General features: G+C 49.1%; 9 protein-coding genes across 16 annotated transcripts; 3 read left to right on the top strand and 6 right to left on the bottom strand.

Moving 5' to 3' along the window:
* Positions 1-8,260: 8,260 nt before the first annotated feature.
* OLFML3 (olfactomedin like 3) lies at positions 8,261-10,716 on the bottom strand. The gene is made up of 3 exons (XM_082778481.1): positions 10,332-10,716; positions 9,746-10,031; positions 8,261-9,305 (listed from the first exon to the last, which is right to left on the bottom strand). The coding sequence occupies exons 1-3, from the start codon at positions 10,437-10,439 to the stop codon at positions 8,521-8,523; spliced, it is 1,179 nt and encodes a 392-aa protein (XP_082634607.1). The 5' UTR covers positions 10,440-10,716; the 3' UTR covers positions 8,261-8,520.
* A 485-nt stretch (positions 10,717-11,201) lies between these two features.
* HIPK1 (homeodomain interacting protein kinase 1) lies at positions 11,202-37,519 on the bottom strand. Of its 3 annotated transcripts, none has more exons than XM_082778341.1 (16): positions 37,203-37,519; positions 35,631-36,708; positions 29,428-29,551; positions 27,704-27,823; positions 26,267-26,353; positions 25,226-25,410; positions 24,813-24,975; positions 24,268-24,490; positions 23,260-23,381; positions 21,607-21,741; positions 18,934-19,073; positions 18,573-18,755; positions 17,797-18,012; positions 17,311-17,549; positions 16,790-16,926; positions 11,202-15,836 (listed from the first exon to the last, which is right to left on the bottom strand). In XM_082778341.1, the coding sequence occupies exons 2-16, from the start codon at positions 36,704-36,706 to the stop codon at positions 15,351-15,353; spliced, it is 3,636 nt and encodes a 1,211-aa protein (XP_082634467.1). In that variant the 5' UTR covers positions 36,707-36,708; positions 37,203-37,519; the 3' UTR covers positions 11,202-15,350. The 3 variants fall into 3 exon arrangements, with proteins under 3 accessions (XP_082634467.1, XP_082634466.1, XP_082634468.1); XM_082778340.1 differs by having other exon boundaries at positions 18,934-19,076; XM_082778342.1 differs by lacking the exon at positions 21,607-21,741 and having other exon boundaries at positions 18,934-19,076.
* Positions 37,520-41,778: 4,259 nt separating this feature from the next.
* DCLRE1B (DNA cross-link repair 1B) lies at positions 41,779-44,348 on the bottom strand (the record flags this gene model as incomplete). The annotated part of the gene is made up of 4 exons (XM_082778409.1): positions 41,779-43,458; positions 43,530-43,709; positions 43,772-43,919; positions 43,992-44,348. The coding sequence occupies 4 exons, from the start codon at positions 44,346-44,348 to the stop codon at positions 42,584-42,586; spliced, it is 1,560 nt and encodes a 519-aa protein (XP_082634535.1). The 3' UTR covers positions 41,779-42,583.
* On the top strand, positions 44,321-51,432 carry AP4B1 (adaptor related protein complex 4 subunit beta 1). Of its 2 annotated transcripts, none has more exons than XM_082778408.1 (10): positions 44,321-44,454; positions 44,556-44,780; positions 44,857-44,987; positions 45,080-45,227; positions 45,897-46,393; positions 47,129-47,212; positions 48,168-48,271; positions 48,485-48,692; positions 48,991-49,275; positions 49,654-51,432. In XM_082778408.1, the coding sequence occupies exons 2-10, from the start codon at positions 44,560-44,562 to the stop codon at positions 50,079-50,081; spliced, it is 2,106 nt and encodes a 701-aa protein (XP_082634534.1). In that variant the 5' UTR covers positions 44,321-44,454; positions 44,556-44,559; the 3' UTR covers positions 50,082-51,432. The 2 variants fall into 2 exon arrangements, with proteins under 2 accessions (XP_082634534.1, XP_082634533.1); XM_082778407.1 differs by having other exon boundaries at positions 44,326-44,459.
* A 738-nt stretch (positions 51,433-52,170) lies between these two features.
* BCL2L15 (BCL2 like 15) lies at positions 52,171-56,338 on the top strand. Its single transcript, XM_082778211.1, has 4 exons — positions 52,171-52,317; positions 54,361-54,503; positions 55,326-55,541; positions 56,063-56,338. The coding sequence occupies exons 1-4, from the start codon at positions 52,212-52,214 to the stop codon at positions 56,078-56,080; spliced, it is 483 nt and encodes a 160-aa protein (XP_082634337.1). The 5' UTR covers positions 52,171-52,211; the 3' UTR covers positions 56,081-56,338.
* Positions 56,339-57,825: 1,487 nt separating this feature from the next.
* PTPN22 (protein tyrosine phosphatase non-receptor type 22) lies at positions 57,826-76,494 on the top strand. Its single transcript, XM_082778692.1, has 21 exons — positions 57,826-58,000; positions 61,864-61,972; positions 62,790-62,866; positions 63,757-63,852; positions 64,257-64,295; positions 64,768-64,839; positions 64,927-64,986; positions 65,397-65,539; positions 66,016-66,082; positions 66,952-67,029; positions 67,606-67,698; positions 68,968-69,044; positions 69,892-70,616; positions 71,502-71,612; positions 71,760-71,890; positions 72,424-72,451; positions 72,859-72,939; positions 73,258-73,361; positions 74,010-74,040; positions 74,766-74,843; positions 75,683-76,494. Exons 1-21 carry the CDS (start codon positions 57,914-57,916, stop codon positions 75,745-75,747), a joined length of 2,352 nt encoding a protein of 783 aa, XP_082634818.1. The 5' UTR covers positions 57,826-57,913; the 3' UTR covers positions 75,748-76,494.
* Positions 76,495-76,697: 203 nt separating this feature from the next.
* SLC41A1 (solute carrier family 41 member 1) lies at positions 76,698-95,627 on the bottom strand. Of its 5 annotated transcripts, none has more exons than XM_082778693.1 (11): positions 95,609-95,627; positions 93,950-95,183; positions 88,671-88,778; positions 85,192-85,263; positions 84,727-84,871; positions 84,484-84,630; positions 83,585-83,732; positions 83,322-83,401; positions 82,366-82,500; positions 81,223-81,371; positions 76,698-79,596 (listed from the first exon to the last, which is right to left on the bottom strand). In XM_082778693.1, exons 2-11 carry the CDS (start codon positions 94,325-94,327, stop codon positions 79,411-79,413), a joined length of 1,548 nt encoding a protein of 515 aa, XP_082634819.1. In that variant the 5' UTR covers positions 94,328-95,183; positions 95,609-95,627; the 3' UTR covers positions 76,698-79,410. The 5 variants fall into 5 exon arrangements, with proteins under 5 accessions (XP_082634819.1, XP_082634823.1, XP_082634821.1 ...); XM_082778697.1 differs by lacking the exon at positions 95,609-95,627 and having other exon boundaries at positions 93,950-94,707; positions 95,102-95,513; XM_082778695.1 differs by lacking the exon at positions 95,609-95,627 and having other exon boundaries at positions 93,950-94,710; positions 95,102-95,513.
* Positions 95,628-100,900: 5,273 nt separating this feature from the next.
* On the bottom strand, positions 100,901-112,938 carry PM20D1 (peptidase M20 domain containing 1). Its single transcript, XM_082778677.1, has 13 exons — positions 112,711-112,938; positions 110,907-110,993; positions 110,108-110,340; positions 109,002-109,088; positions 108,063-108,196; positions 107,517-107,636; positions 106,646-106,721; positions 106,349-106,410; positions 106,016-106,094; positions 105,056-105,127; positions 104,178-104,346; positions 103,363-103,462; positions 100,901-102,587 (listed from the first exon to the last, which is right to left on the bottom strand). Exons 1-13 carry the CDS (start codon positions 112,934-112,936, stop codon positions 102,458-102,460), a joined length of 1,575 nt encoding a protein of 524 aa, XP_082634803.1. The 5' UTR covers positions 112,937-112,938; the 3' UTR covers positions 100,901-102,457.
* A 760-nt stretch (positions 112,939-113,698) lies between these two features.
* SLC26A9 (solute carrier family 26 member 9) lies at positions 113,699-136,217 on the bottom strand. Its single transcript, XM_082778415.1, has 21 exons — positions 136,142-136,217; positions 129,187-129,313; positions 128,064-128,203; positions 127,648-127,758; positions 127,243-127,412; positions 126,719-126,883; positions 125,996-126,148; positions 125,529-125,611; positions 125,111-125,258; positions 124,271-124,384; positions 123,800-123,877; positions 123,412-123,507; positions 121,336-121,442; positions 120,588-120,657; positions 120,256-120,348; positions 119,697-119,813; positions 118,711-119,028; positions 118,430-118,484; positions 117,908-118,053; positions 117,045-117,122; positions 113,699-116,759 (listed from the first exon to the last, which is right to left on the bottom strand). The coding sequence occupies exons 2-21, from the start codon at positions 129,309-129,311 to the stop codon at positions 116,712-116,714; spliced, it is 2,415 nt and encodes an 804-aa protein (XP_082634541.1). The 5' UTR covers positions 129,312-129,313; positions 136,142-136,217; the 3' UTR covers positions 113,699-116,711.
* Between the last annotated feature and the right edge of the window lie 1,534 nt (positions 136,218-137,751).

A 137,751-nucleotide genomic window follows, 5' to 3' on the forward strand; every position in this document is an offset into this window, starting at 1 on the left:
TTGGCTAATGACACTTCTGCTGCAGTCAGCCTTCAGTGGCAATGCCACTTGAATGCTCAAGAAATGTTTTCTTTTGTTTTCCTGGACTTAACACAGGGATAATTTGTAATTACATTTTACTGTTTTATATATAAACATTTTAAAACAGTGCATTAGTCATGCAAATATAGTTATATATATTATGTTGTCATGATGTTTGTAATTAAAAATAAGGAATTTACAGCACATATATTTCAAAAACCCAGTGTAGTTTTCTATTAAAAAGACAGTTCATTAAAGCTAATAAAATACCTTTGAATGGCTCAACACAAATCCTAGAGCATATTCTGTTGCCACGGAAACAGTCGGCACCAAAGCCAAGTGGAGACAAGAGTTGCTCCAGCACCAGAAATAAAATGCAAAAATGTGATTAGGCAGGTAAAGAGCCCATTGAGCCCCGGGTGCCATCCTCCGGGCTCCTCCCTGCCCAGGGTCCCTGCAGCCCTTCCTGGGTCACCCGGGCGCTGCTGTGACACGGAGCAGGGCTGGGGTTCCAGTGCCGCACCCCACGGAGGTGTCCATGGGGAATGGGGGTGCGTGGCAGAGAGGACTCCGCCTGTGCTGGGAGCCCGGGCAGTCGGAGGAGCAGAGCATCCCACAGTGAACCGATGACTGGGAAATTAGTCCAGTCATCAAAGGCACATAGGAAATTTCCTTCTGGATTGTTAGTTTCTTCCAAAGTAAGAGACCCACTCCTAACCCTCTGGTCGCAGCTGCCCATCCCTCTCCATTTCAAACCGCCTTAGATTTGTATTTATTTATTTATTTTTCATGCTAGACAGAATAATGACTTTTATTTATTTATTTATTTAAATCAAGTCAGCTTGTAGCGCTGCTCTTGGATAGTGCACATAAATGAAGCAGGATGCTGCTCATTGCTCTGCTCATAGTGCTCTGGGACTCTCAGTGGGGCTGCCCTGCCCACCACTCCAGCCCCTCAGCCCTGAGCACAAAGCGATGTGCCCCCTCCCCAGCCCCAGCAGCACCACCCAGGGCTGCTTGGTGCTGCCACAGGCCCTGGTGCTTCTCCCCTTGAGCATGTTGCACCAGTCTGGCTGTTGGGTATGGCCCCCACCTGCCGGAGATGTGCAGTCTGCCAGGCCATAGCAGTTACAGAAACCAGGAGGAGCTTACTGCCTGTCGTGTAGCTTCAGCTTTATCTAATGAACCTCTAATTGCTTCACACTGTGTGTGTCCCACAAGGCTGCTGGCATCGCTCTGCCTGCCCCCAGCCTTAGGAGGATCTTTGCCAGAGTGTAGGGGATCATGTGCCGTGGCCAGAGGCACATCAAGGGAAGCAGACTGTGCTCAGGGGCTGAAGGACACGATTGCATCAGGCTTTTGTTTGCAGCCCCATTTGCTTCCCAGAACAATGTTTGGCTGCCCAAAGGCTCGTCACACTTCACAAAGCCATGGAGGGGTGAACCAGCAAAAGCATCATGTTTCTACAGATGCAACTGTGAAAGGGGTTTGTGGATTCATGACATGTCCCATCCGGTCCCAGAGGGCAGGCGGTGTTCTCCCTCGCCATGGAGAAAAAAAACACCACCGAGCCCCTAAATGGTGTTGTGCACGCAGACGCTGAGGTTGTTTGTATTCCAAGTAAATAGGATGAGCTGGTGCTGGCCCAGGAGAGGGTCATGGAAGCTGATTCCTCAAAGGCAACGCCACCAGTCAGGGCTGGGCTGTGCATGCTCCTGGAGCTGTAGCACCAAGGCAGCGTCTGATATTATTTTGCTGCACTGGGTACTCAAAATGCTGCCCCAGCAGCATCTCCTGCCCTGCATGGAGAATGTGGAATTTGTCTGGTGTGTCTGAATGACCAGCAAAAAATAAGATGTTTTCCAGAGCAAAGACAATCCTTGCAGCAATAGGCATTTGTGCTGCCAGATGCAGGATCGTCAGATACCTCAGCAACAAACACCCTTCAGGGTGAACCAAGCCGCTTTTGGAATGAAATGAGAAATGGAAGATCCAGGAATGCAAATCCATAGCACGTAATTGCCTGGTTTGCCTGAACACAGCTGAGCATCGCAAAGGGATATTGCACAATTGACACACAGCATGAGGATGCTGCACCCTAGCTATGCCAAATTTCATGGGGGTTATTGGTACTGGTGTCCCTTGATTAAATTATATTTCTTTCTTGCTGTGTTCTGCAGCAACCTGAACATTTCAATTTCTCAGGCAGGCTTGGATAAGAAATGGAAGGAAGATGGCAGATTACTCTGACATCGGAGATGGTTCCACTGGGGAAAACTGCTTTTCATTTAAAACCTTGCTTTTATAGAAGAAAAAAAATGCAGTCAAGGAAGCACTGAGAATTTAGAACAAAGCTGTGAGGAGCAATCTCCTCCAGGAGCTGATTACAAAGCATAACTCTGGTCTGCGAGCTGCCTGCTCATCTGTTGGAGTTCTCCAGGTCGCAGGGCTTGGAGCACTTTGAGGCTAAGCAGGAGATGTAAAGTGACTGAAGTGCTGCAGCCACTCAGCAGGAAGTAGCTCCATGGAGGTCAGGGACTGCCTTTCTATTGCAAATTAATTGATATATTAATACACATGTCTTTGTTCTCTTTTTCCTCTCCGTTGCATGGTCTCATAACACATAAAAAATCTTGCTTTCCCACTGGGAGCTGGCCCACCAACCCCACAGCCGCTACCCCTGCTCCCTGGATGCCTGGCAGGGCCCTGCCACCACCTCCATGCCCCAGGAGCAGCACTCTGCCTCGGCTCCCCCACCATGGAGCCCTGTCACAGACTTGCTCCTCCTGCCCCAGCCAGTGGCTCGCTCATCTGAGATGCTCCGTGGCTCTAAAGCAGCATTAAAACCTCTCCACACCCATTGCAAGCATGCAGCTTGCAGTGAGAGGTGCCAAGCGCTGCCGCTTGGCAAGGGACAAGGAAGGAAGCATGTCACGTTGGTGGGGCGAGGGTGATGAGCCAGGGCCCCTCGGAGCAGCCAGGACAAGGAGGCACTGAGCCGTGCAGGCTCCTGGCCTCCAGTCCCCTCCACGGATGCCTGCCCTGGTGGCTTTGCCTCGTGTTTAATCAGACCTCACCTTTTTTCTTACTGGAGCAATTCCATGGAAAGTGCTCATCTTCACTTCACTTGCAAGGGCTCGTAGGCAATTTTGAAGAAATTCACTTAACTAAGATATTAGTGAGTCAATAATACACTTCTGTATTTTATTAGAAACAGAAAAAATATATATATTGTTTGTTTTGACCCTACCTGTGTAGCCATGACATCAATTTTCTGAAATGATCAGTTACCATGGTTATATGTCCCTCCAGGCTGCCAGATGCCTGCGGCAGAAAGGCACCATCTCGGCCCCAGCACTGGGGTGCTGCGCCAAGCGGGGGCAGCCACTCTGTCCCCCTGGGGTCCCACGTCCCTGAGCACAGCCACGGGTGCTCACTGCACCCAGCAGGGCACCTGCCTCTGCCCGTGCCTCGGGCCTGGAGCTGCCATTCACCCAACCTCAGCTGCAGGAGAGGGGCCAGAGGCAAACAGACAAGCAAAACCCCTCTGGGGGTCTTTGGAACTGGTCCACGACCCCCAGGCTGCAGCCGGTGCCAGAGCAAAGCACAGGGGAGGGAAACCCAAGCTCTCCTTTGCCACAGGAAGGCCCACTGCATCCCTCAGCACTTTTGCCTCGGGAGGATGTATTGAGCAGAAAATTTGGATCTATTCCAGACAGGCTCTGGGAGCTGATTTTCAGAGAGCAGAGGAATTAAAGAACTGCTTAGATGAATAGCTGAGCTAGTATTTTTGTGTCCTCAGGAAACATCTTTCATAATAATAGAATTAGTAATAATAACACCCCAGAGAAGATCCCACTGAAATCATGTAGACTGCAGGATGCATGAAATCCTGAGCATGGTGCGAGCTGCCTGCGTGGGTCCTCCTCGTGTCAGCAATATCCTTGCTGACTGGAGACAAACCTTTTACTGCGAATCGGGAGCGATGCATGAAGCACAATCCAGCCTGATCAAAGTACTGAGGTAACTGCAAACTCTGTTCATAATGGAAACTGTCCAGAAAATAATGAAACATTGTGTGTTGCGAACCACAGCTTCTCTGACAGGGCTGTGAGCTCTGAATCTAAAGATTTTGTTTTTAATCTTCATGTCAAGAGGAAAGGATGGTACAGATGCCCCAGCACCAGGAAGGATGAGCAGAGCACAATTGCTTCCCTCCAGCAGACCTGTCAGCTCCACAGTGAGCCCCATATTTTTGCAGAATCCTCTTCTTTAATGAAACCCCACTTTCTGTCTCTCCAGTTGTCTCTGCCAGCAAAGCACATGCAAAGAGGAGAGTGCAGAGGGAACGAGAGCACTGTGGTGGGGCCGGAGATGGTGGTGGGAGGCAGCTGGGTGCCGCAGAGGGCACGGCAGGCCAGCCCACACCAGCATAAAGCCATAGGCCAGGGCTCTGCCTCTGCCACGAGGCTGTCAGCAAACAATTCTGGCAAATTCGGTTTTGCTTATTCTATACTTCCACTGCAAAGCACAAAGGACCTTAAGCAAGCTGCTGCCATCTTCTTTCCTTCCTGACACTAAGATCCTCCCCAGCTCCTACATCCTCCCACTTCTGTGAAGTCCTGGACAGAGAGCGTTATTGCTTCCCAATTCGTGTGTGATGAGTTAGACCTCAACCAGATGTTATGTGGGCAGAAATACCTATTTGAAGTTAAAAGCCTATGATTATACTTGCCAACCAGACATTAAGAAAGTATTAAATGGAGAAGTTATTCTCCCCTTCTTGTTTCAATACAATAGTATCTTTACAATACACTTGTTTAAGTTGCCTACTTTTAATTTAGTTTCCTAGATTCTAATGCTACATGAAAAATCATTTCACTTTATCAGTGGTTCTCATGAGCTGGAAAAGAGCAAGAAAAAAAGCCAGCATCCTTGAGAATTAGACAAAGAGGAAAAAAATAGCTGTGGGAGATCTTGCTTTCTCTTTCCTAGCGTTAACATAACTTCTCAATTTACTTTATCAGATTGCCTTCCGAAGGGAAGTATTTTTCAAGAGGAACAAAGATGAAAGGAATTATTACTTACACAGATTCTTCTTTAAAGAGATAAAATATTTGGCAATTAAAGCATGAGAAGCTGTAGACTCACAAGGAAAGCAGTGACTTCACCAGAAAAGGCATATTAGCATATTTTCCACTAATCTCTCATTACAGAAAGTGATAGCACTGCTGTGAAGCACTGCCTCTGTGGAAGGGCTCTCTGCCCCCTGTGGAGCTGCGGCAGCTCCGGGTCAGGGATGTGCACCACAAGGCGCTGTGCCTGCTGCAGCCCGTGGCCCGGAGAGCAGGGGGACACGAGTGAGTCCCTGCTCTTGTGCTGGAGCCACCTTCGTCAGCCAGCTGAGCTGAGAACACACTTAGAAAAAAAGCTTTAAAGAAAGTCTGGTAGGGGGAAAGGGCCTGGCCACAGTGGCTGTAGGTGAACCTGCCCAAGGGATGAACAGGAAAACAGCAGAGTCTCTGCCACTGGTAACTCTGAGTTCAAGGGTTCGTCCTAAATGCATGGTAGCTCAGAAGGACTCGATGGGTGGCAGTGGCCTGGGCAGTTCTGAGGTCTGGGCTGCACAGAATGAGGAAGGATCAGCCACACAAGCTAAGGAAAACCCTGTTCCCAATAGGGGCAGGGGGCTTAGGGAAGCTCCAGGAGGGGAAGGCACAGAGGGTGTGAGCAGTGCCAGGAAAGGGCTGGGGCAGAGCTGCACCTGGCAGCAGAAACAGGGGCAAGGTCAGTGGAGCAGATCTTGAGCCCCAGGGTTTAAATGCAGGTGTCATTGTGTGTCCCTCACCCGCCCTGCTCCCCCCCCCAAGGGGCAGAGATGCAGGTGGGGGGTAATTAATGTTTATCAGGGCACTTGGTGTCCTGGCAGCCCCATTACCTGTGGCACAACCTTTGTTTCCTCTTAATGAGGTTGATAAATATTTAAGCAAGAAAAAGAGAAATCAATAAAACCTAGCAGGAGGTGATCTCTGGCCTTTACGTCTTCTTGGTGAGGGCAGCTGCGGGCCGGGGGCTTGGGGCCTGCTCAGCCCACTGGCCACAGAGGATGCTGCACAGAGGCAGCCACGCTTCACCCGAGCTCCCTTCAGCCAGCTCAGAGTGGAACCACTTTTACAGATCAAACATGATTTTTGTCTAAGGGTTTGGCAGCAAATGCAGATAATGCTGTTCTGCTTTACAGGGTTATTCTGAGGATTAATTTGTTGATGTTTCTTGAAGTACTTTGAAGATGTGGAGTGCTAGATAAGTACTGCTTTTTATAAGCCGATCAGACACTGCAGTTATTTTTCCATTTTGCCTCATTCCAAAAGTGTTTGTACAAAACAAATTCTGTGGGTAAGGGCAGGCAGCGTTTTTCGTGTCGGCACTTTACAGGGTAGCAGCAGGCAGCCCTCCTGCCCCAAAAGCTGCCACTTCCCATGCTAGTAAATGCTTCCCAAGCATCCCCACTTTCCCACGTCGTGGCATCCTGGTCTGCTAGGTGCACCAGGTGGTTCAGGCTGTGGCTGTCATCCGCAGTGCTCAGGATGCACCAAAACCATGGTTGCTGCCTGGGGGCTGCAAGCCTGGGTAAAGCTGCAGCTGGAGGGGCTGCGTCTGCAGCACAGCCACAAGGCAGTGGAGAGAAAACCATTTGCCTCGTTCCATGAGCAGTTTTCTATGAGTAAATCACAGGTTCTCAGCTCTCACGGAAGAGCCACGTTTGTCACTGTGCACAGGCTGGCCTTCCCGTCTGCTCCCCAGGGCTCAGGAGAGGAGCTTCGTGCAACACAGGCCAGCTGCAGGGCGTTGTGCCCCTCCTGCAATGGCAAGGTGAATCCTAATCGGCCAGATTCTCCAAAGACATTAAAATGTTTGATGAACTTGTGCTACTCTGGACAACCAAACGCCTGCCAGTGCAGCTGCCGTCTGTTCCTCATGCCACTGACGCCAAGGCGAGCACCAGCATCTGTGGCAGTGACCGTCAGATGTTGCAGGAATGCTGTTTCAGGTTAGATGTTTTCTGGTGTAGAATCATTGCTGCCCCACCAGTTTTAATTCAAGCTAGAGAAATCATTGGAATAATTATTTACAACTGTGCAATTTCTGAAAATTGTATTTCTGTTACTGTAGTTATTGATCTTGAAAAGGGCTATAAATTAACTTGACGGTTCGCATCATTCTTCTCTCTTGGATTATTTCTCTGCTTGATTTGCACTGTGTTGAACTTTCAGCACCACCCAATTACAATCAAAGTGTGTGTTTAAACATTTTTCTTGTGCAATCAATATAATTATAATACAGAACGTGAAGCAAGTATCGAGTAACCTCCACGTTGCAGGACAGCATCCCTCGAGGCAGGCCTGGCTTTTCAGCAGCGTGGGGACGGTGTGGTGGTGCTGTGACTCAGGAGGGCTCGTGGCCCTTCACACCACAGCCACAGCCCCCAGAGCCCCTGTATGTGCTGCTACCATGCTCCCCATCACTTCCCTGGGCAGCCCTGTGCCACACCAGCAGGAGGAATCCTCACCTGGCCAGGTAAGCTCCCAGCTTCATATACTGAGCGTTTGTACCCAGACCTGATTTCTAATGTGAAAAAAAGTGTGCTTAATGACACACAGACACCTCGTAATTCAGCCTCTGTGTTCTCAGGCATCTGGAGCAACTGTGATAGGAATAAATCACAGAATGGGTTTCTGGATGACCTCTGGCATCTCTGGGCCAAGTCCTGCATTGCCCAGGGATGAGGTGTGAGTGGAAGTACACGGGGCAGTTGTTGCTGGGTGATGTGGCAGGGACTGGTGGGACATGGCACAGTGGCACTCAATGCTGCTGCCAGCTGTGGGTGGCCAAGGCCAAGCCCTGTTTTGTGCCCAGGGCCCTCCTGGTGCTCTGCTCATGTCCATGCCCAGCACGTGCATGCTGCAGCCCCCAGTCCCCCCCGGTCAGAGGTGGGGGGACTTCAGGCCTGACAGAGCCAGAGCTGCCGCCCAAGGGGCTCCAGCACCAGCCCCGTCCTGCCCCCATCTCCTCTGGGGCTCGGGTGTTGCCACCATGGAGCCACACAGGTTCAGACACCCCACTGCACAGACACCCCACTCTTGGGAACAGCCCTGCGGGGTGACCGGGGCAGTGTGGAGCTCACTGCTCTGGAGCCTGGCCCCAGCACCCCATGCTCCCCCCAAGCAGGTGGCTGCAGTGAGCTGCATAGCATTTATTCAATGTATCACAGAGAAGAAAGCCTTGTTTAATTAGTCCAGGTTTCTTCAGAGAGGTCATAGGCAGGGACACCCCATGCTGGCAGGTGGAGGGAGGCCTGGGGTGGGGGTCCAGCATTTCACCTTTTCACAGTGATGGGATACGGGGCAGAAGTGCCACCCCATGCCAGGGCACGAGGGACAGGGCTGTGCTCACTGGGGCAGGGCTGCCAGAGGTGTGGGGGGGCCCTGCCGTAGCCCCTCAGACCTCCAGCTTCTTCTTCATCTCCATGCGGTAGATGATCTGGTAGCCATCATCCCAAGCATAGATCTGCCTCTCCCGGGGGCTGTACTTCATGCTGGAGTGGGAGCCGTAGCGCTTGGGGAAGTAGACGAGGGAGGCATCCTCGGGGGCCAGCGTCCCACTGACATCAAAGACACACTGCACGCGGGAGCGGCTGGGCAGGCGGGTGTTGTAGGCCACGTGCAGCGCCCCACACACCACGAAGGCGCCCTCGGCGTTCTCCCGTGGGCATGGCGTGTCCCACATCTGCTCGATGTCGAGCGAGGTGGGGTCCAGCTTGGCCAGGCATATGTTCTTCTCATTCTCCTTGGTGGCGTAGATGGCCCAGAGCCCCTCCTCATCTGCTGCTATCTCAATGTAGGTGAAGGGGGAGAGCCCGAAGACAGGAATCTGCTCCTCGGCTGGGAACACCGAGCTGTCCACCACCGTCTTGTTGGCCAAGTTGAACTTGATCACCTGGAAGGGGCCCTGCTGGCGGATGTAGTAGAGGTGCCCGTCATAGACAAGATGCCCGGTGCCCACCCAGGGGTAGGGCAGCTTGATGCGGGCAGCCTTGCGTGTGGCCGAGAAGAGGGTGAATTCCCGCATGCGGGGGAAGACATACACCGTGTCGTTGGCAGTGCCATCAAAGACGTAGATCTTCTCAGAGTTTCCTGCAGCATCCTTGGTCCAGAGACCTGAGGAGCTGCCAAAACGCTTCAGGATCTTCATGGCTCTGACGCTCGCAATGGTGTCGCTGCAATCTGCAAGAGTTGAGCAGCTGTGAAAGCCTGAAAGCCACCCGGCCCTGCAGGCAGGGAGGTTCCTGTTCCTGCCCCGTGCTGGGGTCACCCTGTGCTAAATGCACACAGGTCTTGGTGTGTCCCACCCCAGTCCCCAGGCAACTCCCTTGCAAACTTGCTGCAGAGGCTGCAGTGCCATCCCCGCTGGCACCAATAAGCCCCATTCTGTTCCTGTGCATCGGGCTAGGGAAGCCACCCCCAGCCCAGCCGAGCCCAGCCGGGGAGATGCCCAAGGCTCTGGCCTGGGCTCTGCACGCAGCTCCCGGGCAGCTGCAGGCGTGCAGGGCTCTGTGCCACAGACACCACAGACCCCGCTGGGGAGTCAATGCCAGGACGTGACTGAGCCTGGGGCAACCCTGCACCCGGGGCCACCCCGCTGAGAAGTCACAGCAGGCTCTCACCGGTCAGCTTGGTGTACTTCTCGTTCTTCCTCTGCTTAGCCGTGGCCACCTGCTTCTCCATCAGCGTTTCGTCCACCTCCACGCAGGGCGGCGCGGGGTTCTGCGTCTCCAGGTAGTCCACCTCGCGCTCCAGGCGGTCCACGCGCACCGCCGCGCCCTCCGCCTCCGCCCGCAGCGCCTCCCGCTCCTTCTCGGCAGCCTCCAGCATCCCCAGCACCTGGTTCTTGAAGTCTCGCAGCTCCGTGGAGTAGCGGCTGCTCTGCTCGTGCCACTGCGAGATCCGCTCCTGGGGCGGCCGAGGGGGCGCGGGGGGGGGGTGGGTGGCTGCGGCACGGCCCACGCGTGGCAGCCGCCCCGGCCCCCGCGCCCGACGGCGGGAGCCCCCCGCGGCTCCCCCGGCGCTCGCGTCCCGTGCCCGCGACCCTCCCGCTCCCCCCGGGGCCCCCTCCCGGACCCCCCCCGCACCGCGCCGCGCGGGGGCCCCCCGACGGCTCCGCTCCCGCCCCCGCCCCCGCTCCTCCTCGCCCCGGGCCCGCTCCCGGCCCCGCCGGTCCGCGGGGGAGGCGGCGCGGAGCCCGCTCCGTACCTCGAGCAGGGCGAGGCGCCGCTCCACGTACTCCATGAGCTGCTGCTGGGCGCGCGGGGCCGCGGCGAGGAGCGGCAGCAGCAGCAGGCAGCAGCGCCAGGGCCCCATGGCCGTCCGAGACTGCGGCCGGCGCCGCCTCCAGCTCAGCGCTCAGGAATGCTGCGGCCTCCCGCGGCCCCGATGGAAACCAGATGGGGAGCGGCGAGGGGGGGAGGCTGCGCCCCCCGCGAGACCGGCCCCGGGAGCCTTAACCCCTTCGGGACGGGCGCCGGGGCCGGGGCCGCCGCGCAGCCCCGCGCCGCCCGGGGCTGCCCGCGGCAGCGGCCCCCGCCGGGCCGGGAACCCCCCCCCCGGGGCCCGGCCGCGGCTCCCCGGGTGCCGCCGTTCCGCGGTGCCGCGCACGGTGCGCGCCTGCCCCCTGGCGCCCCGCGGCTCGGCCCCTTCGGTGCTCGGGGGCCGCCGGGCGAGACGGGCCCCGGAGCCCCCTCCCGGCCCGCGTCCCGTGCCGCCTGGGGGAGCCGTCGCGGGCGAGGTGCGAGGGACGGACGAGCCCGGGCCGCTGGGAGCGGCTGGCGGGCGGCACCGGGCGCGGCCGGGGGGCGCTGCTGCAGCCCCGCAGCTCGGGCGGCGGCGGGAGAAGCTGCCCCCGGCCCCGGGACGGCCCCGGGACGGCCCCGAGCGCCGCTGGGCCCGGGGCGAGGCCGGCCCCGCAGCCGCGTTACGAGGCGCCCCCGGTGCCTGCTCCCCCCCCCGGGGCCGTCCTGGCGCGGTGAGCAGCGTCCCGCTGCGAAGCGGTGCTCCTGCCTCGCCCCGGATAAGGCGAAAACGTTTTCTCCCCCCTTTTCTATTAAAGTGAGCAAATGAATAGAGTACAGAAAATTAACCCTTTTTATTGATGCATTGCAATTGTTCTACATTTTTACCATATTATGTAGAAAATACTTAAAATACAAGCTACTTTGTAAAACCAAAGACAAACATTGAATCCAAAGATAAACTATGTTTTCACAATGGACCCTTTTCCCATATAGTTAGTATTAAATTTTTAAATATCTATTTCTTTTGTTAAAATGATTTTTACATACCCCCTAAGTACATCAGCAATACAAACATAGATCAGTAATTCAGAAACTACCTGTATCTAGCGGCCTGTAAAAAGGAAGAGCACAACCATAAAAGAAAGTTAGATTTTACACAGTAACTAGCATATCAAATACATTTAATAAAGTAGGAATTCCATTGCAATATCAAGGATTCAAGCAGAAATACTAACATTACATATAATGTACTGCTACATGTAGTGAGATAGATATATTTCAAGCTGAATCTGAAATCACACATTATATAAAGTTTAGCAACAAACAACCATGTGGACATGCGGCACCATTCAGAAGTTTAAATAAAATAAAAAGAAAGCAGGGCTGTGCCAATCCTGTCATTTAGAAGCAATTTAGTTTCATGTACTAAAAGAAATTGCTGAGTCAGAGGTTAATTACTGCATCCCATCAACTAGGTGCTAAGCAGGAAAGCTTCAGACATTGCCTCTGCAGTGGCTATCACAGCTGTGAATACAGGTCAGGAACAACTCTGATTTAACAACAGTTCATGGATCACATGAATGAATCTAGATGGGACTGTGGTTGCCAAATATTCAAAAGGTGAATCCCAAACTATTTCAGAAAAATAGCGATTAAGGAGTACTCCAATTTCTACCCAGAGAGAGCATATTTCTTTGCAAAACGCGTAGCAGCTCTGAAAATGAGGACAGTTGATTATTTAAACTAATTTGAAAGCTGTATATGCATGGGAAGAAGGGATGCGTCTCCTTAGAGCCAACTACAATATACTTACATCGGGCAGCACATACCAGGGGCCAGACTGAGATCTGCCACGCTTGTGAAGGCAGCGTGCCGAGGTGAAAACCTGGTCCTGCTGGGGTGGCTTTTTTGTTTGGCTGGTTTATGCCGTGTTTCACAGAGGAATTTCAGGGATACCAACGTGTTGTACGTAGAGAATGATTCAATTTCCCCATGTCGTTTCCATCTTGTCCTCTTTGTTCCAATACTTTTGGAAACTAGGACAGTGCAAGAGATGATACTGTGCTTTGGGAATACATTTGACTGAGTTTAATGATCGTTTTAAACTGCTTTTTTTTGGTGGGAAGTGGGAGCAGAGGAGTGGGAAATTTCTTCAAATTTTTAGCACATTGTGCTAGCGGTCTTTTTTCCTGTTACAAGTGCACACAAAACGCTTTACTAGTTGTGAAACAGGCCATGAAGTTTTCCTGAAACACAAGAATTGGAACTTGCTTTGCCTTTTGATGGAAAGGCACAACTCTGTACCCAAGAGGTATCTCACAGTAAGTACTGAAAACAAGCAATGTAATATGGAAAAAAAGAAAGTGCTTACAGCAACAAAGAGCATAGTTTACACCCATGATATAAAATAGCAAGATCAGTTGGTTATCCTCACTTTTACAGAAGTGCTCTGACTAGAAATACACCGAACAACAACGTCACTAATGCTACTGTCCAGTTCAGAAGTCCTTGATCCCTCTAATGAAGGAGATACCAAACCTTTAACAGTTCATCAATTTCAGGTCAGTCCAGACTTTCCTCTATCAGTAAAAAAGTTAATTTCAGAAATTAATTTTGCCCTTTTCACGTACTGGTCAGAGAACTGGCCTGTTTTCCACTGGGACGGAACATGAACTGGGATTCAAGGTTACCAAAACCTCTTATTGCTGCAGTAATACTACCGCTCAAGCGAGTTTATTATCCACTTGGACAAGATACTTAAGCCTATATACTGAAGATGAGAAATAATTCCTAGTACAAGGGACCCAAGAAAACAAAGTGTAGTTTAAAAACTCCACTGATTATGAAAACTGAGTATTTCCTCTGCACACTAACTAGGCATACAGCTGACAAACCTTCCCAACAATTCCACATTAGCAGTAGCTTTATAAAACTTTAATGGTATTATGTGCTTTACAGCAGGCTCTCTTTGGTATAAATATTCTATCACCAAGCTAGCAATATTTTACAAGAAATGTCTGCTATTAACGTGGGGGAAGGTAACGCCACACTAATCTAATAAAAAGTGATTGCACATATTTAATCACTTCTGCAATATTAGACTAAACATTCCAATGCATTCCCAGCACTACCCTATTCGAAATGCACTGACAGACATCTAACAGTACATGTGCCATTTCAAGGAAAAGCTTTAAGGGAACATCGCTTCACTCCAAACAAAAATGTAGCTTTTTATGATAGCATTAAAACCGAGAACAATGCACCTATGCAACATACTGCTGTTCTTGCTGTGATAAGCTTAGTGAATTGCTTCAATTCGACGGGGGCTTGCTGGTCCCTCATAAGGCAAGCTCACTGTAAACTCTATTCACACTACATCATCATTTAAGGCACTACAATAAGGGGACACACCAAACAACTCTTCATCACACATACCTGTGCAAAACAAATCAGAAGGTATCCTTTTCTCTCATGAAGCTCTACTCCTCTTTCAGTGCTACAGTGATGAGCTCTAACCATTGCATTATATCACATACATTCCAACATGAATCAATTCATTTTGGTTTAAATACAAAGGATACATCAAACTCCATCCCCAGGAACGTTTAAGAATTAGACAAACACTAAGTACAGAGTTCAAGTATAATCACTACACATTTTGATTACAAAGACAGAACATTTGGGGTTAGCAGGAAGTTTTGCTTGTTATATTTTTCTAATCAATATGTACATATTTCATTTTATGTAAAATATTAAAACACCACCAATACAAAACTTCTAAAATAGTTTTAAATTCAGTAATAAACTTTAAAATCTGGATTTTTTTTTTCTTTTTTCTCTTTTTTTTTTTCCTCAATTCCTACATGCATGTACTGTATACAAGTCTTATTAAGAGCGCTTTAAAGTAGCTGTTGACATATCCAGGAGGATACGCTCACAGGAGTATAAAAAGCTGTACACATCAATACAGTGATGTTTCATTGTATTTTAAATTGTTCAACTCCCTCCTAAATGAATCATGTGAAGAAAAATATTAAGAAAAACAGAACAAAAAAGTCCTGTGCTTCTGTGAAGGAATCCAGCTCTGTTTTAGGGCCAGCATCTAATATGCTGCAGAAACCAAATTTTAGAGCAGTGTGGCACTATTCATTCTCAACTGAAGACTACAGCATCCTTGCAAAGATGTTGAGCTCTGTTACACAGTGAGATCTTGAATAAAGTTCAAAAAACTTAAGAGTTCTTCAACGAATGCAATAAAAATTTGACTATGCTGTGGAAATGCAGAATTTTCAAGAAAAAACAAAAACAGATTTCAGGGTTTATGTTGATTCCTGAATATATAATGTTGCTAGTACAAGGCAGCTGTCTCTACCAGTCCTTAAAAATTAAAAAAAAAACAAACAAACAAAAAAACAGAAGTAAACACAAAACTTTGACAGTAACATATATGGAGATGTAACGGCTTTTACAGAGCCAGCAATTTGTCAGAGACAAATTAAAATAGAAAATAAAAATTAAAACACTAAACTTGATTTTAAAACTGTCATAGCAACACAACAAGATAAATGTGCATTACATTTTTAGTGGCAATATGGATTTGTGCAAGCTGCTGAAAAAATAATCTGCTAGTCTTTTTGTTTAAATTATCCAAGTTAAAAAAAATCATCAGGATCTGTCTTCCAAGACAATGATTTTCCTTCCCCTTCTCATTAGCATAACAGAACAATTTTAAATAAGTGTGACCATGAACTTTTTAAAAGCATTTATAAAAAGTAAGTAAAACTTTAAAAACTTAATTAGTGACCCTCGTACTGGTAACAAAGCATGCTGCTCAGTGACTGAACTCACTAGAGACATTTTTGAACAACATACCAGCAGAGAAGGGAGAAACAAAAGCCAGGCAGTCATTACCAGGTAAAGGTTCACCTGAAATCCTTCTCCAATCTCTCAGGCCTATTGCAGGACAGTGTTCTACTAGGAACTACAAGTATGAGTACTGGTTGATCTTTGTAGGGCTCAGCGGATATCCAGTGTAAATAGCAGATCCTCTGGAAGCACCAATATAGGACTGGGGAGCAAACTGGTGTTGGTACTGGGCAGGTGGAACATTTGCAGAAGTCAGCAGACTTGGACCAACACTCACAGGGACCTGGTGGACAAGTGTGCTAGGGTGTGCAGCGTATTGGGTGTGCCGTGAAGAGCCCTGAGGGGAGAACAGATGGGCGATGGAGGTGGTGGAGCCCAGTGGTGCAGCAGTGGTTGGAGCGTAAGTGTACATATGTGGCTGGCTGGACAGGTGTGCATTTGCAGTTGCTGCTGCCAGGTGGGGATGCACGGGGCTGCTGTGCTGAAACGTGTAGGGAGCCTGAGAAATAGTTGACGTGAGGGGTGCCACATAAGCTTGTTGCCTACGTGGGCCTGCATTTCCACTTCTCTCCTGTGAAGCCAGCACTGTCGTTTGCTGGTTCTGCAGGGAAAAAAAGTAAAAGTTAGGGGGTATCCTCAGGGAGCAAGAAAGGGTTCAGCCAGAGCCTCCCAATCAACACCTGGGTTCTAGCTGCAGGACTGACACTTCTGTCAGAAACTCCCTTCCCACCTTTTGATAATTTGGCAAGGGTTACTGCAGCTCCACTAAAACCAAGGTTACTTTTCCTCCACAGTGAGACCAAACTGCCACACCTGGGGTACCGCAGTACCTGGCTGTACAAATGCAGGCAGGCTCTAAGATTGACCCAGCCTGTTAACTCTTCCTCAAGGTGCCATTCTGCACGTCAGTTAGAGGCAGCAGGGCTGCCCCCTTTTACAACAACAAAGCCTGTCTTGTCCCCATGCCAGAGATGGGCTGGAGATGTATCGCTTCCTCTCTTCCAAAAGGCTACCGCAGCTTGACTCAAGCATCAAAAGTAGTAACACAAATTGAAGTAAAACCAGGCTCTAAGGTTTTAAGGGAAGTCAAGTGCTAATTGTTAGGTTCAAGGTTAATCTCCTGGTCAGGGCTTTGTGAGATCTAGAAAAAAGTAAAGAACAGAAGAATCCCCCTCTTCTCATACTGTTTAGTGCCTTAAACACTACTCAAATTCAACAGCTGGATCCTGGTGTCCCTCTCCCACCTGAGCAGAAAGATTCACTCACCGAAAGACAGAAATGACTGGGAGTATAAACAAAGAATACAGGCACAACTGTGTTTCCCTCTCCTGTGCTCTCATACAGCAGCAAATTCTTTGGCCCAAGAAACTTCAGCTATACTTCCAATAAAGTTTACCCTACCCTGCACAGCCACAGAACAGAATCATCTTCTAAGAATTAATGAGGTAGCAACTGAGAATCCTCTCGCAGGGGAGTCACTCTGTGCCATGAAGTGTTTCTAAAGCAACTGACTGCATCACGTTCAAAGGCCAGCAAAAGCCACACGGTGATTACCTGGCTGAGATTGAGAGGCTGCACACCATTTGTTACCACACGATGTGATCGATACCCAGTGGGTGTTATACAGCATCCTGATGATTGCCCGCTCACAGAGGCCACTGGCTTGGTCTTACTGGTGCCGCTCAGGATGCCTGAAAGATTTCAAAAGCTTAATCCCTTCTTCCCCCTCACACTCCACATACTGTGATAACCAGCTTAGGTAACCGAAGAGCACATAGAACCTACTTCCATAACAGAGCCATTTCTTCAATTCTAATTTAAAATTTGATGGTACAAGAAAACATTGGGAACTTTTACAGATTTATGTGTAGCCAAAGGTATAGATGAAAGGTAAACGTATCAAACTAAAAACAGACTGAAGCTTGCATTCTCAAAACATCAGCTATGAAACTTCAAGCTGCTGAAGACCTGATGCAGACAATTCAAAATTGTGAGGACAAAGCTGTCAGGGATGAGACAGCATCTGAATCTTGGCAAAAACTACTGAGCACAGCAACCTATGAGAGCATACCTACCTGAAGATTGGGTAGCTACAATGCAGTCATTGAGCTGTGTTTTCAATGGTGGTACAATGATAGTACGGGAGTTGGAGCTGTCAGATGCCCCTCTGCTTGGCAGCTCCAGGGCACCGCCTGTACTCCTGAGAGAAGAAAGTGGGTCTGTGGCATAGGGGCTGTTCAGGGAGGAGTCAGAATCAGGGGAGTCGTTAACAGTAACGTAGCTGATGACATTGGATCTCTGCTTCATACCCAAACTGCAGGGGGAAAAAAAAACACAAAACAAAACAAGAAACATTCTAGTTTTTCCCACAAGACATCTCCCTCGCAGATCTCATACTCTCCTCCTAGTCAAGTGTGATTCTGGTTAATTAAAGAGACAAATTATACAGTGGGCATGATGCAGCCTTTTCAGTGGCTTTGTGCATAGCATTCCCCACTCTCCCCAACACTTGGGCTCGTCTGATTTCTCCTGAGTACTGGACTGCTAAATGAACTTCCTACCTGGCAGGTTTGTATTTGCTGTCTTCTTCCTCATCAGTGTCACTACGAATGGTGATGACGCTGACGGGTGGGCTTGGAGTGTCTGGGATCACAATGGGCTGGTGCTGCTCCTGCACTGGGACGACCACGTTGGAGGAGGAGGAGTTGGAGCGCAGAGGACTGCTCCCAATGAGCGAGTAAACTTGAGTGGGCACAGTCTCTAGAGTCGTGCTGGGCCTAAAGGAAAACCAAATCAGTATTCTTCTGTGTCAGCAGGCCAGGACAAATCAACGCCAGCATTAAAGACAGCTAGGCTTCAGCAGGCTGGAGCACACGTACAAAAAGAAACGTCTTGAAATACCCAGAGAACCTCATACAATCATACAGAAAAATGCCATGGAATGTGTCCCAGAAGGGACAAATGCTTTTAGCAATGCTCTGAGCAGGACCTATCCAGCTGAGCACTATCAGAAACCTGCCACCTCTTGTCAGTCAGATGTAGTTCTGTCAGTTGTATTGTCATGACACCAACACATCCTGAACGCATAAAAGCCCCCTTTGACCAGTACAGTAAAGTACTTGGTCAACCATCATCCTTACAATGGCATTGGAAGTAAGATCACTTGAAACAGTGACTACAGTACAAAGGCCTTATCCAAGACATATTTAAAAGCAACTGTAGCACAAACATTACAAAGACAATAACTCTGTAATCATAAGAACGGTTTTTCCACACCGTAAAAGTGACCTCCACAACACACCCACAGTATCTTCAGGGGTAGGAGATGAATCCTTACTTGGCTGCACTTGGCGCTGGCTGCTTGTTCTTCTTTGCTGGAACATTGCTGTTCTGCTGCTGCCTAACAACGTGAGCAACCCCAACGTTCAGAGGCTGTGCTGTAGCTAACGTCACATGGTTGGTCAGTAGTGATGGCTGTTGCATGAGAGTGCTATACTGATTTCCATGCGAATGCGCATTCCTGAGGCAAAGAAAAAAAAAAAGACCCAAATCCCATGACAGCACCGCAGGCACTGCAGCGTAGGCACAGCTGCACTGAGCTCCTGCATGACACTGAAGGGGAGGGTGAAACAGTGCAGGTAGTACTGCAATGGCACGTATTTTCACGGGCATAGAATTGGACCCTGTGTAATCCCTACCTCCAGTCAGCTAACTGCTGGCCGCCACCAATCGTCTCTGGAATCACAGCTGCTGGCTGAACAGAGTTGTGCAAAGCAACCCCTGGGAGCTGCTGCCAAGTGGAAGGAAGCAGTATCTGCTGGGTTCCCCCAGGCCAGGCCTGCTGCAAAACAGCAAACAGATACACAGGCTTACTAGATCTCGGTTCCTACAGACAGAGAGAGACTTGTTCCAAGCAATAAATGCACTCATGTAGATTGTTAACTTGCAGAGATAAAGGCACATCATTGCACTTTCTCCAAAGGCCTCAGAACAGCAAGAGAACATGAAAAACAGAAACAAGCTTCTCCTGACACCTTGCTAACCTTTTGTTTCCCAGATGTCACCTGGGAAAAAGTTGTACTGCAGAATGCAGACATATCATGCTGCTGCTGGATGCAGCAAAAGTGTTCAGGACTGTTTTGCATGTAAGCTTATGCATCCTGCTCTGCTGAAAAATTCCAAAATGTGAAGCCAATTTAGTCCTTTCTGTTTTTCTGGATTACAGGTCTCACATTGAGATAACTGAGATAACATTATTATCATGGAAATGTTTCCCTTATTGTGGCTTTTCTATACTACTTTAGTTGAGGTGCAGTACATTTACTTACATGGGAGATACGTGAAGATATTTTTGTTAGAATTATTAACATTCCTGTTCAAATTAACAGAAGACAGAATTTTCTGGAAAAGAACACTGAAGTCTGCAGTACAATATTCCCATGATTTTGAAAATACATGCCTCTTTATTGCAGATTGAACTGCAAAATATAAAAACACGCTGTTTTAAACAAAATATTTCTGCAAGTAACAGATCCACGTATTACAAATACCGGTTCCAAACAAGAAGCCTTCAAAGCAGAGAACTGCTAAAACCTCTGCCAACATAAGCGGAATAATAACAACAATAATATTGAAAAAAATAAAGAGAAACGTGTTAAAAGTCACACCATGCGTCTTTCCAAAAGCCAACACCTGCACAAGACAAAGCAGAGAGTTTAATACAGCGAGATATTTAAATTCCCAACGAGAGGCAGAAATCGGGCCTTCCAAGCGACGAACTGTTTTGACAGAGGAAGGACAAAAATATGCAAAGCTTAGCAAATGGCTAATGCAAACTCAGGGGAAGCAGCAGGGGAGAAGTGTCGGAAGCACTAAAGGTGAGCAAATTCACGCCAAAGGCTCCCAGAATCCAAACAGAAATAGGAAGTTCCAGAGAAACTCAGAATCCAGGCTCACAGTTTGGAGACAACTGGCTCTGATCTCCCATTGCTGTACAGGGGAGCTGAATGTCAAGTCCGCTGTACATGCACAAGAGAATAGATCTAATTTGCCTATTGAATCAAAAGTCCAAGTGCACTTTTGAAAACATCACTAATATCTCACTTGTGTCCCAAGCTCTGCTACAGTCACCCCTTGCCGTTTTCAGAGCCTAGATTGCAGCCTTTCAGCAATCAAAATTCAAGAGGAGGAAAGGAGATACATCCCTGGAGCTGTTTTAGCTCAGAGCTGTGACCCAGGAGAACCCCACTCTCCTGCCTTCCCATCCTCAGAAATAAGGAGTGGTTAACTTGGTTCAGAAGAACTCAATGAGTGGGTTTTAATTTCAGTACAGGTATGGCTCGAGCAAATTCCACTTCAGGAGAGGTCTCCATCTTGGAAGAAAATGACACTCAAACTACCACTAAAGCCACAAGAAACAACATGGTTCACAGAAGAAATGGAATGTGCTTTGAAAGACACATGAAGATACCAGCACTGAAGTGTACTGCAATGTTTTCATAAGCTTCACTGATCTGATTCTGGAGTTTTACAATGACTTCTCTGTGGCACTTCCAAAGTTGTTCTAATGCAGGTGTCAAATTAATACAAAGAGCACAATTTTGAAAACATGTACTTTCTAAAGGTGTATTACTTCCTTCCCCCATCATTTTTTCCCAATTGTTCCAAATACCCTACAAGCTAGCTTACTGGCATTTTAAATACTAACGCTCACCTTTAATTTCAAACAAGAAATACATACGAACTGAAAGTATCTGTGAAGAACAGTATCCTTTTCTGGATGAAGCAAGCTACCTGCGATTGGCTACAAATAACAGAAGGCCAGAAAACTGTCAGTGTTGAACAAAGGTTAAGAGAAATCAACTGCTAAAGCAATACACTAGAGAATTTGCTATTATTAGAGGTTTTAGCCTGTGCTTAATGACCTGAAACATTTCTACGTGAAAAGCAGCTTTTCAAGTGTTGAAAACAAAAGTAGGTAGCTAACTTGCCAAGTAGTTCAAATTCTGGCCATCCAGGTACCTGTAGCAGAGTCAAGCTAAAGGCTGATTCCTTTGTATTCAAAAATCAAAAAGCAAAGATAGGACAGTAAGCAAAGAACGAGAACAATTACAACTCTTCTATAGCCTAGCTTAGAAGAGCTTTATACTACTAGGCTAGTAAAGAGTAATAGTCAATGGATCTGGATTCTTTACAGAGCCACACTAAACATCAGAGTCAGACAGTGCTTCAGCAATGTTGGGGAGGAAAACAACAAGACATTAAGATGTAGCGAGAACACAGCCACAAGATGGCACATGCTTCCATGCCCTCTGCAAGTCTAAGTTAAAACAAAAACTCAGTTAGTGAACACAATCAAGGGAGGCAATTACCAGTACTGCAGCCGTCTGTTCTACTAGCGCTGGCCGGCCGGCTGCGCAGTTCAGAGTAAAGGGAACCGCATACTGCGGCGTGATGGTGGCTACTTGAGGATGAAGAGTTGCTACCATTAGTGGTGTACAGCTTCCCTGAAATGTAGATCAGGCAGTGAGTGAAACAAACGTACTGAGGCAGGATAAGTGGGTTCAGCAATAGGACCAGAAAAGGTTTCACCTCACTGGCATTTTATGGTGCTTGAGTAGATTCCAGAGTTGTAATGGATGCAGTGAAAACAACACTCAGACCCTCTAGGCATGTTCCACTATGCAATTATATGTCCCTGGGGGGAACACAAGGAATGGGGAATTTGGGAACAGGATCTCTCTGATGACCATAACTGAGAAGTAAATATGAGATAGTGTTCAGCTACTGCTATATTTTACCAGGTCCCAGAGAGCAAGTTACACTGTCTCTTAAATACACTACACTAAGCCATAACATACTGCACCCCCAGAAGGGCACGGTATTTAATATCATACCTTCAAATTCACATACGGTACTCCTGGAAAAACTAAGACATTTATTAAAAGGCACCAGAGGTCTTTTTGTACCATTAAAGAACAGTTACTTGTAATGAAACTACCAAGAAACTACCAATATTAGTCTCTCAAACATCTAATTAAAACTACATTTATAGTCTACAATTTGTACTCTCAAGAAAAATAGGGTTTGGATTCAGGTGGGCTTCCTTCAAGCGTATTCTGCTGTCTGGATACTGTTACCTGTATAATTCTGCCAAACAAAACAGAAATCACAGAATGCCAACAGAATTATTTGGACTGAACAATCTAAAATTACTCCTCTGCAAGTAGGTCAGTAGTACAATATACTTCCTGGATGGTAAAATTAATAAAGTATGTGTTAACGTCAGCAAAAACTTAAACTATGCAAATAAATAGAACTATGGTCAAATTAAAGGCAATTACAATTATTCAGTGAATAATACTTGGGAATGACTGGGCACTCAGTATATATTAGAGATTTTTTTTTTTTTTAAATAAACACATTTTAGTTTACAACACTTTACTAATGTTTTAAACATCTTTTTAGAGTGACCTGTGAATTTTGATATCGCATGCCATTTAAACTGCAAACAGAAGTAGGTATGTCATTGTTACAGCTCGATTCACACAAACAATGCAACCAATTGAGAATTCAGAAATAATTCCATTGATTTAAAGACGAAGTCATAACATGCGTTATCTTTGCTACCATCTCTGTTTTCTGGGATCTCAATTCTCAAATAGATTTCATCTAAATTTTGCTGCCTTATTTTTGAAATGTAGGCAATAGTGTACACTGCTATCTGTAAGGCGGTGCACAGCTGTGTCAAAAGTGTTGTTAACAGATGGAAAGCACACATTTATTCCTGTTATTAAATCAATCCCTTACAAACAGGGAAGCACATGATATAAAATAGTTTAGACTTAAAATATTCCAGGGGAAAAACAAAACAAAACAAACAAGAAAACACTGTCTTAGAAGTGATCTCCATTTAACCTTTCAGTGCTCTGAGAACCCTCAGCATTCGCCCCAAACACCAGGTGAGTCAAGTTCTCCTGCATGGTGGTAGGAATTGCAGTTTTCTCTGAACTTTATTTATTTACCTGGGTGAGAACTCCAGACTGGATCTGCAATGGCTGTGCTGCAGGTGCTTGTGGTACAATTGGGACAGCATTCTCCATCCTAACTGGGAACCCAGAATGTTTCGTAGTTGCCTGAAGTCCAGCTATGGGACAGAATAAATCACAGCTAAACTAAACTGTTTTTAATTATTATTATTCCCAAATCAAATTCCCACCAGGTAAGAGAAGACATGGTCAGATGATGAAAAAGAAAAGCTGTTCCCTTTAACAAAAGCTTACTAGTAAAACACAAGCTGAAGTAAATGTGCCTGCAGCCCTAATACAGGGCAATCATGGACAATCAGCCCTCAAATGCTCAGCTCTGTTCAAGTCTGCAGTCTTGTTTTCAGAAACAAACAATCCAGGTGTGCAAGATAACAGACATTAATTCTGTGTTGCTTTAGACTAACTTCAAAATTCCTGCCTCACACTAGCAGTTCCCACTTCATAAATAATACTCCATATTAGCACAATCCAGGTATGAACATGAATGGAGAACTTTCAGGATTAACAGAGCTATGCTTGTGCTAACTTTATTTATTTGCCATCTGTGACAGTTTATTTCTTATTTTTCTTATCACGCTACACAATTGCATCAATGGTTGTGAACTGGCTTGAAGACCAGATATTCACTCTTGACATAAAAAACATAGCAAGACATTTTCTTGTTTTCAGATGGGCCTGACTCCGCTGTTCGCTGCTTTTTGAGTCATGCTGTTGCGTTCAGTTTGGGGGGAAAAACTGGTTGAACAACCAGAGAAAGACTGCAACCTGGGCAGGCAAGATACTGTCACCTGTTTAAGCATGACCTGGAAGAGAACCAAATTGTCTACACACGTCTGACCTGATTCTGCATTTATATCTGATGCAAGAGCATTGAGCGACAAGCACAGAGCAGCACTCTGTACTTTCTCTATATAGTGTTAATCACAACCTCTCATTTTCATCTAACTGAAACAACAGTACCGTACAAAGGATTTTTCAACTTACTTTGGAAAGCAGGGGGACAAACAATGAATGTTTGCTGGAATGGGTCAGTCTGTGTGCAGATCTGGGTGGTTCCAGGTTGCAAGGAAACACTTTGTTGTGCCACTCCTGCAACTGGTGCTGCGGATGATGGATACAGAGCAGACTGATAGTTCAGCAAGGAGACATCTGAGTTTGCCAGGGAAAGAGTAGCAGCAGCAGTAGAATTGGAAGCCAATACACTGGCCTAGAAAACAAAAATATTACAGATTTATTACTCCTCCTTGTTATAAAAACAAACAGGAACTGTCAAGACTATAATGTGAAAAAAGCACTAGGAAAAAGTTTTAAGTAAAAAACCTAAAACATAAGAAAAAACACAAATTTCATCAACTTCACTTACATTGCTGAATTGACAGGTCAATATGATTAGCTGAAGAAGAGAATGACTTGGCTTGAGTTTTGGAAAATTACACTTCAAGACAAGACTACAAATTAAATATAGTATTTTGCAGAAAAGGCTGCTCCTTTTCTTCAGTTAATATAAAACAGCTACAAGATGCTATTACCTGATTGTGTACTGTATTGAGCTGGTTGTTAAAGCTCATTGTCAGATTTGTGCTTGTATTAGGAGCAACATGAGTCGTGAATGGGCTCTTAATCTGATTCACTGTATCATACATATTAACTCTTCGTTTGCAGATCTCCATATTCTGAAAGCAGGATTTCACACTGAAACAGAAGACAGAAGGAAAATATGAGATACGTAAAAATATTATCTACAATATACCTGAGACATGACATTTCTAACTATGTCCTAAAACATGAAGAGGAAGCTTATGAACATGCCTTTCCTTACACATGCCTTTGCTGTTTGCAGATCAGCCAGGAACTGCAAAAAACAGCATCAAAGTAGACGTGTGCTATTCTGTGTTTCTACTAAGTCTTCTTGAAACAAAAGAAACAACCTAAGGAAGCTTACTGATTACTGTGGGGAAAATCTAGTAGATGTGTCATTGTAACAAATGGGTGGTTCAAAGTCTTCAGCGGAGTAATTCTCTTATCTGCATCAATAGTCAACATTTTCTTCAACAAATCAATATACTCCCTTCGGTCAGCCTTCTCTGCCAACATGTCAGTCCCTTCTAAGTCTGTAGACATATTCACCTTGAAAACAAAATTGCAGTAGTTAAGCAAACATCACATTCACTGCTGCTTAACAATTCAGTAACTTCATATCAAGCAGAAATAGTTATTAAACATTTCTGTCTCTTAGCCAGCTTAATTTTAGGTACTACAGCACCATCATGCAACTTTTCCCTTGCCCCTTCTAAAAGCTGAAGTCAAACTTACACATGGAACCCTCAGCTCAATAAGAAGCCGGTCTGCTCAACAGACAGCAACCAGGCTTCATTCTCCACTGCCTGGCAATATGCCCTTTCTATTTTGCAGGGCTGTAAGAGGCTAGCAAATCAGAATGGCAAGATCCTACATTCTCTGCACAAATGTCAAGCCATGACAATAGCTACAAAAGCAAGAGAAAATCGATACTGGTATGTTTAAGATGCAAGGCCTCATTATTAAAAACACTCAGATATTCCTCCTTTTCACCTCTGAAAACATAATGAAAAAAACAGAAGAGTCTGTAGTTCCTGTCAGCATGCTGACATCTCCAAAGCTCAGTAAGAGGCCTAATCCTATAAACACATCTGCAGGTGCTTAGCTTTCCTACTACTTGACTGCAGCTAGACTACTTCTAGTGATGCAGGCTAAGCACACTTGTTACAACCACCAGATCAAAGCCTAAGAAAGAACAGGAAATCTCTAACAGCTTCATAATTAATATTTTTGTAGTCTTCAATACAGTGATTTCTGATGCAAGTTGGCTCCATGGCAAAACTACATTATTTTTTCAACAGCACGTGGAAGACAACTGCTCCTGCCCAGAAGCCTCCTTTTTAGAGACCCCAATAATCTAAGTACTTAAAATGAGTTATCTGTGTGTTACAATATTTCTACACACCTGCGCCATATCATCCAAACAGTTGAATATATATTTCCGTGCTTCTTTTGATTTTATCCCTGTCTCCAACTCGTGTTCTTCTGGGGTCTATAAAATAAAGCATTTGTTAATATAAACTGAGATTTGATAAATTGAGATAAAAGAAAGAAAAAGCAACAAGAAAAGAGTTGAGCCAGGTAATCTTTTGCCTGCTTTAATATAAATTTTATGTTAGTGTGCCAAACCAAAGAAGCCATGGGTTCACATCTGTCAAACTAGATCACTCGTTAGCCACTGTCAAAGCTGAATTACCAATTGGATCAGTTCACTTCAAGGTTTCCTTAGGTAGCGCTAATGTGAAGATTTCTCGTTTAGGAAGCGAAAAGGCTATAAATGTTTTTAAGTCCCCCATTTGCAAAGAGGAAAGGCAAAACTCCCTTTGGAAGCTCAGCTTTAGAGCTAAATCAAGTGTACATCTGATTCTTTCCTGTCCTCTGCCAGTACACAAACATTTCTGTTACTAAAAACCACCACCATGAAGTATTCCCTACTTTTCTCAGTATTGTCAGGAGATGACAACAAGATGACATACTTCACCAAGACTGAGCAGACCATAATAGGTAATAACCATTATCTCAGTTACTTTAACACCCACTCTTTGCTGGTGCTATCATTCATAGCTGCTATGGTTAGATGAGTACTAGGAGGTCTGCACAATTTCTGGAATGCAATACACAAGTCAGCTACAGATTGGATTTGAAATAACATTCAAATATACTCAGAATGTTTTCACAGCACATTAAGACTAGATGTGAATTTATATCAAGTCCTCACCCATCTAGTTGATCAAGGGAAACCAGCTGATGTGATCCTTTTGGATTTCAGTTAACCTTTTGACACAGTTTCCCATAGGATCCTACTGGACAAAATGTCCAGCATACAGCTGAACAAAAACATCATCTGATGGGTGAGCAATTGGCTGAGGGCTCAAAGGGTTGTGGTAAATGTGACCGCATCAGGCTGGCTGATGGTCACTAGTGGGGGGCCTGAAGAAGAGGAGGCTGAGGGGGGGATCTCATCACAGCCTACAATTTCCTCATGAGGGGGAGCAGAGGGGCAGGCGCCGATCTCTTCTCTTTAGTGACCAGCAATAGGACCTGAGGGAATAGTGTCAAGCTGTGACAGGGGAGGTTCAGGCTGGACATCAGGAAGAGTTTCTTCACTGAGAGGGTGGTCACACACTGGAACAGGCTCCCCAGGGATGTAGTCACAGCACCAAGACTGTCAGAGTTTAAGAAGCATTTGGACTGTGTTCTCACAGTCATATGGTCTGAATTTTTGGATAGACCTGTGTGGTACCAGTAGTTAGACTCGATGATCCTTATGGGTCCCTTCCAACTTGGGACATTCTATGATTCCTCAATGAACAAAACAGAATCAGTAATCAAAGAGACAAACCTTTAGCCTCCACAGTGGGTATCCCAAATTTGGATCTCTGTTAAAAAACCTGCTTGTTTTCGTTCCCGCACTGAGCAGATACTCCGCTGGAAGGCCTTGAGTTTGCGAAATATAACGTATCTAGGAAAGAAAATAAAAAGAATGAGGACTCTCAGTAAAATGAGCTATTAGCTAATGGAGTAATGATCAGACAGATTTGTTCACAGGTAATAAGAAATAACCTGTAAATAAAGGATGTCCAGATAACTGAAATTTCCTTTATCATGACCCTCTCCCAAAAAGAGTCTAAAAGCTTAAGGAAAAAAAAAAGTGATAACAGAAACTGATTTACAGAAATGAGAACGGGAAACACAATGTTAAGGTAACAAGGCCTTGTTCAGATTTTCATATATAGTTCCCTCAGCGTGTTTCATTTCTTATTTGCAGAACTTCTCCTATTCCACTGTGCCAAAGCAACTGAATATCGCAGGGCACTAAACTCACTTGTGATCCTTATGAATCTACTGATTCAGTTTTCACTTATGCCACTGTGGATCCTAAAGAACCTGCAGGTGAGTATCTTTTTTATCTACACTTTAGCTCAGCTAAGCAATCTGCTGGCTTTATGAGACCTAACTATGGCTTTATAGGCAAAGGATTTTTAAACAATAATTGTAAACCCCTTCTCAAAGCCACGAACTCATTCCTGGAGGCCCTCTCGAAAGTTCTGCGTGAGCTTCATTTGCTGCTCCAGAAACCTCAGAAAATATGAAAAACGTCAACCTTACTTTTCAAAGGCAATTTGGATATCAAAATCTACTACATGAAGTCACACCTCATGCTGCCTCACAAAGGACTGCAAAATCCTGTCTATTAAGCAATGGAAAAAGCACCTCCTCCCCACCCACCTACATGACTAGATAAGGTTCTCAGAATTACACAAAACTCACTGTGCAAGGAAACCACCATGGTGTACCTCAGTTATTTTCTAACTCACTCTGCTCATTAAGGTACCACCATGCTTCCTTTGGAAATTTACAGTGCCAGGAAGATATAACAAAAACTTACCAAGTTTGAAAACTTACTTTTGTGTTTTGTCACATAAGGAAAACTATACCAAGCGTTGTCAAAAGACACCACCATAAAAACCACAGTGGAAAAATTAGCATCAAAAAGACTGTCATATAGACATTTTGTCCTTTTATAGGCAACTGACTAGCCCAGGTAATAATGCTAAGTATCCACGGAACGAAATAATTAGCTCAAGATGCCTTTACAGCCACTTGCCACTGTATTTCAGAGACAGCTTGGGGCCCACACCTTGCATTAAAAATGAGGGCCGCTGTAGGTACTAACAGGACAGGAATGATAGGCTTGCTTTGTTTCCACATGGAAAAACTGCCCTCATGGTGAAATTATAGAGGGTGTTTCAAGTCAGAACACACTCGTCACTTCTGTTTTGACAGTAATGTATTTCAACAGCTTTGGGGTTTGGAAGCCAGGGGGTTAACTGTAAATTGACTCTATATTGGATGACTACATTCAACTCCAGTTAAAACACACAGAACTGTGCAGTGACAAACCAACACTCAGAATACCACAGACAGAAAATGAACTCAAGATGACAAACAACAGCTCATTTATATTAGATGAAATCTGATGCAGGATATGTTGGGTTCAGAGGGTCTGGGCACAGATCATTGTGGTTTCATTTGAACACCCGCACATCTATCGTGTGCTCTTACCTGATCATACTCTGATGCTCCTGGATACAGAGGCCAGCCTAGAAACAGCTCAGCTATCACACAGCCCAGTGACCACATGTCAATAGCTTCACAGAACGGTAAACCCAGTATGATTTCAGGAGCTCTGTTGAAAACAAAAGGATGAAAAAAAAAGAAGTAAAATTTTTGGCTCAGAAAGCATACCTAAAAATTACTCTGGGTAATGTTTCTCCTTCCCTCATCCACCTCCAAGTCAAGCCATGTGAAACCAGGGGATGCACCTCAAAGCAGAAGATCTTTCCTCAAGCATCGTAGCAAATGCCAATCTTTTTATCGTTTAGCAGCACGGTTGATTTTGGTTTATTGCCACGATGCCCTCCAACTCATAGGTGGGAACAGCGGAAAAGTCCTAGCTGGCCTTTATGCAAATGTGATATGAAGTTACTCCTTCAATAGCTGGTTTGATGACACGTGACAGTATGTATGGTGAGAGGCATCCCTGAGACTGCACGCAGCCTACCCTAACAGAACTTGGAAGAACAATTCTGGCAGACTGTGCTTAGGCTTTCCTCTGAAGGCCTCCTTACCCCAGGGAAGCAGCTGCCTACTTGCATGTGGAAAAGAATGGCATCCGCAGAGCCAGAGAAAGCAGCTCTTCAGAGATACGCCTGGTTTCTGTTGTCTGCTTTTCAGTCAGGGTTTCTTTGGAGAGTTTCAAGACGAACAAATGGACAGCGGGCAAGGAGAACGCAGCTAGAGATTGTGACTGCTCTGCAAGGTTGTGTTACAGGTTCTGTGCACCGAACCATGCCTAATGCAAAATTTACCTGTCTGGCCTAGCCTTCACCAGAAGGTGATGGAAAAAAACTCACACTCAGGAAGGATCCACTTCCTGGACCTCCTAATTCTCAGTTTGGAATTGCAGGGAGGTTTGTCTGGAACTGACTCAGAACACAAAATGATGTAGTACAACTCTTCACCTACACACTGTTCTGAAACAAACTGATGCTGTTCTGTCAGGCTAAATTCTGGTCATACATTTGCATATAGCATAAAACCCAAGTGCTGCAAGAACCATGTGAGTCGGTATGGGAATTTACTCTGGAAAGTACAGGAAATATTAAAACCTCGCTCTTCTTCATGCATAACTAACACAACATCAAAAGACGACAGAAAAGTCCTGAACTACAGGCCACATACTTTTCTGGATATGACTTCAGTAGCATACTCTAAGGCTAGCATGCCATTTCTTGTATTAGACTGTATGTTATGTTCTGTTGTTTAAAAAGAAAAAAAAAAAAAGTTTTTTTTTTGTTGTTTAAAAAGAAAAAAAAAAAAAAAGAAAAAAAAAAAAAGGAAACCCATTCTGATTTTCCTACAGAATCCTGAAACAGGGTTCATGTAACACACAGGTGTCAACAGATCCAATACCTTCCTCAACTGCTCACCCTGGATGTACCTCCCAGCTGTCACAGCAAGAAGTGACTCTCCAATTAATCAATCACCCTTTGGGTTATAGTAACAGAGATACAGCTTCTGGTTTAGGTGCCCGTACACAACTACCATTAGCCAGTCTCCAAAATAAATGTACTCAGCTGCTCAGGTGCAGTGCCTCTGAGAAACTGTAAGAGCTATCAAAAATGACAGGGAGTTGAACCAACTGTTTGCTGCAGTGAGGTCACACCTACACACTGTTGCTCAGCTTTAAAGCAAGGAAGTTCTTATGTCTGAGCCCCTCAAGAACAGAGCCACAATAATCTTTTATTCTCATTACTACAGGTTAATTTAGCCAAGACATTCTGACATTCACTCCATTCCCTGCTATGGTATCTTCCACTCTCCTGCTCTACTTGACTGTAACCTCTTTCTACCTTCTTGCTCCTCTACCCCTGGCACTAGCTGACTTTAGAATGGTTTTGCATATGTGAACTATAATATGATTATGCTAATATGGTCAATATCTGATATTTTAATTCCAAATCTCCAGCTAAAGCTTTATATTGTAAAAGAACTATGCCAGAACAGATCCAACTCTCTGTAGGCTAACACGTGCTAACAGGAGGAATCCATTTCTGCAGTCCTTTGGCCTTCACAAGCAGAGAAGTACAATGCAGGCACGCAGGGTTTTCAAAACGCCATCAGTCTACCAGCCATCATCACCAACAGTCTGTGTTCTTGATTCTCCTACTGACACAGGAATTTCCACTTCAGAGGGGACTTGAACCATCACATAAGGAAGGCTGCAAGCATAAGTTCCCTTGGTTTGGACTGCCCAGCAATGTGCAGTGTAAGTGGCTGGTGGAACATGCAGAACACGCTGATCCTTCACAAGCCCATGAAAAAATCCCAGCCCTTCCAACGGAGAGAGAGATTACTGGCAATCAAGGCTGAATGTGATGGTTTGTCTGTCTTTAACGACACGTTGGAGTAGACTTGCATATTGGAAACCTCAATACCAGAATGATAGTAAATTGAGTTCTGTGCATTTTGTTCCCTGGAACTTAAATGAACTTCTCACAGGCCACTTGATTTCACTCTGATTCCAGGACAGAGCTGGTAAATAAGAGTCTCTATCATCTCCTTTAACACTGCTATAATTAGCGGCCTTATGAGATGTGAGTTGAAACAAGACAACAGGCGTAGGTCACTTTCATAGCTGGGCTGGCAAAGATTAAAGTGATCTTTACTGTCTTAAGCTCTTTGAAATATGAAATCAAACATTCTTCCTTTGCATTTGTGCTTGCAAAGGTCTGCTCTGACTTCCAAGGCTAGCAAATAAGCTCAGTACTCTTGGAGAAGAGAGGATTCACAGCAGCAGCAGAAAAATCCAAGACTTAGTTTTAGCATTGCAAACCATGCCATGTTTACGCAGAGGTTGTCAGCCCCCTCCCTGTTAAGAAGGATGGTAACATGGAGATTATACAACCGCAGCCAGCAGGGCAGCGAGTAACACCATCACAGCTCAAAAGCCGCATCAGCAAGCAGAGAAAGTTAAAGTTGGCAGCACTCACGGCTGCTTCCCAGGCCAACATGACTGGGACAGAACTAGGGAACGCAGCCCAAGCAGGGTAAGGAACAGGCAGTACTCCGCTCGGCAAGCCCCCTCGGCACTCAGGGGCAGGAACTGAAGACAGGACTCGAAGCTCAGGGACTCCTGAACTGACCCACGGGAAGCATCAGAGGTAGGGCTGGCAGCGAGACACGTGATGGCTGCGCTTGCATGTCACGAGTAAAGCTCTGAACAGCAGGAAGGTGAAGCCTACAGGGACTTTTCACTTCTGCAAGCTGCCCGCTTCCTTCTATTGTTTCTCCTCCACAGGGAGGACAGGAGCATCCATTCCCTTCTGCACCTGATGCAGGGAACGTACACTCTGGTTTTCAGCCCAGGAATTGCTGCTGATAGACGTCAGGCCCCAGAAGCCGGTCACTGCATAGAAGAGTGACTGCCAGAGTCAGGCAGCCACTCTGAACCCACACCAGGCTTTAGAGCCAAGGAACTCTTCACAGGCACTTCTCACACTAAGTCAACCATGTCACGGCAGCAAAACCGCCCTTCCTGATGGGGCATGCTGCAGAAGCACCAGTAATGCTTGTGGAAAGGAGGAACCTGCCTCAGCCTCAACACGTCTGCCTGACAAACCCCATACTGCAGCCCAGCTGGAAGCATGGCCCAGCTGCACCATCAGCACCAAAGAAAGCTGTTGACTACCAGAAGTACAACCAAAACTGGGAGGGAGCAGGGGTGTTGGACAAAGCGACCTCCAGGGGTACCTTCCAGCCCGAACCACTGCGCGATTCCAGGAGCTGTCCCCTGGAGGTCAGCAGCCCAGGGAAGCAAAGCAGCTGCTAAGGGACCGCAGTGGCTTCCAGTGCTGCCACTGCATGGCCCAAAGCTTCTCCCTTTTTTTTTTTTTTTTTTTTTTAAAGACATGTAAAGTAGAGGTGTTAAGAATTAAATGAAGACAGGCACGTGCTTCAAAATAATGCTTCAGTATGAAGAATTCAAACAGTTCAGCCAAAACTCTCCACATGAATAAGTGAATTGAAGACAGCAGAGCAAAGCATCCCCCATTCCATCAGTGTATCACTCAAGCCCACGCAGAGGAGCAGCACATTTAGCTAGTACTGAAAAAGCTGCACCATAAAGCAATGGCCCCTAAATATGCAAAGAGGCTGCATTTTTTCCTACAGACCTATTCAAAGCTCAAAGTTTCATTCAAACTGAGACTGTTTAGTGTTCAGCAGCACAGAGTATAATTAATAAAGAAATGTTTCTTTCCTTCAGGGTACATATGTATCAGAAAATTCAACCTTATAGTATCTGACTTTGTCTCTCTACAGGAGACAGAGGTTATCTAAGTCCAGTAACAGGTATTAAAAGCAAAAAAGCAAACGCAGAACACATAAACTTTATCTTTAACGTCTGACAGAAAACCAAATGAAAAAGTGGCCTATATCAATTTCCTATTCACAGTATTAAAAAAAAAAAAAATAAAAAAAAAATCAAACTTCAAACTCATCTCAACACTAACGTGCATATGGTTAAAGCAACCCAGATCTCACACAATAACCTGGTTTCTACATCATCTCCGTAAGTTCCCAGAATATGGATTTTAGTAACCACCACCATCACACTAATTCTATGACACTAAATACTAGATTTCCACATCACAGCATTCTTCGGTCGAGCCGACACCCTTAAACACCATCTAATCTCAGGGTCCGTGCCTTTCGGTCCCCCCGCGGCAGGGAGGAGGAAGTGGCTTTGAGCTCCGCTCAGCACAGAGGTGAAGCAGGCAGCTTCCTTCCCGGCAGCCCCTTCAAGATACTTATCACCCCTTGCTATTGTGCCTCAGCCAGACTGCTTTTCATGTGTGATATTACAAACGGGAAAGCACTGTATGCCTCCCCAAACTGCTCTGCCCGCATCTGCTGCAAGTCAGACAGAGCAGACTCTTGATCAGTGGTAATCTCTTTCAGTGCAACAACAACAAAATTAATAATGCATTTTGGACTGCAAGCACGTTAACAGAGTCACAGTGCATAAAAGAAAATTGCAGTTACAAAAAACAGTTTACAATTGAAAAAATGGGGGCCAACCAGCTGAGTGAGGATCATTAGGAATGGATTAAAAAACGGGTGTATCACATGAAACGAACAGCACAGAAAGCTGGTACTCAGTGGAAGTAAAACAAAACAAATGGGGCGAGGATACAGGGAGTACAAGGAACAAACAGAACAAGCTCACAACAAGCCAGGGCTTTAAACTGAAGCTAGGGGAAGACATCAAACAGTGCAGAGACAGGATGGGGTGGAGTGTTCTGAATGCTGTCTTGTCCCAGCTGGAAGGACTAGATACCAGTTAACTTGTGTCAAGTGAACTTGCCGCACGCTGAAAGCAACCACTAACACGCAGCCCTCTGATGCCAGTTCTCTCTGCAGCCCTAAGTCTACAGATACTTTATACTAAAAAACATCCTAAGAAACAAACTTTAGGAATAATTGAAAGAAAAAAGCACAGGTGGCTCCAGCTAATCAATTTCCGAGTTTTAACAGGTTTGCCCACAGAATAAGAATTTTTATATACTTTTTTAATTTTTAGATAGCAGTAAGGCAAAAACCATTTCCACTTTTCACTAAGGGAAACAGAGATCTAGCTCATCCTCATTTTAAAAGAACTACAGGTCTCATGAAAACATGACTTATCAAGGGCTAATCCAGGAAGTTGTGCTCATGAAGTGAGTTCAGATGAAGGTGGGACCAGGACAAAAAGAAATTGGCACCCCTTCGGCTTCTGTATCTTCCGAACGACTGCAGTCACCGTGCTAAAATTAAGATCACGGCAAACAATCCAAAATAAACTACTTACTCATAGCATACTGCTTCCCCAGTTTGCTGCTTCACACATCATCACTAACTAGTGACAGGGTAAATCAACTTATTGCACTAATCTGGGGTCAGAGGTAGGTACCGGACTGTACACTATGTCGCATTTGCAAAGCAGAAGTTCTATTTATTTACATGCAAGTGGCCAAAGAGATCTCCAGGAAACAAGCAGAATGGTGAACAGGCTGATCGTTTCCTTCCTCCACCCCCCAGCTGGAACTGGACCTAATGGCAGAAGAGTTAAGCACGTGTAGAAGCGAACCCTTAGCACACTGATCAGGATCAGCTTTCCTCCGCCAGCGCGGCGTTCTGAGAGCAGGCACCGTGCCAGTACTTACCTGTAGTAGCGTGACTGCAGGTAAGTGGAGCACACTGCTTTAGAAACATGGCTGGCTGAACCAAAGTCTATCACCTTCACTCTGTAGGGCTGGCGAGCAGGATCCACCAACATGATGTTTTCCGGCTTCAAGTCCGCATGTATCAGACCCAGGCTCTTTAACTTCATCAAGGCAGTAGCCACTTGCTGCAGAATTGGCCGGATGTATTTCAGGGGCAACGGGCTGAACTTATTTTGCTTTAAGAAATCATATAAGTTCTGTTCTAGCATCTCAAATACAAGGCATGTATGATTCTTGTGTTGAAAGCACTCATAGGAGCGAACAAAGTTATACTCATCAGCGTTCTCACTGCTCAGACGAGAGAGGATGCTCACCTCTATCTGGCCCTGCCTAGCATAGGAAGGATGGTTCTTCAGGATTTTGATGGCTACAATCTCCTTCGTGCTACGCTTCCAGCATTTCGCCACCTGCCCAAACGTTCCACGGCCCAGGAATTCCAAGACCTCATAGGTGTTTGTCATAGAGCACAGGATTTCATGCTGGACCAGCTGATAATCCCCTTCTCCACTGGAACTGCTGCTCTTCGTGGTTACCGTGGTGGTTGTGGCCGCAGCACCCACCGCAGGTCTGTTTTGCAGCATGAGAGGTGGATGTTCCTCAATTATCTGCACACTACCGTTGCTGTCCACCTCTTCACTTTTCCTTTTTAATCCACATTTTTGGTACGGTTCCAGTAAAGAAAGGTTGCTCCTATGCGTTAGGGTTTGGCTGTTCTGGAAGGAGGCTGTTGCACTGCTGCCTGTGCTGTCAGCTGCTGTAACCACAATGTGCTCAACTGAAGGAGCAGGGAGAAGGAGGTTCTGATCGTACGCAGGGACGCTGAAATTGGCTACCTGATGAGATGAGCTAGCTTGCCCTTGAGCTGCCGGGAGGTTTTTGCTGTGGGTATAATACTTGTCACTACTGCTCTGTCCTGAAACATCCCAGACAGTGGGCTCCACTTTCAGTTTCTTGGCACTGCAGAAGGCACTCGAGGATACTGACGGAGGGGAAAACACCTGCAGCTGTGAGGCCATACCTGAGGAGGGAGAAGCGAACTCATTAGGCCTACTTAGGGGCAAAGGAACGAGGCACAAAACGGCAAGCGTTCTCCTAAGCGCCACGCAGGGCCCTACACCCAGGAAGGCAGTGCTGTGAACCGCTGGTTCCCGGCAGACCCTCGGGATTTTACCTCCCCGCCCGCAGGCGGAAGGGCGCGGAGCTCCTCGCCCAACGTCCCAGGGGCCACGGCAAACCCAGCGCCAGGCGGGAGGACGGCGCGGCAAAGCGGGAGACGACGCGAAAGCGGGAAGGCGCCGCGGAAAGCGAGGCCGGGGTCTCTCGCTGGCCTCTCCCCCGGGCCCGCGGCCCAGCCCCGCTCGCGGCCCGCTCCGCCCGGCCCGGCCCCGGCGCGAGGCCCCCGCCCGCCCCCCGCGGCGCCGCCCCGCCGCGTCCCGCTCCCCGCGGGGCCGGGCCTCCGCCGCTCGGCCGGCCCCGGCCCCGGCCCCGGCCCCGGCCCCGGCCCGCACTCACCGCCGGTGGGGGGTTCTCAGCCGCGGGCCGGACCTGCCTGGGGGACACACGGGGGTGCGGGGCCCCGCAGCGGGCGCATCATAGCCCCGCCGCGGCCGCCGGCCCGGCCCGCTCGGCCCGCGCACGCCGGGGGGAGCCCCCAGGCCGCTCCGCCGCCGCCGCCAGGCTCCGCCGCGCCCTCACGGCCCGGCCGGGCCCCCCCCGCCTCGCGCCGCCGCCGCCGCCCGGGCCCGAGCGCCCCCCGCGGCCCCGCTGCGCTCCCGCCGCTCCGGGCCCCTCGGCCGCCCGCGCCAGACTGAGGCAGCCGAGCCCCGAGCGGCCGGGCAGGCCGAGCGCCGAGCCCGACCACGTGACCGCGCGCCAGGCGGAAGGGGCGGCCCCGCCCCCGCCGCGCCGGAAGCGCCGGGGCCCGGACCGGGGCCGGGGGGGCGCTGCGGGGACGGGCCCAGCGCCCAGGCCCGCAGCTGGGGCGCGCCTCGAGGGGTCGGCGAGAGCCGAGGCCGCGGTGCCGCGGTTGTAGCCGCACGCTGCAGGTCGGGTCTAGGAGTCAGACACGGCCTTCCTCTTCGTGTGTGTTACCCAGGGGTTCTCTGCGAGATCCTTGGGGCCGGATCCACCGGGGCCGGGAAGCCCGGGGTCTGTCGGGGGTCTGCAGGCGGGCTCTGCCTTGCAGCACCCGAAGCGTGACCCTTCGCCGAGGGCCAGCCCTGGGCTGGGGCAGCACCAGCGCTGCAGTGCGCAGAGGCGAGCAGTGCCCAGCAGGAGCTGCGGATGGGACAGCACTGCTGGTTTGTGTTAAACGGGACGAGTGATGCGTGTGTTCACACACGAGATTCAAGAAATAAAACTTTCCTTTCCCTAACAACAGGCTACTCAGCAGCTCACCGCTCTGCTACCTGACGAGGGCACGCCTCTCTCCTTTGTGAAGGACTGCATTTCCCTCAGCCTTATTTTCTTCAGACTTACAATAAACGCCAAAGCAGGAAAGTACAGAACACACCGCGGTGAGGGCTTGGCTTGAAGCCCTTTGAAATCTGCGGGAGCCTTACATGCTTTGTGCCCTGGGCTCAGGGAAACTCATCCCTTGAGAGAAGGGGGGGGGGGGAACTTAGCTCTCCAGGCTCTCTCTCCTCCTCCCCCATGTAATTTTGCAGCTCTTGTCTGCTGGTGGGGTGAGGAGCATAGCCCTGCACATGGTCTGATCCCTACACTTCCATCTTTTACTGGTACTGAAGCCTGGAAAGCAAGCATAAGATCAGCTCCACACAGCACCCTGCACTGCATGTCTGTCACAAGTGGCACACACATACCAAGTTAAAATAACGTCCTTATCTCCCCAGGCACCTGCTCACAGAGTCCCAAGCTCCCCAAGCCTGGGCCAACAGGCTCGCAGTCAAGTAAGGTTTGTCCCAAACAAGTTGCTGCACACCCATGGCTGCTTGTGCTGAGGCAGGCACTCGGCCAAGTGCAACGTGACGGTAGGGAAACTGGAGAAACTTCAGCAAAAGACCAAAATTTTAGCAGAAGGAATTGTGAATGCACATCAAATACCCGTCTGCAGACAGCAGCTCATATGAACGGACCTCAGACGATTAGAATGACTTTGCCTTTTCTACACGTTCTATTATTCTTTCAGAAGGGTCCAAAAAAGAAAAAGCTAGAGATTTTAGGCTTCAAGTTAGCTTGACATGAGCCCAACACTACAATATACCGTGTAAGAAATTCTGTAAGCTCTCTGAATTAGTTTTCTTGGTGAAGATCTCCCTGTTACACAATTCTTTTTATCTAGAAAAATAGCAATGAGAACCTGTGCTGCAAAAATGCAAAGCAAGTCCACAGCGTAGCAGTTGCCCTAAGTGTTTTAGCCTTGTACTATGGGGAGCAGAGTTAGAAACACCACTGAGAAGAGTGCTTTAGGGTGTTCCCTACCAGCCTGCATTACATGCTTGTTTGCCGTGGAACACAAAGTACGTTTTACTTGCGTTGCTTGGCAGCAACCTAAACCAACAGGGTCCATTCCCTCCTCTCCATAGCACAGGCAGGGTACACCTTCAGGGGGTTTTCTACTTGGTTACAGGAAAGTCAGAACCAAACCACCTGTTTCAGTGCAGCACTTGGAATTCCACAGGCAACTGCGTGGAAGGAGCTCGGCCGGGCAGCCCTGCTCCCAGAACCATAAGGCTGCCCTGCCCTCATGACACACCAGTGTTTGATCACAGCTTGTTAAAACACTTTTGAAAACTTGCCAAAGGGAACTCAGCTCTGTTCCTAGCTCCTCTGTAGGCTCGGTAAAGCCTTGGGTGAGTTGTTTCATCCCACTGGGGTTTGGTTCTCAACTGTTGGACAGAGATAAACAGCTCCAGCGCGTTCTGTGCATATAGATTTGGGAGGGCTTTGGTCTGAATGCTATTTTAGTTTTCCTGCAGGGATGACTGTAGCACGCAGCCCCAGATATGCCATAGCCAAGCTAATAGTTGGCTACAGCTTCTCCTTGTCACTGCTGCGAGCAAAACACACCTCTGGTAGCAGTGTTGGCATAGTTCTGTGCAGCTGAGCTGGAACCAGCACGACAGACGCTCCGGCTCTTGGCTGCACTAACACTTCCCATGTGAGCTAGGTTGCTGGTAGGAAGAGAAGAAAATTTTGGAAGCAAGCATGAAAGACAACAAAACCTAGAGGACAGCTAGATACTAACAGACTTCAGGGAAAGCTGAATGATTCTCAGAAACCTTAGAGTTATGCATTGCTAGTACCAGTTTTTCCCACTAGGCCGTGTTTGGTTTTCCAGGATTTTAGGACGATACACGCAAAAAAAGTATTTCAACACCTAAGATTAAAAGGAGGAAATATGTCTGGCACACTAAAATGCCTCACGCATTTTAAACGCTGTGCATCTCCAACATGCTGACTGTTGGTAAAGTCTCTCCTGCTTCGATTGCCTTTTAAATCTGCAGAGACTTTAGTACTTTGGTTCTATACAAGTTGGATAATTTCTTTCTGAAGCGGCAGCAGTTACCATTTATGCTCTAGTAACAGAAACCAGCATTTCTTCCGTAGTTTTAACTAAGTGCTCAGACATGGGGAGCGGATCCCCAGCCTCTGAAGTCTTTGCAATTTTCACTTGTTTGTGTGTTCTAATGACCAGTTGCCTCTGCAAAGGATTAACATTGACAACTCCATTTTGCTCAGAGGTTCACCTGGAGGCTGTCTGCTTTATTTAGGGTTGATAAAAAAGAGGAAAGGCTGGATGCCACGCAACACGAGCAGCAAAACACATGAGATCTCAGAGGTCATTTGCAACATACCTAAATGGAGCAGTGACTCAGAACGCAAGTATTCGTTCTGAGCAATGGAGAAGCTGCACGCTGGGAGCGGGATGTGGAATATGGGAGTGCAGGCAGTGTTTCCCTCGCCTGCCTGTCAAGCGAGTTACTTACATTTCAACAGCACAAAAGTACAGCCTGTGTCTCCAAGGCAGCCAGCAACAGCAACAACCTCAAACATAAGGCAATTAATTCCCCGTCAGTCTCAGATGTTACAAAAGATGCAGGTGCCTCAACTCGTGCTGACCTGCTGGGGCTCTGCAGTTTAATTTTGACTGGCAAATAATCCACAGAGAAGCCTCCAAGAAACAGGAAGCACAGACCACAAGAAGTTTGAGCTGCCCTTGCTACCGCTTTTGAAGTATATTTCTATGGTAAAACACAGAACGCTGCTCCATCATTTCCAATATCCCATCCGGGGGCTGGCAGGCAGAGCAATAGGCAGCCCCACCGAAAGGCACTGCTTGTATTTAGTGATCAGGTCACAGCGCCTGGGAAGGCACAGGGTTAGGAGTTAGGACTCGTGTTTGTCAAGTAGCTTTGCAAACATACCCGCTCTGGCAGTCATCAGGATTACTGTTCATGACAGCCTTGTTTTTAGACAGGTGTGGCTGCTGCATCTACAGGCATCTTTGCCTTTCACAAGCCCTAGCTTTCTTAAAAAGCAAACTTTTTTTTTTTTTTTTTTTTTTTTTAACATCTGATTTGATTCAGGAAATTCAACCATCTAGCTGACTGGCCTTGGGAAGACCTCACAGGACACTACATTCAGAAGACGCTCCGATCGTCTTGAAATCATTTGAAACATTGTGTTGAAAGCAATGAGACAGTTTGGAAAAGCTGAATAACAAATTAGTTTGTTACTCCCAGTAAAGCACCTAGTGACCAGTTCCACTTCACTGTTGCTGTCAAAACCCCACAGCGAGCCAGTTTGTAATCTGTTGCTAGTGCAGTTCTGCAAAGATAACCAGTGTCTTCAGACTACAGCTCCCTGCAGTTGACCTGAGTGCTGCAGTGCCCGGTCTCTAAGCTAACAGAGACAATTTTGCTGTTCAGCCACAGTATTCCTTCCAAACAATGCTGCTAGGACTTAACGTTTTACACCAGTAAGCAGATGGTTCGTTATCTTCTATCGCATTGCCTGATAAGAACAAGCAGCGGACGGGGAAAGCAACAGGTCTAGCAGAATGCTAACAGTTACCAGAAGTGCTATGCTGTCAAGAGGAAGAATTCAGGCTTGCAGGCTCGAGTGCAGAGGTTGTAGAGGATACAGCAATCCATTCCAGAAAGTCCAGAGCAGAGGAATTCACACAAGTCCTATTTTTGCCAGCCAGTGACCTGAAAAAGCTATTTACAATTAATATGAAAGTGGTGCTTTCAGAAGAGCAGAACTGCATCCAGCTGCAGTTGGCAGGATGCAAAAGCAGTGCTGGCTGGAGGTATTACAGCGATTAACAGACTTTAAGACACTTTAAATTATTTTTATTTTTCTACATTTTTCTACAAAATGTATTTTATTTTATTTTCTACATTTCTTTAAGCACCAATTTTTAAAATGTACCCTAATAAATAATATTTGTAATGCACCTTGAATTGCTCATTGTCAATGAGGTATTACAGGTACGCAGAAAAGAGGAATCTCCAGGACTGTTAGATTTCCCCCCTTCTTGCTTCTCTCATCACACACAAACCCATTACTTAAAGTGCAGGCAGCTCACGCCCTCTGCTGCTCAACTTGTATCAGCCTGGCAAAATCTTTTGCCACATGTAAACCACCGCAAAAAGCAGGTAAAAGGCACAGATGTAGTGGGACCACGCTGCCCATAGACAGCATGGGTACCCAACAGATGTAGACAAAGACATAAAAATAAATAAGCAAAAAAAAATCTACAACTATTGCTAGTTTTCTTTCTCCTCTAATAAGAGGTAAAGACAGTAAAGCCCCATAGCTGAGCTCCTCTCTCATGATGGGAAATGTGAACACAACAAATGGGATGCAGCATTAAGTTAGAATCACTGCTATCAGCTACATTTGACCTGGCAGGCACCATGCAATTTTCAGGATGCTTCTCCCCTCCTAAGAAAACCTTCTACCACCCTGTCAAATTTCTGTGAGGAATTCTGCTTTAAGACATTTAAAGGAACAAGTAAATACAACTCTGCAAACCCACTTGGAACGTGCTCATCAGCAACAGGCGACTGTCTAACAGCGCCAGCTGCTATTGCTACTCCTGACTGTTCTCCATTCTGTTCTTCCTTCCCTTTTTCCTTGGACACGTGACAACCAGTACAACCTTCTTTGGAGCAGAAAGCTGACGCACAGAAGTTCTGCTGAGGAACCTTAATGCCCCTCGGCCCATCAGGCTCCTCAGTATGTTTTTCTGGGGACTCATAGACAACTCCTTGGGACACAGAGTGTCTCTTGAAAAGAGCTTGCTGGCACACAGTCCTCTGTGTCTTTGTTTTGCTTTGCTGCTGCAAAGACTCTTGCACAGGCTTTGGGATTTTGAGGCCAGGAAGTGCCTGGTGGTCAGAACTTAGGTATTTCTGAAAGTAAGCCTGGCACATGTCGTCCCTAACAAGTGGGATGACCGAGCAGGGTTTCAACCACTTCACAAACTCGCACAACTCTGAAAAGGACGAGTGATCTGAGTACGGGATGGGGAAGATGTTGGGGTGGGTGATCTTCACGGGCCTGCCGGTGGGGAGGATAGCAATGGTAGGATGCGTCGTGTTCCAGCTGACGAGGGTGTCCCGGCGGATCTCGGCGACGTCCACCGCGCGGATCCAGCCGGCCCCCTCCTCGGCGGTGAACACGTTGGGCATCTCCAGCAGCCGCATCTCCTCCAGGCGCGAGGGGCTCACCACGACCCAGGTGCCGAACTCCACCGCCAGCTCCACCAGCAGCGCCTCCTTCCCCAGGCTGTACACACCTGCGAGGGAGAAAACCGTGAGCCGCGTGCCGGGGTGGCGAGGGACGGCGCGTGGTCGAGGCGGCACTCACCGACCACCACGCGGTGGGACGGGTGCGCGCGGATGAGGCGGGCGGCCTGGCGGGCGGCGCAGCTCCGCGAGGGCAGGGGCTGGCACGGGCGGCAGTGCGTGGTGTCCAGGTACAGGCGGTCGATGCGGCGGCCCCTCAGCACTGGCTCACCCTGCATGGTGCCGGCGTAGCGGAAATCCCCTGCGGGAGCGGGGTGTGAGGGCGCGGCAGGCGTGGCGAGGCCGCGGGGGCCCGGCCCGTACCTGTGTAGAGGATGGTGCCGAAAGCGCCCTCGAAGAGGAACATGACGGCGCCGGGGCAGTGGTTGGCGTCCAGCAGCGTCACCGTCACCTCCTCGCCCAGCGCGTGGCTCTGCCCCACCTCCAGCGGCCGGATCCAGCACCGCGGCACCTGCGGGCGGGCGGAGCCGTGACGGGGCCGGGCCGGGCCGGGCCGCAGCGGGGCCGGGCCCCGCGCACCTACCTGCAGGCGGTGGTGCAGCAGGCGGGCGGTGAGCGGCGAGCAGTAGAGCGGCCGGCGCCAGGTGCTGGACAGCCCGGCCGTGTGGTCCGCGTGCATGTGCGACAGGAAGAAGAGCCGCGCGCCGCCCGCCCGCCGCACGCTCCAGAAGTCCACGGCGATGGGGGTGCCGGGCAGCACCCTGCCGCCCATGGCGCCGCCGCCTCCCGCCGCTTCCCGCCGAGTGCCGGGGGCGGCGCCGCGCAGGCGCGGACGGGGCGGGGCGGGGGCGGCGCGTGCGCGGTGCCCGTGCCGGTGCCGGTGAGGGGTGGCGTTGCCCTGCCCGTCCCGGCCCGTCCCGGCCCGTCCCGTCCCGGCCATGCCGTACCTGGGCGGCGAGGAGGCGCTGCGCGACCTGCGCCGGGCGCTGGGCAACCCGCACGTGCAGGCGGACCCGCTGCGGTACCGCGCCGCCGTCCTGCGCGTCGTCCGGTGCGGGGCGGCCGGGGGCGGGGTGGGGGGGCTCCGGCGGGGGGCGGCCGGCGGCTGACGGCCCCGTCCCTGTCCCCGTGCCCGTGCCCGCCGCAGGCTCATGACGCAGGGCGCGGACGTGTCGGGGCTGTTCGCCGAGATGGTGAAGGCGGGCGCGGCGGCCGACGTGGTGCAGAAGAAGCTGGTGCACCTCTACGTGCGCGCACACGCCCCGCGCCTGCCGCGCCTGGCGCTGCTGGCCGTCAACACGCTGCGCACGGACTGCGCCGACCCCAGCCCCGCCGTGCGCGGCCTGGCGCTGCGCAGCCTCTGCAGCCTCAGGTGCGCGGCCCCCCCCCCCAACCCCACCCCACACACCCCCCCTGTACACCCCGGCCCTGACGCCCCGTCCCCGCAGGGTGCCCGGCGCTCAGGAGTACGTGCGGCAGCCGCTGCTGAGCGGGCTGCGCGACCCGGCCTCCTACGTGAGGCGGGCGGCGGTGCTGGGCTGCGCCAAGGTGCACGAGCTGCAGGGCGACGCCGAAGTGGGTGAGTGGGGTCCCGGGGGGGGGGGTGCGGCGGGGACACGGCGCTGTGCCCGCGGGGTCGGGGCGGGGGGCAGCCTTTGGGTCTGGTTGCAGACGGCGCCCTGGTGAACGAGCTGTACAGCCTGCTGCGAGACCAGGACCCCATCGTCGTGGTGAACTGCCTCAGGGCTCTGGAAGAGATCCTGCGGAAGGAGGGGGGAGTCGTCATCAACAAACCCATCGCCCATCACCTCCTCAACAGGTTGGTTCCCGGCCGTGCCGCGGTGCTGGGGGCCTCGCTCTGGTGCCCGGCGTTTGTCCGCCGGCGGAGCGGGTGTCCCGGGGCCCCTGTCAGACCTGGAGAGGCGATCCAGGACAGAGCTGCCTGTCCTAAAAAAGGTTTTGTGCTAAGGTCTTAAGAGACATCTGAGATGCCCTGCTTTTCCGGGGAGTCTTTGCTTCTGGTTTGTTAGGAATTGCAAGCTAACGTGATTGTTTTATCTTTTTTAATCGTGATAGCATACGCAATACATTTGTGACGTGGGTGTTCTGGTGTATCTTTTCCAACAAACTGAAAGATGTCTAATTCATTAGATATCTATTGCTTGAAGAAGTGATATATATATATATTTTTTTTGGCAAATAATTCTATATGATACAGCAAAAGCAAGATAATTGCTGTGTCCAGGGATCTTGTCTTTGTTTCTCTGGCTGAGAGCACAAGCAAAAGTGCGCAGTTGGTACAAATTTAAGCCTACATCAGAAATTGGTCAATTGTCTTGAGATAAAATTGTGGTGTCTACTTCTGAAATACAGCATTTGATCTAGAATGGAGCATGCAAGCAACTGGCAGGCTACAGCCACTACTCTGCACAGCACGGATCTTCGTGCACTTCTTGACTCCTGCAAACTGTGTTTGTTTTCTTGGCAGGATGGCCGACCTAGATCAGTGGGGGCAAAGTGAGGTGCTTGCCTTCCTGCTGCGTTACAGACCCCGCTCTGAGGAGGAGCTTTTCGACATTCTGAATTTACTAGATGGATATCTTAAAAGCAGCAGCCCCAGCGTCGTGATGGCAGCCACCAAGCTTTTCCTGGTCCTAGCCAGGGAGTACCCACATGTGCAGGCAGATGTTTTGGTGAGAGTAAAGGGACCACTGCTGTCTGCCTGCACTTCGGAGAGCAGGGAGCTCTGCTTCACTGCACTGTGTCACGTGCGCCAGATCCTCAGTAGCCTCCCTGGTCATTTTAGCAGCCACTACAAAAAGTTCTTCTGCTCATATTCAGAACCGCACTACATCAAATGCCAGAAGATGGAAGTGTTGTGCGAGCTGGTGAATGATGAAAATGTGCTACAAGTGCTGGAGGAGCTGAAAGGGTATTGCACTGATATATCTGAAGAGCTTGCCCAGGGGGCGATCTCTGCTATAGGTAAGAGCTCTGCCTTGCCTCAGAAGCAGCTGCAGCCCTAGATCTTTAAGGTGCGCCTTTCTCTGCTGAAGTATATCCAGGCAAATGCCGAATAGCTAATCTGTTCTGAAGCCCTAAGTAAATCACCCTTCCCAGGAGTGTTTCATGGGTGTTTCTAAACCACGATGGTGTTGATTTTCTCAGAAGTCCTGGTATTGAACTGTTTCTGGCTGAGTATAATGTCTTTGAGTCTTTTTCAGATGTCTGCTCTCTTATGAGAAGCTCTAAAGAAATGAACTCTGGACTGAATGAAATCCTTTCATCCCATTAATGAGTGTTATAATGTTGAGTCTTATGGAAACTGTAGAGCTGCTATAATACCGGCTTGTTTGAGTTGTGATGGAGGCAGAGTTGAGGTGATTTGGGGCAGTTTAGTTTTGGTTTTGCAAGCTTTAAAATACAGAAGTTTTATGGCGTTCCTCAGGAGAAAGCCTGGGATGCTAAAAGGCTTTTCTCGTGTTACGTTTAAGAAAAGTTCAGACTTCTTCTGAGGTAAAAGGAACCTTTTTCTTCAAAAAAGGAATGTATCCCTTATGTTAGGTATATGCGCTCATCTTACTACACTTCCAGAAAGTATCGTCAAAATAGAAAAGGGATAAGTTCTTTCAGATGAGTTTGTGATGAATAGTTGGGCTCACGTTTCCTATTTCACTCTGATTTACTGGTTGCCTTCTATGCTCTTTGGTGTCTCTGCAGGCAATATTGCTAGGACGTACACTGAACAGTGCATGGGGATTCTGACAGAGCTCTTGGGGTTTCAGCAGGAGCATATCACCTCAGGTAATCATCTGCAGGTTTTTTTTACATGGCTTATGCTTTAAGGAAATGGCCTTGTTGGGGCTTGTGATTCCAAAATTTGAGTCTTTAGAAGGCATATGGCATTTAATTTAATTGGGATCTTCAGGTGGAAGTCTCCCTGGTGGGGTGCGGGTATGTTTTTTTCACTTCCTTGGGAAATGGTTATAGCTGTATTGATGGTCTGGTAAGATATGCGGGCTCCCTTCTGTCTGCCATCTGTTGGCTCCAAGGACTGAGGGACTCAGCAGAGGCATTTTAGTGGCTATTTGTGAAGACCTAGCTGGTCAATAGTTCTAATCTTGAATTCTTTCTAATGGGGATCCTTGGCCTGTGTCTTTTAAACTTTTGTGATTTCTCTTCTGCTGTCTGATTCAGCTTTACCCAGACTTCTGTCTTCTGCTGCTGTCAAATCTAACTTCATATCTGTGCTATTTCTGCCCCCCTTATCTTAATGCTCTTGCTTTCTGCTTTCAAAGTTGCATGCCTGAAGTCGTCTGTTGAATTAGGTCTTAGTAGTTGCTGTAGTTTGTAAGTGTGCAAGAGCATTTAAAGTATTGACCTAAAGTTCACAAAACACGTTTTGAATTGGTGTTAGTTTCAATTTGTTGTTGTAACATTGTATGTCTGAGACATCATGAGTCAGTCTCTTTTTAAAGCCCAGGGAATGTCCAGAAGAGAGATTACTTTCCGGCAGCCAGAGGAACAATCTGAAGTTTCAGTACTTTGTTTTAGACTTCGTTTAACTTTGCACTGACAAGAGCAATGTCATGGGATTTTGAAGAAGGGTGTTTCAAAACAGTCCTGAGAAATGCACTCTTTAGCTCAGACTTTGCAGTCTTTTGACTGTTTTATACATTTTTTATTTATCTTATTTTATTTATTTTGCCTAATGGTTTTGTAATTCTTGGGGAATGCTGAGAGTTTTGTTTCATTGCAGCGGTAGTTCAGGCTTTTCGGGACCTGGTTTGGCTGTGTCCCCAGTGCACGGATGCAGTGTGTCAGGCGCTGCCTAGCTGTGAGGACACCATCCAGGACAGTGAGGTAAGGTGGCTTTATGCCTTGGGCTAGCAGCTGTTGAGGATGGGTGGAATCTAACTCCTTGAGTTTCGTGTGGCTTATGATTGGCATTACGAGGATCAGAAAGCTTCAGAAGATTTGTGCTCGTGTCAGTTGATTCCATGTCACTGCTGACTTTCTGGTAAACAGCACTGCTGTCCTGGTAAGCATAGTATGTGCTTTCTGTGGTTCCTTCAGGGCAAGCAAGCACTGATCTGGCTCCTGGGGGCACATGGTGAGAAAGTACCAAACGCCCCCTATGTTTTAGAGGACTTTGTGGAGAACGTGAAATCAGAGGTGTTTCCAGCAGTAAAGATGGAGCTTCTGACAGCACTGGTGCGACTCTTCCTATCTCGTCCTGCTGAATGTCAGGACATGCTAGGGAGACTGCTCTATCACTGCATAGGTGGGTTTCCATTTTCAGCATTGTGTTTCATTACAGTGGTAGTACAGGCTTTTTAGGACCTGGCTTTGCTGTGTCCTCAGAGCATGGATGCAGTGATGGCATCCTGGCTGTGAGGAGACCACTGAGGGTGGCAAGGTAAGGTGGCTTTATGCAAGGGGCTGCTACGTGTCCCTGGTTGGTGAGTGTAACAGTTTTCTGCTCTGTCCCTGGGAATCTGTGTTTAGTAATGAAGGGTTACTCTGGAGAAATCCGAATGCTAGAATTGTCTCTCCTAAAACTACGTTCATCCAATTCCCAGAGGAGGAGAAGGATATGGCAGTACGAGACCGTGGATTGTTCTACTATCGCCTCTTACAGTCCGGTGTGGAAGAAGTGAAGCGGGTCCTGTGCAGCCCTAAGTCTGACCCCTCCTTGGGGCTCCTGGAAGACCAAACTGAACAACCAGTGAATACGTGGGTTTCTGAGTTTAATACTCTTGTACCTGTTTATGGCAGAGCACGTTGGGCGCTTGTCACTGCTCAACAGCCAGTGGAATCCTGCTACGCTTTTTCTCCTTTTACCGACTCTGGGAACAGAGGCACAGGTAACCAGCCTCACCCACGTCTGGGTTTCAATTTCCCTCATACATGGATTTCTCGTGAAAATTATCACAGTGCTTTGAGAGTGCTGTTTAGTGTTCTGAATATCTTGTACAGTGTCTGGCTGATCACAACCTCATTAGCCTAGGGAGATCACAGAATCACAGAATTGTAGGGGTTGGAAGGGACCTTGAATGATCATCGGGTCCATCCCCCCGCCAAAGCAGGTTCCTTAGAGCAGGCTGCCCAGGGGGGTGTCCCGACGCTGCAGAAGGTGCCATAATTCCAACCTTCTTCTTCTGATGGCCTCCTGAGAGGTTCTTTGGGAAACTGTAAGTAGCACAATATATGCTGCATCTCACATGTTTTTGGTTTCATTTCAGAGTCTCTGATTTCTGAAGGGAATCAAGAAGTCCTCGAGGTTCATCCTGATACAGGCAACCTGACCTTAATTCCTGATGTTTACCTGACTGCAGAACAGTTTGAGAAGACCTGGCTGAGCCTGGACATTAGCTGCCAACACTCTCTGCCGTGGGGCAGAACTGTTCATCCAGATACCATACAGACTGCTTTTCATGTTGTCCACATCCATACTATTGCTATGAGCAAAGCTGGTGTCCAGCCGTGGAAAGCTTATTTCAGCGCTCAGGATGACACTGGTTGTCTCTTCCTAACAGAGCTATTGCTTGAGACAGAAGATTCGGAGATGCAGGTTTCAGTGAAGCAGAGTGAGGCAAAGCCTGAGGCGCTGCAAGCCTTCATGTCCGTTTTCAGGACTGCCATGGGAGCAGTTGCTGGGCTGAAATCCTGATTCATCTCTGTTCCCAGTGGGATGCTTGCTCAGGGCACAGGCAGAGTTTACTTCTCTGGCTTCAATTTGCTGTTCCTGATGCTCGTTCCCTACTTTTAAACTGTAGGAGTGTTATCAGCCTTTCCCCGGAGCAGTGTTATGCACAGAAACCACATGCGGTATGAGGGTAGCGGTTTGTGTGAGTTAACGAGATTGAGTTTTGTACCTGGCATCACTTTGACAACCTCAGTCAGCTGTCAGTTCTTGCACCAGTAATTCAAGAATTGCTGTTAAGATTATTAATCTGTATGGAAAATCATTTTTTGATTATATTGTGACTTAATTTTTCTACTTTTTGCTGCTGTCATTTGCAGAATTGTTTGTATTTCAACCTTATTTTGATTTGTAACTGTGACTTACTTCTGTTAGTTTCCTGTCGGACAACTGTCATGTCCAGGTACTGATCACAGTCTTGTACAGGCTTATACTTCCAGACTGGACTTTATTTCTGTACCCCTCCCCCCCTTTCCTTTTTGTGCCTAAATGTCTACTGCCCCAGCTTTTTAATGTATGAACTTTTTCTTTCTTTTTTTTTTTTTTTTTTTTTTATATACATACTTTTTGTGTTCCTTGCAATTTAAGGAAAGCAAAATAAATGATCCCTGGAGATCTCAGGGCCTGGCTGTCTCTTTCCACCAACTCTTTCCTTCTTTCTCTTTGCTTTATTTTCTGTTTGCTTAGCTTACTAAGTGTTCTCTGAGAAGAAAGTATCACTTACTGTAGCTGGGCCACTTTAATTAGCTAATGTGTTTTTTTTTCCAAGAATATTGTAATAAAAGAATAAAAGAGTTAAAAGAGTAAAAAGTTATAAAAGAATAAAAGAGTTTATTTATATAAAAGAGTAATCAGAAATTACTATGACAGCAGTCCCTCTGTTCTATTGAAAGTTGCATAGAGCTGAACTTTGCATGATGTCATGAAACATTTCCTTGTCACAGCCGTGAAAACCCTCTCTGGCAGCATAACCATTGTTCTTTCAGTCACTTTCAGCCAGGGCATGGAGAGGAACAGGAAGCGTTGCTCCACTCAGCTCTGTGCAGAAGTCCATTGAGTGTTTTATACAACGGCAAAACCCTAGAGAGGTCTCCCTGGCTTAAGATTAAAGTACACTGGTTACTGTAATGGCCTTACCGTAAGTGCAAGGTGTGGCTTTATTAATCCTATTCTGTAAAATATCTTACAGTTTTTAAGGACTGTATTGTAACGATAATTGTGATACGCCTTTCACACACCTCACGGAAACACTGCCATCCCTGTTAAACAACAGGTTTTAGATTTTATTTTTGATTTTCCAAATAAAAACATGAATCATTCGTGACTGCTTTCTGATGTACTTATTTGCTGGTCTCTTGGCTGAAGTCTGTGGGTTAACCATAAGCCCGATGGTTACAGTGGATCCTGAGATAACTGCGCTCCATCCTGCCTTTGTTTCACACAGGATTTGTACCTCAGCTTCCCTTGAAGCAAAGCTTTCAAGATTCTTTATCTTTAAAGATTGCGTGCAATAAGTTGTTTCAGTCTAGTGTGAAAAGTTACTGTGATGGGTGGGCCGTCTAGGGGTGAATTCAAATTTAGTTAAGAAGTTGACTGTAGCAGGGCTCCTGCTACCAGTTTCTATAAGTACAGGAATACAACGTGCATATGGGAGGTGCATTGCAGGACTCATATTACACAGTTTTCAGGAAAAAAATGATAGCTTCTTGGTAACCTGTCCTTCCCTGACCAGTAGCTAGTGTGAATCTAGTGTCGGTCTGGGACAGGGACTTCCAGTTTCCAGCCTTTTGTCCAGGTACCTTTCCTGAAGAATGAGCAGGTGAGCACTGTTTGGCTTCTTGTAGTTCTTTATTTAAGTTGATCTTCATGCTAATGGCTTATTTTGAAACTAAACCACACCCATAGTTTGAATGATCACAGTTAAGAGAGCAAATATCTGCATGCTGTGCTGTTCTGGGGAGGAGTCTTCCCAGAAGGAAGGGCTTGTGCAGTTACGGGGAAAAGGAAGCTAAAATTCAGACACCTGAGAAGAGGAGCAGCTACAGAGGCATCTGGTCCTGCCTTCAGCTTCATTCAGATAGCTGGGAGAAAACTGCAATGACAACGTTTGAGGAACAGACGGAACACGTTGTGAACGCCTTATACTATGATCTCTTACATGACGATGAAATTGATAATCGATGTCTGCAGACAGATTCAGGAGGTAAGACCTAAAGTTTGGTGGGAAATGGGAGAAAAATCTTGTTTGTTTGCTGAAGATGTTGGAGAAGTGTTGTGACCGAACAGCTAAAGGAAGGAGATTGTAACTTGGCACTGGTTGTTGGGCTTTTTAAAATACAGACCTGTGATGACCTCCGAGCTAGCTCTGTTCTGGGGAAGAGTTAGAGTGGGGTGGGCTTGTCTGAACCCCGTGAAGGCCAAACTGCAGCCTGATTTATTGGGCCAGGGAAGTTTTGGGGGGGGTTCTGATAAGGAACGACCGCGCTTCTCCCAGGCGAGGGCAGGCAGGGGGCCCCACAGCTCCCAGCAGTCCGGTGAGCTCGCTGCCTGCTGGGGCTCCCATGGGGAAGGACAGAAAGTTGCACCCGGCCAGCCTTTTGGAGGAGCGTGGAGGCAGCAGTCCGCTGCTCTGCTAAACATTGCAGAGAGCTGGACTTTGCATGGTGTCACGAAACATTTCCTTGTCACAGCCATGAAAATTCTCTCTGGCAGCATAACCATTGCTCTTCCCACTTCAGTCACTTTCAGCCAGGGCATGGAGAGGAACAGGAAGCGTTGCTCCACTCAGCTCTGTGCAGAAGTCCATTGAGTGTTTTATACAACGGCAAAACCCTAGAGAGGTCTCCCTGGCTTAAGATTAAAGTACACTGGTTACTGTAACGGCCTTACCGTAAGTGCAAGGTGTGGCTTTATTAATCCTATTCTGTAAAATATCTTACAGTTTTTAAGGACTGTATTGTAGCGACAATCGTGATATGCCTTTCACACACCTCACAGAAACACTGCCGGTTAAACAACAGGTTTTCGATGGAAGCTCTGTGTCTGTTGTCTTGCCCACAAAGTCTCCAGTCAGCCTGGTGCTCGTTTCCCTCTGGTGGATCGGGTGCTGTCAGCTCCCTGAGCGCCGTGCGATGCCCACCGAGGGCCTGCAGCCGGACAGAACCGGGGGGCAGCGGCAGCCGTGCCAGGGGCTGCGGGCAGAGGAGGGAGGGAAGAAGGTGGCTGGGTCAGGAAGCAATGCTGAAGATAAAGTTGCTCACTACTCTATTTTGAAAGATCCTGCTTTCAGTTCCTTATGGTCTTGTCAAACTTGGAAATATTTTTGCTGAAATTTTCAGTGATGGGTAGCTCCTTCTGGCTGAATATTCAGACATATTAAAAAATAGACTTTTTTTTTTTTTTTCTCAGTGTTTTTAAGGAGAAATGCTTTAACTGAGGGAAAAAAAAACAAAACAAAACAAAACAAAACACCACACGTAACCCCCCTATAAGTTGTTTAGCTGAGACATACTAATGGTTTTTATATAAAATTTTGAAATTTGTGAAGTATGTCTCCTGTTCCTTTGAAAACCTTCCCAAATTTAGATCGCTATGTGAGTTTGAAACGTTGCAATTTGCACTTACTCAGAAGAGACATTGAGTTTGATATCTAAATTCTCTGATGCCTCTCCATACACCATGATCTGCAGCCTAGCAGTGCTGGGGGAATCTAAGCAGGACTTTACCAGCTGATCAATGGGAGTGTGTCCCTGGAATCAAAGGAAGGAGAGACTAGGTGCTCTCCATCCCTCTTTTTCTTGCTTGCCTTTGGAAGCGCAGAGGGAAGGAGCTGCCTGAAACCTGGAAAGGTAAAAGAGAGGCCCTGGGGATGTCTTTGCAGCAAAACTTGGGCATAAAGCATCTATGGTGAGAGGAGAGACCTGGACAAATCGATGGTATGGAGCTGCCTGTGGAACCTCAATTAAATCCCTCTAAATCTATGAATACTTGAACGACTGGCAAGTACAGTATTTCCTAAGGACGTTGGTTTTAGATATCCTATTGTGTCTTGTCACAGGTTTACTCTGCATTGTTGTCCCAAGTGCTTGAGACACTAACTACCTTAGCTCTCTTAAGGTAGCTTTGCGAATGTAGTATGTGTTAAATATGCTTGGTTGTAAGTTTATAATCTCCCCTTTTCTCTGCCTTTTAGTAATACATTATGCCATAATCCTTTACCCTACTCTCTCTCTGCTCATTGTTTTAGGGCCTGTGCCATTTGCAGGAGAACTTCCAAGTGATTTTGACCCAGTTATTATTGCCAGTCGTCTGCGACAGATCGGGGACCAGTGCAACATGGATTTTGAAAGGGTTTCCTCACAGGCTCTTGCTGAAGTACTCACAGGGAAGGTAAAGGATAACTTGTCCTGTCTGGCCCTGGGCCTGCTCTTTGTCTGCAGGGCAACCTGGAGGCCCTTCTGTGTTGGAGAACAGCAAAAGCCTAGGGAGAAGACCAACTTATGCTGTAGGAGTCAGAGGTGTCTGAGGGAAAGGGACATGATAGCCAGCAGCCTGCCTCTGCTCATTTCTGTCTATCTGGCAGTGTATGAGCCACCAGAACAAAAGCTAAGCAAATGACTGTAGGACCTGCTCAGTCCTTTGCCTTTTTCCAGGTGGGTGATTTCTCACAACTTTTCTCCTTGTCTCTTCCAAGAGAGCTGCTTTTTATCACCTGAGTAGCCCTGGCTCTGCCTGGGCTGGTCTGTCATTGCAGTAGATAATCTGCAGCCTGGCACTCATGAGGGGCAAATACTGTGTGCAGGAGGAAGGCTGTGATGGGAGAAGACCAGGTGCTCCAGGTGGTCTGGCTTGAGCTTGCCCTGAAGTCTTAGATCTCCTGCCAGTATGGTTTTGGTTCAAATGCTGCATGTAGTTCTAGCTGAAGGTTTGTTGCAGCTCTGGCTACAGCTGTCCTCCCCAGTCCTTCAAACGTGCCTCCTGATGCTGTAGTTTGCACAAGCTGCAGTAAAGACAGAAGCAAATGAGAGCCCTGCTCTGAGCGTCCTATGCTGTGTGGATATCACCAGGGAGTTGTGGGGCCCACCTGCTTTAGTCATGGGTAGAAGAAACAAATGCAGTAATTCAATTGAATGTTGGATTTTGAGCCAAGACTCACTTATCCAGTGATCATTTAAAAAGGAGAAGCTCAGACTGCCCTCTTGATGCTTGCAGATGGAGAAGTTCGGGGCTGCTGTGGATTCTCTCAGCAGAAGCTGGAGTGACCAGAACCCTGAGATGGTCTATGAGAGAGCTTTTCTCTCTGTTTCTGTGAAACTGATGATGCATATTCTTAAGAAAGTCCCCTCTATGTTTCGTCCCAGTCAACTCATAACAGTGATTAATGGAAATGCTCAAGTGAAAAACTACATTGAGGCCCATGGAGGATGGGTAAGCACACGAAGTTCGCTGTGATGTTTGAGCGTTTCTGGCTCTGTCCCTTTGTTGCTCTCAGCTTTCCCACACGGTGTTCAGCCTGGCGCCTATCTTGGCTGGTCACTGACACCCAGCCACCCAGTGTCCCCTCCTTGACCCATGCATCAGCCAGCTCCTCTTGTAGCTGTCAGAACGCAGCTTTGCTAAATGCCTTGGTGAAGACTCACTGAAGTCAGTATCAAAATTCCCAACTGCTCCTCTGTGTCAGGATTTAATTCCTTATCTCAGTGCCTTGGGAGCTATTAAGGATTAGTCAAACAAAAAGCACTTTCCTGTTGACATAGCTCTATGGATACCACCTGGTTCGTTTTCTCTGTGGAACAGTGAAATCAGTCCGGGAGAGGGTCACAGTGGAAGACACAAAGCCTGTCTCGCTGTCCCATATCTTTCCCTTCCTGCCAGCTCCTTTAAACTTACCTTAAATTCTTCCTCTAAAATACATACACATGGATTGTTTTTTGTTTGTTTGTTTTCAGGAGAACTTGGACGACTGAGAGGAAGTGTTTTACTACTTTCCAAAAAGTTTGGATTTCATTGATTTAAGTGGGACAATTGCTTCGATATTTATTTAGATTGCCAGAAGAATCATACAAATAAGAACTGTGTAAAAGATATTCTATATCACTACAACTAAAAAACAATAAATGTTATTATTTGTTTTTCTTCTTGTATCTCTTAAATGTGTTCATAAAAGTGGGCTTCACTCTTATTCAAAGGTTAAAGGCTTAATGCTGCGGTACTAATTTCAGACTCATCAGGTAATATTTGCTTTAAAACGTTTCCATAAACAGATCTAATTACTGATTATAACTAAACTTGGTACAGCTAGTCTGAAGTTTCTCTACAAAATGTGAGATATTGAAAAGATTAAGGTTGTGATAACTTTTTTTTTTTTTTTTTTTTTTTTTTTGAGGTGGTTGTTTTCAATTTATTTTCATTTCATTTAGTTTTCCCCACCTATGCAAGTAGAGAAAATGGATGGCCTCAGAGAAGTTTGTATCTACTTCCCACTTCTAAATCATTTCCAATTTGTCCTGTAGGGTTTTTTTAGAGTACCAGTAAGTATCACTGACAGTAGGTGAGGTGAATTAGCAATTGTAATTTAGCAGTTTCCCAGGTACCACTTTGCATCTTGTGCTGCTGAAGCACCATTGCATTTCTGAACATGCCGGAGCTCTTTGCATTGGAGTTGCTGTTGGTACCGGAGCTGGGCTGCCACTACGCCCTGTGCACAGGCAGGAGCAGCGCCAGGAGGTGCCGGAGCCAGCTGCTCTTTTTAAGTAACTTTCCTCTTCCTTCGTTGCCTGTTTCTGTATCTATTTTTCCTCAATAGGGAGAGAAATACTCAATCTAATTACTTGGTATCCAATGCTTGTTCTTCCCATGAAAGGAGCACAAATCTCAGCGCTGGACTCTGAACCAGCACATGGAATGCTATTCACCAAGTGTGCCGAAGTTAAGTGATGGGGGTACCTGAAGCAGGTTTTCCATCTGAATCTGTCCGTTTTGCTTCCTGGTTCCTGATCTCTTTGCTCTGTGTACCTGACAGTTATTGTCTGAATCCAGGTGACAAGAGGGAATGTGTAAGCATGTTCCAGTGCCGTTGGGCCTCATGGAGCAAGCAAGCAGTGGTTCACTTCTGGCTGCTAATGCAAAAGGACCAGAAAGATGAATTTGACGCTATTTTTCTTATGCCAAATTTAGGCAGTTTTACAAAGTCTGATGTTTTACTCACACAGCTGTAAAGCAGCCTTATTTAAAGCTTTTGTAAAAATGATTAGATGATCCTGGATCAATATTCTGCAGCTGAGCTGATCCCAGGAAAGCAGGCTACAGCCTGGGCATGAGGAAAACTGTCCATTTGCACCAACGCAGGACGAGGAAGGCTTGTGACCTGGAGCATGCTACACCTTGGACAACTATCTTGGCAAAGATGATCTGATCCCGTTGGCTGCTCGTGAGACTCCAGGGGATTCTCATCAGCCTGAGGGGTCGGGTGTCAGGGTACCGGGCACCAGTCTCTGACTTCCGACCCTCTCTGACACACGGTGCGCACAGAGGCTCTGACTCCAGGGCTCAGCCTCTCCATGAGGCACATGTGGAGCATGTGTGGTTTTAAAAGGAGGTGCTAAGGCCCAGGGCTGTGTGTTTTGTTTTGTTATTTGGCCACGATATCTGTTACGTACTAATTTCCTTTAAGACTTGTGATGAAGTCAGTAAACCACAGCCTGCAGCGAGAGCTCTCCGGGCTGGTGCTTTCCGCTATGACATGCACTTGACATGTCCGTTCCCGGGTTCGGCAGGCCAGTCTCGCTCTCTCTTGCAACATGGACCAAAGGGAAATTCTGCTGCAAAATCTGGAAAGGACCCAAAGCAAGAAGCTCGACCAAGAAGCATTTGTAGAGGAGTTTTTGGTAAGTTTGCTTAAGGCAGAGTTCTGTGTTTCAATTGATTTTAAAGGGAACTGCTCGGTTGCCTCTCCCCAAACAGGGACATAATTTGCATGTGATTATTAGATTTTCTATAAATTTTGCAGCAGAAAGAGATGCAGGAGCTAACTAGAGTGAAAATAAAAAGGCGTAAAGGTAGAAGAGTGATTTAATGGTTTGCATTCAAAGTAAAACTTTTTTTTTTTTTTAAATAATTAACCAAGTGCTTCCTGTTTTCTCCTTAGCAAATACATTTGTTAAGATATGGTTTCACTTTGCCCTGGTACTAAACGGGGGCATAGTAAGGAATACAGAGACAGAGCTGCTTGCTGCCTCTTCTGCCATTGCCACAGGTTACATCTGTGAGGTGTGTGTTCCTGTTGGGAATCTCGATGTGCTGCCTGAGATATTTTGTTTCTCTTCTTATTTCACTAGAAACCACCCATCCTACCCCCCATGCCACCCTGCAGAGTAAGGAACAGGTGTCCAGATAAATGACCTGAGGGCCTGAGGTGGTTCTGAGTCCCGTGGACATCTGGCACCTTGGCCAAGGCGTGAGGGAGGCAGTGACCTGAGCAGCTGCGTTGGCTGCTTCTGCAGCCTCCAGCGCTGTGCCGGGTTATGTGGAAGGGCTCCAGCAGCCACTTGGAAGGAGTGCCCGTGCTCCTCTGGCTGTCGGTGCTCCTGGCTCTTCCAGGAGATAAATTTCTTCTTTCTGAAAGGCAAAACTAGCAAAAATTGCTGATGGCTCCCACCTTCCCCAGTGTTCTGCAGTGTCTGGTGGAGGTCTGTGCAGTGCCCCAATCTGTAAAGCCTCTGCCAACTTTCGATTTGTTTAAGTGGCAGAGGTGCAGCTTAGATGGCAATCCACAGCCTCCCAGAAAGACCTGATAGCTGGTGACAGCTACTGATGTATTAGCTGGAGGAAGGCTGTTCTAGCAGCCTCTCTGGCATTGATCAGCTTCCGAATACACAGGGAAAGGTAAATCTGAGATGTCTCAAACACCAGAATAAGCACTGCCACCCAGCCACCCCACCAGACAGGGGCTGCATCAGGCAGCGAGCCCTGGGGAAGGCGGGGGTTACTCGGCAGTCCCCATGAGATCCAGCCCTGCTCTGCCACACCAGTGAAGATTTGCACTTCAAACGCTTGGGAAAAGCTTAGCACTCGACTTCCAGGTGTCTGGGTCAGAGGGAAGTGATTAATCTGAGCCTGCAGTAACAGTCTGTTGTTCCATGGAACAAAGTGCTGTCACAAGCTGCTGAATTTCCCCCTTACTGGGGCTGGGGCTGTTCTGTGCTATGTGAGGCAGCAGGGCTGGTGAGCCTGGGTCCACGTGCTAGTTCCAGCAGCCAAGCGTACAGCTAATTTTCTGACAAGAACAACTTGTAGAAGTGGTCAGGGCAACGTTTCCTCTAGGCCTGGGAAGAAATCTTCCCCAAACGGCCTGAGCTACAGGCCGCTTTTGGAAGTGCAAATGCCTTAACAGACAACTGAGACGGCTCGTGTTCCCAGGCTTGGTCAAAATGCTCAATGTTATTTCTCCACCCTACTGTTTCCTCTCTCGTTGTGTGAACAAGAACATGCACATGCAAACTGTGGTGGTGTTACTGTAAATGACAGAGTTTTTTTTTGTTTGAGTCTCCTTTTTCTGTTCATGCAGTCTCACAGCCAGAGTTTGATCCACGCTGCTCTCACTTGCTTTGTCATATATAGTCATTTCCCAATCATTTTTATCCCAGTTTATGCAGGGGCAGGAGTAAGGAGATTCAGAGCTGTAGCTATGAGAGGACTGGCCCCAGTGCTGAGTGATTCCAGCTCCTTCAATTTGAAGCCTGCCCCTGAAGATGGGGTGGCACTTGAATGAGGAGAGGGAGGACGCAAACAAACACCTGAGGAACCAGCAGGTTGCAGGGATGTGCAGTCTGCAAAAAGCATCCTGCTGCTTGCCAGCTCCCACACCTTCTGCCACACAGTACATGCCCCGTGTTCTCGATTAATAAAGACTGGACATGTGGACTGTCCAAGGCCTCCTGTGCCTTCTTCCTTACTCATTCTGACCTTTTAAAAACTCCAGTTTAATACTAAAAACCAGTGACTGGCTTAGAACTGAACCTATATTTCTGTGCACAGAAATACCGTGGAAATGAGATGCGTGTTGCTGTTTATACCTCTCGTCTGCAGTATCGCGCAGGGGCAGCATGGCTTGATCAAACAAGCAGAGCCATGCAGCCCTTCATCGCCTGACACGGCCTTACGGCAAATATCATTGTTCTGCAGCTTCATGCACGTGGGCACTGCCAGGTGTCACGTCCTGGCGGTCACTCATCCAGAGCAGGCAAGGAGCTCTGCAACTCTCCCACAGCTGCTTACAGCTGCTAATGCCCTGTCTGGCATTAAGGACAGGGGACAGGATCCCCAAAACGGGGTGGGAGCTTTTGGGAGAACTGGAATACAAGCGTGTGTGAGCCCCAGTGCAAAGGTTGCAGGCAGGCTGACCCCTGAGGCGGTGTATGCTGAGCACCCAAAAATCAGTGCCCTGAACTCCCACCACTCCTCATGTGCTGCCGTGTTAGAGCTCACTGCCTCCAACGCCCTGAGACGGTGCTGCCTGCACCATCAGCAGGGCACGGCCATCTCCACAGCACCAATCCATTTGACCACTGAGCTATTTTGGCTCAGCAACCCTGAGACCAGCGTGTTTTTCCTTTGCTGTCTGGGCAGAGCAGCTGAACCACTGTTTCCACTTCCTGTTAAAATTCACGTGGGTGACCACGAAATACGTGCAAGGCACAAGACGTTCCATCACCTTGCAGCTCAGGTGTGCCAATGGTCCCTTCCCTCTGCTTCTCACCCCTGTAGAGCTTTCCTTTGTAAAGGCGTGGGGTGCTGAGGGTTTTCCTTCGTTAGCCCAGTTTTCTGGACTGCAACAACAACGTCTGAGAGAAGGTCTGTAGTGGCATGGCTCCAGGGTGGTGGAAAGTGAGAGACTTGCCCTCTGGAGTGTCTGACCACAGAGATACTAATTAGAGAAATGGCCTTTTGTTTTAAATCAAAACCACCCCTTGTTGGTAAGAAAAGTGGCCAGGTAGACAATAAATTATGAAAGAAAGAATACAGCAGGAATGGTGCTTTCAAAGCCAATGGTTGTTCACAGTGTTTGTTACTTGGGGCTGATGTCAATGAAATAAAATTCTACACTTTACAAGGAAGAATATGCTTGAACACTCCAGGAGTGCAGCAGCTTTACACTGGAAATAAAAGAGACTAGAGATTGTATTTCTGTGGGCCTCTCCTAGGACTCCTCCTCCTTTCTTTCTCATCAGCATATATATTACTGTGCTCTGATTTCTCGTGCCCCTTTTATTGGAGCATTCCTGTTTGCAGCCACAGATAGGAGCATCTTTAGAAAAGTGAGAAAAATCAATTAATTTTTCTGTCCCTTCTGATGTCATTTATTAGAAGTAGTTTAATATTGTTAATCCTCTTATCTGGGTGCCATTTATACTGAGAAAGATTCCCGTGTCTCACCTGCTGCCGAGCGTGATGCTTTATGTGCTATATAAATGCATCATCTCACTTCAGAAGCCTACATGCCTGAGCCTCTTGTGGGCACTGCCTCAGCACACACTTTCCATTCTTCAGAAGTCTGTGCTGAAGCTCTTCGGTGGCTTCTGTCTCTATTCTTGCTTTGAGTACCCTGAGAAAAGCCACTCAGGAAAGAATTAATGGTGCAGATCTTACTTTGCGGTGGTGAGCCTGACCCCTAGAGACCTTCACACATGCTCTCTAGTAGCGTGTTGTATGTAGCACATCTGCTGTAACTTGTTCCATTCTTCTATCACAGAAGCTGAAAAGGCAGTCAACAAAATACAGATCGGATAAAATCTACCCTACAGCAGCATCTGAGCACCCAGAGAACATCAAGAAGAACAGATACAAAGACATCTTACCCTGTAGGTTGGAAATGGCAAATGTTGCTATTCAGCCTTTCTTTTTTTTGCTAGCTTGACTTTGCCCTCTTCCTCCAGTATCTGCCCGCATGGCTGCTTGCTTGTGAACATGTCACTGGCTGTGTCCTGGCTTTGAATTCAGCTGCTCAGATTTAAGGCTTTGTTTCTGACTGTTCCAAAGCATGCTCTGGAAGACTTTGGCATGTATTTCCTAGAGAAAGAAGAATGTCAGTTCAGTAGGAAACACATCCTCTACTGATAATCCTTGCAAGCTTTCTGGGTAGCATTGCAACCAAGACCTTGCAGAGGATGGCTTTGGACAAGGACATCTCCATGGTGTACAAAGCAGGCCAGAGGCAGGAACTGCTGTGGTTTGTCATTGCTTGGTGCTGGAAGCGCCAAAGCAAATTCTGTCCTGGGGTCAGAGCAGACTGTCCCTTCCATCCATTCTAGCTTGAAAAGAAACCTATCCCCACAGATCTCAGTAAGACCAAGTGCAGGGCAATTCTAGGTTTGGCTTGCTCCGTACTAAAGGACAGTCTTGCCCCGTGGTATTGGCAGCAGCTGCAGCTCTTGCCAGCTCTGAAAGAGAGCGTGCTGCTCTGCTGCATGCATGCAGGCAGTGGCAGCTCTGCGCAGGGCTTTTGCCAGTGCTGGAGGAGGCTCTGGCTGCTTGCACAGCCGCTGGTCGGCTCTGGAGAAGAGCTCTCTGATGCGTGTGCTCCCCCAAGGCACCTCATGCTGCAGCTTGAGGGGCCCAACTGCCAAGAGGGATTAACACTAACTGTTGCTGCTGCTTCTCCTGCTTTTGTGCCTGCAGTTGACCACAGCAGAGTGGAGCTGTCCCTGATCACATCGGATGCAGATTCTCATTACATCAATGCCAACTTCATCAAGGTATTGCTTCCTTCATTGTCTTTTGCAGTGCAATGGTGTTTGCAGCAGCTGCTAGAGCTGCCTGGTTGACTTGTGCCAGGAGGAGCAGGCCCTGTGCCTGCGGCAGTTTCTGTGCTGGGCATGAGGACAGCTGAGCTACAGAAGCCGCCCGCCGTCAGCAAGCCCCTCAGAACCCCTCTTGCAGTACAGAGGCACCAGCCGGCAGGGCAGGGGTCACGCGTGTGCTGGGACTGGGGGTGGAACAGTTTGTGGCTTGCAGCCCCCGCTTCCTGCCTCTGCTGGGCGATGGTGCAAAATTGCCCGTGGCCAGAGCCTGAAACCAGCAGGCGGGCAGGAAGCCCTGCACAGCAGCACCACTGAGACGCGCTGCAGCGGCGAGCAGCAGGGCAGGTCACTGCGGGCTCAGCGGCCCTTCAGGAGCTCCATGGAGCTGGGACTCGCTGCGCCAAGAGCCCTTCTCTGATAGATGGAAGGTTTCCTTCGCTCTCCACTGCTGTGAGGGCTCTGCGCAGCGTGTCTACAGGTGGACAGACCTTCACAGGGGATCACGGTTCTCTGGCCAGCGGCCACAGGAGCGCCAGGCTGCACTCTGCCGTCGGGCAGTACCTATAGGCTCTCCCAAACACACTGCGAGGCACGGGGGGCCCCGGGAGCAGATCTCGCCCCAAGCCCAGTTCCCTGGCCTTGGCTTTGCCTTTGAGAAGTTTTCACACCTTGGTTTCTAGTTACTAAATTTAATTCAGGTGCCTAAAATTTGACTACATAAAAGCCCTCCTAAGTCCTTATTGGGCTCATTGGGTAGAAGTAGTATTCAGAAAGAGGGATGATTTTTATTTCCTTTGGGGAACTATGCAAAAATGACTTCATATCTGATCTGAATGCTGTTTTAGGGCGTCTATGGGCCAAGAGCATACATTGCAACCCAGGGTCCTCTCTCCACTACTGTCATTGACTTCTGGAGGATGATCTGGGAGTATGAAGTCCTGGTAAGGTGCAGATTTGTACATCTTGTTGTTGCTTGTTTTGTTTTAGTAAATAAAAGCTGTCTGTAAAACCAGCTAGGACTCAGTTGTGGCTAAAGAGGCAGCAGTAGTATCTGGGTGGTACTCAGATTTCTGTGTGACCTGCATCCTTCCTGTGAGCCTTTCCCTCACACACGCTGAGACCGCTGCTTGTGACTCTGCTTTTGGGCTCCAAGGGGGAAGGTCCTCGCAGCTGGGCTGTGGGTGATGTCCTGGGCTTGATTTGCATAATTCTGTGGGACTTTGGGGAAGACAGTCCAAGTAACTTCCTCATTGCTGATAAGTATCACGAAATGATCAGTTTGATTTTTCTTCCTGGAACAGAATCTTGCCTCCAGGCTTTTCTAGTGAACCTTGTTTTTTTGCAGATCGTGATCATGGCTTGTATGGAGTTTGAAATGGGAAAGGTGAGTAACATAGCAGAGATCGCCCTGCTATGACAGTGACAGGACAGGGCAGAGAGATGCAGATTTTTATAAAATCTCGTTAGGGACAGTGAGTTTCCATTTGATACAGACTGTTTCTTGAGTCTCCTGCAGCAAATTCTTAAGCCATTTCTGGTAGTGGAACTGGCCTCTTTGGCAGGGGAGAACAAGCCAGACACAAACACCCCAGCACCCGTCGTCCCCCCCCCTTGCCATAAAGCCCAGTGCGAAGCTGCACCTAGAGACGTGGTGCTGGCAGCCGGGAACAAGCACGGGTCAGCTGTGGGTGAGAGCATCATGGCCCTGGTCCTGTCCCGATGACTCGAGGGAAGGGAAGGGTAGAGACTGGTCAGCAGCAAGAGCTGGGCCTCCTGGCATGAGATTTTCTGGGCAAAGACAGGAGATGCTGCAGACAGGCAGCAGGAAATAACCCGACATCTGCTTCTTGCAACAGAAAAAATGTGAGCGGTACTGGGCAGACCTGGGTGAGTCCTCCCTGCGGTGTGGGCCCTTCTCCATTGCCTGTGTGAGTATAGCTGCCATTAGCACCTCATCACGTGCACTGGAAACTTGTCGTCTGCAGAAAGCATGACCCTAATTTATTGTTCTGCAGGAAGCTGAAGAAAAGAAAAATGAATATGTGATCAGGACTCTAAAAGTGACCCTGAATGAAGTAAGTAGGAAAGGCGGAGGCAGGAAAATAATCTTGGTTAGGTTTGTTATATCAATATTAAAATATGGTGCATTTTGGAGAAAGTTTTACACTCCTCAGAATGCTATTTTGGATTCAGAAGCAGCTGAAGGAATTAAGAAAGTAAAAAAATAATTAAAGTTCAGTTTCTGAAGCTGTTTATTAGTTGTGGCTAATTAGATTCTGGGTAAGCGAGGTTAACTGGTAATATCAAGCACATCATAAAGTGGCCAGGTGTCCTTTGCAGCATGAACAGCCACAAAGCGCAGCGCTAACCTGCAGCCTTTGCCTGCCAGCACAGCAGGAATTAGAGATGGCTGTGGCACATCAGCTTGCTCTTGCTGCGCTGACAGTTAATTCGGTCTCCTGTCAGCACTTTTCTCCTCTTGCAGGAAATCCGCACTGTCCACCAATTCCACTATCAAAACTGGCCAGACCATGATGTTCCCTCTTCCATCAACCCCATTCTGGAGCTCATCTGTGAGGTTCGCTGCTACCAGCCAGACGACAGCATTCCCATCTGCATCCATTGCAGGTAGGTGAGCGCTCCCGGCTCCTCCCTGCCTTCCTGCTTGCTGAGCGCCCGTGGGTGTGGGTGGCACAGCCCGTGCAGCACTGGAGTCTCCATCCTCTCCTAGGAAGTCCTAAGGACAAACGTGTCCTCTGAGCCACTGGTATGGCTGGAGAGCAGGAGAGGAGATAGGTGACAGCAGGCCAGTGATAGCAGCTACAGCTGAGACCAAGAACACTGTGCACTCCTGGTCACCACAGGAGGAGGATGTGGGAGGCCGAGGAGTTGTGCCCTCTTGCCTGCAGCAGAGCTGTTGTCAGGTGGAAGTTTATGTGCAGCCAGGTGGAGCTGCCACCAGGAGCGGGAGGGCCATTGTGTGAGCCTGCACTGTCCAAGGTGTGGGATGCAAGGCTGTGGGGTTTTTGAAATATTCTTGCTGGAGAATGCAGCGTGCCCACCGCTACCCTCTACTAGCAACCCTGCTGTGACTCTCATTGCAGTGCTGGCTGTGGGAGAACAGGAGTCATCTGTGCAATCGACTACACCCAGAAGCTGCTGAAGGACGGAGTAGGTGTCAGTCCCACCGCACATGCTCAAACGGCGTGTGTGTAGCACAGTGCGATTCCCTGACTCTCTCCCTCGCCTTCTTCCTCCCCTTCCTCCCAGCTCTACCTCTCTCTGACTGCGCGCAGGTGTATTTCAGATAATAACTGTGAATGAAAACTCCCTGTAGCCCAACTGGCCAAACTGCTGATACCTGACAGCCTGTTCGTGTTGCTCCTCTGCTCAGGCTCTGCACCACCCGTGTGCTGCCTGCTGTTGGTGCTGCACTCCCTCCCTCTGCATCCCGGTGTAAATAGCCCTGATGCAGCCTGGGCTGTGCAAACAGGCTGAAGACCTCCCTGCTCTCTCTCCTCCCTGTCTTGGTCTTAAGATCACTGGGCTAACCCTGGTGCTGGCCTTCTGTCTTCAATACAAGGTTACTGCCTATATTTGTCTCTCCACACTTTAGTATCAGAAATCTAGGGTTTTCAAGTTAACACCTTGCTTTCTTCTGACTCTTCATTAAAAATGTATGTTTGTATGCTTTAACAGTAAGTAATCCCTAGCCTTGTGCCAGATTGCTGAGATTCTGTAAAGTGGTTATTTCCTTTATCACAGTAATCCTGAATCCCCTGATCCATCAAATCAGAATCTTGTCCTTCATGATATTCCAAGCTGTTACCAATGTTATAAAAAAGGGTATTTTCTTGGAGTGCAAGGCAGGAGGGAGGAGGCAAGACAGTTCTTAAAGGTGGCTTGATAAGCAGGTCCTTTGTTAAAGACTCTTGCAGTAGCAGGTCTGAATCTGGGACACGCTTCTAAACTGCACCACAACGTGGAAGCCTCTTGGAATAACCTGCCTTTAATTTTTCATCTCTTCCATTTCTTGCAAGATTGTTCCAGTGAACTTCAGTATTTTTAGTCTGATCCAGGAGATGCGCACACAAAGGCCTTCAATAGTGCAGACCAAGGTACGCTCAGGAAATTTTAACAACTGGCATTGTTAATATTTCTGTTAATACTTCTTAACGTTCGGTACTGTTAACTCAGTACTGAAACCTCAACAGTTCCTCAGGAGGGCTTGCAGTAAGGAAGAAAAAAATGGTTGCACTGCTGGGAACTAGGCATGTAGATGTTCTGTAAGGTCCCTTTTCTGAGCAGAAGAATCATTTTGCAGAAATTAATTTCTGACTATTTCCTTGTAGACAGCTGGAATAGCTTAGTGCTTGCAGACTCATTTATTGAATGCTCATGCTGTGAAACAAGTGTCTATCCAGGAAATAAAGCAAGAACTCCTCTCGGCTGAGGCAGAATGAAGAGGAAGCTTAGTGCAGAACAGTGTTGTTTGTGTAGCTGACAACAAAACAAATACTTCAGTCTCAACCCTTTGGAAACTACAGCTTCTACTTCTGATAACTTGTCCTACCAACAGACCGCAAAGTCGCAGCTTCTATAAGGGGGCTGATGTTTGATTTGCGTAATAGATGGCCATTTACAAGCAGTGTGAGTGCTGGCTCTCATGTCTGTTTTATTTCTCCGTGATGCAGGAGCAGTACAAGCTGGTCTATGATGCTGTTATTGAACTCTTCAAAAGGCAGATTAAAGCACTTGATGCCCAGGAAGATTCTGCTGCTTCACAGGTAAAGGTCACCAGGACAAACATACTGCCTCTTGCAGGCTCAGGCACGCCAGCTCTAACCTAGATTCCTACTGCAGAGGTTTCCTCTGTAGACCTGGAACGAATCACCTTTTTGCCCTATTTATTCATAATTGCATTGTAACAGAAGCCTCCAATTTGTGGAGGTGCTTGTGTGGCCCTAAGTATCTTTCCTGCTATTTCATTTATACAAATGCATTAACTCATTTCTATATACTCTGCAAGGAAGTGTATTAAAGTTACAGAGACAGGGCCCCAGCCCGAACTGAGACTCTTTTCAAGTTAACCATGAGAATCCATCTGTTTCCTTGATCACACAACACTTACCACAAGAGTTGGCCTCAAGTGAGAGCTAAACTTTCTTCTGTCTCAAAACCATCATTAATGTAATGAGTGAATGGAATATTTTCAACCTTCTCCAGCAGTGGCTGATTTTCATGTGGATGTGCTCATGAAACTTGATTTCACGGAGTGCTTGCAAGCAACAGAGTGAGATAATTAGCATCACAGACTGTCTGTGGGGGAGAGTGGGCTAAAACATCTTGTAAAAACCCATGTCAAAGTCTTTCAAATCTCACACACCTTTGAGGAAGAACAACATGTTCCTGGTATACAGTTACATTAACAGGAACATCTGAAACATCCACAGCTGTGGATCCTGCAATGGGACTCTGCCTCAGTTTTGCCATAGTACTCACTAGAGATCAGTGAGAAAATAGCTGGAAAGTGCCTTCTGTATGTGTTGTGGATAGTTTGTAAGCAAAGGAGATGCAAGACTAGAATGACACAAAATGCAGAAAACGGTTCAAATCCGGATGTGGTTTTGTAGCTCCTGGCCAACCCCTTGCTAAACCTCACTGCCCTTTGAAAGCACCTCGCAGAGCATGGGGGATGGTCGTGCGCTAAAGTGTCACAAATGAAACCAGTGACTGCACAGCCATGCTGAATGTCTGAGCGGGGTCCTGAAGTCAGAGCTCTCTTAGGCTGTTTTGCAGGTGTTTGGCATGGCTGGACTCTCATTTGGCCCTTAGTAATCTTATTTCAGAAAGGTGTGAACAGAAAGAGCAGTTCAGGAGGACCTATCCTCAGTTTTCAGCTCCAAACTGGTGTTTTCAAGTTGGTGTTTGTCATTCCCAAACTCCATTAATAATTAAAAGTAGTTGTCAGGAATTCCATCTCCTGAAATATCATGTTTGTGTTCTTTGCATTCTTCTTCCTTACTCTGTTGTTTACTGACCTTTTCTTTCACTAGATTCAAACCAGGCATCCTGTACCCAAGCCACTTCTGCCTTCAGTTGAAGATATTTGTACTCTGAGTTTACTAACCTGGTAAGGTCACAGCACAAGTATCCCGTAGGCTAGTATTTTCAATCACCCATGCTATTTCAGGAATACATGAAATGTGTATTTTGTGACACAGTTCTGTTTAAAGCTGGCATTTCAATTGTCAGCAATCTCTGCAGCCTCCCTTGAGTCCCACTTTTTCTCTCTCATTTGTCCCTAATGTAATTCCTGCTCTTCTTACTAATGTGTCTCTGAGACTGAATCTTAACCTCTTCCCTACATGCCAATACCTGTCCCTCTCTTTTGCCCTTCTGTCTGTTTCAAGTTGTACTTAGAGTGTTTCATATACAAACTTAAAACACATCCAGGGCAGCATAAAAAAAAAGGCTAATGAATGTGGAGATGAAACACCCCCGTGCTGGTTCATCTCTGTGCTCTACCTGGAGCCATGCACCCTGCAGGGTGTTCCTAGCGGGTGCCCATCCTTCCCCTGCATTTGCCACACAAGAGCCTCCTGCCTAGCTGTGGGGAGCCTGAGGAGCCCATCTTCCAGACTACAGGCAGCTTCAAAGGGTGGTGAGATCCTTCTGTGGACGTGTTTTGGTTTTCATGTGTGCACTTTCTGTAAATAATTTTATTTTTGAAGATAGTCTGCACTGAACCATTTACCTGTGTAAAGGGGCTTCCTCCGTTCACCATCTAATGGTGTCCAAATAGGGCACCAGGGTGTATAGTCCTTTACCATGTTCATTGCTTGAGACTAAACCAGTCTCTGTGATCCTGGGCAATGTACCTGCTCTTAGGGACAATGTTGTGGGACCTTGTTAGTAGGCTAACTGAGATTCCTGAGCACTTGACGTCTCTGACTTCACGCTGCTGTGCTTTACTGCAGCTCAGGGCAAGAGGACCAGAATGTGCATCAACATTTTTCTCCAGTGGTACAAAACGAAGCATCGCTGGCGTCCTTGTCTGCCAAGGGAGAGCACGGCAGCTCTGGGGGTAGAGTCCCTCCCATCAGACCAGCCATCTCCTTTGGCACTCTGAACTTCAGCAACAGCAGGAATGCAGCTGCTGCCGAGATGTGGGGCACAAGGGAAGCTCTCCAGAAACACCACAGTTTGGAGTTCAGCAGCAGGTCCTCTGGGCAGCTGCTTGTGGACCTGGAGCCGCAGAGAGCAGGCAAGAAAGGGGCTCATGGCAAAGCACCTCTGACACGGACCACATCGACCCCCTTTGTGCTGGAGCAGCAGGGAGAAACTTGGGCTTGCGATGGAGGCGATGTGGAGCCCATTTCCAGTTCTCAGTCACCAAATGCCTCTTACTCAAGCTTCCAGGAGAAGCAGCAGGACAGATATTCCCCTGTTGAGCTGAACCACTCAAGCCGAGTAGCGGAAGCCGCCCCAGGCCACAGGAACTGTGGGCAATGTCCTTACCATTTCTTCTGCTCGGCGGAGGACCCCTACTTCTCTTCGCTCTCCCCAGAGGACCCGCCATCCCCAGTGCTGGCAGCGGGGCAGGACACACAAGGCCCTCCTTGCATGGTGGCCAGCTCCCCACCGCCCAGGCCTGCATCCCCCCACATTCACCACCCCAGTGCCGGGAGGACGTCCCCGCTGAGTGAGTGCTGCTGGAGCTGCTGGCTCCTGCGGGCGTCGGGAGCTGGCAGGGGTGGCGAGCGCAGTCCTTTGGCATCCAGCAGGGCCCTGGCTGCCCTTCAGCCACCTGCTGGGGACCAGCTGGGGAGGGCCTCATGCAGTTTCATCCCACCTTACATGTTTCCCATAAAAACAGATGATGCTTTTAGAACAGCAGGATTCTGGGGTTCACGTTATACTGCTGTGTCACCTTGGTACAGCTCTCATGGAGAGGCAAGGACCTATGCTAACCAATTCTTAGAGCAGGGCAATCTGAGCAGAAAGCTCCCAGAAGTGGTTTTCTTTGAGGAACCAAGGCCAAAAACCACTCTTTTCTGACAAGAGCCATGCAGGGGGATGTTGGCATCCCCTCGAGACTGAGAGAACCACAACTTCAGTGTTAGTGTCTGCCTAGATCTGTCACCTTAAAATCACCTTCCCAGTTTGGGTCTGGTCTGGTCAGACACTTTGCTGTCTGCACCTTTGGCACTGCTCAGCTCTGTCCTGCTCAGGCCCATCAGGATGCGGTGTCATGAATGTTCTGGTTACCTAGATGCTACAGACTTTGGGAATGTCACAGGAGATGCAGTACAAGCCAAGCAGCAGTGATACGACCAGCTGAGGGATTGTCTGTGTGCTGGGGTACGCGGGTAATCTTCCCCTGTGCAATAGGGCGTTCTTGTTAATGCTGCTGGGAGTGTGTGCCTGGGGCATGTACCCAGCAGCAGTTGGTGCTGAGGACTGGCTGGATTTTAGGTACAGTTTACTTATGTTTACCATAATCTCTGGTGTGCAGCTGGGTTGGAGCAGTCGGTTCTCAGTGTCTTTGCAGAGGTCTGTAGTTCTCCTGTTGTATTGTGCCATGCAGGTAACCTGACCACATCTCCTCAGTTAGACATCCTGCCCCTGCCAGATGATGATGATCCTCCACCCCTGCCTGAGCGAACCCCGGAGTCCTTCATTGTGGCTAGTGAATCAGGTAAGTGCATTTAACAGAGCAGTGACTGACACCTGCTGCGAGGACCCCACCTTTCTCACCTTTCTGTGGGATCACAGCACATGGCAGTGCCTTTGCTCTGGCTGCCTGGGATGAGAAATGACCTCTCTTGTGCTTAATTGTTTCTAGGAGAATTTCCCCTAGCCACTTCTGATTTTCAGCTTCCAGCCAGAAATAAAAATATTGGAACCTCTTTGGAGTGGAGTGGTGAGTCTCACTCAGATGTGTTTAACGACACTGTGAGACTGAGGCCATGTAAGGTAAATAAGGGACTTCTTATCTCTTCTCATCCTACTAATTTCCTTATCATGTTCCCATCTGTGAGAAAGACCCTAGTTGTCTATTTTCTCCATAAATTATTTCAGGGTCCAGGACTGGAAGGAAGATATGGTCTCAGTAAGGTTCCTCCTTATAAACATTAGTTAGTTTGCTCCAAACTTTATTTCTTTTTTGCTAAATCCCATACAAGGTAGTACAAATATCATCCCTATTTTAAAGAAAGATAATGAAGATGGGAAGTTAGTGGTCCACTGAGGTTCACAACACCCTGTGGGACAGACAGGAGCAAAACAAAAGTTAGGCATCTTTTGATCATCCCATAGGTGACTTACGGCTTTGTAAAGTGAAACAATAAGGTGTAAGTCTGTTTTCCATTACATGAGCATGGAGGTGTGTGGGGGAGGGTGTTTGCATGTAACATCATTTCCTCATCCTCTAAGGCTTCCTTGAGTGCAAGACAACCACATTTAGTTATGTGGAATTTCAAATACTTTCCTTGTTTTTTTGTTTCCAGAGTATGAAGCTTCGGAGCTCACGATCAGGTAAAGGTTTGATGTTGAGATAAACTTTCTTTAACATCAGGTCTGCTTTTAACCAAACTTGCTTTAATTTTTCCAGATTTAATGAATGTCTCTAAGATCTTTGCTCAGTCCAACAGAAATCTTGTGTTGCTAAATACTTCTGCAACTACATAGATATAAACAGTTTTGCAACCAAATGCACTGGTAGTTTTATGTTTCCTAACCGTCCACTGCACCACTCTGTACATGGATACCTTTATGATAATTTTCCCTGCTATCTCCTCAGGCTAAGGTTTGTCACATCCTTTTACTGTGTGTTGTTTCCTTTGAGACAATGGAGATGTGCAGGTTAGAGAGCTGTGGCCCTCTTGGTGAACAGATATGTTTTTAAAGGCAGTTATCCAAACCTTCTGTCTTTGCTTTCTCAGAGACAAACCGGGATCGCTCTAACTCTCCTCCCCCGCTTCCTGAAAGAACCCCAGAGTCGTTTGTTCTTGCTGATACAGCAAGTAAGTGACGAGTTATTTTCTCAACACGTAACTGAGATTCTATACTTACACCCAATCCTGTAGATATCTGAGGTGATAGTGGCCAACTTATTCATAATATTACCAATGGACTTAAATGTAGGAGAGTTCAGCAGGCAAGTAAGTAAGTAAGTAAGTCAGGTTCTTTTTTACTAAAAGAAGTAAATGTAACCAGGGAACCTGTTAGAAATTTCTGCAGTTGTTGCATTAGAGGAAACAATAAGCAGCAACAAAGCACTTAGAAAAAAAGCAAGAGGATTCATTAATCACCACTGGAAATGTTCTGATATATGTTCCCAGGTATACAGCCTGCTCCAAGAAACTCTACTAATTCTCCGGGTTTGAGGAGCAATGCTTCTGAAGCATCATCAAAAGAGCCTGTGAAATGCTTTAGGAGAAGCAAGGTAAAAAAATAAATAAAAATAATTAAAAAAAATCACGTAATTGTTAGAGAAAAAGGAGAGGGTGAGAAGAGATCATTCTGGCTATAGCTATTGTTACTTTCTTACTGCTAACCTTCAGAAAATAACATGCTTTGAGACCATTCTCTTCTATTTTGGGCACAGAAACAAGGCTATCAAAAATATTCTGTTGTAGAACTGTAGACAGAACTAGCGTGCAGTAGGAACACTGTCACGCCTGTGTGAATGTTTATGCCTCAGCATTCTCTTCACCCAAGTACTAATTCCTCTTGGAAAAATTTGCTTGAGTGGAGTCTGAATTCCCATGTAGGACAGACTCTGTTCGTCACCATGGCTCTAGTTAATTATGCTCATAAGCAATTGTACTTTGGGATGGTATGGTTGAACAGAAAAGCATTTGAGGAAAACAGCAAGAATAATAAAAACTGGGGGCTTTACTGTTAGTTAGAAAAATGCCAGAGACAATGTGAAAGGCAGAAATCTGAAGTTCTGTCTCAGATGCTAGACACGAAGCTTTTCATGAGATGTGATTTATGTGTATTTATTAGTGAAATACATTTATCATAGTAGCTGCTACAATTGCTTGCTACTTTTTTTTTTCAAGAATCTGCTACTTTTTTTTTTTTTCAGAGTTTGAAAATACTGAAAAACGTGAGAAAAAGTAAGTCTTTTAGACTAATGTGCATCTTCCTGATGGCTTTAAGCAAATATATAAAGATATAACTGGAATTTTTCAAGCACCCGAACTTGTCAAATGTGAAACTCCCTGTATATCTGCTTACTTTGGCATAGAACATTTACAACTGCATGTGCTAGTTGAGTGCCACCTGATCTGGACAGTAATAGTGTTTTTAGGAGTAGAGTAATGATGCTGCAGTGCCCTTAGGTTACCTGAGGGGCAGTTCCAGTGTATACAAGTTACAGATTCTTCAGGTCATTCAAACCAGTGGGACAAATACTTTCAAAATGGGGGAAAGAGATGTTGTGGGGAATATGATCAACTTAAGCCCCATCCTGGATTCTGCCCTATGTGGAGCAAAAAGAATGAGTTTCTCATAAAGTTTCCTTTGATCTAAAATTAAATGCTTATCTTGAAAATAGGACTGCTAAAAACTGTTTAAAGCACTTCTGAGCCAACATTTTCCCAGTGGATTGTATTGCAGTAGTACATTCACTCCCTGCTACGAGCAAATAATATCGTTAAAACTGTGTGGCTTTCAAGCTCTGGCAGTGTGGAAAGTACTTATCTTCATCTTATGCTGAAATAACATCTGGGCCAAGTGTGGTTGTATGTGTGGAAGTATGTGTTTTCCCATGGATGCGTAGAAACCTAGTTTTTCAGGGAATTACGATGGTCACTGTGTCAGTATAATTTTGTATTTCTAGGCATCTGTAGTCCATCTTCACTGACAAAACCATCAGAATCTGCTCCGTCAAACCATCTGAGCTCTTTCCTTAATTTTGGTATGTTTTTATCTTTGCATTTTGGAATAGGAGGTACCCGTTTTTTGAAAGTCTAAGTGCAGGTACCAGGCTGCATGTTAACTCTCAAATGAAGTGATACCCCAAAATAGCATGAAACTGTTTCATGCCTACATAATTTGATGTACCGGCATCCTGTCTGTACTTCTAAACACTTTTCATCTGTTATTGCAGCAGTTATTTAACATTCTATCTGTAGAACATGCACAAGAAATACATCTTTGGATTTGTGCAAAACTGTGCTGCCATCTTACTGCAAAATTATAAATAACACTTATTACTTTTTAAACATTTATGGCTTTATTCATGATCTGTTTAAGGAACAGGTAGGGTGGAAAACACAGACCCCGAAACCTGCTCTGAAAAATATTTCCCAGTGTGAGAGAAGCCTTAGCCTTCATGTAGCAGCAGAGACAGCAGAAGACAAATACAAAGCGGTACCATTTCCATTGGGCTGCTGTCTAATGTTGTATAATATGGTGGAGGAGAAACACTGTTTTCCATTTTAAATTCCTTTACTTTAGAGAAGTCTTCTGTCAGACTAGGCATAAAATCTAGTTATATTCTTGATATTCATGTTGTAGTGGGAGTAGGTGTGGATATGTACAATGATAGACTGTATTCGTATAGTTTTGTTGACTTACAACTACAGGCTGTTGCTTCAGGTTGACTGTATCTTAAATTTTGGGAAAGCTGAAATTGCAAGTATTTTCAAATACCGTATTATTTTAGGGAATTACATGATCAACATCTATAACATACTGAACTTGCACTATTAAAACAAACAAACAAACAAAAAACAATACACAATTTCTTTCCAGGCTTTGCAAGTCGATTTTCAAAACCGAAAGGACCAAGAAATCCACCACCGGCATGGAATATTTAGATAAATTTTACAGATTTGGTGTTACAGATTCATGAATACCTTCTGATATGCCTTGAGTGCTCATCCCAGTAAGGTTTCCATCAAAATAAATACATCAAAAGGTATTGCATGATGTATTGCAGATGAGGCACTACTTGCACATTCTTCATGAGCTGAAGTTTTAGGGTAAAGAAGAACAGGTAAACACGAGCAACGAGGCACTTTCCGTTAATTTATAACAGAATGAAAATTAAAACTTGGAATAGATATTTTATATTAAATAGTGATGTTTTTATTGTGTTTTGGAACCTATTCACTTCAAAATAATGTATTTAAGCTTTCCGAAACAAAACACTGTGCAGTGGAACAGATTCCAGTGAGGACTGTTGAATGGAGGGACATCCAGTTTGGTCCCAGTGCAGACCAGACCAAATCAAAACAAGAAGCTAGAGATCCTGCCGACATGGTATCTGTGTAACTGCGATCACGTGTAGTTTTATTGTCATCAAACACTGGCATTTCCTTACACGTTTACTTTAGTTGAATGAACAGAGAATTAACATCTCAAATTTTAGGAAGAATTTATCTGTCAGTTAATTGAATGTTTCGTTTTTCCATCTGAGCGAGTCCAGGTATTTTTTTCTAGATTTTTGGTTGACAAGTCGCAGATGTTGATGGGTCCTGGTCCCCAGTCCTGCTCCCCTCCTCAGAGCAGACTGCCCAGGTAGGCGTCCAGACAGGCCTTGAATATCTCCAGAGAAGGAGACTCCACAACCTCCCTAGGCAGCCTGTTCCAATGCTCCATCACCCTCATCGTGAAGAAGTTCTTTCTCAAGAAGCCCCCGCTGCAGCCGATCCCTGCAAGGTTCCTGATCGAATGACGCAAGAACATCTAAGCACATATAAGCATGAACAATAAGCATGAACAAGCTGCAAAACACAAGGGAAACTTTTAACCTTGCAAAGAGACTTTAGGAAAGACACCACAGTGCACATAAATAAATGTCATCTTTATTTAACGAAATATAATTTATCAGTTAGGTTGACATCTGTCAATTCAGTTATAGGAACTATAAATAATTAAGACAGTCTTTTTCCTTGAATAAAAAGAGTAAACCAGGATTTTTCGCTTGCAGTCAGCTGTATGGTAGGCATGCATTTGAGTGCAACCGGTGGGAAAAGTTTTTGTCCATCAATATTCTGAAATTTTAAGTTAAATTCTTCCCTGATCTGTTCACCCCACCTTAAATTACACAGGCACCACCAGTCCCAGCAGCACGGCAGCTCTTCATCACCTCCAGGTCTCTACATCTTACAGGAGACCACGAGCAGTAGATTCTTCCTTGGGAACAAATCCTTTCCTGGGGAACTAAATAGCAATGCGACACACAAAAGACTGGTAGTTTCATATATTATATATATATATGTAAAAGCTTACGTGTTAATGGAAGGAAATCTCGTATCTATTCCTCAACATTAGGCAGAGAAATCAAATGAGCAGCAGAGGATACTCCAGAAGTCCCCGGGCTGAGACTTCAGTACGTGGGTGTGAGATATGATTGTTTGGTGCTTTGTTTGTTTGTTTTTTATTTAAAAAACAAAACAAAACAAAAAACACAGAGCCATGGCCAAATTAGACCTGTGAGAAGCCAAGTCACTAGGGTGAAGAGAACGAGGTTCAGAGCTGCTGCCACAAGCGATATGCTGCAAAGACGGAGAAGGGGAAAGCAAGCCCTGCATCAGCAAGGTAGACAGGGGAATAAAGGGGAATCTTTCAAAAACAACAACAACAACAACAACAACAACAAAGAAACAAACACTACTGCCTGCTCTTCTTAGGGTCTGAGAGCAGGCAGCCTGATGGGGCGAGGACCAGCTCTCTGCCTGCTGACCACTGCAGACAGCTAAGGCAGCAGAGAAGGGGGAACTCTGCGCTCACACATGAAGCACAAAAGGATTCTTCTGCAGCGCCCAGAGCAGGACTGCAGTGCTCCAGGCCTTCAGAGCTAACTAAAACAGGAGCTTTGCTGTTATTTCAGGATTGGGATGCTGAATGCTGTGGGCATCTCCCTAGAGTTTGAAAGGATGCTGGCAGCTCCCCAAGCTTTGGGTATCACTGAAGTTAGGTTCCATGGGATACTGTATTTTCCCCGTCCTTGACAGATGTTAAGAGCTTGCTCCCATGCACAGTTATGCATTCAATTTATGTTCATGCATTAGAGGCTGTTTAATAAAGCTGTCTGCTTCAGTGCATCATTTAAATGTGGTGTAACCGAGTGAAGTTTCCGAGTCAATAAGACCCGCTGACATCAAGCTGCACTCAGTTTACTGAATTGATTTATACCCAGATGGGAGAAGTAAAAAGCACCGAGTGCCAACAGCATTCAGGAGGACCATTTACAAGTACCTTGGTCACGCAGCCAGAACAGGTTTTCACTCACTACTGCACGAGAGTCCTTCCAGTCTGCACAAGCAGAGCAACAGAAGGTGCCTCAGCCGTCAGCCGGCTGAATGGCACAAAAAGGAGGTGGGAAAACCGAGCAGGGAACCCTGTGCTCACAGTGCTCGGCCAGTGCTCACGTGCTCCCAAGTCTGAAATGCCTCGGGCTCAGCAAGGGAAGGTGCTGAGTGACTTCTTCCCAGTTGCAACGGGCCCGTCAGCAGCACGCAGCAGCTGAAAGCAAGCCTTAATGCACAAAATAGGACCTATTTTTTCATCCACCCAAACAGAAAAGCCAACTGAACTGTGCAGACTGCCAGAACATTGCAGTGCCCACACCAGCACAAAGGAGAGGCTCGCACCCACCAGGGTTCCAGCAGATCTTCCCGCAGAGCACAGGCAAGAGGAAGGGGAGGAAGATGGATGGGAGAGCTCACAGCATCTTCGGGCAAAGCGCAGAGCACATCAGTTTGCGTGCAGCAGGAGCTGAAGCTTGGTGCACGAGCAGTTTGCAGTCTCCGAGATGCAGATGCTGCCAGATGGCTGGCAAAGGGAGCTTAAATCTGTCAGCAGAGAGCAGCCTGCTCACAGCCAGATCTCCGGGCTCTGCAGTCGCTCACTTTCCTTGTGGGCACACAGGAACGGGCATTTTGGCACGGAGGATGCTTCCTCTCTACCTTCACTAATCCCTCTACCAGAACCCTGTGTGCTTTGGAGGCCAGGCACAGGAGGGATTCAGAAAGCAAACAGGAGGGAGGAAGGTGACAGGGCAGAGAGGAAAGGAGGTAACTGCATGCCCTCGTCCACAAGGTGTACTCTGCTAGAAGGTGCCTGCTCAGTAAAATAAATCTGAACCTTACCTCCAACATCTGAGATGCTTATGAAGCAAAAAAACAACCTTCACCGCTAGTGACGTGGGCAGGGCAGGCTTCCTACACGTGTGATCTGAGGGGTATCTTCACTGTAACATTGCTTCAGACAACAGCTACAAAATTGCACTTGGTGATTGTCTCATTACACTTTTTTGTCCTTCCTAAAACTAGATTTATTTTCTGTACAAACTTGGCTTGAAATATAAACCACATAAAATTCCCATTGAAAATAATGAGAATCCAGTATCAAAGATGAAGTCTCGAGAGAGACTGGGGGGGGGGGGGGGAAGTAAAGGAAAGGAAGGTGGAAGAAAAACAACAAAATTGGTGGAGGAGGCGAGCTGTGAGATGGGGGAGGGGTGGCAGGGAGAGCTAGTCCCCCACATCAGAGTCCCGGTCACCGATGAGCCAGAGGATGTGAAAGCTGAGAGCAAGGAGACCCGTTCCGATCAGGTCCCCCAGCGCTGTCAAGTAGGGGATGGAGAAGTTGTCAGGATCGAGGTCCCTGCCCCACATCCAGTGCACCATCCAGTCGGCGATATACAGAAGAATGAGGACCTGGGAGGCAGGAAGAAAAGAGCCACGTCAGCCACAAAACCAGACCCTGCAGTCCCTCCATGGAGCTCCAGCTGGGGCTGCTCCAGCTGGGCAGGCCAGCCCTCAGCCCCAGCAGTGGAGCTGGTGGCACGTCCAAGCACCTTGCGGAGAGCTGCAGCCCAGGCACTCGATGCACTCTGTGTCCCCAAAGCAACAGGAGTACAGCACAGAGGATCCTTAGTGAACCTTAATGGGTCCTGGGCATGTTCCCTGCTTCTTTAACAGCCCCTACCCCATCCTTCTCAGCCTCACGTGTCACCACCAAATTTAGCTTAGAAGGGTTCTGACACCCAAACACCAGGAAGCCTACGTTTTGCATCTCAATTTTCAGATCTAACCAGAAAAAGCACAGAGATACAGGGCAAAAAGAGGGACTGAGAAGCACACCTTCTCTTGGGGAAGGACAGCAATATCTGAATTCCAGGAATAAAAGAGCAACTTCCCAGCAGCAGAAACCACCAGAGTGCAAAGTTCTACCTGCTTCAGCGCAGCGAGATCTGTCCCTGTGTCTAGAAGACACTAAAAGAAATCCACGCTGGATCTTCTCAAACTTTAGGTCTGGGACAAGCATCAGAAGTGGCCACAGGCCCTCAGCTCATGCCTCTGGTGGCTCCAGGGCTGGGAGGGCCTCGCTTAGAGCATGGCAGAGCTCAGGACCCAGCAGCCAGCACCGTGCCCCCCTGCAGCCCCAGTGCGCTCCAGCCTGCAGGCTGCTCACTGCAGCAGGTTCGCAGAGCGGCTGCGAGAGGAAGCCCCCTCTGAGTGCCCAAGGGCCCAGCAGGAGCCCACAGCCTAAATTTAGCCTCCTGGATGACAGCCCTCTGCCCTCGCCTCTGATGGATGCTCTGACTCACTTCCTCAAGCTGGCCTGGGTTGATTTTAGGGAACACTGAAACCAGGCGCAGCTTCCACAAGCAGAGGGAGCAAGCAGGGGGAGCAGAGCTGGGCTTTGCAGGAAGCTCCCCAACAATCTCCAACCAAATCTCTTCCTTCCCTCCAACACATGCAAACGGCTGCTGCGTTTCTGCAGCAGGAGCACCCTGCTCTGTGCCTCCCCCAGAACTACCCCACTGCTACGGGCTCACACGGCTTCTGGGGGGGGGCCAGGAGCCCGGTGCCAGCAGAGCTGCCAGGTCTCTGCCCTACACAGGGAGGCAGGCAAAGCCACAAGCTGCAGGGCTCCTGCAAAATCTCCATCCTGTTTTCTTCACCAGCAGTTTTAAAATTGCTAAAGCACCTTATGGAACAGATTAACACAGAGGAGGTGAACCCTTCTGCTGTCGAGAGGACTTAAAAAGGAAAAGAAAGACAAAAGAGAGATTCAAAACTTGCCAGGAATGGGAGGAAGGAAAAATTGCGTGTACAGGTATCAACAAAGAAGGATTTATTTAGCTTGATACCAGCTCATTTGACAAACAGTATTCTTGGCAAAGCTCTCTGCAGTACACGGACCTGTTACCTGGAGATAAATGTGCTGCTGAGAGCACGGCAGCACACACTCCAACCTGGCTGGCTGAACACAGAGATGGCACGGCCACGTCCCCTTCCAGCCTGAGCAGTTACAGAACTGGAGGGGCTTCGGCTTACCTGGAGAAGTGCAGCCGTCATGTAGAAGACTATGAAAATCAGGGTGAGCGTCGTGTGTCCTCCTTGCATGGAGCTGATGGTGTACAGGAAAACCAAGTGTCCAGGCACCACCAGGAGAAAGAGCACACGGGCAGAGCGGGAATTCACATCTGTCAGGAAACAGAGGTGGAGCTCAGGATTAAAAGCAGCTGGAGCACACAGCACCTCCGCAGCCTACCTGGGCTCCAGGGGAGAAGGCAGCACAACCGTGCTGTAATCCCAAGCAGACACCAGCGCACTGGGCTCATCCTTACACTCCAGATTTAGACTGGGAAACAGCACCCTGAGCGATGACCTAACTGTCAGGATGCTCGAGGACTTTTAGTGCCAAGCTTGGTAGGAGAGCTTAACTTTGCTCAGCTCAGTACCGAGCTGCCAAGGATTTAACATAAACATTGAATTTCCTCAGGGCTCTGTCCACACCTCGTCTGGTGATCAGTTTCCTGACGGATGACTGTAACTTTGGAGATCTCTTTCCCCTTCTGCTCCCCAGACCCTACGGATGACATGGCACATGTGAACAGAGCACCACGTAGCTCCCTTCGCAGGGACAGCTCTCTACCAGAAGGCCGGGGCCCAGGCTAGAGGGTATCAAACCTCCCCAGGGATTCCAGAGAGTAACCAGCTCTGCTCACGCAGGTCTGGGCTTTTCTCTGCTACACAACCACTCCAAGTAACGGAGCTCTGAAGAAGCCTTCGCAAGGGAGAAGTTCTGTAACTGCAGCTCCACAGGCCCAGCAGAGCTGCAATGCTCAAGCAGCCTCAAGGCAGGTTTTAGTGTCCTAGACATCTGGAAGAGATTGAGTGGGTGGGGGATTTACGGTATTAGGCAGTCAGGGCATAGGACTTCTGCACCATGTTTTCCTAATCCAGCAGGGCTACGTCCTCGCACACGGCAGCTTTGCTAAAGGTCTGACTGTCTCTAGAGGGCAGGCCAGGCCAGAAGACCAGCCAAGACCGTGAGCTGACAGCTGCCTCTGAGCAGATTTCAGCCACCATTTCCCCTACCAGTGCTGCAGTGACTGTCACAGATGAGTTCAGCCAGCCATTTGCAGCAGCTGCTGCTGGCAGAACTCAATAGATGTCAAGCCTCAACTTGAATACCTGAGCTGAAGAAAGTGCTGCAAGGGCTGGGACACTTCCGAGGGGCTGTTTCAGGGCTCTCTCCAGGCATCCCACTCATGTGCAGGTAAGTGGAGATGCGACTAGCCTGCACTGCCACCAGGTTGCCACCCACACCTGCAGATAAGGAGAGAGCAACCAAATTAGATCTCAAACCCACTTGAAAGTCATTTTCAATAGCCAGCACACCTGGAATTGCCAGGTGCTGAAATAACACAAGACAGTCTATTTTTGACCCAAATTCCACTTTTGCAGGATGTAAAGAGCTGAGACAAAGCACACTGTTCTGCAGTTTCCCCTTAGGCCCCCTAGAAAAGTACATGTAATTCTATTACTGCAGCTTTTATTGAAAGAAATACACGAAACAACAAAAAAAAGGACAAGTCAGCCACCAAAACAGACACAGGAAGTTTAAAGCTACTGTTTTTTGCGTGAGATGTAACAGAACTGGAACCCACTGGCACAAGATGCACTGCCACAGGACTAACTCCATTTATTGCAAGTCTGAAAACTATCACACAATGGAGTTCTCTTGATTCATTAGGCAGAAAGGAAGTCAAAGCTTCGTACCAGAAGAAACTAGATTTCCTGACTCTGAGTTGCAAAGTCAAGTCTTTATGTCACAAGGTGACCGCAAGGCACACATACTGGAACAGGGGTCTTCCATCAGCCAGGAGGAACCAAGAAATGAAGACAGTTCTTGTTGGGCCCCAGATCTAGAAAGCTTATCTTTTAGGTAACAGCTTCCCAGGCCAATTACACCTCTGGTGAAAGGCTGGCACCAGGGGGAGCCATGCTGCTGTAAAGCTTGGGTCTAAGCACTGTATCTCACTGGTGATCCGAGAGTCTCTAAACTACCCGAAACGAGGCTCAGAGGCCAAACTCACTGCTTGCCCAGATCTCCAAAAGCTGCAGTACCAGAGTCGAAAGAAACTCACCATTAATAACTGGTGTGAAGACAGCCATCCCAGCAAAGTTTGGATCTGAGACCGTTCTGTCCAAAATTAAACCGCCAACACTGCAAAGGGAAGATGGAAGAGGTCGGTGCTGAAATCTCACTGGCAGAGCGAACTGGAGAAGTAGGAGAGGTTCGGCTCTCTTCTTTTAGAATCCATCACAGGCAGACAGGCTGAAAGGGCTGGGGGAAAGGGCTCGTTATCTGCCTACGTCTGGGGGAGAAGAACTCTTCTGTGCCCCCTACCTGCTAATTGCCATCGCGATGATGACAGGCTCCCAGCCGGAGTACAGCACCTCCCGCGTCGCCGCGTTCTTCTTGGCAATGATGATCCAGATGGGCAGCAGAGCTATGAAGAAGGCGCACACCAGAGGATTCACGTATGCCTTGCTCTCTGAGGGGGAAATAAGCAGAGGCAGCAGGTCAGTGACACGTTTCTCCACCAATTCAGCTGAGCTTATCAGCGCTGCCTGCAGCCTGCTGCCACCTACGGAGTCAGACACACACAAACTAGACCACGCCAGCCTCGGTTCCACACGACCTGGCATTTCCTTCTTCTGATGCACCCTCAGGGGCTTTATCAACAGCTTCGAGTGAGACCTCTTTGGTTTCCTAATTGCTCATTCCCACTTCCCATTCCCAAGCAGGACCTCCCAGCATTGCTTCACCTTTGACTGAACCTGGCTGAGTCACATCCTCCGCATCCCAGCCGCCGGGGAAGGAAGGTGGAGGGGAGGGAGGAGGAAGTCTGGAGCGTGCAGCTGCAGCTCCGCACTGAGGACCCCCAGCTGGTGCTGACAGTACAAAGGATCCCATCCAGAGCTGCCTTCCCCCACTACTTCAGCCACGATCAAGCCCCTGGTGCTTGGAAGGAGGCAGCCTTTCCTTTAACACTTTACCTGGTAAGGAGGATGTATGCAGATCACTGCCAAGACTGTCTGCAGCTACAAGACAGTTAGAAGGTCCAATTCCTCCCCTTACCAGTTCTGACTAGGTTTTGCTAACTGGGATAGCTTCCAGGCCAGGCACCCTACACACCCCAAGAACCGTAAGGGTAAAGGAACAGGAACGGGGTGAATTGCAAGGGAGATGCTGCAGCACATGGAAGGACCAGGGAGACACAAAAGCCTTTTGTTGCTCCTCACCCAGCTCTTTGTACAAGCCCCAGCTGATTCCTGAAAGCAGAGCTAGGGTGATGAGATCCCCTAGGCTGGCAGCAATTGGTGTGGCTACATTATCGGGATTGATTCCCATCTTCCTGGATCCAATGATGACCCCAATCATGATCATACCTAGAGTGAAAAAGAGGAAGAAAACAGGATGATGGTAAGGAGAGCTCAGCATTTAAGGAAGAGGTGCATGGAGGGCGTACAGGATCTGCCTCTTACCCAGAACAAGAGAAGCAATGAAGGCAGTAGCCACGCTGCTGGCACAAAGCAGCACAGCATGGTCGAGGCTGAAGTGCCCATCTGGGATCCATCCAAATATCACCGCTGCGATTGAGGCCAGAAAGCCAACCACGGTAGCCTGAACCTGAAAATAAAAACCAGTCACCAAGGCAACTAGTGGGGAAAAATGGTCCCGGGGCAAAGAAAAAGAAGCACCACCTAGGATCGATTAGCACATCTCAGGTAGATTAGCACTCAGCAGGGAAATGCCAAGTTTCACCCTCAGGGCAAACTACCATGGTTCGGTGACTGTGGGACATGAAAGTGCCGTTTGTCTCCCCACTAGATGTACAATATTGACAGTCAATACCAAAGCCGAGGCATTTAAGCCTTCTGACACTTGTCCTAGTTGTGCTTACACCAGCTGCCACTATTCCCACTTTTCCTCCTTTCACATTCCCTTACCTGTATCAGCGCCATGTTCCCTGTTATCATCTTCCAGAGCTCTTTGGGTGTATCCATTTGGCCAATATTAGCCTGCAAGAAGACATCACAACATCATTAAGGATTTAAAAGACTGATGGTGATGGAATTCTGCACTTGGTAAGTGTCCGATTCCTGCCTTCTGTCTGTAGAGGTCTGTGCCAGGAGCAGGTGAGAGCAGCTGCCTCAAATCCTCACCCCTTATGGGAGAGCAATTCAGGAGAATTCAATAGAGCTTCTGATGAAAATCTTGCAAAAGCAACGTGATACACTTTGCCCTCCTGCAGGAACACGCACTGCTGCTTATTTACCCACTGAATTCACTTCAGGGGTGATAAAGCCAAGCCTGGCTCGGGCCCAGCTGGGTCATGGTGCCCCTCGGGTCAGGCAGCCAGGAGGGAACCTGGGGTGCAGCGACTCCCAGGTCAGCTATCTGAGTGCCCCCAGCTCCCATAAGGAGCAAGGCCAGAGGAGCATCACGTGGGCAGGGGGAGCTGGCAGCAGGATCTCCTGTTGGGGATAAAAGTTGAGTAAACAAGGCTAGTGCCACGTGGAGACCTACTGAGTAGCAGGAAGCAGCCATGGCACACGGGTCATCTGGCATCACTACAGGAGATGCTAATCAGAATAAGCAGAACAGACGGAAAAGCTTTAATTTCTTGGCCTACAGGCCAAAAACCAAACCAAAACAAAACAAAAAAAAACAACGACCAACCCAGCAGAATCACTGCAGGTTACTGGTCACTGCAGAACACAGGAGTTCTGTTCTCCCCAGCACTTTCTAGGTTCTTATAGAAGCTGGGAAGAATAGGCAGAGAGTACAGACCTGTATCCAACCTTGCAGAAGCAGCTGATGAACAAGAAGAGGAAACGAGCTTGTCACTATGAAATCATAATGGAGAGGCCCAAGAAATCTCAAGGGGCATTTGCACGGCAGTGTCAAACTTCTGCTAAGTGACAGAGCAGAAATTCCTGCCTCTCAGCTTTCATTTCTGCTCTCTGCAAAAAAAGCAGCCCGTGAGCAGCCAGTCCTTGTGCTCTCCTTGCCACACGTGCATCTGATCCACGCTTACCAGCACTGAGATGCACCCAGCTCTAGGTGGGTTCTGGTCAGTTTAGTGGAGAGAAAGAAGGAATGAGAAAAAAAAACACACCAAAACAACAAGAAGTTGGCTGTAGAGTAGCACTGAGTACATCCAGCAAGGAATTTGAGCTCCATATGAAGCCTGACCTCAGCATTCCTGCCACATGGCAATTAGGTTGGGATTAACATAACCTAACTGTAGTCACTGGCAACAGGATCTTAATCCCCTAACTAATGGGAGACTTTTGCTTCTGAACTGTGAAAGGAGCTTCTGAGGTGCCTTAATGCAGCCCTAATTGGAAACCCACAGCCTGAGAAGCCCTTCCAGATGCTTTCCTGCAGCGAGAGCACGAGGACACCGTAAAGTGCTGCTCAGAAGAGAGCCCGCTCCACACACCTGCACGTGGATCCCCCCATGCCAAGGAAAAAAGGAAAACCAGAGAGATTGCCCTGTCCCACCGCACACATACAAGGAGGTAGCGTGTGAGGCTACGAGATTGATAGAGGCAGAGCCTCCTTTACTGCCAGGGCTGAGGAAAGCAGAGGACGAAGCCTGGGCAGGCAGTCGAGCCGGGTGCTCTCTGTGCCAGTTTCCCGATGACCCTGCTGCAGTCACCAGAGCAGATGGGGAAAGATTTGCATTCCTCTGACTTGCTGTGCAGCCAGGATAGGCTCACTGCCCTGCAGAGCTGCCCCGGAGTTCCTCTGTGCCAGCCCCATAAGGGAATAAGATGGAGAAAGCCATGGCCACAGGAGCACTGCTGTCCCAGGAGAGCTGAGCACTCACCCTGATAAGCCTGTGCTCAGAAAGCTGGCCAAAGCCAAGGCCAAGAGGGAGAACGGCCTGTGTCTGGGTCAGCGAGGATCCTGACATGATCTGAACAATAGGGAACAACTAAAACAAAGGGATTTGTTTCCCAGAACGAAGGGGCAAACAAAGCTCAGCCTGCCACAAGCTGCAGCGCTTAGCCTCCGTCACTGTGAGCCCTGGCACAGGAGCACAGCAGCTTTGTGCTGCCCGGCAGCACCTGGAGGGAGGAGACCAGCACCGAGGGGGAGCAGCCAGAGCCTCCCAGGCAGCACAGCACCTCCAGAGACCAAGGGCCGGCTCCCAGGCGGTCCCCGCAGCACAAATCAGCAGGCAGGGGCTGGGGATGCTGGGGCCAGGCCAAGTGTTCCCAGGGAAGAGCTCTTTGCCTTCAGGGACTGCAGGGACAATCCCACACAGAGCCGGGAGGGCAGAGCATTCCAGTCCTGGAAGCAGTGCTGAGCAGAACACAATGCCCACTGCCACTGGGCTGCTGGAGAGCAAAGGGCCACAGCTGGCATCACCGCACCGCTCGAGATGGAGGAAAGATTCAGAACAATGAATATACAGAAACCTTTCCAACACTGCTGTGCTTTCTCCTGCAGCAACCAGAAGGGGAAGGCTGAGAAGGGAGCATGCTAAGAGGCAGCTCTCTGCTTGCTGCTGTCATCCATCCAGACAGTTCTCTAGCCCTGTTCCTTGGGGAATGCTCCCTGAGCAGCTCTCTCAGGCCAAGGCAGGCCAGCTCCTCTGCAATGCCAAGGGCAAGCCCAGCAGAGTTGAAAGCTTGGCAGCAGGTTGCTAACACCTTGGAGATGGAAGACACAACGCTGTACTCTCACCTTGGGAAGCACAGAAACATCAGGCTGCTGTGTTCAAGTAGGAGATGCTTTACAGAAGGCAGGAGCGTTATTGTGCCTGTTAGGAGAGGATGCCAGCGCTGCTCAGCTTCGGAGGAACTGCTGCGTTACAGAAGCAGCTAAACACAAAGCAGTTCATTTACTGCTGGGCTACCACAGCACTCTGAGGAGCTGAGAGCGCTTGTCCCCATTTCTCACAGGGAGCCCACTGTTTCACAGGAATCGGACTGAATTCCAGCAAGAGAAACGCCCCGCCGTGCCTCTCATCATCCTGGAGAGGCTGTCCATCCACCTGCTGTCCCTGCCAGGTCCCCTCCATTTCAGCCTCACCCATACAGCTCTCCCCAGGCTCTCTGATCTGCCAGCCCTGCTGAACCTGGCACGTTCTGGCCTGCTCTGTGTGCTCTGGGTGCGTGCCTGCACCCAGCTTCCTTGTGAACAACAGCAGGGCCAAGCACTCCGGATCCTGAACTGCCAAAGCCTTCTGCACCATGCCTCCAGGCTCACAAGCAGCCCTGATGAGGAAGTGACCTGTCAGCAAAGCTTAGGGACTACTGAGCCTTTAAATCTGATCAAATGGGACGGGAACAACTGGCTAGGAAGGTAAACTCCAGCCTCTGGTTTGTGTGGTTGCTCCCCATGCGCAGAGAGACTTCTGTTCGCCCACCCACCTGCCTCCCCCCGCACCGGGCGTCCCCTGGGTACTCACAGCAGTCGACAGGCGAGATGCCAGAGTCATCTCCAGGTTCCCCTTCAGGCCCAGCAGCGCAGGCACCAAGATGAACACCTCTGTCACATACTTGAAGACGTCCCAGTGCTGCAAGATTAAAAAACAGACAAAATAACCACAGGTGTTTGAAACCTCTGCTCTTGGTTGGTTGGCACCTGCTCCGCTGCCGCCTGCTTCCAACTCTGGTATTGCGCTTTCCAGCGATTTTACTGTTCCTGACATTTGTGTAGTAGCAAACACATGTTCCTGCTGAGCTTAAAAACAGGATCTGAGCCTGCAGCCTTCAGTTAAAAAATCCCCTGAAGCTTCCCCACTGACAAACCACTTATGTATGCAGGAGCCAAACCAGGGGGCGACGCGCAGGCTTTGCCCAATACACGCAGTTTTTGACAGAATAAAGCCCTGAAGTTTGGTCAGTCTCAGCCCAGAGTCATTCCCCACACATTCATCTTGTGGATACCTCGCCGAGCACGGCACCGCTGCTCCCTGATGCTGCCAGCTCCAAGAAGCAGCCCCCGGGGCTCAGTCCCTGCTTCCCTCACCCTGCACGTGCACCCCTCAGTCCTTGCTGCCCACCCTGCCTCTAGGATCAAGGCAGCCGTGGTTATTTAGAAAAAAAACAGAGTAACTGTAGGGTGAGCAACGCCACAGGAGAGCAGCCAGCTTCCCAGAAAACCCCAAACCACCCCAAAAACCTCACAACAGTGTTGGGAAAAAAAAAAAAAAAAACAAAAAAACAAAACGCGGGCTGCACGAGCGCCATTGCCTGATGCCTTACTGTCGTGCATATTTTGCAAGAAGGCATCCAAAATAGCTCCTGCTTCCCACACCGCCCGACTGGCACGCTCCTGAAAGGAAACCCAGCGCTGCTGGAAGGGCTCTGGGCAGCTGGCAGCGGCGCTGAGCACGTTGCAGGTCGGGGCTCCCGTTGCTGCCCCCCTGCTGACAGTGCCTGCGGCCGGCTCCTTCCCCCAAAGGATGCACGGTGCTGGCCGGGTGAGGAGCACGAGCAGCCAGCACCGTACAGCACGTAAAGGTCACTACCTGGTGACTAATGCCTTCCCGCGGGGAAGGGCTTGGGGTGTTTTGGTTTATTTTTCCACCCTTTGTGATGCTTGCTGTCGGCACCGGGACAGCAAGAGCCAACAAAGCCCAGTTTCCTGCTCGTGGTTTTGGCAACACCACGTCCAAGCTGCACTCACGGGGAGAACCATTTGAGAGAGCAGCACAGTCACAGGAGGCAGGGAAGCGCTTGAGAGGGATGAACTGGGACCATTTTCCCTAAAAAACTGCCTTCCACTCAATAAAAATCCCCGTAAAGCTGCTGACAGCCTGTAGGACAAGCTGACAACACTCTGCAGCCCCCAGGTGCACGGACAAAATCCTGCCCAGCTGTGAGACGGGCAGAGCCCACAGCCCCTGGCCCAAACACCTTGCACACAGGGAGCCTGGGGGCCCTCACTACAGCCAGAGGTGCTTCAAAAGGCTGAGGCTCAGCACAGCTACCTGACCAGACAGTGCAGAGATGCTTCATTTCAGCATCTGGTGCCGAGCAGGGCAGGAGGAAAATCAGTCTGAAATATTTCCTTCGACACAGCAGCGCGTCAGGCTGCGCTTCCTTTAAGGTCACACCTAGGAACAGCCGAGCTCTGCTCTCAGGCTCTATTTTTAGGCAGGCCTGGCAGGCACCACGGTTATTTTGCTGCTTGTCCTGGTGAATCCTTCGCTACAACTTCCCTTCGCAGTGTCACCAGAGGCACGGAGCGAAGGGAACGCTGTCAGCAGCCCGCCCGCAGCCTGGAAGCGCCGTGCGAAAGCTTCCTGGCTCCTTCTTCCTGCAGAGATATCGCAGAGGCAGGCCCAGGAGACAGCTAGCACGTGTCCACAGCCCTCCTGCACCTCGTCCCAACACGGGATTTGTGCGTTAACCTTTCCGGGAGGCTGAGCTGCGAGCTGCTGCCAGAAGCTGCTGTAACCGGAGCCTGCTAGAGCGGCTCCCCAAGCAAGACAGGGGTGTTCCTGCAGAAAGGGAAAAAAAAAAAAAAAAAAAAAAAAAAAAAAAGCAGCAGCCATCTTCAGGGAGGGAAAACAAGAGGATTTCTGCAGACATCAGCAGCTCGCTCGCTGCAAAGAGCAGGACCTGTGAGCTCCTGCCAACTTTTTTAAGATCAGATGTTATACAACGCCGGGCTGCGGGCACTTCGTGCCGCTCTGAGGGCTCCTGCCGAGCACAAAGCTCCCTGCAGAAACGAGTGCCCATGGATAGGAGGAGAACTACAGTGCATGGGGAAGACAAAAATGGGAAAGAGAAGGGGAAATATCAGATTGACTCCCCCCATAGCAGGCCTCTCTGAGGAGCATGGAAAGCTGTCCTCAGGGGCGAGGAGGGAGGGTGGCAGCCTGCAGGATCCCCCACAACTGCCCACGTGAAGGGGAACGGCTGGTTTTTGGCAGGAGGAGGCTCTTCACGTCCACTGCCACCCCCTGGCCTTCATGCAGAGGGAGCAGTGGCTGCAAGGCACCACGGTCAACTCTCTGCACCTCCACCTGCTCAGCCAGTGTCCCCCAGCACCCAGCTCGTCACAGCTTCTGGAAGAACCACCCAGTCCCAGGTGGTGTTTTGCCATTTCCTCCAGGCTCGCTGAGTTTCAGAGGCTTCACACCTGCAGGCTCCAGTACTTCCAGACCAACAGCTGCTTCTCAGCCCCCGTGGCGCAGCGCGGTCGCAGCAGGAGGGTGATTCAGGACAGCTCGGAGGGGAAGGAAGTGCCGGGGAGGCAGCAGGTTGGAGCAATCGCTGCCGTGGCAGCTCTGCTCACTGTGTTCCTCTCCTGCAAACGCTCAGAAAGCCGTCACACCCCAAAGAGGAGAGCAGGAGAACCAGAGCCCCATGCACCATGGGGAGGAAGCGAGGAGAGGCCAAGAGAGGCTGGTGAGAAGCCCTGCAAGGCTCCTCCAGGCCTGGCACTGGGGCAGCTCGACCACAGCCTTCAGCGGGGATGCAGCGAGCTGCCACAGGTCTGAGGAAGCAGCCTTCTGCCTCGGAGGACAGCGGCGGAGGCAGGGAGGATGGGAAGCCACAGCTGGGCAGAGGAGGAAGGGGCCAGGAGCCCGCAGTCAGCATCCCCTGCTGGTCTCAGGGGACGCCACCACCAGAGGTGGCCGAGCAGGGGAGGTGAGCAGACTGCCTCCTGCACGTTCAGTACCAGCCAAAGCATCTCCAGGGAGCAGGCAGAGGCTGGAAAACAACCACCAGGGCTCTGCTGGGAGAGGGGAGCGTGCCAGCAGCGCTCTGCCCTGCACAGCAGGCAGGTGGCACGCTTGGATGTCACCAGCCCGGAGGTCTCCAATCCCAGAGGGAGCAGAGGCAAATTCCCCGGGACACATCAACGGCTCAGCATGGCCAAAGGCCAGTTTTCACGCTGGGGAGGCTAATTACAGCTGGCCGATTAGTCTGCTTGTCTAAAGCAGAGGAAATTAGGGGTATGGAGCTCTCCCTCCATCCCAATCCTTGGCTACATCCAACTCCTCCCTGCCCCAGCTCCTCCCTCCTTTCACCCAAGGCTCTGAACCTCTGGGGAGCCCCTCACCGAGCGCAGCCCCAAACTCTGCAGGCAGGCAAGCCGAGACCACACGTTTCCCTTCCCCCTGTTCCCCCCCGGCATTTAGATGCCTCATTTAATCCCAAGGCTAAAGGGAGTTAAAGGAGTTGGCAGGACACGCTGCATAGCCACATGCTGAGCTGCTGTGGAACAGAGGAATTATGAAGCTTTATTTCTAATGGCCATGAATAGAGAACACAGCAGTACGCCACCGCATCCCACCCCTGCCCCTCTCCTCCCCAGCCAGGAGGGCTGTTCCCTCTCCAGGACAGACTTCAGGCTGGGTACAAACCACCAGAAGAGCCACACAGGAGTTTATGGGGAGCTTGCAGAGGAAAACCCGTTTGAAACGCCTTTCAGAAAGTTATTCCAGTAAATCTGTCTCTCCCCTGGATTAGTTTAGCCCAGCCAGCCCTTCCTGTTTTGAGTCACAGCTCAAACCTCACAACTCTCTCAATAGGTTGCATCAAGAGAAACCAGAAGGATGACCAGCGTGCAAAGGCATGCAGGGAAGAGCCAACGGGGGCAATAAAGGAAAATAAACGTCTGCCCAACCACCCGTGCTTACAGAGAGATGCCCAGAGCCCCACGGGCACAGCTCGGCTGCAGATGATACTCGCTGCCAGCAGCACGGGCGAGTGGCTGCTGTTAGAGCCCCACTGCAGGGGCTTGCTTATGGCACGCAGGTGAACGGGGGAGCAGCAAGCAGAGCGTTTTTGGCTGATGACAGCTCCAACGTGCCTGCCTCCATCCAAACAGTTCTAGAAAGCCACACTGCACAGTCGAGAGCTGCCTCACTGCTTTGGCTGGGCCTCGAGACAAGGAGCTCTGCCCTGCCTGTCCCTCGGGGCAAGGCAGAAGGGGTTGAGGGCCCATCAGCTGCCAGAGACCCCTGCTTGGGAAACCACTGCTAGAGACAGCACAGGAGCCAGTCTGCTAAGTCACGTTTCTAACACAAATCTAAGCCAGCTGTGTGGTTCCCATAGTGCCACCCACCTCGAAAGACCTAAGAGAGATCTGCCTGATAACGCAACAGTTTACAGCCAGAGGTAACAGCCAGTTCCCTGGCCGGCCTTTCCCAAAGATCAGCTCCACGCAGCTCTCAGGAAGAATAAATAATCCCGTTGGCACAACTGCTTCGAGCCCACGAGGAGGCAGAGCAGGGGCTGCTCAGCCAGCCCTCAGAGCACCCTGCACACGCTGCAACAGGGGAATCGTTGACCTGGCTGGCACCAGCTCCGTGTGCTGGACCAGTACAGCAAACATTGCAGTGAGGGGAAAGGGGACGTGCAGAGCTAGCCACCAGCGCTGGGACGCCCACGGGCACCGCCAGGGGACGATGACCGCTTCGTTCCCAGCAGCGATGCGTGGAGCAGTCTCAGTTCCAGGCAGGGGATCTGGCTGCACTTCTGTGACCTCCTCCGAGCTGGAGCAGGGCAGCAGCGGTGCAGGGGTCCCCGCAGCCCCTCCTCCCCTCGCTCCAGACACCACCAAGATCCCCTCCTACCCCAACCAGCACACAAGGAAACACGCTGCTTCCCCTTGGAGCTGCCAATTAGCCCTGGCATTTGAGTATCCCCTGGCTCGGGAGCAAGCTGTGATCTATAGAGATGGGACTCGGAGCCCAGCATCGTACCGGGGAGGCACCTGTCCTACCTGCACGATGTCCAGCACCATTCCAGCGGCAACTGTCCCAAAGCCTGCCAGGAGGAACGGAAAGAGGACTTGCAGCCCGATGGAAAACGAGGTCTCCTTGAGCGGCGAGGCTGGCTCAGGACCTCTGTCTGTGCTGGTGTCATCGCTTTCGTTGCTCTGGCTGCCGTTTTCCAGCAGGGCGTCTTCTTCTCGCACCCCTTTAGCATTGGCACGGGACTCCAGCACCACCACTTCCACCCCGACACCGTCAGGTCCCAGGAAATCCGAGGGCTCCACCAGCTGCCCTCGGTCTGGACTGGCAAGGCAGTTCATGGGCACCGTGGGGAGCACGGCCCCGTTGGCCTGGTGGGTCTCCTTCTGCTCCGGCTTGGAAGACATCCTGCACAGAGGCTCTCCTGACCCTCGGCTCGGTGGGCCTACAGCCAGCAGCTGCTCCAGGAGAGATCTTTGGCCAGGGCCTTACACAAATGGCCCTTCCAGCATCTAGAGGCCACCTCTGCTAGCCCGGCTCGCCCGCCTTTGAGTGCAGAGACTGCTCCCGCAGCAGAGATCCCCATCAAGCAAAGTCCAGGAACGGGGGACACCAACGACTGAGCTAGCAGAGAGCGCAGGAGGAGCTGGGAGCTACAGCAGGCTCACTGCAGGGCCCCTTCCCTCCAGCACCGTGCGGGGCAGCAGCCACCGAGATGGGATCCAAGCTCCTCTTCTCCGACGCGTGACCCTTTAGCACGTCTTTCTCCAGGCCTTCTTCCAGCACACTGCTGTGACGGGGCACACAAGGCAGAGAGGAAAACTGATGAAATAAAGACCGCTGAGGAAAATGGAAGCTTAGAGGAACCAGAGGGTAGATACAAGAGGGACTGGCTTTCAGAGCTGAAGTTCCCCCAGTCCAGAAGAGCTCTTCTTGCTACCAGGGCTCTGTTAGTTTCCCCGGCAGCACGTTTCCTATGCAGGACTTGAGTCTGGAGGCTCCTGGGGGCCTCTGCTCCGTTTCAGCCTGTTCTGTGCTCGCTGCCAGAACAGGCAGCACAACCAGCAAGCTCCAAGTGTCACAGCCGCCCTCCTCTTCCAGAAGGATTTCTCACCTTACAGCGCGAGGCGAGAGCAGCTCTTATTTAAAGTAACAGCGAGCCCCCAGTTAAGGTTACTCACTGCGCCGAGCAGGCTGCGGGGCAGGAGCTGGCACCGGGACAGCCTCGGAGCTAACATCCCTCTGCGTTAGCCGGTCTTTCACCTGAAACACAGGGGGAAAACGCTCTGCTGGGCTCTGCGGCTCTGCGCACACCGCCCCGTCCGTCCCCCCGCGCTCCCCTTCAGCACGCGACACGTCGGCAGCCGCGCCGCTGCCCGGGCCTCCTCTCGCAGCCCCGGTAGGCACCGGGAGGGGGCCGCGATGCGGTGCCGGGGGCCGAAATCCCCCCGGGGACAACGGGCACGGCCCGGAGCTCCCCGCCCGGCCCGGCCGCCGCAGCCCCGGCAGAACCCCGCGCACCGCCGGGCAGCGGGGACGAGCAGCCCCCGGTTACCGCAACCGGGAGCGGCGGCGGCCCCGGGGAGCGCTGCCCAGCCCAGCGCTCAGCCCTCCGGGCCGGGACTGCCCCGTGCCGCGTCCTGCAGCCCGCCCGGTGCCCCCCGGTCCCCCCGGTGCCCGTCCCGCACCCGCCGCCGGCTCCACTCCGCTCCCGCGCCGCGGCGCGCCCTGACATCACCGCCCGCCACTGCTGGCCCCGCCCCCGCGCGCCGCGCGGCGCCCCCATTGGTCCGGGCGGGAGTGGCGTCACGCGCGGCACCGCCCCCCCCTCCCGGCGCCGCTGCCCGCGCAGAGGGGAGGGAACGCCCGGGGGGGTGGGCGGGGAGTAAGGGGGCGGGGCTTAGATGGGCGTGGCCAGGGACGGGCGGGGCCCGCGTGGGCGGGGCCACGGCGCGCGCTGTCCCGCCAAGCGGGGGCTGCGAATGAATGGGGGCGGCTCCCCGAGCCCCGCTCCCCGCTGGGTCCCGCTGAGCTGCGGCTCGAGCAAAGCGGCACGGAGGCGGCTGGGACGAAGCCGCTAGGGCCCGCCCGCATCCTCAGGCCCTAAAAGCTCCGGGATGAGGCTCCCCTCTGAACGCTGAGCTCCCGGGGCAGGCAGCAGCGCTGCTGCTTTCACCGCGCTGCAGGAACCGCTGGAAGTGCGCCGGGTTTTGGACCTGGCTGCTGCTGCCCGGGCCACTGAATCCACTGTTTGAAAGGATAACGAGCATTGGCATTAATTTAACCTTCGTGACCTCCTGATGAGGCACTGACAAAAAGACACAGAGGAGAACTTGGGCCATCCAGAGCTGGTGTCTTAACTAAAGCGGCAGCACAGTTCCACAGCCCTGGAGTGGGTGGGAGTGCAGCCCCAAATCCTGCCTCCAAGCCTAGCCTCTGTTTTCCTTTGTCCAAGCAAACCTGGTCCCTGAGGCTCTTTCCACCTTCATCTTTCCTTCCTGACTTGGAAAATCCACACCTCCCCCGGAGCAGCCGTTCTTTCCCCACCCCCATGCAAACAAGGCCCACCAAAATGTGACCTTGTTGATTAACACTCGGCCAGCTGCGCGCTCAGGAAGTGGAAGCGCGAAGACAAAAGCCGCATGAGACAAGAAAACAGAAATAGATAAAATCCCCAGCAGCTAGCTGACACGCAGAGATCAGAAAGGCAGGGGATGAAAGGGCAGGAAATGGGTTTCCAGTTGCGGGGCAGCAGGTACCAAAGGTAACGAGTCCTTGGAAAGGAAACAACTCACCACGGAGCTGCAGCAGGTCATGGAACCGCGTGCCCGTGTGCTTTCCAGCAGCCACATGGCTTTAGCACTGCCAAGCTGTCACACAGCACAGTTTTGGCCTAGAAAGCCCAAAGGTGTATGGCATAATTTTCTCCTTTTCATACAAGGATCGAGCAAAATGAAGTGATTTGGCCAAAGTCATTCAAAGTAAAAACCTATCACAGAGTTTGAGTGTCCTAAGAGCTCCTGACCCTCTGCTGTCTGTTCTAGCTCCACCACTGTCAGCTCCTAAAGCCAATTTGAATCGAGTCCCAGCCACCTCTCACCAAGGACTCCAGGGGAACCCAGTTCTTAACTTCTTGTAACCAGGAATCTCAACACAGAAACTGAGACCAAGTAGTTGTGGATAACGACCTACCCCTACAGAGGTCAGTCCTAAGCAAAGCAGTTCAGGAAGGCAGGCGACATCAGAAGCTGACCCTAATCTGTTCCTGATCTGGGAGCCACAGAGTTCTGTTTTACCAGCCTGGAAGCAAACAAAACCCACCACCATCCTTTTTCCGCAGGCCCAAATGCTCACCTCTCGCAGCTGCATTCATGTGTCACCCACGCGCTGTGTCTGCTGCAGCAAACACAGCTCATCCCCAGTCAGGTACGTCCCTAGGGTTTGTTTTTTTGCCACGTGAGAGCACCTGACAGAGGGGAGCTGGAAGTGCTCGCTTCCTGCGTTCGGGAGGCCAGCGGTTCCTGTGTCAACAGCTGCTGCCCCAGCGGCAGCACGGACACCTGCCACGGAGGGACTGAGGCCATGCCTCGCACTGCTGCAGTGCTCCGGACGTAAGCTGTAAGCTCATCTGCATTCTGGGCTCAGGCCAAAAAAAGGACTCACACCACAGGGCTGCTGGGGTGGATCGAGGAGACTCACCTCAACTCCCCACGACATCCTGCTCCACAAAGATCCTGTCGCTTCCCAAAAGATGAGACACTGGATTAAGTGACTTGGAAAGACAAAAGTGCTCCGGGGCTCATTACCACTCGTGAGTACTTACACAGCTTGTCGGGCAGGCTGGAATCAGACCCAAACCGATGCGAGATGAAGACCAGTAGGTAGGCCAGTAGGTTTACAGGTAGGTTAGACACGTACATGCCAGCTGTAGTGACTGCAGCACAACTAAAATAGTTAGAACGTGGATAAAACCTTCTGGTTCTCCCCTGTGGGCTTTCTGGAAGAATTCATATCCCTTACCCAGGCCATTGGGTCAGTCTGTGATAACAGCCTGCGGCTGCTTTTCTCTCTAATCATCTCTATCAAACAGAAAACATGAAAAAAGCCCTGGTGTAGCTGTGGTGGCTGGACAGAGAGCCTGCAGAGAGCCTCTGCACTGACACAGTCAGCACAGTCACCAAGCAAAGGATTGCTGCCACGAGCTGGAAGGAGCTTTTTGATTGCTCAGTTAAATAACTGAACTGCAGCCAGGCTCCTCCATGTGGCTGTCTTTGTAGCGCAAGCTCAGGCACAGCATTCAAGCGATCTGAGTGTTTATAGGCCTGCAGTAAATCATGCAATTACGGTGGATTAAAATTATAAAAGAAAAGATGTTTGAAAAGCCACCTGCGATACGTTTCACAGCCTGCATGCTGCTTCTCATATCCCCCTGCCCAGGCCTGGAGCAACACGGAGGTAAATCCATCAGGACATTTTCTCTTTGTCTCCCCCCCCTGCATCAACCACCCTTCCATGCGGTCATTTTCCTTCCTGCTGAGACCTGACTGCAGCTTCCTTTGGGGCCCCCCACCCCAGCTCTGAATCAGGCGGCGCGGGCTGTGCTGCGTGAGGCAGGTCCCTCCCTTCCCCACCACGCTGGGCTCTGATCTCCGCCGTGGAACCGGAAAGTGGAGCCGAGCCCCCCGCAAGGCAGCTCCGATGACACAGCGTTCAGCTAAGGACAATAACTCCGCGGGCAGCGCTGCTGAACGCCTCTAGGCCTTGCTACGAGCACTGATATTTGCATGCCAACATCTCTCGGTGCTGCACCAGAGCCCTCAGAGGTCACGGCAGCAGCATTTCTTCAAGCAGTTATGGTGAGGGCCTGAGCTTGGGGACCAAAGTGACAAACACGTGCCTGGAAAGGCTTCCGCGTGCCGGCCAGCTCTGCAGGGGAGCCGCAGAAGAGGACTGCACGCGTTGGCAAGGATCCGTGCAAGGGTCCGTGCACTGAAGCCTGTTGAAGGTCAGCACTGAAGGTCAGAGGCTGAGCTGCAGGCGAGGAACAGCTTCTCTGTAGCGGCCAGGGACACTCCAAGCTTCTCAGTGGACATCCTGCTCCGTGGCATTGCTAAAACTGGGGCTCAGTTGCACGGCCTGAGCTTTCACAGCACCTGCTCGAGAGAATGGGTTCACCAGTTCTATGGAATGCCAAACAAAATAGCCAAAGAGGAGCCAAGAATGCAAGTGTCACATAGAAGAGGGGAGGAAACAACTCTGTAAACACCTTGTTCCTGCTTTCTCCTCCAGCTCTGTGCCTGAACTCCCCATGGTCACTCAGGCCTCAGAATAAACCAGGCCATTTAAATAGATGCTGGAAACAGAGCTTTCTTTAGAAAATGCAGGTGTGGAATGTGACCTTCTCTCCATCACAGTACAGACCCAGATGACCCCCAATCAGCTGGGCTGCTAGCAAGCAGGCTGCTGCGGCTGGCCAGCTCCAGAGCTGTTACTTTGAGTAAGTGCTGTCAGAAGAATGGCAGCTTGTGGACTTGGCTACAAAGGTGAAGAAGGAAGTTGCTCTGACTTAACACAGGAACACATTAACACGCTCAAAGTGGACTACTGATAACAACGTTCAAAACTGTCGGACATAACGCCACGTTAGGCATCTCCAGAGCAGAAAATCAGGCTTTTACCTCTCTGATGAATCAGAGGTAATTGCTCCACATGCCTAGAGCACAGTGAGTCATTACAAAAAAAGAATAAACCGGAGCTAGCAATCGTGCTGTCACGATGTACTTGACATTATCAAGTAACTACTCATGCAAGGCAAAGTTGTGCATGATCTAACCAGAAAAGGGCAGTGCATCACCCTTACGTTATTCACATGGTGACACTAAGATTTCAATTACCACTCAAGATGAGGACATACCATAGGGACGATAAAATAAGGTGGAAAGAAAACCGTTCTGTCAGGAGAGGCGTGCAGCTACCCAAACACTGAGCAACCCTTCGGAACCGTGCCAGATAAGCATGTCATGGCAGCTGGTGAAGTGAGACAGGAAGACAAAGGGCAAAGCTGCTGCACAGAAGTAAAAGCAGAGATCATTATCAGAAATAACTGGGAAAAATCAGGAGAGGAGAGGAATTTTCACCATTGGATTCTGGAGGATAAGGCCTGCTTAAAGCACTGAGTTTTGAGGCTTCAGCTTGCAGTAAAGCTCTGTTGAACATTCGCTCGCTGCAGAGGCACTGCATGACTTCAGTGCTGGCTGACGAGCAGCACTTAATGAGGTTCTGCAACAAACTGCATTAATGAAATCTCATGGCACACATTTGCACGGTACCTGCCAAAAACAATTATGCCTTCCCAGCACCGTTTGCCCTTCTCTCTTCCTTCAGCAGCAAAATGAATCTTCAAATGAACGGCCTTTAAAGAAACAATCCTCACCGAAACACAAGAGATGTTGCCCACAACACCAGCTTCAGGTGCATCAACCATTCCTCTCCGTTTTGTATCATCTGCAGTCTTAATTAGGACCCACTCTGCCCCATCATCCAGGTCATTAACGAAGATGTTAACCAGCACTGGCCCCCTACAGCCATGGTCAAAGTGAAGGCTTTAGACTCAGCCCTTTTATTGAGGCTTGTCAGAGGAAAACTTCCCTCCAGCTCCCACTCCTGGGGATGTATTTTATTCTGTGCCATAGCCTGACAAATCACTTTTGCTGTGTATGCAACAGAAGGTTGCAAGAGAAATGACACCTCCACAAAAGAGCTATAGACTCACGGCTAAACAAATTAGTGACATTAGGACACACAGACTAAATGCAATAAACCATGAAAGACCCAAGCTATTTACTAGCCAGTAATGCATAAACAGTTAGTTAATTTTTGTACAAAAATAAAGAACACCAGGAAGGGTACAAAGATTAAAGCAGGCTGGAAAATATGTGGGTTTGTTTTGATGGAAACTTTATGGCTTGTTCCAGTGCAGAATCAGGTGTGGAAACGACTTCATTGCAAATATAAAGCTACATGAAGAGACTAAGTAATAATCAAGAAAAGAAGCTTTATTCCTTGTTTTATTAGACAAAAATGCCAATCTGGTTTCAATTATTTAGTAGCTTGATACAGCCTCAGCCCATTGGCCACACTGATAAGATCAGACAGCAAATAAATAGAGAATGGTGAATGGAAATAATAGGAATCACAGTTCCATCACTGGTTTTCAGGATACATTTCAGGGTATTTCCTCTACATTCCAGCACTTTTTACAGTGAATCAAAAGCAGAATAACCACCCATTCCAGTGTTCAACTGAAAAACACACACACCTCTGCAACAGTGCAACAGGGCAAGGTTTGCCTCCTTCCTTAGCACAGAGTCTGCATGTCAGTGCAACAAAGCAGTTTTCACACAGTTTTAACCTTGGCTAACATCTAGCCCTTAATTGTTTAATTAGTATCAATAACTCTAACTAAAGACACTAGCAAGGCCAAAAGAATACTTACCCCTTTAATGCTAATAAAGATGGGCATGCTAGTACAAGAAGTGCAAGATGAAATAAAACAGAGTAGACAGGCTATTGGTGTTGTTGGATTCCCAAAGAGCCGATTCAATAGAAGTGGCAGGCAACGTGAAAAGCGTTAAAGCAGGCCATGAAGGGATAGAGAAAACTCTGCTCCCACTGAACAGGAATAAACTGAAGGGCTTTGCCTGCTTTCACAATGAAGTTTCTGATGTAGTTTCTTATTTAAAGTCAGGATTCCTTGCTCTGACACAGCTGCACAACACAGCCTGGGAGTCTTACCAGAGAGGGAGAGGAAAAAAGTCACAGAGAAGACAGGAAGAAAAGTTTTTTGCACCTCTGAGATCAGAGCAACATATTGTAAAGCAACATAGCTAGAACTCCTGAAGCTCAGTATTTTAAGCTACAGTCAGAAATCAGTGCATGCATGGGAGAAATGACAGGATCAAGTCAATTCTGTAAATGCTGGTTGAGAGAATCACCTGGGGCAGAAGCCTACCCCATCATCAGTGCAACAAACTCGGTGCAACCCTACCCAGTTACATCAAACCTAACCCCCTTTGTGTACCTTTTACATGAGTTTCTGACAGACACATCATTTGTGAAAATCAATTAACTGTAAAAACAGAGTTTGTCAAAAGCACACAGAGGAAGATTAGCTTCTTATAACGATGTACAAGTGACTGCCAATTATAGCTTTGATTTTTAAGTGACTACCTATTTCAGGGGCTTAAAGATTAAAGAAAGTGCTAAAAAATTTAATACCATCAGATTAATGGCTGCTTGTAAAATCAGGGAGGCACAGGGATATTTGTTGTGTTTTATCCATGTTCTTGTGACTTTACAGCAAACCGTGCATTTGGCTAAATCATCAACCTGCAGTTTTTCCATCTGTGTGCCAACCACAATATGTAAAATCACATTCCTGACATTGCTCAATATGCAACACACAACTGCTGCTTACAGCCCAGACCTCTGTCATCCCAGAGTCCACCTCAGGAGCTGCTCCGCTCAGGCTTTTTGTCTCACAGCTCATGGGAGTTTGCGTGAGGCTCCGGAAGCTTCTCAATATCACAGTTCTTAATCAGCTGAAAGAGAAACTCGACCTGTTTCTCGTAATTCTCAACCGAGATTCTCTCATTCAACCCATGGATCCTGGTAGAAAGAGAAGAATGTTTTTCATTGCAGTGTGCATTTGTGACCCACCTGCATACATCCAGCATCCTACTTGCATGTTTCATAAATAAATGCACAGCATAAAAACACAGGAATACACGACAAATACTGCAACTGCTATGTCTGTTCCTCAGGCTAACCAAAACAACTTACTGATTTTAAGGCTCAGAGCACAAAAACTAAGCTGAGGGTATACATGGAAAAACTGTTATTCCAAGTCTCTGTGAAGCTCTTGGCCCTTTATGTCACGGTCCTGTACAGCTACGAGGCACTCCTATAACATTTGCACCTCAGTAGAATGAGGAATCTATAACATAGTAAATAAAGAAACAAAGCCTTTCCTGTTGGTGTTCTTTGTTGTCTCTTTACCCCAGGAAACTTAATTTCTAACTTTAAAGAACAAACAAATTCAGTGCCATGTGTCCAAACATAGGGATAAATCTCTTACACTACATAAAGGATCCAGTCAGCCTCACCGCATCGCCATGCTACTCTGGGGGACACCTGAATGAGGCCTTGTTCCCACATGAAGTAAAGAAGAGTGAGGGCTAACACTCTCCCAGTGTGATTATCCTCCCCTGTTTGTGCAGCACCCAAGCATGCAGGAAATGAGCGGCCTTACAGAAGGCGTGGCAACACCACCACCATGCCAAGGTATACAAGGCTGGGTTTCCTTCTGCCCAACGCCTATCGATTTTCTCTTTCGCTAGTCCCCACCCCTAACAGCTGCCCACATGCAGAAAGAATACAGTACCTGGGAAGATCATCTGACTGCAAGATCAGTGGGTTAAATCGATAAATGGCATTTGTGACGTTAGTGAAATGCCTGCTGTCTGTGTTTCCGATACACGTGCCTGGAAAACAAACCCCAGGTTTACTGGGCACGAGAGCAGCAACTCGATGACACACACTTTTCCCAGGAGAAGGGAAAGGCATCTGATAACTTCTATTTGACCTCTAGCTACACCGAGAACAAAATCACCAAAACAATTTATTGGGACACCCTGGAAGAACAACGTTCTCTCTTTTTTGAACAGGAGGAGCTGAGCATGCGATTCAATTATGCTAAGAGCAGCTATGATACCCAGCCTCCCCAGAAGTTTAAGCTTCAAACTGCAGTCCAACAAACCATACAGAAATAGGAAGGAGCTGCGAGCAAGGGAAGGGGCTGGGATCATAAGGAATAATACAGGAAAGCAGGAATGGATTTGCCAGCTAAGAAAACAATAAAAGAAGAGCTAAAGAAAGATGACCTCCTACTTTCCCTCACAATTCTTTTCTTCTCTGAAGAGATTGCTTTGTATCTGCAGAGAGTTAAATTCAAGGCTCATTGTTTCTGTCAGTTTCCTGTTTGCTTTTTTACTTCCACTACTAAAAAAACAACATAAACCACTAAAACATAAAGAGGGAACTGAGTAAAGGAGGAAAAAACAACTGTTTCCAGCAGTTAACAGCTGGGGTGGAGAAATACACAGCAAATGGAAACAAGGAGATACTGGGGGGTGGGGGCAGAGAAAAGCAGGGCGGAAGCTGGAGAGGAAACAATAACCATCATGTGCTTGCTGTTACCTGGAACTACGCTGTCAACATTTGGGAAAGTATCCAGAATGGTTCTTTGAAAAACATGGACTCCAAACGTCTGGTCATCCCACGGACTGACGGGAAGCGGATCAAAGGCTTCTACTACGTCAATCTTCACTCTGTCATCAGCAACGGTGTTTCTAACTATCTCTAGCACCTAGGGTAGACCACAGAGATTAACAATAATATAAAAGAAAAGAAATGAGAGAGTACCCTTTCTAAATATCAGCTTAAGTTCCACCTTGCAGAAAATGTTTGTCTATGAACTGCCAACTTGAAACTGTGTGCCAGTCTATGTTCTTTTTCAGTGGATGGCTGATACTTAATCTAATACTTTTGGTCCAGTGCAATCAGATGCACATCGCTGTCTCAAGGTGCTCCTAAACTGCTTCAGCCCTGAGCAGGATGTTGTCAACCTGCCCAACTTGGTAGTTGGGTCACTTAAGTAAACACAGTCCAGAAAAAGCTTCCAGAGAAGAGAAACTTTCAAGGGTTTCCAAAGGGAAGATACTGTTTACTGATAACGTATCACAGCTGTACTTGGCTGGACGGGCATGCCATTCCTACTGAAGTTTTCAAGACCCCCCCGTTCTCACAGATCACAAGCCTTCAGTTTAGTTCCATTCCATAACCACAACTCTGCTCTTTGGCACAAGAAAACGTCTGAAATCTACTCAATGTAACTGCAAGGCACAATTCCAAGTGTGGTCTGCCTCTTGCTCTGTGCCACAGTCAGAAGACACTTGGAATCTATACAGAATTTCTAAGAAGGTTGTTCTGAATAAACTCTATTGCACTTGTGAACAAAAAAGTAAGTTATCTTAGCTGGGAGGAAAACCTTAACTAATTGTGTAGGCAGTAAGTACCTCAGTGGCCTTCTCTGCGGAGTGGATCCGGAAGTTCGCAGTTGCTTTTGCAGAAGATGGGATGACATTTGGCTAGGGAAAAAAAGACCAAAACATAAAAGAAAGTTAAAAACTGATTAAAATGCCAACTGCAAACTCAGAAACTGCTCAAACCAATCCAGGCCCCATAGATTAATGCATCACTGTTGCCACTAATATAAATGTGACATCTTCCTGTGCTCGATATTCAAATACTGCACATCTCATTTATAATGCAGATAACTACAAAAAGAAATATTCCTTGATTCAACAAAAATGAAGTTAGCTGTGCCTTCCTCTTCAGATGAGACACCTCCCTTGAGAAACCTTATATTGAGAAATTTCAGGAATTTTTTTGAAACAATATTTTTAGTTTATTGTCCCATTGCTTTTCCCCAGGCATGAGACACGTAAGTCATTTAAGTATGTTACTAAGGACCCCTAACTCTTCTTTTCGACAAAATAAATATTTATACTTTTGTCAAAATGTAAAGGTATGATCTTTATAAATAAATAAATAAACAAACCAGGGGTGTTACTTCTCTCCCAGCCACTTAGTGTCACTGTTCAGCCACTGTATCAATGCTTTGAGTAACAGATTCATTCAGGGACACATCAAATAGCCTGTCTATTTTCCAGGGTTATAGTATTTTTGGACAGCTACACCTCTTTATCAGGGCAAGATCTGGCTCTATCAGCCAGAACCTGTTTTCTCCCAGTCCAAGGTGCATGCTAACTTTACTCAAATGGTGGTAGGCCTGACCTATGCTCACAAAAGTAAGACCCCATCTAGGCTAGGGAAGTGTTTACAACTGACAGTTTCAGCTACTGCCAACAATACTCTGTTTACATTTTAGGATGGACAAAAAAACCTATAATCTTAATATTGGTTTACAGAGACAGATGTCAGATACTCCAGAAACTACAAAAAAATGAAGCTACCTTGATTCCTGCGTTAAACATTGTGACTGCTGTAGTAGTTCGAATTAAGGCATTGGTGGAAGGTTTCCAGGCAAGAACTCTTAAAAAAAGAAAAGAATCATTTCTCAAATACATTTTATTTCTACACAACATAAGCACCACGGTTACACAGGCAATAAGCTGAATTAAGGCCTACTCTCAATTACCCAACTGGCTATTAACTGCAAAGCACTGACTTTGCCTATACCATGAAATGATATAACTGTTTTCCTGGGAAGACCAGAAATAGCTGCTGGTCTTTCATCTTTTAAGGGTGAGACTACAGGAATATTCAGCAAGGATACGTTTTCTTACCTGCTGACAATAGGTGAAAACAGCCATAGATTGCTCATGACGATATTGAGAGGAAAACTGAACTAAATGGGAGAAACAAAACCAGAAATCTGTAAGTTTCTGGTTTTCAAGAAGACAACACAATCATTTTGCTATGGCTGAAACAAAGCCAATAGGAACAATTCTCTTTACGGGAGAAATGCCAGCTTAAGTCTGCTCCTTTCCAAGAATTACATAACTATGCTTTTAAGTTCATATGGGTTACTCTTCACTTATTAATAGGAAAATCTGGAAACAAAATTATAGTTCTTTCCTCACCTCTGATGCAAGGTGCTCCATAGTCATGAGTTCTGGCCCATGGCCAAACAGATTGCGCATAGGATTTTGCTCCAGTCTACGGCAAAGCACATCGACATTTGAAATTTAAAAAAAAACCCTTTGGCTGTTATTGCTCCAGAAGGCTGAGGGGAGTTTGATTTCTGAAACGCATCCATGTACTTGAGATGTAACCACACATTCCTCTCCTGGCAAGCACATCTGCGACTACAGCTCCACTATACATTGCTGAGCATTCCAGTCACACGTAAAGATTTTCTTTCATGATCAGCTGAAAAAATGTAAAAGCCTGACTCTTATAAAGAATACATGGAAATCTAGAAAAAAATGACACCGAATTCTATTCTATCCATACATACAAGACTTTTCTGAAATATATATTTACTAGCCAGTTTGGTATCTACAGAGACATGTAATGAGAAGATTTAGTCAGCTTCAGGATGCAACATTCTGACATTACATCATATTTGTTGGCTTGGATAATTACCAGCTAGACGCAGTAGGTATATGCAAGAATAAATTCCAGAGAAATTCTGCAACCCAAACAAAGTGATCTGCACAGTTACAGAGTAAATTAGGACAGACATCAAGATGTAGCAATTGCCTTAGTTTTAAAGGCTTGAGAGATACTAGGCGCAGCTGAAGTGAGAAGGTACTCCAGACATTTGGCAGTTGTCCCTTTGCTGGGGATTGCATTTCTGCTCTCCAAAGTGAGCTACGAACTTCAGTTTCAAACACACAAGGGGAATTTGTAAAATACTTTAAACACAAATATTACAAAAGCAAGTCAAATATCAGTGCCTTAGGAGCCTGCTTGACTGTCTTTGCTGTTAGATGACAAGGAAGCTCTCACCTGGCCATTGCTGCTGCAAGAATGCCAATACTTGTCTCCTTAGGAGGAAATGATGAATGTCCTGGCTCTTTATCCACAGTGAAGTTCAGTGTTATTGAACCCTTTTCAGTGATAGCAATTCTGTACAATGATAAATAAACACATGGTTAATGCAACTCCAAATACACATGCACAGACTACAGGTAAAAGCAAACTAGTCTGCGTATTTTTTAGTGTCATATGAAACACTGCAGAAGCAGCCACAAATTCTTAACAGTCTTTAAACATTTGGAGGTCTGATGTCTTGGCTTCTTCTCCAGCAAACAGACTCTACAGCATATAATTAACATGCTTGCACCAGCTAAGTAGAACATTCTGCTTTTGTCAGCACAGCTGTGGTGGACAGCAAGCAAACTGGAGGTCCTTTGACTGCTGTAGTTCAGGCAATGCCAACACTACCACATGCCTTGAAAACATGTTTTGGTGACATTAGCGAGGTCATTTCTAACAAATTAAATATTCAAAATGGGTCGCTTTCATCATCATGAATGTTGTTCTTTTACTTACAGAGCTACTGGCTTCTTCACTCCTGCAATGATGCCTTCCAGGATAGCACTCCCCTCGTCCAGTAAGAAGGAAAGTTTCACTCCCCTGGCTTCCAACAGAGCTGCAATCTTCATTGCTCCCTTCCGACCAAACACCTGTGAGAATCCAGTCAGAGGAAACGGTCAGGTTAAGCCACACCACTGGGAAGAATACTGGAAAACATCTTGCTCTTAACAGTGACCACTGCTACAATGCAAAGAATGCAGGAAAACTCCTAATGAGCAGTTCTAGAGCAATTAAGATTCTTACTAGGAAACTTCACTGGAGATTGCTAATGGCCTAGTAGCAGATGGATTTACATCCACACCGAGGAATTCTCTCATTCACTGTTCGTTTAATGTTGCTCTTGGACACGATATCCCACAGCTATGAACTCCACAGATTACTTAGAGATACTTGTAATTTTAAAGAGATAGTTGTTTTAGCAATATTATTACAAAATATTGACAATTTTTTGTCTCCATATCATGAAAATGAATAAATGAACCATCCTCATCTGTCTCTTTGTACCATTTACTAGCAGGTACACCCACAACAAGAACTGAGTATTTTTCTTAGCTCTTCCTGATCATTTAGAACAACCAAGTAAATCTTGGGCCAGCTTGCCATGACTTATATGCATTCCAAGATGCAGCTCCTGTTCACCTTCCATGTCTGCAACAGAAAAGAACTTGAAATAACACTCTACTGTGTTCTTTGCTCATTACCAAATCCTCTGTCAATGTCACTTAAAGCCAAACAATCAATATATAACTACAGGCATGTGCCTGACAGTATCTACCCGCATAACAAAGAAAACCAGGAAGGACTTTACAGGTGAACAAGGTTTAAAAAATAAGCCTTGTTATGTACATGACCAGTGCAAACAAGCAGTTATTTAGATGAAAGAAAAGAAAATACCTCTTCATCATGTCCAATGCCAACATAGAAAGATCTGCGGGGTCTGTAATTTCTTCTCAGCAAAAATTCTAGAGCTTGCAGAATACCCTGCAGAAAAACAAACAAAAAACCAACAACCACAGAGAATCTTACTATTTGCTGGTGTTAGTAGGAGAATAAGTGTAAAAGAATGTAATGTAACAGAAAAGAAATATGATGCATTCCCAGCCCTTAAGGAGACTTTGTCCTGCTCACAATTGAGCATTTATTTCCACAACTCCTACTGGTGATATTCATTTTCTCAAATAACGCTTAAGACAGTGTGCTACAGAGTGTCAGCATGCATATACAACATACAGTACGGGCTTGTTCTTGCTCCTCACGAAGTCAGTGGCAAACTGCACAGGAAGCATGACAGAGTTATAATTATCCAAGGAGCTCACTGTTCCTTTAAGCTGTCTGTCCTACACAGCCTCGCTCTGACTTGAGCTACCAACTCCATTCATTTTAATGAGCAGCATATTTCGTACAAAAAGTACCAACGCAGAAACAGAAGAATGAGAAACTTGCCCTGAAAAATAAGAAATTAAATCTACCATTTGCTGATTTTTTCTATTTCATCTGTTTTTTTCAACTCAACCTACAGTTATTTTTTTTACATTTTAGCAGGGTATATATACATATACTTTACCTTTATCTTGCCAGCAACCATTTTGCCTTGTTCATTGAAATTGTTGATTTTTATTGTCAATTTGAAGGGTTATTTGTGCAGTTCACAGTGGAAGTAAGTATCAAAACAAATTTTTAAGTTGCATGGCCTTGAAATTGATAATTGAACAACTTGAAGGAACTGTCTAGGAGTATGACATCATAACAAGCAGCCACAGCATCTGTGATGCTCATTTGCTAAACATCTGATTTAATCCTGTTTTATTCAATAATAAAAGAGCACTCCATCCCTAAAAAAAAGTGGGAGAAAATGGTAAATTCCTAAGACCTGCAGTTAACAGCCTGCATTTAAAGAAGGGCAAGAGAGACAGTATGGTAAATCTCAAGTAAACAGATTCCTCCAAACTGCTTTTTCAGACTTTTTCTCCCTTTGAAATGACATTACCACGATGACGTACTATGGCAGAGTTTTTGTTATCCAGTGTTCCTCGTCCATAGATGAAACCCTCATGCTCTGCTGCTGAGAAAGGAGGGAAATCCCAGCCCTCGGGGGGAGCAGGCACAACATCCATGTGTGCGAGCAGCATGTAAGGCAGCATTTCAGGGTTAGAACCCTGCACAGTAAAGAGATGGCTGTATTCCCCAACAACTTCATGTTGAATGAACTTTGAAGAGAATACAGCCGGGAAGACTGTTAAGAAAAATAAATAAAAACACATGAAAAAGAAAAATTAGCAATAATTTCCAATTTTATCACCATATAGTCCATATAGTAGTTATCCATTTAGCCTCAAAGACCGCAACAAACTTGTTTCAGGAAGCAGGCACACAGCTTCATCTCACACCTCTAACTATCTAAGCTCATATTTAAGACCTTCCTAAGCAAAACCAGGAACTGTTGTTCACCAGTGTTGCCGCTGTTTTGCAGCAATGATGACATTGAAAAAAAAAATAGGCTGAAAAAGGGGCAGCCTTCCTCTTATTTATGTATTTTTAATGTCAAAGCCATTTAATCATCTCAAGGACCAAAAAACAACACTGAAAAAGACATCTGAACCTTCTCTGTTCTAGCTTTAGTCACTGCTGCACCCCAATACACTGCTGCAAAGGTGACCTACACATGCCATTTTGCCAGTCCTTTCCTGAGGAGAAAAACAAAATAAAAATCTACTCCCCTATATTCAAGAACCACACATATTCTCTTTGATTTCATCACCAAAACAAAGAATTTCATTGCTAAGAATGAAAGTTTAGTACCTTCCCGAATGTACCTCCCAAACTCTGCCATGGCCGTTGCATTTAAGTCGTCTGGAGACACCGAAACAGTTGGGATTTTAACAGCACCTTCAAGGAAATACAAAATAGAAATCATTTGACGCCAAAATCAGTCAAGCAATATTTGAATTGCATTTCAAAAGAAAAAGCAATATTTACATTCCGGAGCATTTCTGAGGCTTTAAAGATTAGTTCATAGGGTAGTAAGGGTTACCACCATCAAAAAGACTGATGTACTTCAGCTGAGCTGTGGGCACGCTGCACACAGGTATTTCCCTTCAGTTCCAGCCAAGGTATTTGCACAGATACTTTACTCGCTAAAGTGAAAAACACTTTAGTTTTTCATCCTAGAGGGCTGAATGATGTCATTAGGAATGCTACTGTCCAGAAGCAGCTGCATTTTGTAAGGTGAACTGCTCCCTCAGTCAGAAATTACCCTGGCAGCTAAAGAAGTAGGTTAGTTGGGAGCTGAAGGCACTTTCCATAGTAAGTGCCTTCTTTCACGCTGCTCTAACCCCTTGGGATACACAAACAGAAAAGTCTTCTGCTGCTCCCACTAGCCTGCTTTCTCATTCAACCAGGGCCAGACAAGGCTGCTCTCCAGCACCAAGTCACTGTCCTACAAACACAGCTGTAACTTTGTCCCAATCACTGCTGCCTTTCGTAAGAGTATCTGTCAAGGGTGGTTACGGATTCTTTTCAAGGCGGTGTTACTCAAGAAGCAGAACAAAAATAAGTAAATATCCCTCTTGTACTCTTGCGTTTTCTGATTAAAAACAAACAAACATAAACAGAATTTGCTAGGCAATAGATCTTCCAAATCAATAACACACCAGGTTGACAGGACCCAACCCCTACTTGAGCAGCCAAAGACCATCCCCTTCACGCCAGACCGTGGCTTTCTGCAAATGGCCAGCTGAATATCCTCAAACACTTCTGCAGAAGGCAGCAAGGTGGGGAGCACTGACACACCGTGACGTTACAGACGGGCCGTGTGCTGCGAAGGGGTGTGCAAGATCTGAGCCATAAGTAAATGAGACCCTAATTAAAAAGAGAAACTGATTTTTCCAGCGGACAAGATGTCCAGCAATTGCCACCAGGAAGTGCCTGAGGCAGACACGAGGGGGAAGTGTGAGAAAGAAGGTTGTGTTTTTGCAATAAAGGTGTTTTTTTTCAGTGCCAATTTCCACTAACCTTGCGTGTTCAAAGTGATCGTGCAGGCAGAGCAGTGGGGAGTATGTTAAACAGAGCAGGGGCAGGTCCCACTGTCCCAAAATAAGGAGAGCTAAGAGAACCAGGATGAGCAGTGCAGAACCAGTAAGAACAAAGACTGGGAGCCCTCTAGTCATGAAAGAAGGAAATAAAAGGAAAAGGAGAAGTTAATGGTTGGTGAAATAGAATTGTACGTATATAGAATAGGAGTGAGTGTTGCGCAGGCTGTGAACCTGCAGTTCTGAGCCAGCAGGGCACCAGGGGAGGAATCAAGCGCCGGGCAATTGTGCACACAAGCTGACGGTCTACTTCTGTTTTTATTCGCCATTGCAATCGCGAATTAACCAGCTCCACAGCAAAACCCGTCTGAGAAACTGCGAGGCACTTCTCACAGAAACCCCGCAGGAAACCACGGCGGGGACAGCGCCGGCGGTGGGAGAAGGGCCCAAGCACGGGCACCGCTTCCCCCCCCGGCCCCGGGGCGAGCTCTGCGCACCGCGGGGCGGCGGCGCCGCCACCCCCTGCCCGGGGCCGGGCCGCGGGGGGCAGCCGGGAGCCGCCGGGGCCCCCTCACCTCGCAGCGCCTCCTTCAGCTCCAGCCGCTCGCCCGCGCTGAAGGCGGCGGGGCCGCCGCCTCCGCGCCGCGCCCACAGGCGGGGGAGAGCCGGGGAGGGCCGGAGGTGGGCGCGGAGCAGGACGGCGGCCGCCAGCACCAGCACGGCCCCGCACAGCCCCAGCCCCGCGGCCCACGCCGCCGCCCGCCGCCGCCTCCTCCACCCGTCGCCGCCGCCGCCCGCCATCACCGGCGGACTCCGGCCCCAGCCGCCGCCCGCCTCGCGGAGGGGAGGATGGGCGTGGCCGCGGGCCAATCGGCACGCTGCGGTCCCGGAGGGTGGCCAATGGGAGGGGTTGTCCCGCCCCGAGCTTGCCGCGAGGTGGCTTGGAAGTTGTAGTTCTGCGGCGCGGGGTGTGTGGCATGGCGGCGGATATTGGGGGGGGGGGGGGGGGTCTCAGTCTTTCTCCCCTCGGTGGAACGTGGTGGGTTTTGTGGTGAGGGGATGTTTAAGGAGCTGTGGGTAAGGGTGTCTGCTGCCCTCGCAGCAGCAAATAATGGGATGTCCCCCCTCACCCAGCCTTGGGCAGTGCCAGGAGGCTGCTCCCAAAAAGGCAGGCGTTTGGGGAAAAAATGGGTGATTTGAGGAGTATCCTTCACCGAGGAACAGGCCCACTCCTGACGGAGTTTCAATTCACCTCGTTTCAAAACCCCCACAACCAGCTCCAGCAACATGGCCCTGGGTTTAGCAATTGTTGTCTTCAGAAGCTTTTCCCTGGTGTACAGACCCATCTCGTTGCAGCAACGTAATCCCCTGGTTTTCTCACCTGGTTTCACCAAGGAAAGTTGTTCCACCCTTCTGTACAATGGCCTTGTACTGATTATAAAGATCTATCCCATCTTTCCATGGCATAAGCATTCCTGAAGGTTTAAATGCAGCTGAGAGCTGCCACAGAAAGCCTGTGCGCAAATAGCAGAAGAAGCAAGTGATTGTTCACACATTCTTTATTATCAAAAAAAGAACAAAACCAATATTAAATTAAATAAATTACAAACATTTTGAGCTGGTTATACATCATGCATTTATCAGGTAAGGCTTCAGAGCCATTACACATAAACATAACTGTTATTTTAAGAGCAGTAAAGGGACACTGGAAATTAAAATTTTCTACCCCAGCGTAAATTTGAGCTTCCCTAATTCTCTTGTCCAGGCACATGGAAATGAAGACTTGGAGCTGGCTAGGTTGTGCCTCCAGGAATATCATCTGTCCTCTGGTGTTACATTTATTGCCAGAATTGGCCCATGGCTACAGAAATGAGGCATTGTTCCTCCTGGGCCATCGCGATCGCAAAGCGTGTAGTCAGTGCTGCTGCTTGCAAGCCATCTCTCTTGACATTCCACCCATTATGCTTGCAGGAACTTCAGAAAATACAATCTGTTTTTATACGTGGTCTGTTGCTCCGAGGCTTCCTGGGTTAGGTCTGGCAGGCCCTGAGAAATCGGTTTCCTATTACTAACCCTGAATGAGGAATGGGAAATTGGAATTTTTCCTCATTTAAAGCAATGCTACCTCAGAGATACAGACACATTGATTACTTACTTACTGTAGAATAACTTCTTCCATTGCATCAATTTCTTTGTTGCCTTTTTTAAATGAGCAGATAAAAGAAGCGCTCAGGCAGTAGCAAAAAGACCATAAGTAGTCACCCTCAGAGATAGTTTAAGATAATTCAGCCCTTAATTTTAATCTTGTACAACAAAACACAGTTCTGGAAGAACCACTGCTGTCTCAGGTCAAAATAAGTACTATTAGCAGGCGGGTTTTTCTTTTGGGAAACTAACTTTCTTTGGTTTTATTACTCTCCTGCACCACATAATCAGAAACTGAGGTAGAGAAATGGTGACTTAGTTAATGAGGTGTTACATAAAACCAAACTGGCAGGGTTCTGATGCTGTTACCTGTAATGGTTGTCTAGCTATGATGGTTCATGAAGCTCTATTTTCCTTAAAAATGGGACATTTGGGAGCTGTAGGGAAGCTCCACTTTCTGTCCCCAGAAAGCTTTCCAGCAATGTGTTAATGAATCATCTCAATAATGTATATGTACTTCAAAATTGTACATTAAAGCTTGTTAAATTTTTTAATATCTTTGAGTAATAAAATAGAAATAACCTTTAAAAATATAATTTACTTTCATTATTAAGGCCACTCTTTATTTTTTTTGCATTCATGGAAATATAACAGACTGACCAGTTTTACTTCCATTACTGTTCAGTTTTGCTTGTTGACTCTTGTATTTTATCCCAGTGCTGGAAATATTTTGTAGGAGGATTTGAAATTCAAACAGAAGAAGTTGCTTTCATTGCAATTGAAGACATAGCAGTCTGTGTCTTTGTCTTAAATTTTTCATAACCTTGTTTTCATAAAAGCCGAATTTGAGGTTGAAATGCACTGAGGAAGGGTTCCTTTAACCCTTGGCTTCTGCTTATTTTTTTTTCAGGCTTTATATTGTTATCTTATCATTACTGTCACAACATTAGCACTGGGTAAGAAAGGAAGCCATCAGGAAGGGGAATTAAAATAGCACTTGCTATTAGCATCACTCAAACATAAAAGAATGCCAGAAATGATTAAGATCTCATCTGTCTGTCTCTGGGTTAGTGAGTCAGGCTTGTGTGCCTGAGAGGTAGATGGTCCTGGTAACATCAGTCTGTGGTGAATTTTAATGAAAATTGTCAAACATGCAGTAGAGAATTGTTGTGGACATATCACATGTGAAAAAGCATTTTCTCTTGCTGCCCGAGTGACCATTTAAGAGCTTGTCATCAGAAGCCCTCTGTAGCACAGGGTGTCACTTGGGCTGTTTGCTAGATGCAGGCATAAAAAGCACTGACATTTCAGTTCTACTGCTCTGGATCTAGGACTTCATGAGCAGTGTGCAGAAGGGGCATCCTCCCTGTCCCTGGATTTTCTGCTTGTGATCAAAGTGATTTGGGAAAAAGCGTATCTCCTGAAACACTCATCCATGTGCTGGACTGAATCATTTAGTTACTTCAGTCTACAAAGAAAAAAGGCTGTACACCCCTGGCATTAATGCTTTCATGACATTCACAGTCTAAGAACCATATGTGAAGCCCTGCTCAGTCAGCAGAAAGATGCTTAAAACACTTCAGAGGGGGTTTGAACTGGGCCCTGTTTTTTTTCTGAACATGCACCCAACCTACCAGGCAGGCAGGCACACATTGAACACAGGAGCAAGGAATTCTTACATCCGATTACAAACTATTCCTATTATTAAGAAAAAATGTAATCCAGAAAGTAGCCCAACGGAGATAATATACTAAGGTCTTCAGGGTGTGAGAGGTACAGCAGTGGTTTGGGGCAGTGGTTCTGGGTCTCTGGGTTGCACAGGGAGCAGAGCAGGAGCATCGCAGGGGCACAGGGAAGGTTAGAGGGGGTGCTACCAAAGCTCAGGGGAACACAAAGGTTTGCACCCACAGTGAGGACACCCCAATGACCAGTGCACATTTAAAAACAACATTACCTGACAAATCTGCACCTTGCAAGAGTTGCTTTTGCTCACGATTCAGAACGGTGAAAGGCTCTTAAACATTGCTTAATTTCACTTCATCAGGGAAAACAAGGAGGAAGGCAAAGAAAGAGGGGGGATGCCCAAATTATGTAATGCCTTTGTGGGCCAAAGAGTGTGGTTGTGTGAGAAAGGAGAGCACTTGGCAAAACCAACTGATCATCCCATTATCAAGGCACCTGCCATCAAGTGAACTCGCTTCTCTTCCGCGATCAGGGGACGGCGTTTCCTGAGTTCCTGCTTCTGAAGTGTCCCGTTGCCTGCTCCACCTCTCTGAGCACCAGCGGCAGAGCAGGAGGGAGGAATTTACCAGTTCAAGAGGTGTGATGGCCTCTCGCTTTGCAAGCTTATTGTATCCCCGGGTGGGAGCTCAGCTCTTCGTGAAGGGGTGGGAGCGAGGAGGCTGTCCGGGAGGGTTTGCGGCACTCAGGCTCACAGCGCTGTCTGGGTCTCTGAGCGGAACATGCTTCCAAACATCTCCTATAGGGCACACAAGGCATGCTGTGTTAGGGCTGGTGCCACGGCAGGGCATGAACCCAGCAGGTGATTCAGTCACACAGAGAAACGCCCGCAGGAGCTCCTGCCCTTCCCTGACCTCAGGGATTTTCAATTATTTTTGAAGCTCGTTTTTCAAAGAATTACTGTTGCCAGCAATTTGCCTGGCAGTGGTGCATGGGATTTCCCATCTGATCTATCCCAGCCACCACTTCTGGCTTCCACCTTATGTCCACAGCAGAAGAAGGGACCCCTGGCGCTGGGACTAACCTCCTCCAAGTTCCTGAACTCTGAGCTGCTTTCATCCACAGACTCGTCATAGATGGAGAGCTCCGTCTGGTTCGGCCTCTGTGCAGGAAACAGTCAAATTCTCAAATTAGCAGAGTGCAGGGACAAAAGATATGGAAGAAATGACTAAGCCAGGCTTAGAACCACCACATGTGCCCAGAGGGAAATGCCCAGGCAGAAGGGGCACAGGGAGAATCCCGTTTCTGCTCCTTATCTCCTCTGACTGAGCTGGTGCTTACCTATCACTCCGCAGAGATATGGGATACCTTAACTTACTCTGACGAGATAACCGACTAACACTGCCCTGGTTCCAGCTCCAGTTATCGTGCAATAAACTAATCCATGTTTGGGGAAACAACCTGTCTGACCCTGTGTTGTCAGCATGTGCTACATTCCTTGGCCTTTTCTCCTCCCTCCGCGGGAAGCACTCCTGGATGCTGGGGCTGTTCAAGGTGCACGTTCTTTGCCTCCATTTCTGAAGGCCACATTCTGCCCTTGGTGGAACTGCATGCTCCAGCCAATGCCAAACAGAGGGCATAGACCTGGCACGGCTCTTTTGGCTTCTGCAGGCTGGGACAATGTTTATCTCCCAGCTTGGGCTTTGCAGAAAACATTTACACTTCCAAGTTTCCATTGAAAGCAACTCAGTCAGCAGGGACTTGGCTCATTTGTGAGAATTAGGATATTAAACATGTTGTTGGATTTAAACCTTCGCCACCTGAGATAAACAAGAAACTTTACTATGTGCAATAACGTGTTGTTCTTCCTTTGTGCTGGTGTGGTGTATGGACCTGATAGTACAGCGCTGTGAGATAGAGAAGGAGCAAACCAGGAGCAAATGTTACCTCTTCTAAGATGGGCGGGTGGACGACTTCTTTGATATTTGCCAGTGCAAACAAAACAGCGTCATGGATAGTCAAGAAGATGTGTTTTTGGTCCAGGCCTCCTTCTTCAAAGACTCCACCTGTGCTAATGTCGTTGTACACCTGAGCTGAAGAAGGAAGGGTACATGAACCAGGATGAAACCAAAGAAGGAAGCCTTTGAAAAAGAATGTGGCAGATGGTGGTCCTCTGAGCTAAAGCAATGCCAGGATGCATAGGGAAGAAAGGTTTGCAGCAGAAATTATTCCATTTCTAGTCTTCTTCTATATACCAAATATGGACATTTTGCTATTGTATCACTTCCCGAATGAAAGAACCTATTTCACAGAGAGAGCAGTGTTTCTTCTTGCTTCCTTCTGTTCTTTCACCTGTTCTTGTTTGGTCCAACAAGGGGATGACAGCTAGTACAGTTTACGTAAGGATAAAAAAGAAAAGACCAAAATGGGGGAAGGTCACATGGAAATTTGCTCTTCATGGATTCTTACCATGCACGTTGGCCAAAAACACTTTAATCCCAATCTTCTGGTAACTGGAACACAGCTAGAAGAGACGGGAGGGGAGAGAGAGTATTAATAACACTGCTGCTCCAGCTTTGCGTTTATACATGAAGTCTTATCCAAGGCTTTACACGTGTCCTGGGAATGCTGAAGGAGAAACTCACAAACCTTCTATTGAGGAGGGTAAACACCTTTATCTGCACTGCACAAGGGAGTGGAAGGTACCTGGGTGGTAAGCAGCTTGTCTGCGTTCGCAGCAGAGGACTAACCTTGCCCAGGGCTTTTGTGCCCATGAGGTCAACAAAGCACACCCCGCTCATGTCCAGGATGATGGTGTGGAAGCTGACATAGGGCGGTGCCGTGGCCATAGGGTCAACATCTGCTGTGGGCATGATGCTGAAGGTGCTTCCTTGCAGGCTGGTGGTGCTGCCCAGCTCCCCGGAGCTGTGCACCTGCCCGGCGCCGTTGGCAGGCGGGCGGAACGTGACGTAAGAGATGCTGGCACCGTTAGCAGTCGTCTGGTTGTTGTTGGTATCTGTTGGAGAGGTGCTTTCAAAGTCTTTCTGGAGCTCTTGCAAAGACAAGGTCTAGAGGAAGGCAGAGGAACATGGGCAGGGTAGAATTGCTGCTGTTTGTGAGCCAGTGCTGCAATAAATGCTTTTTCTTATACCCAAATACATGCGGGACCTCTGCAGACACTGAGCACAGCTATCAGCACAGCTATCAGCACAGGCCAAGATCCAGACGCTGAATTCACCTTAAGCATTCAGCGGCGTGAAGTGTTTTAATCTGGGCTAACTCCAGCCTGGTGCTGAACTCAGTGTCCCTTGGGAGTGCAGGTTAATTTGAAATGATTCCTGTTCACAAGCGTCGAGATTGCTCAGCAGTGCAAACCCATGAAGCTGGGATGACTGGGAAATGTGTTCCACAAGGGAAGGGTTCTGAAGCTGGCATAGGTGTACCCTTAGAGAAACAGGTACATCCTTAGACAAACAGGGCAAGCCCGGTTTCCAGTAAATTGTTCACCCTGTTCCCATTCTAGCTATCTCTACAGCCTTCCCACTCCCAGCCATTTCCAATTCTCCTGCACCTTCAGGTTTGGGTGTTGGGAGGAATGGAGCTGTGGGTGGGAAGGGAAGGATGCAGGCAGTAGTAAATGTGATGAGGAAGAGAGTGCAAACCCTGTGTCGAGAGGAGCTATTTGATGTGGAGCTGGAGAGCTTGTTCAGCAACATGGAGACCCAGGCGGAGTTACCTTGTTCTGCCTCAGTAAGAATTTCGGCAGCTTTGTTGGTGGTTGCGCTGTCCCCTTCTCCTGCCGCTTCACATATTTCTTCCTGGCTAAGTACACTTTACCCGGATCCACCCCGGTCTGTGGAAAAAAAAAGAGGGTTTTCTCTGAAAAAGCCTGCTCAGCCCCAGAGGCAGGGAGTCTTCCCCGCGCTGTCCCAGCCCGCGGCACGTGGTGCAGTTTGGCAGCAGCTCTACACCGGCACGAGGTGATCATGGTGGCAACCACACAGCCACAGCCCCAGTGGCACAGGGTGCCAGCACGTGCAGGGAGAGGACACGTGCAGCAAGGAGACTCTGCTTTGGCAGAGCTCAGAGGAGGAGACTTGCCAAGATTCAGGCATGGCTTCTAAAATGAAATCCAAAATCAGAAAATCAGAGAGACGAGAGCGGAAGAATAGAGCATGGATGCGACGATCTTTCATGATGATCCTCTGCTTAATTATCTCAGCCTGGCATGGCAGAAGAGAGCAAGGGCTGTTTGGGATAGGCTGCAAGCAAAAATCTTTCAGGGCATTACTCACCTTGGCTATGATCTTCTCCCGGAATATCTCTGAGTTGGCAAAATACAGTGGCGAGCAGTAGGTCACGATCTTAATCCCGTTAAGCTCATGTACCTGCAACAGAGACGGGAACTCAAACCCGGTCCGGTGGGGCATGCATGGGGTGCTGGATGCCTGGGGGTTTGTGCATCAGGTAACTGGGAGGGTGAGCTGGGGAGCAGCTCGCCTGCAGCCCCAAAACCAGCAGCAAACAGCCTTGCGAAGGCAAAAACTTGGACATGGGCTTCCTGACTGTGCTGGTATCAGAGGCAAAGAAACACATTTCCTCTGAGGGTATTTTAGTTTCTGCTTACCTTGTTATAGGCTTTTGGGTTCTTGTAGATGTCCGTGGAGGTTACTTGGCCCAGGGCAGAACCGTTCCGGCTGGGAGAAAAATCCGACCAGAATTAGAGTGGAAGTCGCAGAGGAAAAAAACTGCCCCCAGTTCATAAACCCCACCAGGATCTGAAACTTTGCCTTATGAAAGCACTCAGCTTTCAGCCCTGTGGAGGCCAAGTGGTTGCTGGCAGAACAGAGCCAGCCCCTGGGACAGCCTCATTCCCCAGGTGAAGCTCCTGGCACGGGGCTGCAGGGCTTTCAAATGGGTCCCGGGGCTGGCTGCAAGCCTTGCTTTGGGTCCACCCCGGGGCTGGCTGGCTGCACTTGAGATCCCAGTCTGGGAGGTGTTAATAAAGGAATTCCATTTATTAAAACAGTGTGGCTCTGCACATATACGGGGCTCTTTCTTCTTACAGGCAGGATTTTCTGCTGAGAACTATGCAGGCAGCTTTTCTTGTTGAGGTAAATGCCGCCCGACACCCCCCTGCCTTGGGATGTGCACATCGTTACCCGTGCGCAGGAGTGGGAATGCAGGCAGTAAATTAGCGCCTGCCATTCCTGTTTGCACATTCCAGGGGCAGGGAGGACACCTGCACTCCCCCAGGCTCCTGCTGCACGTTCCTTCAAAACCCGGGCCAGAGGTCGCTTATAAAAATAACCCGTCGCTTGTTCTGTATCTAGGAGATGTTCCTTCTCTTTAGGTCTTTGGAGGGCAATACTCACAACTGGGTATGGAAAACCACAACCAACACGGAAAATCCAACGCCCACAGCGACTCCGTAGGGCAGGCTCAGGAAGAAGGCGGACAGGAAGCTCACCAGCCAGACCAGCTGCAGAAAGAGAAGGGCATGGCATGTCCTGCTGGGCCAGGGGCTGCAGCACAGCGCTGGACGGAGAATGGCTCGTGCCATCCAGGACCCAAAGAACTACCCAGCTGAGCTGATCAGAAGAGTGGGGCCCAAATTCTGCAATTATTCTAATTGTGCATCTTACTGCATGCTTCGCTGTGAAGCATCGTTGCTGGGAACCCTGCCAGAAGCCCCAGTTTTTCAGCTGTACTAGCAGCCGGTGCAATTCTTCATAGCTGCGTGACCTCCTGTCACTCACTCGGTTCAAAAAGCACCAAGAAAAGGCTCCTGCAGATCAGACCATCTGCTGCTCAGTAGCTGCTCCCACCCCCAGGAAGGCTCCTGCTGTCAGTCAGAGCGTTTCAGAAGGAATGAGCATCTACGTGAAACCATTGGGGCGCCTGCTATAAACGACCTGAACACAGAGCAGATTTGATGACAAAGTATGACAGAGCATACCAAAACCTGCTCCACCTCTCGGCTCAGAGCTCCGTCATTTGTCATTTTTATCTATTAGCACTTGAGCATCTCCCTCCACGTGAAATTAGTCCTGCCTGAGTGTATAAATATGCCTTCTGAGAATTATTATCAGGGGATTATAAACCCATCCTCAAGATTATTAATAGCTAACTTTGACCTCGGTCAAATCAGGGTAATTTTGATGACTTCAGCATCTTAATATCAGATTAAGGATGATACATATAAATGTGAGTAAGGGCTTCTTTCCATCCACACTTGGCACTGGACTGTGCCTCCAGAGCAGTCCCCATTATTCGTGCTGAAACACAACTTGAGGTAATGGACACCAATCTGCTGACATCACCCAGAAGAGGTGTCCTCAGTTTGGGATGGGAAGGACACTGAATCTAGTTCAAATACCAGGCAGATTAAGGTCAGGGGAATGCAGTTCACTCCAATGGCATCTGCCCAGTCCCTGCGCTCTCTGCACCTGCAGGCAGCTCATGGTTGCTGCTAGCAAAAACACTGGTAGTGGGTCCTGGGCACACCACGCATCACTGTGCAGCCTTATTGCAAGCGCTGGTGAAGGGCAGCAACTTCCCCTGCCCACACATGGGGTGCGAGGGCTTCTCTGGAGAAGCCTCCCTAGGGCTTTGCCCAGCTGACAAACATCCAGCCTCTCTGCCAGGCATCATTAAAACTTGTGGTGTTTAACTTGCTGAGCACAGTTCCTGGCAGAGGGCTGGACACACAATCCTGCCCCAAAGCATCTTCCCATCAGTGACTTTCCCTCTGCCGAGCCTGCTCTGCTGTAACGGTGCCAGCGGGGCCCTCGCACATCCCTGCTCCAGCCTGGCTGCGGCACCACCTCAGCACCGACCAAATTTCTGCAGCTCGTGCCCCGAGCTAGAGCTAGAGCCTTCACACCACAGCCACACAGCTCGGCCAGCACTGCTAGCCCATCTCTCCCCCGGCAGCTGTTTGAGCAGTGTTTCGGGAAAGCTCTTGATGAGTCAGGTCAGCCCCTTTGGACTCCTGATTCCTCCGATAAGGCAGGGTGTCAGGACCCAGCAGGATATTGGCTCAGTGTCCACACACACCACTCAGCCGTGGGAGCCCTGTTCAAACACTGTCTTTTTATGTCAGACATTTCCAAATTCCGTTCTCACTCCCCCACACCCCCTGCCTGGGTTTATACATCAACCAGTGCCTGGAGTCCTTATCGCAGCGAAGGGCTCTCCTCGCCCTGGAGGGCTATTGTGTGAGTTTTTAAGTCATGACTCCCAGATATTGAGCAGGGCCGGTTTGGCTAGTTCTGGGCAAACAGGCTCCTGCACTTGATTGGCATTTAAACAGAGCAGGTAATAGTTCAGGCCTCCGTGATATGTGCGCAGAGCAGCTCGGCAAGGCGAGGCAGAGCTGGGGGCACCGGCGCGAAGCCCACCTCCCCTGGCTGCCACCAGGGGTTCTCCACCCAGCCCCAGGCACTCACGCAGTCCAGCTTGCTCTTCTTCCACAGGTAGAAGGGGTCGGCCAGCTGCTTGAGGGAGTTCTTCAGGTTCACGGCGATGAGGGCTCCCAGGACGGACTGGGAGGAGAGGGCACAGTGTCAACGCTGCGGCCACCCTGTGTTTCGGAGCAGCTTTCCCAGCCTGGCAGCACCTCCCGCCCTCAGCCCAGTGGCCACAAGGGAATAGGAAAGCTCACAGAGATCATATTTGGAGCATAACGGTTTTGGAGCATAACTGTTTGCTGCAGACAGGACCCCAGCCCACAGCAAACCCCGCTGTTCACAGGTTTGTGTTGTGGTTTTCTAGTTCGCTCGGCAGGTTGGGGATGTGATGCCGTGGCCGCGCTGTTTGCACATTTGTTCGTGTTACCTTTGGAAGGGGTTCAAGGTAGATCCCCAGGGCCAGCATAGTCACCATTACCACCATTGCCACAAAGAAACTTGCCACCTGCAAAAAAAAAAAAAAAGAGAGAAACCACATCATTAAATCCTGGGTCCTGCAAACCCCCCTCCTGGTCATTGCTTCAGCCAGCACTGGAGCTGGGCGCTGCAGCACTGGTCGTGAGCAGTGGTTTGCCTCTGAGAAACAGGCTGGGATTTCACAGATCTGAGAAAAAAATAGAAAAATCTGAGAAAACCCATCTGTGACCAATCCAACAAACAACCCAGACAAAACGTGGGGCTTTTGGGGAGAATGTTTTGCATTTGATAACAACGTGAAGCACTCATAGGGAGCTTCTCCAGACCTGCAGCAGCGATGTCAGGCTGGCAGGGTGCACCTCTGCCGGGGTTTGTGTTCAAAGTGGGTCATGCAGGGAAGAGAGGAGGGGGAAGAACCAACCTGTGATTTCCCTCCTGCCCCATCCACAGCGAGGGTGACGGAGAGCGCGCAGCAGATGACGTGGATTTTGAAGAATGATCCAAAGAAGTTACTGCAGCCCAGGGCCAGCATTTCCTGCGGAGATGGGGGAACACGGTGAAGGCGGCCGAGCTGCCAGGCAGGAGAGGATGAACCTGGGCTGGGCTCTGCGTGGCAGAAACTCTCCAGGGCCTCCAGCAGCCCTGCTGGCAGCACTCTGCCCCCGGGGAGAGGACAGGCTCTCTGCGGAGTGTCCCAGACCCGCTCCTTCCAGGAAGAGCTGGGATGGTGCTGCCATGGCAGGGAAACCTGGAAGCACCGTGCCGCATGAACACTTGTCATCTGTTGACATGCTAAGGGCAGGGCTTCGTGGCTGTTCCTGAAAGCTACCGCTGTGCCAGCGATGACAGGAGAGGATTATTTAATGTCCTGCCTGTCGCAGTATCTGGGTGACACACCAGGAATCCAGGTCTTTCTCTGCTCAGAAAGCAGTGCATGTGCCTCGCTGTGCCCCAACATCCTGCAAAAATGCCATCGGGGCCAGCACTTGGGGCTGAAGCCTCAGCTCTGGAGGGAAGGCAGATCAGAGAGCTGAACCTACATCTTCCTACCCTTTGTCAGCCTCTCTCCCTCCTGTTAGGAAATGGATCCGCCACATCCTTTCGGCCCCTGCCTGGCAAGCCGCCACGTGCATGGGAGCAGCACGTAGGTTTTTACGCAGGGTGCATCTGCAAGCTTCCCCCTCGTGCAGGGAGGTCTTCCCTTCACGCCTGAGAGCCAGGGGAACATTCCTCGCCTGCGTCCCTCCAGAGCAAGCATTACCTGGTTGGGGTCCACGTCATAGCCGTGCTTGGCTGCCAGGGTCCTCCCCATGGCCAAGTTGATCACGTAGCCCACGATGGCCAGCGAGAAGGCCGTGCCGATCATGTCCTTCCACTTGCTCACCATGGGCAGGGTTGGGGCTGGGAACCTGCACGCAGAGCAGAGGCGAGAGGCGGTTGGGGCACCAGTGTTGGAGGCAGGGGGTGAGAAGCACACGGGTTCAGGATTGGTGTCTAAACACGTCCAAACCGTATCTGGGGTCAGAGGATGGGGGCATTGTGTAACGGGGCCCAGCAGCGCTGCCTGGCAGTCCTGGAAGGGGACTGTCATGCAGCAGGGAGGGGTTTTCCAGGCTGCAGAATGAGGAGGAGGAAATGAAATTATTTGGATGGTGAGTCAGAGGTGCACATGCACTTACCCCATGCTGATCTTCCCAACTACTGGCATGTTGTACTTCTCAGGCATCTGAAAGCTGCCAGAGATCGCAGTCGCAACTATTACCTGGACATACAGAGAATAAACAAGCGGTAAGCAGAAAGAGCATGAACTCTTTTGGAAGCACTACACCTACTCTTCTGGGGCTGACGGTAGAAAATCAGCACGAAATTCAAGCTGGGACAGGAGGGAACGTCCCCAGAAAGGGTTATGTTCCTGATCCCTGGCACCACCAGGATGCTGGTACGGTCTAAGAGGGATGAGCTGGGTGTCGGAGGCATCCTCCACAAAGGTGCCCCAACTTGTGATCCATGTGGGGTCACAGCGTATTGTGTGTGCAGATGCTGTGCAAGGGTGGCTTTGGTGTCCCAGGGGTGGCTTTGGTGTCCTGGGGCTGGGAGGGTCTGGGAACCCCCCGGAGGTCCGAGGGACAGCTCACGCCTCACTTACGATGATGATCTCCATGGGGATGGGCATCCGGATCTTTTTCATGTACTTGAGGTTGAGCTCCTTGACAACGATCAGGAGCACAGCACTGACCAAGGCATAGATCAGGGAGGCCACGTTGGTTTGGGGCAGGCCTTTACAAATGTCAATGAATGTCTAAAGGGGAGAGAAGAGAAGAAGGTGTCACAGGGAACCTGAGACTCTGGGCAGTGCGATCAGCACAGTGGAGAATGCTCATTACTGTAATTGCCTGCAAACACCTTGAGATGTCTGGGGGTGAGGGAAGTGCTGGAAGTCCTGCTGCCGGGAGATCAGCAGCCAGCCCTGGCTCTGTGCAGTTTGGTTAAATGCAGCTCTAGCTGCGTGCATGGAGGATGCATCTAGGGAAGATGCAGAAAAGCCCAGGAATGGGAAAACCTACCCACAGAAGTTTCTGTTGCTATCAGTTGTGCAAACCTCTTGTTGTAAAGCAGCATGGTTCATATTCTGCCCAAATCCCAGCCCCACTTCGTTATCTCTGCTTACACCCCACCAGGCAGGAGCTCAGCTATGACTGCAGGTGAGCCGCGGGGGCAGCAGCGCAGTGCAGCCGGGTTCCCCCTCCCTCCACCCTCTCCTCCTCTCCCCAGCCCAGTTTCCCCAGCAGAGGTGGCTGTGGTGCCTGCGGTGTGGTGGTCACGGGGGGAGGAGGTGCAGGGAAGGCCCCTGCCCAGAGCACCCACTTACATAGACGATAGCTAAGGGCCCGGTGTAGGATGGGACCGTCAAGCCGAAGACGTACTTGAGCACGGAGATGAGGATCTGCAGCCCTGCTGCTGTCATGAAGCCCCTGATGAAAGACTCTGAGAGGTAGATAGCAACAAAGCCAAACTGCACGAATCCCAGGCACAGCTAGGGTAGGACAGACAAGGAGCTGTTAGAAATGTGCCAGCCCGAAAACGCGAGGTGCAGAGCCTGCAGGGATGGGCTGCACAGGGTGGAGGGGAGGGAGAATTGCTGCAGGACAGGAGGGATGTTGTAGGGATGTTGTCCCTGGCTGCGGTCCTGTCCCAGGGCTGGCCAGCCTTTGGCTGTTCTGCTGGGAGAGCTCACACCGAGACCGCAGCTGGGGCAGGACCCCCTCAGGCATCACCCCTGGTGCAGTGGGGCCACGTCCAGCTCCTGAGCCCACCCCTCGCCTCTGCTCCGGATGAGTCCCTGCGGGTCAGCTTTGGCCAGGGGACAGAGCAGGGGTGGTGCAGAGCCCTTACTTGTATGATGGCTGTCAGGCAGGCTAGCGTGGCAGAGATCTCCAGCCTGGCCGCTTCCAGGGCTGTGGTGTTGACGCCGGTCTCGTTGTGGGTGAAGTACTGGAAGTCTGACTCTGGAGCCAGCTCGTTGCAGACGTTGCCGACAATAATGCTGATGACTGCAAAAGTACCTTCAGCACAACACAGTGAGGTCAGGGCTTTGCTCTGGAGCGTCCTGCCCAGGAAAGCACTCAGACGTGTCAGGCTGTCCAGAGTGAGTTGCCCAGCCCATCACCACAGCGCAGGAACCGGGGACACCGTGAGCCCCGAGGACCGACCCTGCCCAAACATCTCTATCCCGGCACACACCGAGTGTTCCCATCCCATCTGCTGCCCCGTGCAAGTAATTACTCCACAGCCTCTTACCTGGGACCATCTGATGGATACCGCCAAGGAAGAGGTATGTTAGCAGGGGGAAGAAGGAGGAGTAGAGCCCATTGACGGGAGGCAGGTTGGCCAGCAGCGCGAAAGCCATCCCTGGGGAGCAGAAGGGGAAGGGGTGGGTGAGCCAGGTCTGAGCAGACTGGGGATGCTCACAGCCCCAGAGCTGTGCATCAGCTCCAGGAAGGTGCTGTGGCCAGCACAGGCACTGCTTTCCAGGCAGAGCATGGGACAGAGAGGGCAAGGGAGGCCTCCACAGAGATATGTAGGGACCAGCAGGAGGCTGAGCTTGGGTTTGTACGTGCCAGCCATAAAGTAGGTAACCCCCACAAACTGGGTGTCCATTCCCGTCTGCAATGTGCTGTCCTCTCCTGGAGACCCAGAAAGTTGTTGCTCCTCACCTTGTGGCACTTGAATCGTCCCCGCACTGAGCCCACCGAGGACATCAGGCAAAACGTAGTCCTTAATTTTATACTTGGGAAGCCACGTGAGTATTGGGAAAAGGCTGAAGAGGAAGAGCTTCAATCTGGAAGCTGAACACCTAGAGGAGACAAACAAAAATATGCAAAGTCAAGAAAAGCAAGCAATCGGGGAAATGAGCAAGGAAGGAAGGAGGCAAGGAAAGATCTTCCTGGGAATGTCTCAACATTTCTCCCACACCAAAGCCCGAGCCCCGTGTTTGGGGCACAGCCTTTCCCTGTAAGTGCAAGGCTCTTCCAGCTAATTGCTGCCCGTGCCATGCAGGATTACTGTGGGGCCACTCCTGACTCACTGGGAAGTCCCTGGTGCTGCCACAGCTCTGAAGGATTTGGCTGCCCAGTTTCTGGAGGCTTTGTTTCCAGCACAAAGGGGTAGGGGAGCTGTGAGCTGAACCACAGCTCAGAGATTCCCGGGGTGAAAAAGGTGAAATTTTGCAGGTGCTTGGTCAAAAAAAACCAAGTGTGTCTGAGGAAGAAGATTGTTTCTGAGCATGCAGCTTCTCACATCCCTGCCTGCCGACCTGCAGCTCTCCCCTTCCCTGTTCCACTGCCTTTGCTTTCCAGGGAGTGGAGCTACATTTCCAGGACAGCTATCAGCAGGATTATTCATCTTTCTTTAAGGAAAGCTGGTACTATTTTTAATCAGAAAGCTGATAAAAGGAAATCCCAGCTGAAAAGATTCAAGCAATAGTCCACACGCCCATATCTACATCGCAATTTATACTTTTTGTTGTTGTTGTTGTTGTTGTTATAAATAAAATTTGGAGGACAGAAGCACAGATCCCAAATGCACGCAGTGCAAAGCGTTCCGCTTGTTTGCTTTATAGCGTAACAGCTGGGGCAGTGAAAAGAGCAACCAGTTTCACTTGCTGCGGCACGATTTGCATTTCCCCGGTGTCTTTCATACATCAAAGCCCTGCAGACCATGGAGAAGGTTTCCCAGGATAAAAATGGGAACTATGTCCCCAGGTCCAAATTATGTCCCATTTCCAGACCCAATCTGGTTTAGCTTTGCCCCAGGAGCAGCTACAGGATTCTGCATTACCTGAAAAGGTTTCTCAACTTCTCCCCAATGGGGTAACTTCTGCTTTTCTTCTCGAACTCTTCATCAAAGAGGCTGACGGAATATGCAGGACGTTCGATGACATAGCGGGGTCTGGCGTGGCTCATCTCTGGATCATTTAAATTTTTTTTCCCAGAAAAAAAAAAAAAGAAAAAAGCAAAGCCAAGAATGTGAGTGGAGCTGGCCCCACCTGCAGTATAACAGACCGGACACCTCCAGCGTCTGGGAGCCCTCCCCGAACATCTCCACCCTAAATAGTTTCCCCGTGGCGCAGAGGCAGGCCCTGGGAGTGGCTTCCCAGCACTGGGGGCTGCTGCTCCCCGGCCCCGCGAGCCCTCACCGGCTGTTTCGGGGTGATGCCAATGAGCGATGCCGCGTGGAGGGGACTGCAGTGCCCTGGATTGTCTGGCAGATGAGCATGGGTGTTAATCCCAGCCCTGCCAGTGCCTGCCTTTTTGCCTCGGGCAAGGCACTTGACCTTTCCCGTGCCTCAGTTTCCCCATCCACCGGCAGGGCTGCCAAGGCTGTGCCACGCGAGTGTGCGCCGGCAGATACTGGCACTGAGATTAAAGGCAGTTTCCTCCCGAGGTGTTCCTGTTTCACTGCCCACTGCGTTCATTTGCATCCAGCAGCCTTCCCAAATTCTTGCTTGCCATGAAAGGCTGTGGACTAGTCCTGGATCTATTCTAGGAAGTGGTGCGGAGGAAGATAACCGTTGCTAATCCATTTCAGTGATGATGATGCCAAAGCATCCTGATGGACTGGTCCTGTGCAGTATCTGGGTCTTGCCAAAGAAGTTGAGGAACTTCAGAGAGCCCTCATTTTACTGTGACCGGCAACTCCTGGGAAGAGGGAGAATCATTGCAAACCGGAGAGTCTGGGGGTGGAGGGAGGAAGTGGTCAGGCACAGCAGAAGGGTATTGGTAATTATTTGTGGCATGGCATGCGTCTAAGTGGGTCATTGCCCAACACAGGAGCAGAAGAGGGGGTGGAAAAAGCTGGTGATTCAGGCAGGAGAGTGTATCAAGAAACGACATCCAGGTTTCTGAGAGCGTAAACGGGCCGGATCCTTCCCTCTCCTTTTGACACAGTGAGTGCCACCGAGGTCAGGGCACATCCAGGATGGGTGAACCTTCGTGGGCAGCACCAGCACCCAGCTCAGCTCCCTCCGAGGGGATGGACGAGTGAGCAGCACGGAGCTGAGCAGCCCTGCAGTGCAGGGCCTGGCAGGGAAGCATGATGCACGCAGCCGAAACTTCTTTCGGGGGGAATTTAGGTCAGCAGGATCATTATGGTAATGGGAGCTGATGTTAGGGAAGGGAGGTCATCACCCCCACCGCTGCCGCAGGTGCCTGCGTGGTCACAGGGGCGCCGAGTGCACTGTGCTGTGAAACAGCTCCAGCGATGGTGTGTGTGCAGGCTCTGATCCACGCTGCCCTGATTCGGGAGGGTCCCCAGGGCGTCCAGCATGGGGCTGGCTTCGAAGGCCCCGCGAGGTGCCAGGCGAGGCCGTGCTCCCCTCCTCCTGCATCAGCAGCCGCTCGGTCCAGTGCCCTCTGCAGGCACGCACCCGCCGGCATCCCTGCGTCTGCTTCCCAACCAGGGGTGCCCTTCCCAGAGAGATCGCAGCTTTTACCCTTTGGAGGATTGGAGCAGGCTGAGAATAATGATGTCCGGGGCTCTTTTCCACTCCCTACACTGATGCCAGAAGCCCGTCTGCATTTCCCATCGCAGGCTGCACCAGTCCCGTCCCAGCCCCTCTGCTTTCTTCCAGGTTTCCATTTTTCCCTCGTGAATATTTTCTAGTCCTGGTCCAGGCCCTGCAGCAGGCTTCTAAGGGTGACAAAATCCAGCAGAGTTTCTGCTGCATGAGGTCCCTCGGCTTTATTTCTGGGCTCGCCGAGCAGCCTGCCTGCCATCAGACTGAACCAGCCAATTATATCACGGCTCTTTAATGAATTTCTCCTGCTGAGCGAAAGTGCTGGCAATCAGGAAAAATAACAAACAAGGCAAGAATAGAGGGGAAAATACCCCCATGATTAAATTCCATCTAAAACAAACAGGCTGATGATGTCAGCGTCTCGGACAGTCAAGTTCTCGACTTGGCTTATCATTGGCCTTGCCCTAGATCAAACAGCAGGTTAAACCTTTGAGATTTTGGAATTAAGGAGAATGAGCCATGTGACTGCTCCCTGAACAAAAGGCAGAACCAGCTGTCCCAGTGTTGATGGGGTAAGACCACGGCAAGCTGTGAGTCTGGGTTAAATCCTGCAAGAGATGCAGTGAGTGGGAAGGAAAGCAGAGGGGCAGCGTGTGGCTCCTTGAAGGGAGCAGCCCTCCCAAGAGCTCTGTTCCAGAATGGGCAAGGAAATTAGGGATGGGATGGGTCCCAGGGCAGAGCTCCAAGAGCTGAGCCCCTGTTCTGAGCTGTGATTTCAGGAAACGAAGTCCTCCATGTGTCAGCAGGGTGGGTGATGCTGAGGTGTGAAATCTCCTCACTGGTAAACCTGCTGGAGTCTTGGAGAAACACCGAGAGCGTGACTGTGGTGTGATACTTGGTGTGAGCAGCAGGTGAAGGCAGAACCACTTCACTCCAACCCTACAATGTGGGTGAGAGATATCCCAGGTCACAGCTGAAGTCCCATCAGGTCGCGGCTGTCCGGTCCCTGCCCTGCCAGTCCCAAACCACCCCGGGACTGCCTAGCATGGATTTTTTTTTCCCCTAGTGTTCGTCTTGCAAGCTTACTGGGCTCTTATCTTCTCTGCCTGTGCTGGTGATAGCTGTGTTTGGGGAAAGTCACATTGAGGTTTCTGGTGAGCACTGATAGGACCCATTGGCGTAACGCTGCTTTCCTGGGCTGGCACGTGCCCAGCAAAGGGACTTCAGGCCGGGGAGTGGGAATCGAAATTTGGTGGGAAAGCAATCTGATCTGGGGCTGTATTTGCTGGTTTATGCACAATATAAGGGCACGCATGCATCCCAGTGTAAGAGATGGACATTCAGAGAATGCCTCCCAGTATTTTAGGGAGAAAAATTCAGTATTCTGGAAAAAAACATTTCCTCCTTTGCCTATCCCCTGTCCGTCCCCCTTCTCCTTGCACACACACACCCAGATCTCCTCACTGACTGGAGTTCAGAGCTCTGCCCCTTCCGAATCCTGGGTGAACCTTCACTGCAAACACCTCTCTCCCAGCTCCGTTGCCCAAGAACAGGTTACAAAAAGCTGCTCTCCCCTACCCCAGGAGGCAAGGCCTGCCTGCAGAAGGCAAGCACAGGTGCAAGGCTTTGGTTGCGACACCAGGACAAGGTCTTGACTCCGGCTGCTCTGGATCATGCTCCCAGCACGGCGCACACCATGGCCCCCGGCCTCCTGCTCGCAGCTCTGGATGCAGGTGCCACGGGAGCCCTGGGGCTACAGGGTGAAAGGGCGTGCATCTCTCAGGGACAGAGAGGATGTGTCACCTCCTCCCCTCAATCCCTGGGGTGCTTGCTGGCTGCAGCGGGGCGAGGGGGAGGACAGGGTGGCTGCGGTGCTGGGTGCTGCGGTGCTGGGTGCTGCGGTGCTCTCCAGGCTGAGCTCTGCCTCACCCTCCCTTTCCCACCCGCTTCCTTCTCACACTTTCTACCCCTCTGATGTGGAGCTGGGCTCGCCAAGCACGCAGGCAGAGGAGCAGGAGGTTTCTGCCATCAGGCAGCTCAGGGATTGCAGAAGGACGTGGTGCAATTCACCCTGCTCTCAGTGCCAATCAGCCCCGCAGCTCTGCTCCCACATCCTGCACTCCCTCCAGCCTCCTGGCATCGGGGACAGGCCAGCACTGAGTCTGGCCGATGGACCTCGTTGGGAGCTTGGCACCAGGGCAGTGCCTTCAGTGGAGCTGTCTGGCTGGGCAGAGCTTTTGCAGTTAAAATCACTTTGATCCGACTTGGCTTTAGCCCTGAATTTCCCCCAGGCTCATCTGCAACTGAACTGATGTGGGAAGAAAGCACCTCGCAGCGGCAAAACCAGAGCTACAGTCTGGTTTTGGTGTAGCTATAGTGGTAGGAATGTCTCGCCTGGTGACACAGCTCGTCTGGGAGGGGAGCAGGCAGATGCAGGGAGCCGGCGGCGGTGTTGCAGGGGCTGAGCTGCCAGCAGCGTGCAGGGACACGCGGTGGGTATGGGTTTGCAGCCTTTTCTTAACCTCCCCGCTTTAGAAACAGAAGAGGCTGATGCTAGGGGAGCGTGTAGTTCAGCAGTGAGAGAGATCCTACTGCAAAGAGGTCTTGTAGCCTTGGCAATGGCAAAATGCCAGAGTCTGCAAAGTTTAGAGAAGACTTTGTAAACAGCTTTCCATGCAGAGCGTGCGGGTGCTGCCGTGATGGCCAGGGGAATAAAACTCAGGGGAAGGGAGAGAAGGGGCTGGCCCTGCCTGACTGTGCTGGGGCAGGGATGGAGCCAAACATGCCAGGAAGGAAGGAAGGAAGGAAGGAGGCAGCTCCGCTCCCCCAGCTCCCACCTCCCCGTCCCACATTCGCCCCACGCTGCAGCCCCGGCTCTCACGTCCCCCTCCACGCCTCCACTTTTGCCAGGCATTCAACCAATGTTTTCTTTTTGTTTAGCTTAAATATTTGGAGTGCTCGGGAGGTGATTTCCATAAGGCAGATGGCCCTCTTCTTGTTTCGAGCGACCCAGCCCAGCGCAGGCAGCGGGCAGGGGAGCGCTGTGCTCTTGTTCTGCCGGCGCTGGGCCGGTGCCAATGTTTGATGTACCACTTCACACGAGTTTCTAACCAAACTAGCTCTGCACTTGGTAACCAGAATAATAAGATCTGCAGACATCTGCCAGCTACTGAAGGTGAAGCCAAAGTGTTTGGCTCAAAGGGAGTTTGTTAAGGAAAACGCCGAGATCCAGCAGGCTGGCTTCTGCTCTTTTTAACACCACTGTGAGCGCAGAAAAATGCCGTGGGCACCAGGATCTGCTCTGTGCTGGCACCAGGCTAAACGAGCCCAGCTTCGGCCCTCTCTTGCTGTGATTTGTTTGATCAGCCCACTTGCTCTCAACCCTTCCTTAGCCCTCCATGGCTTCTGCAGTTATGCCCAGTGCCGTGCCTGGCCGGGGGAGGCTGGGGGCAGGCAGCAGCCGGGGGCACAAAAAGCCCCCACAGGCAGCCTGTCCTTGGGCACAGCCTCTGCTGCAAGAACAGCAGCAGCGAGGTGATTTGGTGCAAAGGAAAGGTGCTGGGCGATGGCTCCAGAGGCTCAGAGCATCTCCTGTCTACAGCCCCAGCTCTTCGCCTGCTCCCGCTCTGCCCAGCCCCACAGCAGGGACATCTTCTGTCCTCCACCTCTCTTCCAGGAAGCAAGCAAGGGTGCCAGGATAAAGACGGACTTTTGGGATGCATCTTCATCATTTTGGGCTTCATCAGAGTCCTCCAGAAGCTGCTGGCTTCCCTGCACTGCCCCGGTCTGTGGCCCTGAAGGTGTCACCTTGCTGAGGGCAGCACCATGGTGCTGGGTGGCAGCTCCTTGGCAGGTGGAGCGTGGTGCTTGGCCTTAAAGGCATCTGTGTCCGTCCCCTGGGAAGTGGCTTGTGCTTCCTCCCTATCCCCGTGCTGCTCCATCTGCTTACAGAGCCCTTGGGATGGGGAGGAGGAAAGGTTTGCGGGTGGAATTAGAAGAAGCAGAAGAGAAACTTTGGCGTTCCTCCGTGCCGCGAGTCTCTGCACACCACATGCCTCAGACACAGACCTTGCCCTCGGCCTTTGAAGAGCAGGTGGGCAATGCAAATCCCAAGGAATTAAAAAGTCTGCAGACTGCAGCATTCTTGCACTGCCTGCGAACACTTATCCGGGATGCCTGCTGAGAGCTCTCGCATGCACACGCTCCCCGCCCCTGCGGCTTCGCTCTCAGAGAGGAAAAACACCTCGTGGGTCACCCGGTCCGTCCTCCCCCAGGGGCGCAGGGTGGGAGAGAGCTTCTCTGCCAGAAATCTCTGATCCAGGGCAGAAATGCTGGGCACAGCCAGCACCAGATGTCACTCCAAGGACGTCTCTCCAAGGGAGAGGACAGGTCCCAGCTTCAGTTTTCAGCTCGCTCGCAAATAAGGTGTGGACATGTTTTATCAGAGCAGAATGAAAGCATCCTAGCTTCGTGAGCAGCAGTTTGCAGCCAAGAGGCAGGCTTACGGGGGTATTTTCTCGTCTGTATTTGAGGGAGCCTGCCCAAACTGGAACTCAACACCCTGTGCAATGGTGCCGGGAGGATCTGGGGACCCTACACCCTGCCTGGCAGGTCTCAGCCTGGGAGTGCTCCTCATTCCCAGCTTTAAAATCCCTCTGGATCTGCCTGCGTACCCACAGCCATGCATCCATGTGCCAGGCGCCCCGGGCAGCTCAGCCCTCTCACCCAGGTGAGGTTCCTGTGCACAGCGAGTGCTCCTCTCCCACTGCTGTGTGCACAGAGCTCCACATCTTGCTACACCTCTATGTGCAAAGTCTAACCCGTGCTGTGACATCCTCGGGGCAGGGACCACGTTACGCAGTCCCCTGCACAGAAAGTCCTGCTGATAACCAGGCTCGTGAAAACAAGGGGCTCATCAACACTGATGCCCCTATAGCAGGCAAATTCCCCCCAGACCTCAGTGTGAGGCAGCCAGGATAAGATGTCAGGATTTATTCTAGCAATAATTAATTCACATATTTGGCTCTTCCAGCCTCTCTTCATAAATCAAGCTCCTGGATCGTTGGTGTTGCTAATTCCTGAGTAAATCTGCTGCCGTAAATCCCCTTTGCAAAAGAAGGGAGAAAGAAAAAAAAAAAAAAGAGAGAAAGGGAAAAAAAAAAAAAAAAAAGTACCAGTTCTCCAAATACTGAAACTCACACCCAGTGGCTGTGCAACCGGAGTGTAAATCCCCCACGCCCACCCAGACAAAGAGCACGATTGTTGGCGCTGGGTTACCTGCGCCTCGCCGGGCGAAGAAAGGGCCGATCCTGCGAGGGAGCCACGGAGGTGGCAGCGGAGGCTGCAGAGCGGAGCTGCTGCCGGCCGAGCAGAGGTCTGAGCTCAAATAAGTCCGTGAGTCATTTATAAATCACCTCAGTCAAGGGGACCGAGGGCTGTGCTCGGCGCCTGATTGGCCTCTCCGAGTGTAATTGCCAGCAAGTACACCCGGGCTGAGCCCAGGAGATAGCCGGGGAGATAAGGAGAGATCTGAAGAGGGACGAGGGCTTTTTTTGGATGTCCCCCCTCACCCCACCCCTTCCCGCTCGGGCCTGGGCCGTTTGATCACCTCCGCAGGTCCCCGGTGCTCTGGGCTCCCTGTGACAATAGCTCATATTCACCGGCACCCCGGGCCCCCTCCCTCGCCCCGTCCGCACGCGGCGCGGCAGAAGATGCTTTTTGCTGGGTGGCGTCCCCCGGCCTTTGTGCTCCGAAAAGGACAATGGCCTGCATTGTGCCAGGGCCCGGACCCCGGAGCTGGAGCTTTGAAGGCGGGATTGGCAGGGGACAGCAGCTTCTTTCTCCTTTCCAGGTTCAAAGGGATGAGAGGAGTGGGCCGGGGTGGGATGCGATGGGCGAGGGCAAAGGGCTCGTCGCCGTGCGGAGCCGTGCCCAGCCCCGTGGTCCCTTCTCCTCTTAACGAGCTCATGAGCACAGGAGCCAGCCAGGACACGACGGTGAGGAGATGGCCAGGCAGAGGGGCATCACCAGAGGAACAGCAAGGAAATATTTGCTGCGGGAGGAACTCATCTCCTGCGCTCCTGTTGTCCCCCAGGCAAGGTGAGAAGGGCGAGGGCAGCAGGGTGGCTGTTGCTCGCTCCCAGAGGCTGTCGGAGCAAACAGCTCTGCTTGGTACCTTGCACATGAGCCAGGCATCCGCGTTTCCTGCCACGAAACCTCATCTAATGGGAATCAATCGCCGTGTCCCCAGCATGCCAAAGCAACACCCTGCCGCAGGGTGCCACAAACGGGGGCTGATTCATTGCCGCCTAGCAGACAGGGGTAATAATTGCCAAGCACTTCTCCTGTAAATATCATTAATAACTCATATCAACTGCTTTTTAAAAGGGCAGCCTGATATGCCTGGAGCCCTTTGAAACGGAACCGTGTGACATGGCAGGAGCACGGCCAGGCCACCACTGCACTCAGTGGTCCCCGCCGCCGGGCCAGCCCAGGGCACAGCACCCAAGGGTCCCAGCAGAGGGTCCTGCAGGCACGACACATACAGGGAGAGGAAACGGAGTTCCTGCTGCAGAGGCATTGCTGGCATCACAACACTGCCTGTAGGAGCAACCAGTGCTGCAGGGGATGTTTCTCATGTCATCGAGGTGGGCACTTTTCCTGGCAGGTACCTGAAAGATTTTTTTCCTCGTGTTCCTAAATCAACATCCCAGTGTGGGGCTGAAGTGGCTGGGGACACAGGGGTAAATGGCTTGTCTGAGATCCCAATCTGAGCTTGGAATTGGACCCCAGAGCCCTGAATTTAAGTGTCCACTGATCACAGCCACCTGCCATTGGAAAGAACAAGCGGCCGAGCAGAGGCTGTGCAGCCAGCCTGGGCATCCAGA

This window comes from Aythya marila, assembly GCF_965140915.1.
Source record: "Aythya marila genome assembly, chromosome: 24".
In the NCBI taxonomy this organism is placed as follows: Eukaryota; Metazoa; Chordata; class Aves; order Anseriformes; family Anatidae; genus Aythya; species Aythya marila.

Coding starts and splice junctions, on each gene's coding strand:
- OLFML3 (XM_082778481.1), bottom strand. CDS start 10,439: ATGGGGCCCTGGCGCTGCTGCCTGCTGCTGCTGCCGCTCCTCGCCGCG. Junction 10,032..10,331: donor GGCGCCTCGCCCTGCTCGAG/GTACGGAGCGGG, acceptor CGGCCGCCCCAG/GAGCGGATCTCGCAGTGGCA. Junction 9,306..9,745: donor GAAGTACACCAAGCTGACCG/GTGAGAGCCTGC, acceptor CAACTCTTGCAG/ATTGCAGCGACACCATTGCG.
- SLC41A1 (XM_082778693.1), bottom strand. CDS start 94,327: ATGTCTTCCAAGCCGGAGCAGAAGGAGACCCACCAGGCCAACGGGGCC. Junction 88,779..93,949: donor TGGTGCTGGACATCGTGCAG/GTAGGACAGGTG, acceptor TTAATCTTGCAG/CACTGGGACGTCTTCAAGTA. Junction 83,733..84,483: donor GGGCTTGTACAAAGAGCTGG/GTGAGGAGCAAC, acceptor TTTCCCCCTCAG/AGAGCAAGGCATACGTGAAT.
- HIPK1 (XM_082778340.1), bottom strand. CDS start 36,706: ATGGCCTCACAGCTGCAGGTGTTTTCCCCTCCGTCAGTATCCTCGAGT. Junction 27,824..29,427: donor GAGCATCAGAGTATGATCAG/GTAAGAGCACAC, acceptor TTTCTTTCCTAG/ATACGTTATATTTCGCAAAC. Junction 24,491..24,812: donor TCAATACAGTACACAATCAG/GTAATAGCATCT, acceptor TTTGTTTTCTAG/GCCAGTGTATTGGCTTCCAA.
- AP4B1 (XM_082778407.1), top strand. CDS start 44,347: ATGCCGTACCTGGGCGGCGAGGAGGCGCTGCGCGACCTGCGCCGGGCG. Junction 45,228..45,896: donor GCCCATCACCTCCTCAACAG/GTTGGTTCCCGG, acceptor TTTTCTTGGCAG/GATGGCCGACCTAGATCAGT. Junction 47,213..48,167: donor GCAGGAGCATATCACCTCAG/GTAATCATCTGC, acceptor GTTTCATTGCAG/CGGTAGTTCAGGCTTTTCGG.
- SLC26A9 (XM_082778415.1), bottom strand. CDS start 129,311: ATGAGCCACGCCAGACCCCGCTATGTCATCGAACGTCCTGCATATTCC. Junction 118,485..118,710: donor GCACAAAAGCCCTGGGCAAG/GTTAGTCCTCTG, acceptor CGTCTCTTCTAG/CTGTGTTCCAGTTACCAGAA. Junction 118,054..118,429: donor GTTTTTGGCCAACGTGCATG/GTAAGAATCCAT, acceptor TTCCTTCTTCAG/CTCAGGTGTACAACGACATT.
- PTPN22 (XM_082778692.1), top strand. CDS start 57,914: ATGGACCAAAGGGAAATTCTGCTGCAAAATCTGGAAAGGACCCAAAGC. Junction 64,296..64,767: donor TGGAGTTTGAAATGGGAAAG/GTGAGTAACATA, acceptor TTCTTGCAACAG/AAAAAATGTGAGCGGTACTG. Junction 71,891..72,423: donor TGAGACTGAGGCCATGTAAG/GTAAATAAGGGA, acceptor TTTTGTTTCCAG/AGTATGAAGCTTCGGAGCTC.
- BCL2L15 (XM_082778211.1), top strand. CDS start 52,212: ATGACAACGTTTGAGGAACAGACGGAACACGTTGTGAACGCCTTATAC. Junction 52,318..54,360: donor TCTGCAGACAGATTCAGGAG/GTAAGACCTAAA, acceptor TCATTGTTTTAG/GGCCTGTGCCATTTGCAGGA. Junction 54,504..55,325: donor CTGAAGTACTCACAGGGAAG/GTAAAGGATAAC, acceptor TGATGCTTGCAG/ATGGAGAAGTTCGGGGCTGC.
- PM20D1 (XM_082778677.1), bottom strand. CDS start 112,936: ATGGCGGGCGGCGGCGGCGACGGGTGGAGGAGGCGGCGGCGGGCGGCG. Junction 110,341..110,906: donor TGGGAGGTACATTCGGGAAG/GTACTAAACTTT, acceptor TTTTCTTAACAG/TCTTCCCGGCTGTATTCTCT. Junction 109,089..110,107: donor ATAACAAAAACTCTGCCATA/GTACGTCATCGT, acceptor GTTTTTCTGCAG/GGTATTCTGCAAGCTCTAGA.